Consider the following 143,329-nt stretch of genomic DNA (forward strand, 5'->3'; position numbering starts at 1 on the left):
AAGAGCCACTTGAAATTCAGATGGCTTTGGCATATCAAATCTGTCAGAGGTGCCTACAGCAGTGTACAGGTTTTTATAACACACAACATACATTCTCTGCGAAGCATGTCAAATCACATATCTTTCATAATTGTCATATTTGGTGATAAATTTAGATTATTATGTATCATATATTATTTTGAGAATAAACTTCTATTTCCAGGACTGATGTAAAGTTAAAGTTATGAAATGATGCAAACCAGGTTTTCTTAGATGTTTAATTAAAAACTTTATTTCAAATGTTCAGAAAATGTTTATAATCAACATTTTCAAATGTGGGAGCTTACAGTTAGACTCTTAATTCATATTTAAGCATGCAAAGAAAAATAGTCTGATTTTAAAGACCCATGGCAGTGAATACTTTTGGTTTTCAGAGGGGCTTCTCAGCACACTTCAAAATTAACCACAGTGTACTTACATGGCCTCCTAAAACCACTGAAACCTGATTTTTAGTAGCTAGATATGACGGAGTTGCATTATGTCACAAAACTAAAAAAAAAAAAAAATCTTAAATTCCTTATATTTGAATGTAATTCTAATTAACATATTTCATTACATATCCAGAAGTTCATAATAACAGAGTGTATCCATCATGAAAATATATCCATGAATTTCAATCTAATATATATACTTCTAATTAAAGTTCCTAGCCTTCGAAATATTAGCAGTATGTGTGTCACAGTAAAGGAACCTTATCTTCCAGAAGAAAAGCAATTCCAGGAAAAGTCTGGCAAAACCCAGTTAGGTTGACTGTATTTCCATGGACCAGAGGCTACAGCAGCATCTCTCCTTCCTCAGTACATTCACACGCTCATTTTGATTTCTTGAGACTCTACCGGTTGCTAGCTAGCCTGCCTCTGTGTTTATGCAGAGAAAAAAAAAAGCAAAAATCAGATCAAGAAAGAAGTAAAACAAAATGCCAAAAAATATAAACTATACTAGAGAACACAAGCACCCACTAACTGCAGCAAGGAAAGCAATGAAGAAGAAAAACAAACAAACAAACAAACATACAAAAAATAGAAAATGGAAGCACCTTTCCTCAGCTCTTTTTCTTGCATTCCTTTGATGTGGATTGAGAGTTGAACCATCACTGCTTCAGAATAGAGCTTCCCAAACCCATTTTTTTTGTTAAGTATCTCATTTATGAACTTTCCCCTGGTGCTAAGTGTCAGTGGGAACAGCATGATCCCCAACCAAGGTGAGTAACTTCAGTGCTACTTGAAGGCATGGTGTTTCCCCTAGTCTGCTGGAGGCCCTGACTGCAATGCGAGCTGTGGCCCAAGCAGCAGCTGCCTTAGCACCGCCTGTGCTTTGCCTCCCAGTGTCCTCAGTGGCAGAAGACCCTTGCAGGCTGCGCCAGAGGCTTTCCTTCAGTTTTATGCTTCCACATCTTGCTCTTGCTTTGCATTTTAAGCACTTCTCAAGTAGAAGTTTAGGCAATGAAGGCTCCCTGCCTTTTCCAGCTTGATGGCAGCTGAACCTCTCATAGGGCCTGAAGGTTTCGATTGGTGTTGGGTGAAATCCAGCTAGCAGTGTGACAGTGACACAATGAGCATGCCGGGCAGAGCACATTTTGTCTTCCAGAACGTGAATGTGGAAAAAGCCTTGTTCTCTTTGGAATGGCACCTTGAATCAGTGAGCAATATGTTGGGTGTCCTAACTTACCTGCATTTTATACACCAATAATGGCAGAAAACAGATCGATAGTCTCTGACTTGACAGAAAATATGAGAAAACATTTTGGAGCATTTCTGGGAGCTGGGGGTCAGCCTCTTCTCACAGGTAACTAGTGACAGGACTAGAGGGAACGGCCTCAAGTTGTGCCAGGGGAGGTTCAGGTTGGCAATGAGGAGACATTTCTGCTCAGAAAGAGCAGTCAGGCACTGGGACGGGCCGTTACAGCTCCCCACACCTGAAAGGAAGGTGTGGGGAGCTGGGGGCCAGCCTCTCCTCACAGATAATAGGACTCAAGGGAATGGCCTCAAGTTGTGCTGGGGAGGTTTAGGTTAGAAATTAGAAGAAACTCCTTCTCAGAAAGAGCAGTCAGGCATTGAAACATGTTTCTCAGGGAGGTGGTGGAGTCACCGTCCCTGAGGTGTTCAAGGCAAGGCTGGACATGGTGCTTAGGGACATGGTCTAGTGGGTGACACTGGTGGTAGGGGGGTGGTTGGACCAGGTGATCCTGGAGGGCTTTCCCAACCCTAATGATTCTATGGCTTATGAAACATCCAACATATAAATACTGCAAACATTGTGTTAGAATATCCGTGCTTATCGCCCATTACCCAAAAGCTGTGTTTATGGTACGTGATTAGTTTGTTTTGGTTTGGTTTGGTTTGGTTTTAGTCACAGAACAAAGCACAGCCCTGGGGCAGGCTCCGAGCCGGTACCAGAGCTGCAGGGCGGGGCCTTGCCCAGGTGCGGGCCAATCGAGCAGCGCAGAGCCGCGCATCTGGCCGGCGATGGGTCCGAGCGGCTGTCACTCACCCAGATTCCGGGAGTGGGGGGCGGGATCACTCAGGGGAGAGCCTCGCGTGCGCGTGCGCAGCCGCCGCCTGACACCGTTGGGCAGAGGTGTGCGGCCGTTGGGCTGAGGTAACGGCCTGGGGCCGGCGGCTGAGGGGCCGGAGCTCCCCCTTCTCTCCCCTCCTCCGGCTCGGGCGCCTCTCCGTGTGTAGTGAGCCTCTGCCTGCAGCCCGGGGCCGCCGCCCCTCAGGGGCTATGAGCGGGCACGCAGAGGTATGGCCGGCCTCCTTCCTCCTCATCTTCCTCCGCTCCGGCGCCGGGCAGCCCTCGGCCGGCGGCGGTGGGTCCGGTTTGCGGCCCTTTGAAAGGAGGGGAGAAAGCTGGGGTTGGCGTTGGCAGCGGTTGAGCTGTCCGTAGTGCAAGAGCTGTGAGGGCGTGCAGCGGCTTGGGGATTTGTCGTCGTTTTTTTCAAGTTGCCTTCCCTTAACTGCTCGGTGTTGGCTTGAGAAGAAACTCAGAGCAATTTCTGGCAAGATTTGGTTCACGGTTTTAAGTTTAGCAGGTGCTTGCAGGAGAGAAAGTATTTCAGACATCACTGCATTTGCTACATGGCATCTTTGCATTCATACAGGCATTGGAAAATGCTTTTACACTTGTATGGAAGTCCAAAATTTTATTTATTCATTTTTACTAGTTGCTGACTTTGAAACCAAAAAAAATGAGGTGCTGTCCTCTGTAGTAGGCCAGCAAAGCACTTGTAAGGTCTGGTCTCAGCTCCTTAGGCACAGCCTTACTGTGTATTGTTGGAAAAGTCACCTCGTCTGCACATGCCTGAGTTCCCCATGGGGGTGGTGGCATCTCCATACTTCAAGGAGGCAATGTAATTTCATTAGGAAGGCTGCAGAGTGCTCCATATGATTTAACAGCTGTGGCTGAAGGCATAGCGACAACCTATTTTATTTTATATTATTTTACACTTAGAAATTTACAGTCCATGGCAACTACATTTCCATCCTTAAGAGCCTCATAAGCTCTGAGATGTGTGCTGCTACCTCCGCCTTTGTAGGTGAAATTTGAAGTATGGGTGGTGACCAGCCAAATTCTGCCTGACTTGGCATCTTCCTTGAGATGTGGTGGTGTGGAACAGACCTTCCATCCCAGCACTGGGTTGTTTTCCTTTGCTTTCAAGAGCTTTGGCATATATGGTGGCGCACACACACTCCAGTCCCCTTTTATTCAGCTCAACATCAGCTGGCCTCGTGTCTCCTTCAGCTTGTCCCAAGTATCTGTCATGACTGGGGGGTCTTCTGCCAATGTTATGCTGATTTTGTCTTGCAACTGTGCTGTCTGATCTTTTTCTGGGGAAAATTCATTCTGTGACAATAGGAATGCCACCACTCTGGTGAGTGGTTACTGCCATGTAATTTGGAAATACTTGCTGAGATGTGTCTTTGGGTTTTGTACTTCTGTGGATTTGGCTGCTAGTCAGTGTAGTGTAAGTGCCTAGGTTCACCTTTGAATGTCAATTCTAAAAACATATTAAATACTGTGATATTCATCGCCAGTTATTATGAATACTTAATGAAAAAGTCACTCCTGTGTTATTTTCCTATAGTTACCTGTAATATGTAAAACTAGTGTATTCAAAACTATTTTTCATAATACTCTTTCAGTCTTTTCCCTGTGTAATCATGTTTGTACATGGATGCTACATCTACAGGAAACAGTTGCTGCCTGGGTGGAGTTCTCTTAGCCCTATATATGCTGTTAATCTCATTTATTTTTAGGTCTTGTAGAAATGTTAGTGTTTCTTATTGTGGAAGATTTAATATTCAAATCAATTACGGCAGTTAGCTCTCAAATAGGCATATAGAGAATGTAAGAAGCAGCTCACTTTGTGCCTTGAAGCATCATTTGAAGCTAGGGATGCTTCATTTTCTAATGGAGAAAAGAAGGAGCGATAAGGTAACTTGCTCATTATCGCATGGAAGATCTTAAACAAGGGGAATAGAATGGGACTTGTAATTTTTTTTCCTCATCATAATGTGCAGCTTGGAAAATTTTATCTTCTCCTTACTGTTTTTTTTTTTTCTGTTTCATTTCTAGGTTCAAGTTAAAATACCTTTTGGGAACAAATACCTTGATGCCATCTTTTCTGTTCCAAAGAAGAAGTTAAGATACGGAGTGATTCTTACCCATGGAGCTGGGGGAGATATGAATTTCCCTCACTTAGTTTCTTTGGCAACCTATCTTGCATCCTATGGAATTCTGTGCCTGCGATTTACTTGTAAAGGCCTTAACATTGCTTATAGGACTAAAGCTTACAAAGCAGTTGTGGTAAGAAGTGACCAGATTTTGCCAAAGCTTATATCCATGGATGTGCAGGATTTAACATATATATTTATCTTCTGTCTGCTTCTGGATTTCCTATATTACCAGCAGAGATTAGTCAAGCTGCAATGAGAAAATTGGAAGTGATGGTTAGCTAAATGGAGTGGTGTCCATACGCAAAAAGAGCACAAACAATTCTTCTATAGGCAATAGCTAGAACAGTTGCTGTAAATGGGTCGCTTTGAATTCAGGGAGAGAAAGAAAAGCTTGAGAAAAGGATTTGAAGAGAGCATGGATGTTCTGCCAGGAAATTTATAGCTGGGAAAATGTAAAGAATTCAGTTGGGGTGGAAATGAGAGGTTGGTGTTCTGGGAAGGCTTGGTGAGGAAAAGGGGAATAAGGGATATGGCTTCAGGAGGGGTTTTCAGAGGAAGGAGGCTTAGGTGGGAATTGTGCTGAATGTCAAGGTTTGGGGCCAAGAGAACAAGACCTTAGGTAGAGTGCAGGAGACTGGGATGCAGGAAGATCTAAGGCAAAAGAGATAGGGTGTAGTATATACTAGTATATACTATAGGAGAGCCCTAGAATATAAATAGGCTTTGATTTCAAAATCACTTTGTTATATGCTTTTGTTTATCTATTTCTGCTGATACAGTATTTAAAATGTTCTTCTATACCTAGATTTTGTTAAAATGAACAATGTTTTGCTATAATAATGCCATCTTAGACTCTTTTTGTTCTGGAGTGTGCAGGAAGGAATCAAAATGGAAAAGGTAGCATGAGCACTTTGCATCAGGCTGAGGTCTTAAAGAATTCATATGCACGATACTGTGGTTTTATTATATGTATGTTACTTTTAAGTCAGTCTTTGGTAGCTTTAATGTGGGTCTATTCTCCAATCTTTTTTGAAGAAACGCAGTGTTGTCAGTGAGCTTACATTAATGTGCTGTGGTGTAAAGGTGATTTAAAGGCCCCTATTAAGATAGCATCTAATTAGTTACCTCCTAAGAACTGAAAAAGTTGTTGCTGAATTTTATCTGTTCTGTCAGACATAACTGGCTGTGTCTTAAAGTTTTTCTTTTTGTTGGAATGCATGACCTCAAATCTCAGTGAAGGATATTTGTACTAATTTATTCAGTATTTTGATAGGCTGAGTGTGTGCATGGTCTGTTACTGTAACTAAGTTGATACACATAATTAGTTAATATTTTAGTAAATTGATGGTGTGTCTGAAATTTTAGATGTGATGAGAACTAATGTGAAATTGTTTCTTTATTACATTTTTGTTGCAAAATATGATGAGCTGATTTGTGTGGGGGGAAAAAAAGCAACTCTTATGTATGTGGTCTTTGTTAAACCTGCAGTGCTGAAAGAGCTTCCCATGTTGTGGTTAGCAGCTCCAAAAAAAAATCCTAAGCCTCTCAGCTGTCACAATTCTGGCTTGTAATGTTTCTCTCTTCTTTTATTTCTTTAGGAATACTTAAAGCTTTCTGATGATTATAAACTTTCAGGTGTCTTCCTTGCAGGTACAGTTTTTATTATTTATAGTTTTCCCTCTCATTCTGGCTGTAATGATAGCAATCTCTAATTACTCTGTTTTTTACAGTCTGTCCTGCTTTGGTAAGAAGTGAAAGACTAAATGTGGATGACAGGTTTCAGTTGGTGGTATGCACTAAAAGCTCGCTGTCCTGTGTGGGAACAAGCTGAAAAAATCCCACTGGTCATTACTGCTTCATGACAGCAATTCAGCTGTAGGCTAGGAGGGTCTTCTTTCCAGAGTGTTGAATGCTCTCTAATCTTTATAAATTGACTAGAAGCCCACAGATTGCAGTGAGAACGTAGGTGCCGAGCTCATTTGCAGATCTGCATTTGTGTGTCTTAACCTGGAGCTGAATCCAACAAGCTGTGTAGCTAGGGGATGAGCCAGGTAGGCGTATAGCTCAGCTCTGCTTCTTGCATTTCAAGTCAGAATATCTAGCCTGATGTGTTCACAGAATTATTTTGGAAGCATCTGGATCTATTCGTTGTCCTCTTGGTGCTGTAGATCTTTTAGAAGGATGAAAGAAAGAGCAACAGACCATGATTTAGCTCTGACTTGGGGAGAAAACCTGCCTGGCTTGTGACAGGGCACAAGTTCTCTGATAGTCCTTGTGTACCTTTTAACTAAAAGTCTTGAATTCTGGTTTCTGGTAAACAGCCATTTTGCCAAAGCAGGATTTGGTACATAAACCTAGTGGCAGATAGAAAATCAGTTACGTTCTGTGAGAAGGGAAATAGATGGGGGTAACTAGGAACAACTTGATACTGGAAACTTAAAAATGTTGTCCGACTAAGTGAAACCAGATCTGCCCTGAGGCAAGTTAATCCCACTGGAATCAACTACTTCTAACACTCAATTATAGAGCATTGTCAGCTCATATGCTGCTTCTTTGAGGAGGCGTTTTGATATCCCCTCGCTGTTACTAACCGACCTCATGCTGCATGTTCACTCTTGATTTTTTTTTCTCTTTCTATTTTTAAGCTGAAAATTTATGTGTACATAAACACTTGCTGGATTTGTCTGGGGAGTAAGGAGCTTAAAATGTTGGTTTTTACTATGAGCAGATTAAGGCTGCATGAAAGAAGAAACACAAGTTAATTGCATTATTTCAGACTTTAAGGATCTGTTTGGAATTGCAGGGATCTGTAGTGCAGGACCTGTCCTCTCTCTCCCTCACTCAACCCCTCCAATAGGATGAGCTCTTGGTCCTTCCAGTATTGCAAAGGATCCTTTTCAGTTTCTCTTTTTTCTTTTTCTTTTTTTTTAACTGGGTATGTGGAAACATACTATAACCATACAATTACCTTAGCAGAAAAACGAATAAAAGTATACCTAGCATTTTGTACTACATATACACTTAAAAACAAGCCATATGAATGTATTTAGGAGTTGAGCACGCTAAGAATGCAGGTGAGGTGATTGTGGATATACTTTTTTCCTTTATTTTAACATGGGAGAAAGGCCGTTCCATGGGCTCACGAGCTGCTGCCTCTGTGATACGTCAGCTCAGCCAAGATGATGACAATGATGACTTCATTCAAGGTCTAGTGTGTTTATCTTACCCGCTGCATCGACCAAAACTGCAGTCCAAGCTCCGGGATGAAGATTTATTATTTATCAGGTGTCCGGTGCTGTTTGTCTCAGGATCAGCAGATGAGATGTGTGAAAAAGTGAGTATCTTCGTAAATCCTTCTGTCAAAGGGCAGCATGGAGGAACAGGAATGAGTCTGAGTGGTGTTTGTACTGGTATCCACAGCAGTGACTTTGATTAACAGCCTTCTCTAAATAGGAATGTAAATATAAATACAAATATAAATCTTCTGAAGGAAGATTTGGGTAGGAAATTTCATCAGATTTAGGGAATCCTGGGTTGATTTCTTATGCTTTTTCACATGCCTGGATACTGTTTGGTCAACTGCTCTGGGAAACTTATCTTTTGGCAAATAAATAATCCAGCTTTTGATTTTATTTTTTTTTTTGGTCCTTTGATAGCAAAGATTTTATGAATTAAGTGACATGTAGAAGGAGCAAGTTATTTGGTCTTGTGTTTTCACCAGCTCAAGTTAGAAAACCTAAGCACTGCTATGCTACTAGTCCACATTTGTCAAATTTTCATAACATTCTTCTAGCAAAGCAGTTCTACCAGAAGTTAAGCTTTTTTGATAGCAGCATTTTTGTTGACATGAAGAACAGGTGTGCAGTGATCAGAATACAATGTTTTTCTACTGTTTTCTTGCAAAGCAGTTATCTGTTGTTCTTGAACTGTTTGGCTTCAGTTTGGGATGGTATGTATGCAGTTACCATTTTCCATGCTTGGACAGTTTCTAAGGAGTCAGAACACTTTCACAAGGAGTTGTCACTGAAATTAGTGTGGTTAGCAACCGGCAAATACCTGGAGTGCCTTCCTAAAGAAGGAAAGGGAAGATCCTTAAGCCCTTCTGAGCTGGTTCCACTTTGGAGACAGCTGAACAGAGCACTAGTCTCCAGAGGGTTGTGCTGATACTCTGGCACTGTAGACACATCTGAGTATAGTTCTGCCATTTCAGTGCTGTACCCCCTCTTGCAGTAGGAGCGCGTTCTATCTGAGTGTGGGCAAGGCGCCTTCACAAGGTTATGAAGTTCTACATTTCTACTTTTAGGTGTATGAGTGAGTGACTGTTACTGAGGGCTAGTGTTTAAGTAAATTATATTACTGAATACAGTATTATTGCATCTTTTCAGTTACTGTCTCTTTAATGTAAATGCCAATCCATTTTTGTTTTGAAACGTTTCCTATTATGTGTTACATAGGCAAAGTGAGAGACATCTGTGTGTTAGACAATTTGTAGCAGCTAATTATCTAACTTTCCCATTTTTATTTTCTCTGTAGCAATTGTTAGAAGGTGTGGCAAGCAAAATGAAAGCCCCTAAAAAAATCCATTGGATTGATAAAGCAAACCATGGGATGGCAGTTAAAGGACGAGCAGAAGATGATGTCATGGAAGAAATAAACGCACAAGTTTTTTCTTGGCTTAGAGAGAATATTGAACTGGAGCACAAATGACTTGCAGTGAGTGGTTAAGTAGTATCTTCAATCAGCTTTTTCTGAAGTGCAACAAATCAGTTTGTGGCATACATTTTTGAAAACAAGTATTTTATAAGTCTAAGGGTAAATGTAAATAAAACTTTTTTTTTTTTTAATGAAAGGAAAAAAATATGCAAAACAATAAAAACATTTTAAAAGAAAAATGGGAAACATCAAATATTCAGTGTCTGAGCAGCATTGTTTTTAGTATTTCCATGCAAAAGCTATACACAACACTTAATGCTCTGCATTACCAAGTAAATGGTTTTTGACTGTTTTTTTCAGTATATTCAAATATTTGGACTCCAAATCTTCAGATGTGTTTTTATTTTTGAGTCTATTACTGATACTATCCTTGTTTGAACTTAAAATAACTAATCTGTAAAACTCTGTGAGCATATCTCCCAGGGCTGGACAGCGAGGGTTTTACTGTTCTGTCTTGGTGCCCTGTTGGGGCATTCTGCTGTGCTACATGAACTGTGATGGGAGTAGATTGGATAAGATTGGACCAGATGACCTTGAAGGCCTTCTGCAACCTTAATAATTCTAAGATTCTAGAATACTTCATAGGTGCCTGCAGGTGTTGTCTTCCCCATTATGGACTGAGAGGCCTGTGGGTATAACCAGGTTGTAGCAGCGGGCTAATTGCCTTCAGCCGATGATCAGCATGTATTGGCTCTGTGATGACCTGAGTTGAAACTGCCGGTTGGTCCTGAGACAAACACCTTGATGTTGTCTTCTGAGACACTGGGTTCATCTCCACTGCCAAGAGTTTCCTACAGCCTCCTCTGGTTGTTCTGCATCATTATAGCTTGCAGCTCACTGCTGCAGTGTGATCAGTTCCCCGTTCTAGCCTGGAGGTGGTTCTGGGGAGTGACTGCTGTATGTGGCAACACAGAGCTGCTTAAATGCACTGAGTCAGCTGTGGTGAGCTCAGAGGATTTCTCTGAGGATTTGGTCAGGTGACTGCATCTGCTAGCTTTGTTTTGGTGCTGTACTGTAAAAGGTCAGGTGATTACTGTAAAAAAACAATTATTCATGACTAGTTTATTGCAGTTAAATTATACAGCTTATCAAGTGATTGAACAAACTACTCTAAGCTTGCTTTTACTATAGCAAAAAATAATCAATAGACAGATGAAAATTAAAAATCAGATATAATATTCTGTTATTTCTTACAAGGCACCTCAAGAATGCTGATTGCCCATCAGTAGTGTTGTTTAATAAGCATGGGATGTATCTAGATGCTCACAGCCAATTTCAAAAGGCACATAAAATCTGTGTGGCTATTTTCTTTAAGTTCACTGTTTTACAGAGAAAATAAATCCTCACTTTTGACTGGGGAGGTGTGTTCAAACTTTAGAATGTGATGAATTTAGACTTGACATCTACCAGTGTAGCATTTTGTGATGATGATGATATGCTCAGAAAGTAGCAGCTGAGTTACTTAACACCAGTGGAAAATAGGTATTTTAAGAGCAGATCAAATTGTAGAAGAATGATTGGTTTATTATCAATAGTCACTGCTCAGTGCCACTTAATTCTTTTTATATTTCCGAAGGGACTGAGTTTCACAGAGAAAGCATCTGTGAAAAATCAATTTTTATCTAAGATAAGTGTCCAATAGAGTTGTATAATTCCTTCAGGTTAAAGAATAGAAACCCCACATCATTGTCTTTGAGAATATTGACTGTCTCAGAAGGAACAAAATTATGGTCTGAGAATGATTGCTTTTGACAGGCATGCCAGGGAGCAGGTACACGATTCTTATCTGGCTGTTTTTGCTGAACATGCTAGACTCAGTATCCCAGGCACCTTGTCTGAGTAAAAAGTACCTGCATTTGAAAAGCATCTCAGGACAGTACCAAGTAACTGATAGAAACGTGTTTTTTATTTAAAAAAAAAAAAAAAAAAGAAAAAGTTATAAAATGTGTGTTGAACAAGGCTCTGTGACTGCTCCATGATAAAAAGGAAACAGGCAATAGTTGGTTGTCTTCTGTATGTAGATCATGATAGAGTAAACTTCAAAATAACCGTTTAATTTTTAATTCAAGGTTTCCTTCTGTCCTGAAGAAGTGATTCTGAATGTAGGTAAATATCCAAAAAAAATGATTTTATTTCTTTCTGTCAAAGTTCATCTTTGGTCTGTAATAGAGAAAGAAGAAACATTTTTCAGTTAACTGGAAACTCAATTTTCAATAGTCTAGTCCTGCAAACGCAACAATAAATGTTTTTAAGCCACTAATAGTCTGGTGACAGAGTATGTGGTATTGAGCAACAGTTGTTCCAATTTGGTTGAATACAAACTGCAGACATTGAGCACTTTACATTTAACACCATATATATTGTACCTTTTTTCTGTGGCAAGTACATGGAAAGAGGTCATCATCAGGCTGCTGGACTTTCTCCATGCCTTCTCTGATTTTTGGCTCATTCACTTGCAAACTGGCATATTCCTAGTTTTAAAAAACGAAAGGTGTTGTTAATTCATAAGCTCTTTATGTTGTAAATCCTGCAACAACTCAGCTGAATAATTGTAAAAACTCCAGGACTACACAGTTTTCTACTCTGTCCACGCTGTGCCATAGAAAGGGTAAACAGATACCCAACTGTTGACAGGAGCCCCTTCGGGTGCCTCACTGGAGTTTCAATATCCTGGTGCTAATGCAGAGATATTTTCAGCTGTGGTTCACAGGGTGCGTGTCTGATGGGGAGTTCTTTGATCATTGTGAGCAATGTATTCTTGCAGATTAAGTCAAGATCTATGGGATCTGATTGCTTCTCTCAAACCGCCCTCAGAGTCTTACGCGGTTTCACAGGAAACAAAAGCATGCGGTGTTTATAAACCAACTGAATTTCCTAATTGCTGTCACTTGCTTTGTGGCTTCAAGTGCCGGATTGGCCAATTTCCAGCAGCTGTGTTGTCCTGAATTCTCTCTATGGGATTTCTATTTTTGTGGGAGTAGATGTTAAAAATACACTAACCTGGAAAAGTTTGAAGTAGTAACAAAAAATGTGATCTCCCATGAGATTGTTTCTTGCAAATTCTTGTCCAGATTTTGCAATATTTTTGGCCTGCAAAAGAAAGAGTTTGTTTTAAATTCTCTAAAAATGGTAGTTATTTCAGGATGCTACTATTGATTCTAGGGTGCTGATAGTTTAAGATAGTTCATTTATTTTTATCTAGTGTTTACATGTCCCCACACTGAACTGTCCATAAAACAGTAACATAAATCTCTTACTGATACATGGAAGGGATTAGGAATCTAAGCATTATTAATTGTAAAAGTAAGGCATTCTTATCAAAAGAGTCTCCAAAATTCCTATTAATTCTCAAGCAAAGGGCAGCATTATGTATTCTTAAAAACTGCTTCTATTTATGCACTTGATGATGCTCATTCTGAAGTCCTTTCAGAAGGAAATAACAGATTTTGTTTTAAAGAAATGTATTTTTTGCTCAAGACAAAGCTATTTGTCAAGAAACATTGCCAAGTACTTCTAAACGCGTATTTACCTCTTCATCGTGCTCTTTGGCCCACTGTAGTTTTTCTAGGAGATCGCTCAGATCACTTTTGAATGGAATATAGTGTTTCCATGGCTGCAGCTCATTATAAAAATGCTCATAGTAGATGGAGTCTTGCTTTAGCACAACGCTGTTTCCTGCTAGTAGATAAGGCAATCTATATGCTGCCACTGTGCCATCAATGTTAATTTGATATTTATACTGGGGAAGAAAACGACCAGAGGTTATTAACAAACAAGACCCAAGTAGCCTGGTTAGCTCGTGTTATTCTGAGGGCACCGGTATTACTGACTTGCTGGTATTGAGAAATGTCGGATTGGCTAGGCAAGCATCAATTTTTAAGTAGCTTTTGTTATTTAGTTTGGAATTCATCGCAGTGCAGGGTACACAGGTGCCCTCTTCATCAGTTAAGCTCTCCGGACATTCTTAGACGCTCATCCTGGGATGTGAGGGTTGATGTGCCACTTCATCCACTGACTTCCCACTATGTTAGTTATGTTAGTAGTCCTGATCACTGAACCAGGAAAAAGAAATAAAAAGGAACTTGGAGTTATTAGATTACACCAGGTTCTGTGGAACCTTTAGATGTAAATCAGACATCTTTATTCTCAATCTAAGAGCTACACAGCAGTTAGTCCCAGCGGAGAGAAGCCTACTTATGCTTGTCGTTGCTGTGCTGGAAAACCAAAATCACTTCGTTATAATTAATATATACAGAGTTATTTGGTGATGGAAAACACTGAGAACCTAGTTCTACAAAATATAAATGACTAGTGGCTTACCTTAAAAAAATCAAAAAACGAAATGTGCTTAACAATGGGGCCATAGAGGCTTTCATCGTGTTTAAAAAAAAAAAAGTTTGTGAAAGCAGCGTCTATGATCTCCGGATATTTTCTACTGAGCTTTACAAGTTCAAGCCTCTCTTTGCGGCTGTCACGTCCTCTCCAGAATGCCGTGGTATTCTTGTCTTCCCATGATGGGCCGGTGTTTGCTTGAACTGACATCATATCCAGACTAACCCTGCAGGAGAAAGTAGTGATTTATTTGTGATGCCCACTGGATTTTTTTTTACATGTGATTTGGATTTATTTAAGTGTGATTACTTGAAATAATTTATAGTACTAATAGGAAAATACCAAAGATGAGGGTGAGTCATGATTATACCTGTATATGTATTTTATCAGTATTTTTACAGTGATAAAAAGAGGTAGGGAACGTCAAATCCACAGACCTGTGGCAAGAGAGAACTGTGTGTGGAAAGAGGATCTGTCAGTTGTTGTGTAAAAAGCAGCTAAAAGTGGGTATGGTTGCCATGGGTGATGCAGGGTAAAGGAATAATTGAAAATGGTGATGAGGCAGCCACAAATAGTCCAAAGCAAGGTTGGAATGTAAGTGGCTTAACAGAGCATAATTTACTTCCACAGAAACCTGCTAAATTAAAGCACGGAAGCTGTGGGCAAGCAGAGCAAATTTAGGAAAAGTCTTGATAATAAAAGCTAGAAACGTGAATGTAACGCAGTGAAATGATATATGGGTTCAAAATGAGTAATGAAGATATCTTAGAAGCTGTATTTGTATTGTTCCAAGACAGCAGCAGGGCTGTTACTGCAGCCAGGTACCAGTAATCAAGAGATGGTAGGTCCTCAGCTGAGCACTCTGGCTTCAAAGGCCTTTAAATGTTCTAGGAAACACGGGAAGAGAGAGTCCTGGCCAGCTGTCAGCACGTTCATTGTGATGAAGCAGAGCACACAAACAAAACACCTACTCTTGTAGTGTTTAACTCCGTGTACTTTTTTCAGTGACCTGACTGCATTTAGATAAATTCTGATTTTTGAAATAGAATAGTGGAGTATGTTTTCATACATGTAACTTGTAGAATGTACAAATTGGTTCATGTTATGATGCCAATTAAATAATTATTGCCTACCTATACTGTATCAATGTCTCAATGAATAAATAAAAGTTAATGTACTGATAACGTAAGTACCTTTTTGGAAGAACACTTACTATGAACTTTGTCAAAAAAATAAATCTCTTACCGTCCCATAGTCTCCAGAACCGAGTCTGTTAAGTCATATGTTGGCATGACGATGTCTTTTGATTCACTGGACCCACACCATGAGAAGATAGGGTGCAGGTTCTGCGGAGGTTTCTTTTTCTCCAGAGGCCAGTCCCCCAAGTTAACAAAAAATTCTACATCCGGCATTTTCACCTAAACAGAAGCAAAGGAGGGACAAACACTTTTCAGTATGAAGCAGCATTCTTTAGGTGGAAACTTGCAATTTGAGAACAATGTCACCAAGAGGGAAAAAAAAAAGCCTGTTCTGTAGTAATACTCAACGTACCTGTAATACGTAAAGTTAGAAACATTAAAAATACTCAGACCACAAGAGACTGTGGTCTGTAAGATTATTTATTTATTTATAAGAATGTCACAAAATCACCTAGGAGGTCTCCCTTCCAGTTTAGAAAACAGTTGCTTGTTATACTTTAGATGATTGGCCGTACAGTCCTTGTTCCAGGCTAGCACTGGGACCTAAGTAAGCAACTGTATAACTCCAAGGTAAGTTGGACCACCTTGTTGACTGTATGAAAATTACCTTCCCTGAAGAAAGAACATTTCTGAATATATTAATAATTCCCAAATTAAAATATGCATATACATTTAAAAATATGTAAAGCCTACTTCTGACTCCCCACCATATTTAAGCACTTCTCTCAAACCCCCTTACTCTTCAAGTATGAATGGCTGGGCAGTCTAACATTCTCCAGGATTCTTCTGTGGCCCAAACAGGTTTTCATTAAGTTTCTAATTTAATTTATGGACAAAGAAATTAATCATTTGCTGACTACCAAACGCTTTCCTAAATGTTTGAAGATATTTTTCTCTAACCTGATGATTTAGGAAAACCTTTGGCAGAGACACCCAGAAATTCTAAAGACAGAGACCCAGAGCAGTACTTTTGGTCTTTAGTATGCACGCAGACAGAAAAGGTTTCACTGTGTCCCTTCCTCTCAGAGGGGGTTTGGCTACACCTTCTGATCTTCAGCGCTTAACTTTATTAGTAGAGTGCCATCTAATGGTTATAATGGACATAGGAAAGCTATACATTGTATTTTATCTACATCTGCAGTGACAGCCAACCCAACAGATCTATTGTCTCTCAATGACACTAACAGAAATTCCTGTGAGGATTCTTAATGGGGATGAGGCTAATTGTGTTTTCTAAAACTGCAAACAGATTCTGCCTTTGTAGCTTAATCTAAATCCCTCTGATAGATGTTTTTCTGTTCTTGTCCAATGCTGCTGAAAGGCTTACTTCCAACTTCCATAGAGCAACCTTTAATATAATTGAAGCTACATTTATGTCTTCCCTTAGACTTCATTACTTGACATAACCCCCACTTGACTGTATGCCTGGCCTCTCCTAACATTTTCCCATGTAATGTCAATAATTGAACAATCCTTTTTGAAGCATGATGCCCAAAGCTAGACACAATAGCATAACTGAGACATTACTAATCCTGGGTATAGTGGAAAAGTAACTTTACATTTCTTTCATGTGTTTATTCTGTTAATGTTTTTTTTTCGTTTGTTTCTTTTTTCCAACAGCATGCCACCATTGACTCCTTTTAAATTTGTGATGCTATAACCTTCACACTTTCTGCAGAAATAGCCACCCACTCCCTATTTTAGATAAGTACTGTAACTATATGATTCATTTTGTGTAGTATCCTTTGTCACGTTATCCTTTTTTTTCCATACAATAATTACTTGGTAATTATAATCCTGATACTGTTCTGCGAGAGGCTTTTGGGTTCTTTCATTTTTGTTGTCTGAAAGTTCAGTAGGCATATTCTGTAGTCCATCACTGAGTTAAAAACATAACTAGGTTACCAAATGGTAACCTGAGCCCAAGACAAAGAATACGTTTGTTAAGCCTTTCACTTCTCCAGAAATATTGGCAACTACTCTTTAAGCAAGGTTTGCCAAGCAGTTTACAGCAGTTCCTTCTTCACTAAAACTAGACTAGAAATTTTATTCTAGACAAAGTGCTCTTATTTTGGTTGTGAGAAACTTATGAGTCCTACCCTCAAAAGCCTAACAAAGATTAAGATTCCTGAAGCCTATTGTTATAGAAGGAACCTTGCTATATAACTTGATTTTTGGATGATAAACCCACGGTATTTCATACCAATTGACTTATCTTTCAGATGCATACAAAAATGTGTTTATTATTTTCGAATAGATTTGCAATGATTCTTTTTAAGTGATCAACTCCCTACTTTAGTAGCTCCTCTCTCTTCTTTCTTTCAAAGATAAGTGCTTTGTCTTTTTACAGTAAAAAATAGATATTGCCTAACTTGGATATCTTAATATTTCTGCTGCTACTCTCTTTACATCACAATCACACTTCTATGTGCTGAAACTTCAGCTCTGCTATATTCTGTCACTATGTGCATAACGTCTTCTTTTTTCCAGAGGTTCCCTAGAAGTCTGTGCAGTGCTTTTTGCTTGTACATCCAGACAGTTCCCTCAAAAGCCACCTGTTGGGCTTTTGGCACTTTCTCAACCCTTTGCATCTTGTTTTCAACATTTGGAATTTAATGAAGAAAGATATAAATTCCCCATTTTTTTTCAGCAGAGACGGAGTTGCCTATTAGGTGCTATAGGATGATTTATTTAGCCTTCAGGAAAAACAAAAACAAAACCACACTCTGTCCAACTCTATCAAGCTCTCCTACAAAGGCCTGGTAAACAATGACACTCCATACACGCATCAGATAGCATTCCAGAACATCCCAGCTTCGAACAAGAACAATCCACCTCATCTTTCCATTATGAATGAAAGAACAAGAAAAGCTTTTTAACAGAAATAGCAACAAATACACTGAGGCATATTTGTTAAGCCCAGGCTTCTATAAGTTAGGACACACAGAATAAATGGCTACACTGATATACTCACTTTTCTTGTCAAAGAAAGAAGTATAGCGTCCATGAAAATTCTGAAGCCAACGTGTTCCCCATACGTCTTTATATAAACCTGAAAATAACCCAAATAGTTTACTGGTCTGGTGTTTTCATAACAAAGAACGACTGGCACAATTTTGAGTTTTTTAATAACTCAGTAACTAGTCAGACTGTATGGCTTTATCTATAGATTTATGAATCAGTTGGGAAGCTTTAGAAATCTCTCGTTCATGATAGGAAAGGGGTGGTGGGAGACAAGCTTTACTTGCATTTGTAGACATTTTAGATCTGTCTCATGGAAACAGAAATTGGTTGGCCTCTATTGTGTTCCATTGTTCCCACTTCCATATGACTCTACTGAAGTCTGTACAGTTTTATTGCAGAGAATTATTGCTCTGATCCTCAGCGGAGCTAAGTGGTATTTCTTCACCTCAGCCTTAGGCACAATGTAGTTCCACTGATGCATGTCACAATTAGAAGATCGTGACACTTCACAGCAATACTGCTCAGAGAACAGAAAACTGAGCAAGCATTTTGGAGGCTGGATTCTGTTCCCAACACTCATATTGATTGCTTGGAAAGTAATGTGCCTTCACTGTGCTGCAATTGCTTTGGTTGTAACATGGACAAAAAGCAGTTTACAAAGCAAGACAGATATTACTGAGCTCATACACAAACTGCAAAGTATTCAATTCCAAGGACAGAAGCCAGACAAAGAAGTTTCTCAAAGAACAGACAACAAGAAGCCTCTCAGCTGGAATAGCCAAGAGGCCAAATTCTATTGCTCGTCACCAAATCTCCATAAGGACTTCAGATCAACCCATACTGTACCTCATTATCTTTGATGGTGTAATGACACAAACTCTGCCTTTGTCCAAACCTCTGTGGGATTTCTTTTGCAATCTTATCTGGATCAACAATGGGAAAATTTGCTAGGTCTCTCTGAATCTGTGGAATGACCTGAGGGCAGTTCATCTCTTCCAGCCATGCGCTGCTCTCCTCCTGAGGGCAGTCACAGTTTTCATGGTAAACCGGTCCTATTAGGAATGCAATCATTATTTTAATGAGCCACACTATTAAGCCACTGAGATCAGAAAAGAAGGTCAAGCACTGAGCATTCACTGTCTAGGGCCTGGTGGTATTTTGTTTGTTTTTTGAGTCCAATGGCATCACGCCAAGCTACATCAACTTCTGTGCAAGCCCTTTGCTTGCTTGGCATTAGCTTCATAGCACTTCACTCCTTTTTACTCTATTGAATAGCACCTGCAGGACACTTACAAATAGTCTGTAATTCCATGGGATTTGGAGGTCTTCAGCATTTCCAGAGAAGTACTGAGGTCCTGCTACTATGATCCTACGCTACTCCCTGAAAATACTGTAGGATGTGCTTTCTGACAAAAAGCTATGAGTTTTGTGCATAGTGCTGCTTCTTACCTTTTAAAATATACGGCGACTTTGCGACGTGTTTGTCTCTGGTTTTGATTTCTATCTTCAGGCTTTTGTAGCTTGCATACATCCTGTATCTCACAATGAAGGAACCATCTTTCCTGTCTAATACTTGCACACCAACCCGAGTGAACTGTTCATCAGGAGCAGTGATCTTCACCTGGAATGTATTTTCACCCGGTGATGAAGTGAACCTACCCAGAGAATAAGCGGGAGCTGACTTAAAAAGTAAACACACAAATGTTTTCTTAGTTTTATCCATTCATTTGAAATGGAACAGATTTCCAGCGACTTCACTAAGCCATACTGGGTCTTTATGAGCACATCCTAATGTTCACAAGGCAGGCATGATGCTCCCAAACAGAAATTTGTCAGGTTACCTAAAATGTCTCATGCTCTTAAAAGCATGAAAAAGTATGAAGGCATTTCCACTCAGATATTCATGAACACACCTTGAAAATTACTTGGTGTCCTATATGTTGAACAATGTTTTAGTCTTTGCTTTGACAATTTGGGAGCAGAGCACACTCAAAAATCCAGTGGGGCTCTTGGTTATTTACACTTGGAGCTCCCAGGTGTAGTGATGGGGAGGTAGACAGCATGCAAATAACTGGATGTTGGTGGATATATATATTAAAAACAAACAAACAAACAAAAAAACATAATAAGCTTCATCTGACAAGCTTAATAATAATGTTATCTTACATATATGGAAACAAAATATTTCCACTTGACTTTATTTCCCAGGTACTATTTAGGGCAGTGAAGAATGAAGTTAAACTTCTAATGATGTTTGCAGTCCTTAATCTTTATGGTAGCTCATACAGGTTATTACAAATGCTCATGTTTTCGTAGGGAAATGTTTTGGTAGGGAAAAAATATACTATAATATGGATTGTGTAATTCAATGTATACTTGTCCAGACATACTGGAGAGCTGTCAGAAAATACAGGAGATATTTACTGCCCAAGAAAAGCTGAACTGGCACCTGCCAGACTTGCATGTGCCACAGCGCATCTAATCTGGACAACCTGGTTGGAGCACTGCAAGCACATTCTAACTAATTGTAAGGTCAGAATTTCTTTCCTGGAGAAAACTGCAGAAGAGATGTGGAGAACCCTGTTGCACCTTAACAGTGGGTTGAGATGTGTCTGAGGCATCTACCTGGACCTAAGAAGTGGGAAATGCTCCCTAACCCTGGAGAAATCACCACAGGCTATGAATAGTGGATAACACGGAGTCCATTCCTGTAAGGATACCTGAATAGAGCCACGCAAACCTGATTAGGGAAGAAATGAGAAGGCAAGCTGATGAAATCGAAAGCCGTGAGTTTCTTGTAAAAACTAAGTTTACCTATTTAATTCCTACAAAGTTTACCTAAAAGTCTACAGAGTACACGCTAATTGACTCTACTGATCTGGTGCCTACCTGCTTGAAATGCTGATATTCCTGACAGCAGAAACAAGTGGGACACTCAAACAGATATATCATAAATTAGTTACTGTTGAGTACTTGACAAAGCAAAAAAAAATCATACAGTGTTGATTAGACCAATTAGACACTTTACTGTTTGTCGTTTTCGGATTCTTTATTTTCTCCTCTCATCCCACTGCACAGTATGTGATACCTCTAAGGAGACTAACTGGCTTCTTCGCAAGTTAGTCTCTTCAGAGACTAACGCACGGAGACCACCACCACCCCCTTTCCCCGTCCCCCTCGCCCTGCCAAGTGCCGGAGGGGGCCGCCGCCGTCCTTACCTGCGGCCCTGCGCGTCCAGGGCCAGCACGAAGAAGTAGCGGGCGGGCAGGACGGCGGCCGCCCGCAGCCCAGGCCCCCACACGGCGCTGAGCTCCGCGCTCACCCGGCCCCCGCCGCCCGCCGCGCCGCCCGCCGCGGCGACCCCCAGCGCGAAGCCGAGCAGCCACAGGCTACGCATTGACGGCGCCTCCCCCCGCGGGGGGACACCGCCCGGCAAGGCGGCGGCGGCTCAGCCGCGACCGGGACAAAGCCGCCGGGACCTGCCTCGGCCCCTCACGGCGCCATCCCCGCAGCGACCGCGGCGAGCGGAGCGCAGCGGGCACCGGCGGCTGCCCGAGGGGCGGGCGGTGCCGCACTTCCCGCGGCCGCGGCGCTGCTGGGAGATGTAGTCCCCTCAGCAATGGCCGTTGCTGGCCGTTGGCGGCCGTTGCTGGCCGTTGGCGGCCGTTGCTGGCCGTTGGCGGCCGTTGCTGGCCGTTGGCGGCCGTTGCTGGCCGTTGGCGGCCGTTGCTGGCCGTTGGCGGCCGTTGCTGGCCGTTGGCGGCCGTTGCCCCAAAGACCCCCAGCCCCCGGGACCACCTCAGTGGAAAGAAGCTCGGCAAAGCCGGCTTGGTCCGTGTATTTTTTTTATTATTATTTTTTATTTTTTATCGTGCAGCCATGTCACGAATCGAAGTCCCCTCAGTGCTTGGCACCGCCCATGTAACAGCGGTGTGGGAAATGAGTTTACGGTCAAGAAAATATGTGTGTAAAATCCTCCCCACGCAGAGTCCTGTGACTGAGGTCATGGTCCTGAATCTCTCCAGAAGCATCGCCGTTTGGGATGCCACCTTCATCACCGCAATCCTGAGGGAGGCTCCATGCCCACTGCGATAACCAGTTCCCCCTTTTATACATTCAGGTCTTCATCCATAAAACACTCCAAATCCCCAGACCTAGTGAACAGATAAAAAGTGTAAAAAGACACAAGGTTTACTGAAGCAGTTCACACATAAATATGCTGATTTTGCTCCTACTAACTATCCAGCGTTTCCATATTTCAGCATTGGCTCCAGAAAACTCTGGAATTTCTAGGTTATCAAGAAGCTAGCAAGACAAGGCAATTTAAGGTGGACAAATGGCAATTATGCATCTATGTGTTTCTACGTTTTTTTTTTTCTCTACAAGGTTTGAATTTGGCTATAAAGTTCTGCTTTTATGAATGATTATATATATATGTATATAAATCTGTTTTGTTGTTTGTTTTTTAAAAGTGGGGTGAAATTGTGAAAACTAGAGTGAATCACCTTTTCTGAATGGGGATATAATGCACAGCGGAGGTGGAAAAAAGTCCAGATTAACAAGTTGTTTTTGCAGCTCTGAGCAAATCCTGGAGCCTCTCTTGCATCAGAAACCTACAGGATTGTCTTCAAGGAAGTTCAAAGACCACCGAAGACCCTGAACTGCAGAGAAGAAATAGGAAATGCTCTGGCTTGATGAGCTGGCACACTACACAAGGTGTGCGTTGGTGGGATAGCACTGCAGAGCTGCGAGTGCTGGTGAGGCACCAAATGTCCAGGCATGGGACCTGTGTACATCCAGTGTGGATAAGGACAGCCATGCTAGGGAAAGTCCTCGGCAGCTGCCCTGTGCTTCATAATGCAGTAATGAGGCACAGGCAGTGCAGCAGGTGCGTCTGGAACAAATGAGATCCTGGTGGCTCCTGCACAACCGCTTGGGTTTCATCAGCATTGTGGGTGTAGTGTGTACTGCTAATTACATCCGCCTAGGAGCTGGACCCACAGGTTTGCTAAGAGCTAAATGGGGAGGGCTTGTCATAGTCCCCTCATCTGATAGCATCAGTAGTTTTCTTATGAAAATTTCTTAAGAAACATTGAACAAGGAAGATCTGGATTTCCAAATTAGGAAGACAACGTGGAAAATACCAGAGTATTTATCCTATCAATCAGAGATTTTTATTTTATTTTTTTAAAGACTTGAGGGGCAGAGGTTTAAAATGAACCCTCAGTTTCTTGAAATTGATCATGGCTATTACCAGACTGAAAGCAGTGCAACTCCTATCGCACAGAAGAGCAAATGCAGAAAGAGTGTCAGACATGGACGCTGTTCTTAAATGCATATGTACACATACCCAAATGCTTTTCTTTGTCATATAGCTATGTAAACCTTGTCAAAATTAAAGCTTCTTTGTGGGAGAACTTCAATTCCATGAGATACTTCCAATTTTCCTTTATTGTTTTTCTCTCTTTAAGGCAAACAATACAGAAACATTGAACATCATTATCAAAGAATCTTGAATTTTGAAGAGATTTTGCATTTTGAAATACTGCAAATGTATTTATAAAAAGCACACAAGAAATCAATTGCTTTGAGAAAACTGCAGGCTGAGCAAGGGCCAAATGGGCCCATAAATTTAGTCTTTTCCAATGAGCAACCTCATCACAAAATGCCTTAAAAAATTGTCAAGTTCCAACTTTTAAAAATGTATTTTTTGTCTCCTGCTGTTCTTATTGGCATGATTTTTCAGGACTGCATTCCACTAGTATGGAAGTTAGAAGACTTCCAATTCCCAATCTAAAAAATTATGCAGGCCATATATTATATCTGTGATCCTTTAGCTCCTCTCTCTCTCCCATCTTTACTTTCTGGATGAATTTTACAGGGTGAAATCACACTCCTTCTCAGCTTATGCTTTGCTGTTTGAAACAAGCTAGTCTCCTTTAATAGAACTTTAAAGATATTTTTGCTTAAAAATAAACTTCATAGCTGTAGAAATCCAAGCGTGTACTATCTCTTCCTAGTAGGGGGGCACTGACACATGCAACAGCAATGAAATAAAGGTGACACATTTCAACCGTCCTGTCTTTTTCCTCCAGTTTTCCTTCCCCCACATAAATACAGCTTGGGGAGTCTGTGTACAGATTTGGCACTATTTGTCAGCACCCAAACAAGCTGTAAAATAAATCACGCAACCTAATTTTAGTTCTGGCTGGCAAAGCCAACATTGTTGCTATCCTAATGCTCGTAATTTGGCTCAGTGAAAAATGCTTTGGAGGCAGAATTGTTTAATTACTTCAAAGGCTGTTGGCCGACTAAGGCTCAACAGGCTTCCAGCTGGCAAAGGCAGGAGGGGTTCTGTTCTCCATCCGAGAGGAAGGTTGCTTTAGGATGAAGCCACACAAAATCCTGAACTTGATATAGGGTTTGTCGTATTTATAGGCATGGGATGGCAAACTTTGACCTGCCAATGAGCCCTACAGAGCTTTTGCCGCTTTGCTCAACCCAATCACTGAAAACTACCAACCAACTCCAGTGTTCGGGGAGATTTTCTGAGGAGTTTTGAGGAGATTTAAACTCTTATTGCCATTATTTGAAGCACTGTTCACAGAAACTTGCTCGGATTAGGGCATGTGTTTGAGGGCACAGGTTTGAGGGCACTACGTTGTACTAGTGCTGAATCTTTTCTCAGCAACACACTTCAAGTTTTTCACTTTTTTTTTTTTTTTTTAATTCTGGAATAACCACAGTGAGCCATATAAATGATTATTTAATGTTACAAATCGTATTATTTTAATATAAATAAATTTTAATTAATTGTGGCTGTGCCCAAAGCGCCCCACTCATGTCTTCAGTCACCGTAGTTGCTGACGTTGAAAACATCACTGCAAGGATGAGGCAAGAAAACATTTCCTGCACCTCTACACGCTGTTTTCTGAAATAACCTTTTGTCTCCTCACAGTTTTCCTGAAGCATCGTCGCTGCGCTTGTGCCGCGGCCCCACGGACACCGAGAGAGCCCGGGCTCCCTGCGCCAGGTCCGTGAGGGCTTGTGAGAGCGCTCCCCTCCCACACAGCCCCGCCCCTCCACACGGCAGCCACCATGCAGGTAACCCCCTCCCCCCCCGCGCTCCTTCCCCGTTGCCTCTCCCGCCCGCCTCCCCCACATCCCCCCGCAAGGCCCGGCCCGCCGGGCGAGACCATGAGGGAGCAGCGGGGGGGGGGGACACTGAGCAGCAACCGCGTCAGGCGCCCCCCTCCCTCCGCCCGCCATCGCGCGCCGCGTCCGTTTCCGGCGCGCGCTCGTTCCCGCTCCGCCGCCGCGGGGAGGCGCGCAGGTAACGGGCAGGGGCCGGGGGCGGCGGAGCGGAGCCCTCAACACCCCCACCCCCACAGCCCCCCGCGGCCGTTACCTCCGGAGCCCCCTCCCCGGCCTGTGAGGGGCCTTGGTGGATGGTGGCCGGACCCCGGGGCTGCTGCCGGGCGTTGCTCTCTCTCTCTCTCTTTTTTTTTTTTTTTTTCCCCCCACCCGTTTTGTAGAATAAGAGGCACGCAAAGATATGAGGGAGCCCCTGACCGCCTCTTAAGGAAGGCGGTGGAGCGGACTGAAGGTGGCTTTGCCGATTTGCAGTGAGCAGGGATAAGGGTTACTGCCATTTTCTGCCCGCTTGAACTTTGCCTGCGGCAGAAGTGTGCAGACTGCTTCAAAATTAAGCGATTTAGCGGTCTGTTGTTTTGTATAAATTATTTTATGCTTTATCTGCGCAAGGTATTGTGACCTTAAGGGGGCAGGAGTAATCAACCACAATTATGTAAGCGTAGGGAGCTGTTACGATCTGTGTTGAGCTCCTGTGCAGGTTTATGAGGGTATTTACTCATGATGTTCCCATTGCAGTATTGCTGTGGTGGTTGGCACTTAAGAAATGATAGAAAGTGCTGTTTATAGAATTCTAGAGACGCTTAGATGTGTGTTTTGATATATTTTGAAAGGTCTTTCAATGTATTAGTATGCAGGCTCAGAAATGTGTATTTCTTCGTGTGTATTTTTAGGTTGACTAAGGCACCAGTACTAACATCTCGTTTCCTTTCAGGTACCTCATCAATAACTTGCAGTGGCAATGGAGGCAATGATGCAAACTGTGTGCTAATCACCACATAAACCAAAATATTCATAGCTGTGCAATACTCTTTCAATACAATTCAATGCCTAACATTTCGGAAGAGGAAAAGGAGAATGGTTCTGGAAACAATGGAAACACTGGAAAGAAACCTGGAAAAGAATCCCCAGAAGCTTCTCTTCATGATCCCGTAAAGCCATACTGCATGTCAGATACCTCCACTGCATCGCTGGTGTCTAGGGGAGATGGGCATTACCCATGGGGATGTCCTGTGACTCATACACGAGAGAAATTTTATACCATTTGCTCAGACTATGCTTTTTTAAACAGAGTAACATCTATTTGTAAAAGCCCAAGTGCTTCAGTTAGTGCCTGCCTGTCAAGCAGTGCTGCCTTAAACGTTGGAAATAACACACCTAGCTTGCTGGGTGTTCAAACTGGTGCTTCAGACATAATCTACGGTGAAGATTCTAACTTGGAAGACTTGTCTGGCAGTCTTGGAAAGCTTCCACTGGCATGGGAAATAGACAAGTCAGAATTCAACAGCGTGACCACAAACCATAAGAACAAAGCAGGTGAGGTGGTGGACGTTGGATTGTTGTGTTAGAGAAAGGATTCATTTCAGAGCTTGGTTTTGGAGAGGGAAGGTCAGCAACTCACATTACTTGAGTGCTGTAGGAGAGCCTGCACATCATTTCAAACAGCTTGCTCATCAGCAAAGGAGAGAGTGAGGTAGGAGGAATGAAAGCCAAATGTAGCTGCCTGGATAAGTGGCTCTAAAACAAGGCTTGCTTGTACTTTACTGTGTAGGTTGTTTTTTTTTTTTTTTTTTTTTTTGTTTTGTTTTGTTTTGTTTTGGTGGCTTTTAAAAACTTCTGTAGTAGAACCCGGTGCGTTATGCAATGATTATTTCTACCTGTTAAGTACAGTTTTGTCACTTGCAGAAGTGTTTGAGGATGCTTCATAGATATGTTTTGAAAATAAAGGTATGCTTTATTCATTACAAGAAGTAAATGAAATTATTAATTATCTAGGAGAGCAGTTGGTTTCTCTAATGAAGTTGTGTATATTTTCATTTGCTGTATGTTTACGCTATTAGGGGGCCCATTTCGTTATGGTTGGCTTTGCTGCCTCCGATGTGCTTTCTCAGACTGCTGCTGTGAATCACGCTCACATACACACATGGTTTTGTTTTGTAATTCTTTGCTTATCTACATCTGCTTATAGCTTCTTTTTTTTTTTTCCCTTAATGTGTTGGCTAGCTAGTCAAATTGCAGTTTTATATATCTTATTGTGAGACCAGTTTAGCAAAACTTAAATAGGAATTTGGAAAATTGCCATTGTTTTTTCATGTGTACAGGTAGTGTCCTTAAATATAAGAAGCAATGATAACATCTTCCAGGATGGTCAGTTTCTCTAAAATGTATTATATTTTATTTGGATATGAAGACTTCATAATTGAACAAATATTTCTGCTCTAACACATGACTGAACTCTTTTTGTTTTTTCACTGCCTCAGTGGCTTTAGGGGTGTATTATTCTTACTGAATGGGTGTATAAGTTTTAATCAGAAAGTAGCTGGTCACACAGCTTGGCTTTGCAAAGCAAATGTTCAATTATATTTTTCCGTGCATTTAATGTTCTGTGATGGGAGGTTCATGTTGGTCTCTCTAGTTTGGCAACATATTTTCAGCCTTTTAGGATCTTCACAGAATGTGTTTATGGGACAGCTGATAAAACTCATTAGGAAGTTTTCAGATTGACTGCTTTCTCTGAACAGTTGAGCAGATCATCATTAATTCTTCCCAGAGAAACATGCCATTGTTTATGTACCTAACGGGTGCTTTGGGATTTTACAAATCCCTAATAACCAAATAACCAATAACCAAAATGGTTATTTTATCCATCAATTAATGTTTAGTCCCAGTTTGCACGTACTAACACAGCCATCATCTGTTATTTGAGGTGCATGCTATTACTAAAAATATGTATGGAGAAAGATGTAAAAGGTAAACAGGATTCCTCATTTATTTATTTCTGAAATCTGCTTTGCAGGCAACATGAAGAAACAAGTGACAAAGAAAAAATCTGTGGAAAAAAAAAGCAAACAAAACAGGGAGTGTCCTCAGCGCTCTGCTCTTGAGGATGTGAAGGAGAGGAAAGTGTTGGACCTCCGGAGATGGTAGTATTTACGAAATGCATTTAAGGTTATCCCTGTAAAATTTATAGGTAGACACCATTGCTGGTTCTTTTATTTAAGACTCCCGAGTTATATCTTAATCATTTTTAATAGATCTACTCTATGGGCTTGCTAAACATACGCACACTAAATCTCTTACTTTCTAAAGTAAAGAAAGAAGAAGAGCTTCCCTCCCATCCTGTGAAATTCTAAACACATTTTTGTTTTTAAATAACTTCTTTCAATATGGAAAAAAATTATGTGAGGGTTCAGTGTTTAGAAAAGTTGCAAGCTCACAAGCACAGTCATGCAAAAATTAAGTGTCGAGCTGATACATATATTACTCCTGATTTTTGTTTTAAGTTGGAAATACTAGATCAGAACCTGTCAGTTCTCTCAATGTATATCATATGAACATAGTTCACTTAGTTTAATGAACTCCTCTGGTTCTTATTGTATGTCTATGACGTTAGGAAGTTAGACTAGAGAATCTGAAGCCCGGACAGCATTCTTTGTTAGATTGTCACAAACTCAGTTTACTAGAAGATCATATGTTAGAAGAGACAGGATCAAACTATGTTGTATTAGTATAGAACCGTTTTTCCTACAGGATCGTTTGTACAGAACTCCTATGGTGCTGTTAGAAATTTGACCTGTTTGTATGATAGTGCGTAATAATATCTGACAAGCATAAAGAAATGTATTAGTATGTTTGCTCCTTTTTGTCTGTTTGTTTTAAGTATGCATTCTTTTATACAATCAGAGTGAAACCTTGTAGTAGGGCTTGGCACCTCAGGGGCATGACACAAAGAAAAGTTCAGGTTGCTCAAGTAACCAAGTAAAGAATTCTTACTGATGTGTTTGTTGTTCTTGTGTTTTAGGTATTGTATTAGCCGACCTCAGTATAAAACTTCTTGTGGAATTTCTTCATTAGTATCTTGCTGGAATTTCTTATATAGTACGCTGGGAGCTGGCAGGTAAGTCACACTTACTTTTTTCCTCTAAATAGTCTAAAATGTGGTGTTAATTTCTTTATTATACATCTTTATTTCCAGTTTGCCACCTATTACTCAAGAAGAAGCTTTACACATACTGGGTTTTCAACCCCCATTTGAAGACATTAGGTTTGGTCCATTTACTGGAAATACAACTTTAATGAGGTATGGTTGATTCTTTTGATGCAGCCAAATAGTTAATATATGCAAAACTGTCATGATAAAAAACTAGATCATACAATCTCTAAAGACGCGGTAGTAATTCATCTATTTAAAAAAAAAAAAAATAGTCATCTTAAGTTTTAAAATAGCAGAGCGTATCTGGGTGCTCTGACAGTATCCAGTGCAACTTTTCAAAGGGTTTTTACACTAGCTGTTATGTATGGTGCAGGTGTTGTTAGATCATGAGAACATGAAATTGTATTAATTTTTTTGTTTCAATTTGATTAATGGTTGTATAATACTCCAATGAATCCATCTTGTGGTTAGGAAATTTGTTCTTTACCTTCATTTTGTTCTTTACCCTCATTTTCTTGTCTTTGTTAAATGCCTGTTACTGTCATTAAAATAGCCTGAAATGGCTCTTCATACATCAGTAGTTTTGTGTAAAAAAAAAAAAAAAAAATAAAATAAAATATATATATATATAAAAATGAGATAATGAGTTCATTGAGCAAAGGAGCTATTTAGACCCATATTCACCCAGACATCTCATCCTGGAATTACAGAAGGCTTGAACTTTCAAATTATTTCCTTTCTGCTCTGCTGCTTCCTGATTTTGAGGAGTTAGGTCTAAAATCTTTGTCCATTCCATGTTTTACTAAACTCAGAGAACTTTTAGAATTAAACAGAGCCTCGAGGTTTGAACATCTTAAAAAGGCTTTGGTGTGTTACCCATTTATGAGATTCAAAAATCTTGCAGTTTTGTACTAGCCTTGTGAATCACATTTGATCTAGTTAGTATTTTTTGAATGTAACATATATGTTTTGGCACAGAATGTGGGCACTGGATTGAAAATGTGGGAGCAGTCTGTTCTTAAATAGTAGCATACTGTCTAGATCATAGAAGACTGTCATGAAAACTTCCTTCTGTGCCTTAGAAGACTCAGATACAGATTTTGCATCTCTTAGGAGTATGTCAGCCGTTATAGAACAAGTTGACAGAATATTCTGTCTCTTTATGCCAACAGTCTGTATAGCAAAAAGTAATACCTGGCATCCTTCTTTCTGTTCCATGCTGAGTGCCCTATGTGCTGCAGAAAAGTTACCCTCGTTTATCTATTTGTTTTTCTTGCTGGTCAAATCATTTTAAGCATTTGGCAGACTGGAAAACAGGAGGACTGAGAGACAAACCCATCATAACATAGTTTTATGACTGAGGTGCTATCTTTGGGGAGGTGAATTTGAATCTTGTAATGCTGTGAAGTAAATATCTGAGACAAAATCCTCTTGTCAGATCTACTGTCACTTTCTGCTGTGAGGAGTTCTGGTACTAGACTGCTGTAATGCTTTGGGAGTGTAAAACTTGTATGACAGAAGCCCAACATGCTATGCAGAATGTCCCACTGAAGTCTCCTGCCTTCTAATGTCTTAGAAAATTCCTGTTGTACACCTTACAAATCATGGCTAAAGCTTAGCACTTAATAATTTGAGAGCCTTTCTAAAGGCTGAGTAATTGAAAGTTAGATGTGACTGAATTCTACAGAATAGGACCAACATTTCTAAATCTAGCCCTTTGTTTATTATGGTTCTGTATCAGGTCTGGAAAAGCAAAGTGAAAGGAAAGGTTACGAATATTTATTTACGTTCATAGAATGATCCGTTTGTATTATGTACCCTGGTCATCTGCAATTTGTATACTAGTGTGGCAGGTGCTTAGTAACACTGAGGCTTGTTTTCTAAACTGCCCAGCAGAGAGAAGTGTGAGAAAAGAAAATTGCATTTAATAACTACTGAGTTACTACAATCTTTAAGCTTATTGTTTCAGATGGTTTAGGCAAATAAATGATCACTTCCATATCAAGGGATGCTCATATGTTCTGTATAAACCTCATGGGAAGAACAAGACAGCTGGAGAAACTGGTAAGCAGCTAATCTTAAAACATTCATCTTACAGTATATAAAGTGAAAAGTCCCACAATGTGCAGCATTTGACAGGACAAATTGTTAGTATTGTTTCCAGTTTCAGATAAGGTATCAAATAACTCCAAATTGCCTGATTTTTTCTAATTTTACTTTTTCCCTTATTTTGCTAATACTTTCATCTGTAATCTTTAAAAAATAAGATGCATTCTCTGATTCTGTGTGGTTTCAATCACAAAGATGGAATTTTAAGGTATCCAGTTTTCCTAGAAGAGGTATTTGCTGTAATGCCAGGGGAGCAACACGTTTTTATTTCAATGTTTTGGAAATCTCTGTATAAAAATTTAGAATATACAGCACCAAAGTATTATTGTAATACCTTTATTAAATGTTTTGTACTTCTAAAAATACATATTTAAGTTAGTGCACTCATTTGTTATACCTGCCATTAGCTAACATTTGACTCTAAATGTTAGGTAATTACTTCTAAGTTGCTGCTCAAGCTGCATTTTTATGCGTGCTTTTAAGTGTGCTATCTAAAGAGAAGTTAGGGATTTATATACAGTTTATTAGCCTTTGGCTCAGTTTGGCTGTTTGTCTTCTAACTGGAAGGGTAATTTAAAAGGATAAAACCACAATGAAAAAAGTTATGGGGCAGATTATTAAAATGAGAATCCCAGCAAACTGTTCTTCACTTATCAATTGTTGTGTGTTCAGCTATTTTTTGAAATTCTTAAATGGGATACCATGTTTCAGCATTTTTTCTCACATTCCTTGAAACTGAGCCTTTTAGTTATGTTACAGAATATGGTATCCTCAATATGGGAGGTGATTCCGAGACTCCTAAGAAGCTCATGACACCTAAGTGTTTGAAAGCTTTCAGGTGTTTCAGTAGTGTCATTGCTATCTGACTTCATCTGACTGGAGCAGTGGGATTGCCTTATGTTGCAATGTGTATTTCCTAAGTTGAGATACTTTTGCTTTTTTTTTTTTTTTTTTTTTTTTTTAGAAAAAAGTAATTTTTAATATGTTTTTGGTCTAAATATAATGCATACTGTATATTCCATTTCTCTAGAAAAGACTGTGGGACAGATCTGAACTTTTTTTTTCTACTAGGCAGGGCACAAACTAGGTTACAAGTTTTAAATGAGCACTGTATTTTGTGTGCGCTGTTAGATCACGTCCTCTAATTGGAAAACAAACGAACAAAAAAAAAATAACAACAAAAAGCAGGTGTAACTATTTTATATTAGGAAATAAGTCTCTTTTTCTAAATATGATATGGAGGATCCAAAGCACTGTGGACTGTAACATTAACTTTCTTTTGTAGCCTTGGGAGCCCTCGCAAAGCTAACACGTGGACTGAAAGAGGAATCAATGGCCTACATCTACCATTGCCAGAACCATTATTTTTGTCCAATCGGATTTGAAGCAACCCCAGTAAAAGCTAGTAAAGCATATAGGTAAGATGATATGCTTAAGCTTATCTTAGGGGAGAAATGTACAAAAAGAATTTCCTGCGAAGTTTATAGCATTTTTTACCCTAAAATAACATTTCATTGTATGTTGTAAAAGCATTTATGTTTGAAATAGCAAAACACTGCTGTAGTTTGAAAGGATTGACTTAACAAAACTAAACACAACTGAACAAGCTAGATTGAGAGAACCAGAAAACCATAATGGTACTAAGAAGATGCTAAAAGATGTGTAGGTAAGGTAGTTATCTGCCTGAAAGGCAAATGAAGAAAGCTAGCCTGAAAAATACAACCTTGTATACTGAAAAAAGTAAGGTGACTGCAGTTGAGTTTGTGTGTGACTTGCTCTATAAATGAGAAGCAAAAAGCCTAGCAGTGATATTAATCCATTGTGAAGTAAATATGAAATCTGTAACTGCAGAAACAAATGTTTGTGGATGGGGAAAACAGGATCTTGTAGTACAGCCAGCAGTATGGTGATCATGTACTTTTTTTTTTTTTCAGTGTTGACTAAGAAAGATGATGATGATAAAACGGGAATTTAAGGTTTAGGAAAATAAAGCTAACTGAACAATTTGTTACCAAGAATCTTGAAAAGAGGGAGAGGGAGAAGCTTGAAGGGATCTCTGGACTGTCATAGGATGTTTGGCTCTTTTAAACAACTCTTCCAATGAGGAAGTAGTTTTGAAAGACCAGGAGAAACTTGATTTGCCAATTGTTTTAGAATGAAAATATGACAACTTGAATAATTTCAGATTTGTCAGGGTGACAGGGTTACACAGGATAAAATAATGGGATAGTTGATACAGGTTTAAAACAAGGGTAATATCATTGGTATTAATACTGAATTTAGGGGATATCCTTGATTTAAAAAACAAAAACAAGCACAGATTGTCTCAAGATTTTGAACATTTTCAGCCTTAGCAAATTTTATCTGAGATTTTGTAAGGCATTTTACTTGCTGCTGTATGATACGCTGAGTGTAGTTTTATAGTGGTTTAACCCAGCTGGTAGCTAAACACCACATAGCCGTTCGCTCACCCTCCCCCCCCTCCCTCTCTGGGATGGGGGAGAGAAACGGGAAAGTAAAGCCCGTGAGCTGAGATAAAGACAGTTTATTAAGACAGGAAAATAATAATAACAATAATAACAACAATGATGATAATAGTACTACTACTACTAAGTTTTGCATCGTTCACAGAATCATATACAATTAAATTGTTTTTCCTGTCTCAAAGTGCTTGCAAGCACAGTATGTGCTGCAGGTTTGTGTTGCAGTCTCAAGGTTCACCTGTTGGTCAATATTTAGTAGTATTATCAATAAGCATAAGAAAATCTCTGACAAAATTAGCAGATACCGATAGCATGGAGTACTAAGCAATGAAGAGAATAGTTGCTGATGCAAGACGAGCCTCATTCTTGCATTTTGCTTACCAAGCAGCCTGTGTTTTGCTGTGTTGAAAGCTGTAGTGTCACGTCAAGGAATGAAGAATGCTAGCTTGGCTTCTAAAGTTCACAGTGGTATTTGTGTGGAGGCAATAAAGCATAATCATATGAATCTCATTTGTTCCCAGCATGAGGCTGTGACCAAGGGGTTAATGAAAGCTTTTAGTATATGAACAAAAGAATACAGAAGGTGTGGGTTTTTTAATTATGATTCCATTCATTGACATTGGCATGCCATTTGAGTGACAAGAGTTAAGAAAACGTGTCCCAAATAGAAGTCCAACACATCAATCTGCTTAAGTTTACCAAAAGGTTTATGACTTGCTTACTCCATCACTTACTAAGAATGTTCACTGGGAGAGAAAAGGAGTTTAAAAAAAAAAAAAAAAAAGTGTACTAGATTGAAAGTGCAGTTAGAGAAGAAGTGTGGTTCAATGTGTAGGAGCTTATGATGCCTTATATATCTAGTTTGAATTTATATTGGTTAGAAATGAACAAGAGAAATGATTTGGAGATGTACTGTGATGTTATTTTGAAGTCAGTATTGGATTTTTTTTTTCCCCCTAAAAAAAGGTTTTATCTCCTGAAAACGTAACATGAAATAATGAGTTCAAGGAGCTTATATATTCTTCTTTTAGGCTTGAGTTCAAACTAGTGAAGCATCCTGTTCTCTTTGTATCTTCTGATATCTTACTGGGAATAATTATGTTTAGACTCCAGAAGCACAGTCAATAGATTCTGTAGCAGTTCTTGCTTACCTGTTATTGCATTCTAGTTGTAAGAAGTTTTTATTTGAAAATAAAACTAAGAACATTTAAGGTTAAAAAGAAATGGGTAGATAGGCTGCTAGGCTGAGCTTAGTAGACAGTTCTTAGGTCACCCACAGACTTCCTGTATGATCTTAGGTTGCTGGATTTGGACTCGGGAGACCTGGGTTCAGTTCCCAGTTCAACCACAGACTTCCAGTGTGACTTTAGGTAAGTCAATTAATCTATCCTGTGTCTTGGTTTCCTGCCTGTAGAATGATGGCATACATTGATATTTTACAGGGAATTTTAAGAGCAAGTAAACGAATTGTTGCAAGCGGTAAGGCCATATGTATGCTGCCTAATGACTACTGCAGAAAATTCTTAGGTTTTGTCATGGTTGAAAATAAATTAGTTTTTCACAGGATAATTACACACGGGAAGTCGCAGAACAAGCCTCCGTATCTCATCAGTCTGCCCTTAGGTCTGTCACGAATTTTTCCTGAACCAGCTACTACAGGCTTTAAGTTTCTTGAAATTAACTAACTTGAATCAGTATCAGTTGAGGGTTTTGTTTTTTACTGTGTTGGATGCTTAGGAGGAAGCGGTTGAAGTTACCAGTTATTTTCACCCAGGTTACCCTGTGGCTTTTAGTAATAACTATTAAGCGGGGTGTAGTTTGCAAAGAGTGGAAGGAGCTCTTCCGTAGCTCTGGTAGAAGTCAGAACTCGGGAAGAAGAAGTTTGTTTTCCCTCATGTGGTTTTCCACAACTCTTATTTGCATTTTTTTTTGCATATGTTTTATATTACATTAGACCGGCTAACTGAGTAACACTGTTTTTGAAGAAGATTTGTCTTTCTCCCAAATAATAAGCAATAGCTCTTCTGTCTTGCTTTCAAGCTTTGTGAAACAGAAAGCTTCCCTGTAGGCAATTGAAAATGCTAGAGGAGCTGTTTTTAGTTTGGGTGAGAAAAAAAAAACACAGATAATCCTTTAAAAAAAAAAAAAAAAAAAAAAAAAAAAGAGTACATGTATGTATAGAATGTTAATCTCTTTTTTCTTTAGTATGCACAATAAATCTTACTGGGATTGTATCCTCTATTGAACAGAGGTCGTGTCTTGCAGCAAGAAGTAGAATATTGGATCTTAATTGGAGAGCCAAGCAGAAAACATCCAACGATACACTGTAAAAGGTATGTTACTTGGTAGGAATTCTAAATGTTCTTTTTTTAAGAACAATTTGTATGTATCTGTTCAGAGCTACTGACTGACTTATTTGTTCAAAAGAACAAATATACTGTAGTTTTAAGAGAAACAGGTGCTTTAATAAGAAACTTCTTTTTGACCTCAAGGCTAGCTTGGCAGTTTTAGATCATGTGGCAGGACACGTGTTGGTTGCTGAAAGCCAAAGCCTGTTTCTCTTGAGTGTGACAGAGCTTGTATTAGTCAGGCAGAAAAGACACGCAGGGTGCCTGCAATCATGCCAATTGTGATTTATAGGCCATGTGAACCTTGGATGAGTTTATGCTGCAACTGATGAAGTACTTGGCTACATGTTGGGGGTGCACTGGATATCTCAACATCTCCTGGCGTAGGTGTAGGTACAACCTGTAATCTGCTGCATTGTTCCCTTATATTCATGATGAAGTCTGTTTCCTAAGAAATTGATGACTAAATTAGACACACACGCAGAGCTAGAGGGTTCTAGATAAAATTCTCATTGATTATATTTGTCATGATAAATTAATTGAACAGTTTTCTCAGCTTTACTTGACATGCTGGTTCATAATGCTTAATACTAATTCCTGGAAGGAGGGAACAGTACAAAAGAATTCTGTTGCTCAGGAAACCAGTTCCAGTTTTACCAAATAAATTCTTCGCTATGCACAGAAGTTAATGCTGGAGTGATTTTTTGTAGTTGTTGCTCCATTGGGAAAAGAGCTGTTTGGAGAAAGAAGAAGCACACAAAACTTGCTTCGTTTCCTCTTTATTTTCCCAGTTGTGTTGAAAAAAATTTTTGAAAGTGCTTATCTGATCTGGTTTCATAGTCAGTCAGATCGATTCCAGTACCTAAAACTTAATTTTCTTTGGTGATGTGACTATATTCACAGCTGTAAATACCTGCATATTTTGGACTCCTGAGATTGAGTGCAACAAAATAAGAAACATATTATGCACTGGTTGCTGTGCTGAAAAACAAAATACTATGCATCCTGCTGACAGATATTTGTCCTGTGGTGTATGAGCTACAGATGGCACAGCAAAAGCTTTTTGAATACATAATACAAAGTCTGTAATATTATTTTTGATCATGGAGACATTTGTCTTCCTGCTTTAGTCCCACCAGGAGCTCGCAAAAAGTTCTGTGTTTCAGGTAGGAGGGGGAAAAAGGTTGGGGTGAAAATCTATTTTCTGAACTTGGAAGGTTATGTTAAAGAGAAACACGTATTTAGACATTGAAAGAACTGGAAAGGTGATGTGAAGGCTTACAGATGTGTAGAATGTGGGGATATTTGTTTCAGTTAGACTAGAAGGAGCTATGAAAGCTTGAAGATCTGAGTAAATGGGGTAGTTTATTACAAATGAGACTTGAATAGAATGGAACCTGAGTTACGGTGAGAGCTGTGTGGTGAACACAGTGGATGAGCAAAACATGGGTTCAAATGAAATACTACAAAACAGCAAGAGGATTAAATACAGTAAAAGGAACGTTTCTCCTTGCCTAAAATGCTTTGTTTCTCCCTTTAACAAACTGGTGATTTGCTAAGCAATGCAACTAATGACTCATGATATTCTTACTCATTTTGGAAGCTGTTTGCCAAGAGCAGCAATAATCACCTGAAAGCTTTGATTAAAAGTGGCGCTTTTATATCTAGCTTGATATCCAATACTGAGACATTTTTTAAATCTTTATACAGTTGTTTATCTTTAAATCACTGTTAAAGACTCAGATCTCTGTTTACATGCGTGTACAGCAGTCTTAGTGGTGGTGAGGCTTCATATTGTTAGCCAAGTAGTAATAATCTTATTCTGCAGGTGGACAGATATTGTCACTGACCTAAATACCCAAAATCCAGAATATCTAGATATTCGACACCTAGAGAGAGGATTGCAGCATCGAAAAACAAAGAAGGTAAGGTAAAGTTAACCAAGGTGGGAAGAAAATTTGTGGTAGAGTTTGGGAAACCTATTCATACTTAAGCAGTGTAAGATAACTTTACAGAAAAAAAAAAAATGTTAACTATTGCAGAAAGCAAGTCAAATGTGGATACTCAAATACCAGTCATTTATATTTACTTGCAGGACAAGATAGGATATAGCAGTAGCATGGCATATGCTAGGGTAAACCAGGATGTCTTTAAATATCATATATTTGGTCACAGTATTTAACCTTGTTGGCTTAAAATACAGCTTCAGCAAGTATAGAAATATTCTACAGACAAATTATGGACTCATCTTCTTGATGCACGACTTTCCAGCTGTGTGTAATCTGGAAAGAAAATACGGTAGGGTAGGATCAAATCTAGAAGAATGCATGTGCATCTGTTCTTTTTATTTACTGGTAATACATACAGCTGTCTTTCCAATAGCTGGGGCCATATCTTGTGGGTAAGGGTTGCATTTAACTTCCAGATTAAAAGTCTATGAGAAATCCAGATCTTCAGTCTATGAGGCTGAAGAGATGATTTCAAATGTGGAGACACTATGGAAGATCGTGTCAGTAACACGAGAAGGGACCGGAGCAAATAATTTGCATGAAGATAGCTGGAGAGTGAAAGACTAGCAGAAGATAGGTTATACTAGCCCATGAAAGATAAAATAAATAACTTAAAAAGATGAGAAAGACAGTAGTGGAATCTAGAAATTGATCAAAATTGATTGAATAGAAGTTTCTTGTTTGTTTGTTTGTGGGTACGGTGGTGTTGTGGTTGTAGTGTTTTGTGTTTTGTTTTGTTTTGTTTTTTTCCTGTTTTAAGAATTCTGTTACCCTGAAGGAACTTTATTTCAAATATCTGCTTATGTTACAGAAGTGTCTATCTGCATTTAATGAATAACCTTTTTACTTCGATTAGGTTGGAGGAAATCTTCATTGCATCATTGCCTTTCAGAGACTTAACTGGCAAAGATTTGGTCCTTGGAATTTTCCATTTGGAAATGTCAGACAGGATAAACAATCCCAAACACAAGGACAAGGTATTGCCAAATCTGAGAGTGAAGACAATATCTCTAAAAAGCAGCACGGACGACTGGGTCGGTCTTTCAGTGCTGGTTTCCATCAAGAATCTACGTGGAAAAAATCTAATCTTCATGAGAGGAGGAACAGTGGGTATCAGAGCTATAATGATTATGATGGAAATGATTAAAATTAACTTCAGATAGTAGAGTTGATATATCAAAGTTAGTTTTAATCAAGACATGGTAGGGATTTATTAGTCCTAGGTTATGTATGAATAAAAATTATTGTTTAAGATACACCTTCAAAATTATTGAATAAATCTGGTTATATGGTTGCAATGGATGAGATCTGATACATAAACTGACACATAAGCACAGATTGTTGTACTTTTGTAATCAAAAGCAAATATGACAGAAAAAACAATCACTTCTTTTGAAATAATTGTACTATATCCTGAGCTGTGAAAACAAAAGAGCAGATTGAAATTAGTCAATGTAATAATCAGACTTAATTGAAAATACTTAATACTCAAAAGCATGAAAATGTAATATGACTTCATAAAAAAGGGTTATTCTGCATATGGTGTAAGGATAAAAGTAAATAGTTGCCTTTCTTTTCAACAGTCCATTTTATTAAGGCTGCTGATATCCAGTGCAAAGAAAAATCACACAGGTTGGAAAAAAAACTTGTCAGATTTACAAAGTGAATGTATGTTCTCAGTCTAGTTCCCAGTAGAGTTCTGTCAGATAATCATATTCTGTCAAGTAGGTCCCAGTTCCTTTTCCTTTATCTGGATGCCTGTTTTAGACTGAGGGGAATCACTGGTGGCAGGGATGGGACATTCTTTGCTGCTTTTGCTCTGTGGGTACAGTAGCTGATTTCTTATCCTGGGAGCTCGAGAGCACTGACTTGCTTAACACAAGCTTGGGAAATTCGGTTTTATAAAGCTGCCTTACCCATTAGCCCAACGAGCTGGCTGAACACAGCATTCTCTTGGCAGTTCTTTTCCTTGTTCAATCTTAAAACTGTTGTTTTTGTGCTGCTCTTTTAATTTTGTATGATGGTAATGCAAGTGCCGAAAACTGCTGGCAGCCCTTATGATATACTGGGGGTCCTGGTGGACAGCAGGGTGATAATGAGCCAGCACTGTGCCCTTGTGGCCAAGAAGGCCAATGGCACCGGGGGGTGTATCAGAAGGGGTGTGGTTAGTAGGTTGAGAGGTTCTCCTCCCTCTTTACTCTGCCCTGGTGAGACCACATCTGGAATATTGCGTCCAGTTCTGGGACCCTCAGTTCAGGAAGGACAGGGAACTGCTTGAGAGAGCTCTGTGCAGAGCCAAGAGGGTGATTGAGGGAGTGGAGCATCGCCCTTATGAGGAAAGGCTGAGGGAGCCGGGTCTCTAGCTTGGAGGAGACTGAGGGGTGACCTTATTTATGTTTATAAATATGTAAAGAGCAAGTGTCAGGAGGATGGAGCCAGCCTCTTCTCAGTGATACCCAATGATAGCACAAGGGGCAATGGGTGCAAGTTGGAACATGGGAGATTCTGCTTAAATATGAGATAAAACTTCTTCACGGTGAGGGTGGCAGAGCACTGGAACAGGTTGTCCAGGGGGTTGTGGGGTCTCGTTCTCTGGAGACTCTCAAAACCTGCCTGGACGCGTTCCTGTGTGACCTGATCTCGGTGGTCCTGCTCCAGGAGGGGGGTTGGACTGGATGATCTTTCAAGGTCCCTTCCGATCCCTAATGTTCTGCAATACCTCTAGAGGGCCAGCAAACGATTCAAGTTTTTCCAGGTGTCCATGTGCAGTCCCTTTGTTTTTTTCCCTCCCCGATTTGGAGTTCCTTCAGGTGTTTGCCCAGACCCATCTCAGCCCCTGTACCTCTGTGCGGGTGGATGTCTGTACCTGCACAAGGATTTGTTTCTTTGACTCAAACTGATTTCTCATGGAACGCAGGGTTTTTGTAGGTCGCTGCTTTTGTTAAACCAAAAACGGGGTACTTTCAGACTTTTGCTCATTCAATAAAATTTGTTTTCTACTTTGTCTTTTGGTTCTTTCTGGAGTGGTGGCCCTATAGTCGCTAGAAGATTTCTTCAGGAAAATGGGAAAAAGGGGTATTCGCAATCCCTGCTTAGCAAACCCGCGGGTTTTGAACATGGTACTTTTCAGACGAGCTATTTTAAATATTTATTTCTGCAAGCTGAGGACTTGCATCTCTTGCTTTTAAACGTGGAGGCCCGGCACCCCCTCCTGTCGCCCGCCCCTTGCCCACCAGGGGGCCCCCGCCGCCTCCGCCATTTTGTGCTCCGCCCTGCCCCGCCCCGCGCCGCCCCTCCCATCATGGCGCCGGGCCCCGTCCCGCGAACCACACTTCCCGCCGGGCAGCGCGGTGGGCGCGCATGCGCAACTCGCGCCGCGAGGAGGGTTCTGGGCATAACGAGGCCACCTCCCCCCTCAGGTGAGCCTTGCGCGCGCCCCTAACAGTCGTCCCCGCCCCAACGGTCATCGCCTCGCCGGGGGCGCTGAGGGGCCGGGGAGCGGCCGGCTGAGGGGGTGGTGGCGTTCGCCAGTACCCCAGAAGGGTCCTCGGGGCCCTGACGGGCTTCGGTGGGGCGGTTTCGGGGGAAGGGTCGCCGGCTGGGGGCGGCGTATCCCCCGTAGCAGACCGTGGTACAGGGGGCATCAGCTGGTAGCGCTTCTCCTCGACCACAGCGATTAAATGCTGCTTATTCGCCAGTATTTGGCAGGCAAAGGCAAGAAAGAACCCCCTCCCCCCCCTTGCCCAACAGATTTCGTAACCTAGTTCAGCAAGGGCGATATTTCACATAACTCAGTTTATACTCATTATCTCTTAGTTGTTTTGTTTTCTTTCTCTTTGTTTTATTTTTATTTCTTTATTTATTTCTTCTCTTTATAACCCTGATACACCTCTTGAAAGGAATATGAAAGATCATCTGCCTTCAGCAGTTCTTGAGATGCGAGTGGTTTTCTACAACCGTGAACTCTGAGGCATTCCTGCTCAGAAAGAGCAGTCAGGCACTGGGACAGGTTGCCCCGGGAGGTGGTGGAGTCACCGTCCCTGGGGGTGTGCAAGGGGAGGGGTTGGACGTGGTGCTTGGGGACATGGTTTGGTGGGTGACATTGGTGGTAGGGGGGTGGCTGAACCAAATGATCTTGGAGGGCTTTTCCAGCCTTAATGGTTCTATGATTCTGTGACCAAAATTTGACCTGTTACGAAGGGAATACATTTTACCACGTTTCTCACTTTGTAGCGCAACTAATCAGACTTCTGTTATTTTAAATCTCACATTTGAATGTGAAATAATTTCAGCAGAGACCTTAGCTTGCAATTATATGACTGGCAGGTTACTTCAGTAGATGATTTTTAATAAAGCCCCACTTTAGTCGTGATGCTCTTGATGTGGGATTTTTGTTTTTGTTTCTTTATTATTTCTATTTACAGTAATAGTGGTCTGGGTTTTCATTAATAAAGTGTAAATGGTTCAGACAACCTTTCGATTATAGTTTTATTTATTCCTCATAGATTCTTCTCTCTTAAAGTAGCTAAGAAAGAACAATGGGAGTTCAAGGACTTTGGAAACTGCTTGAATGCACTGGAAGACCTATAAACCCAGAAACACTAGAAGGAAAAATTCTTGCTGTTGGTATCCTTTGAAAGTAAGGCTAAGGAGCCAAATTTGTGAGCACTATGGCACTTACTTCTACGTGGTCTATTGTGTTTAGCTTTTTAAAATTTTCATATTAAATTGTGACAATATTTTGATGAGTAGTTTTTATGTTTTATAATATGTGGATACTAAGACCTTTATGCTTGTTTATATTTTTTTAAAAGTAAGACTTTTCAACAAGTCTTTTACACAAATGCAGGATGTTTTTTTAATAAATAAATGTGCCACTAGTTAGGACTAGAAGATGAACAAAATTAAAATCCTTTTGTGTAAGCTTCCCTTGATTAAATGCTGAAAAAATGTTAGAAACATGCAGATGAAGTAACCTTTCATTTATTTGTAAACATAACTGAGGAGATACTACTTGCTGTGGAGGAGTTTCAACTTTGCTCTTTGTCCAGGTGGCAGAGGCAAGAATTTATTTTTTTCCAAAGTTCACGAATATTTGGATAACCACGGCTTCAATAGGCCAAGCCTGGAACAGCGAGCAAAAGCCACTCAGTCAATATGTGGGCTTTACAGAAACTGTTAATCTGATATATGTGTAGGATTGCACATTATTTCTTCTTAACCATTTTTTAAGATATTAGTATTTGGTTAAACCAAGCAATAAAGGGAGCCAGAGATCGTCATGGTAATTCCATACAAAATGCTCACCTCCTCACTCTGTTTAATCGGCTCTGCAAGTTACTGTTTTTCCGAATTCGGCCTGTGTTTGTTTTTGATGGAGAAGCACCGCTTCTGAAGAGACAGACCTTGGTATGTACCTGTGCTGGGTCATTGCAATGCAAAGTAGGATGTGTGTCTGTTGCTAATGAGTAGAATGTTCAAATCCCTTGAGTTCTGCTTATGCTTCTGAGCCATGAGGATGGAAAGGCTTGAATTACACTGCTGTGCAGATGTTCTTTGCAGTCCCAGTTTTGGTCATCTCTTGGAGCTTGCCGCTCGTTCCCTTTTGATAGATACTTATTCAGGTTTGATTTGCGTAGAAACCAGATTGCAGAGAAGTAGATCATGGCATAAAGCCTGCGTCTTGCTTCAGAATGGACCTGACCTTAAAAGCATTTACACCCAGAAGCTGAAAACGACTCCTGAGTCCCACAGAGGACACCAACCCAGAAGGATTTATAGGATCTGAAGGCTGGGTCTCCACTGGTGTAGAGTGAGTTAGGAGTTGCTCTTAGGCTTAGTGTGCAAAATTTGTAGAGTAATTTGCTTGATGTATGTCTGTGGCATTGAGCAAAATTCTGTTAATTTCATGTTCACAGGCTAAGCGAAGATACAGGAAGGATGTGGCTGTGCGTGATTCCAGGACAACTACAGAGAAACTCTTGAAAACGTTTTTGAAGAGACAAGCTATCAAAACTGCTCTTACAGGCAAAAGGTAGGAATAAAAATTCCCAGAATGGTTTGGGCTGGAAGGGGCCTTAAAGATCATCTAATTCCAACCCTCTTGCCATGGGCAGGGACACTTCCCACCAGACCAGGTTGCCCAAAGCCCCATCCAGCCTGGCCTTGACCTCCAGGGATGGAGCATCCGCAGCTTCTCTGGGCAGCCTGTGCCAGTGCCTTGCCACCTTCATAGTAAGGAATTTCTTCCATCTATGTAATCTAAATCTACCCTCTTTTAGTTTAAAGCCATTCCCCCTTGTCCCTTCACTACACTCCCTGACAAAGAGTCCCTCCCCAGCTTTCTTATAGCCCCCTTTCTATACCTTTCCAAGGTATAGAAAGGTATTTCCAAGGTACAAAGTTCCAAGGTATATTTCTATACCTTTCCATGTGCCTTAGCTTAGTTTGCGGGAGAATCTGCTCCATGATCTTGCTGGGCACAGAGGAGAGACCAGCTGACCTGTAGTTCCATGGGTATTCCTTTTTTCCCTTTTAAAAATGGGGTTATGTTTCCCTCTGCCAGTCGTTTTTTCCTCTTGTTTAGAAGTGGCTGGTAAATTTTATGTATCTATTAATTGCTTGTTTTTTTTTTGTTTTTTTTTTTTCCTCTAAGCAGTGAAGTTTTGCCCAGTATAACACAAGTTCGGAGAGAAGAAATTGATGATATATATGTATTGCCTTCTTTAGAGAATGAAGAGAAGAACAGGTAGGTAGAATTAAGAAAAATAGATAAAACGGTTAAAATAAACTGAGATAAGAGTATAGAAGTGTTGCTGAAAGACCTTTGACCCATGTGATTCCATAATATATAAAGAATATTTATGTTTTATTTCAGTTTCTTTTTGGACAAATAGGATTTTAACTCTGGATTCAGAAGCCTTCTAATTATTTATTAGAAAATAACTAACAGAACAAGCTTTCAGCCCACAGATTAGTTTTCTTCTCGGAATTCATGTTTAGGGCTGAAAGTGCTATCTCACTTTCAGTGACTACTTCTATGTGACTAAATGAACCCAACTGTTCAAGTTGGGGTAGCTCGTGTGTGGCAGCCGGGTTCTGGTCTGTGTCCCCTCATTTAGTAGTGTAGACGTGTTGAGCAAAATTAGACTTTGTATGTACTTGTCAAATTTGTGACATCTTAAATAAGTCTAAGTGGAAACTTATACATTAGATTACTCTTTGCACAGTTTGTGTATTCCTTATATACTTTCATATAATTTAAATGCTGACCAAATAAGAATCAGTTAATTATTTAAATCCAGACTAACATAATTTTTGCTTTTTAACTGAGAGAAGTCTGCCTTCTTGCCTTCTGTTTGTATCTTTTTGCATTTTATTTATATTTATATTTGTTTGCATGTGTATAGTTTGCTGTTGTGTGTGAATTTTTCTATGTATCAGTGAAGGGAAGACTAATGGCCTCTTATAGGTATTTCATTTACCTAGGGAAATATCTACATTTCTTTTGTGATTTTTAGCTCAGAGGAGGAAGACGAAAAAGAATGGGAAGTGAGAATGAGCCAAAAAAAGATATTGCAGGTAAATGCATTCTAATTCCTTTGTTATTGACAGCTATCCTGTATTTACATGCTCTGTTTAAAAAAAAAAAAAAAAAAAAAAAGTGTTTGGGTTTGGAGGTCTTATTAAAGCATTACTGATAAAGCACACGAGTTAATTTTAAGGATGCCTTGTTTTCCTGCTAATCAGAAAATGCAAATGAAATTTGCTTCTCTAGAATACAGCAGAATAGGATTTTTAATGTGTTTTCTGGGTATGTGAAGAAGAATTTTTTTTTGTAATGACAAAAAAGGAATGTGTACATTTCATGAAATGTGTGCAAATGAAATAAGACGGAATACTTAGCAGAATTTGCATACTTCTCCTGGTATGAATTGATGTTGAAACACTGGTCTTTGAGTTTTCACAGATAAATTCTGTATTCATTTCTGATGCATTGATCTCAGGGGAAGAGGTGAAAAGAAATATATCATTTAAGCAGAATGCATAATCATCAGTGACATTATTTTTTCTTTCATCCAAATAGAAAACAAAAATAAAAAATTCTTTTGTGAACACGGTTAATGTTTGAAGTAGTTTGCAAAAAAGAAAACCTCTTTGGAATGATAAAATCAGACTTGCTGAGGCTGTAATACTTGTTTATGTGATTCATACTAAATATCTTCTTATAAAAAGAACAAAGCCAAGCTTTTAAGTTGTAACCTATGGAGTGTATGTCAATAATTAGGTAAGTATTTGGTGTTCTAGTTTTTTCTTTACTTTTTTTTTTTTTCCCCACGGTATAGGAAATAGCAGCAAAGGTCTTATAGTGGTTTTTTTTTTTTTTTCATTTTGAAATAATAATGGAAATATTTCATTGTTATTTATGGGTGTTAATTCAAAATAAATATGTTTCTTTTTCCATTTTTATAGGAAGAATTATTTGAAAACCCTCATTCTGTAGATATTGAATCAGAAGATTTTAACAAGCTGCCTCCAGAAATAAAACATGAGATCTTGACTGATATGAAAGAATTTACAAAACGAAAAAGAACATTGTTTGAAGCAATGCCGGAGGTAATACTTTTTAGAGTATTTTTAGAATAGTTTTAAGTCATTAGAATGGAGCTATTGCCATTAATGCAGATGAAGACTGCATAAGGGTATCACAACTGCAGAGCTTTATTCCCAAGCCTATTTAATGAGAGATGTTATGTTGAGGGGGAAAGAAAAACAACGAGGTAATAACTCCTAACACATCCTTCCCATGTGTGCATTCAGTGTCCTATCTCTTGATTTCTACTAAAATTGGCAGAGCTAATTCAGTTTGGCAAGAATGAATAAATCATGCTGTGCCTCATGCCTCAGCAGCATTACTCCCAACGTTCCAAGTGCAAGAACAAATTACTAATGTGGATAAATCAAGCAGAATGAACACAGTTTGAATTCCAAACCCTCAGGTTGTTAGGGAAGCTGGCAGCTGGGAAAAGACCTTCATAGCTGTAACTCAGACAGATGTGATACTAAAGCCGTTCAGAAACAGAGAACCCTACAGTGCTTATTTCTAGATCAGCTATTCAGAGCACAGTTAAATTTTTTTAAAGTCCAGTATCTGTCAGATGAAATGATAGCTTGTGCCTAAGTGTACGCTAAGGAGCATCTAGTGGTGGGCAACATCTTAAAATCAACCACGTATGGATTCTGTGAAAATTGTGTTGCTTTTAAGATGGGGACCAGGCCCATTAGCCAGCTAACATTTGTTGGTCACACCACTTAGGTCTTACTGTGTTTAGCCAGTATTCAAAACTATTTACCTTTTAGACTTCTAATGTGTGTTATGATGCTAATAGCACTGTTACTTGAGAGTGCAGCAGTCGACAAAAGACAAATGTTATCTGCATAAAGCAAATAGGAAAATATTTCTGTTAAAAGGCTCTCCTGAGCATGGTAAGTGCGCTTGCATAAAGATACAGCTGGTGGCATTATATTTAAATTTACTTGGATTATTATTATTATTTTTAAGGAGTCCAGTGACTTTTCCCAGTACCAGCTTAGGGGTTTGCTTAAGAAAAGCAACCTCAATCGGTGCATAGAAATTGTAGAAAAAGAATTGAATCAACAGCACTCTGGTCAAATCCAAGAACAGTATGAAAATGAAGGTGGTTTTGTGAAAGAAGTGGAATCTAGAAGGGTAATTTCTGAAGACACTTCTCACTATATCTTAATAAAAGGTATGTCAGGTCTTCATTTTATAAAATCTCTTATTTCCTGTGTGCAGTCTGCAGCCGTTAATTTTAAGAAAAATGCTGAATATTGTTTACATGTGTATGTATGAAATTTGCAGTACTGTTAGCTATAACTGTGATTTGAATTGTGATAATTGTGATCAGCAAATGTAGAAAATTAGTTTATTAACTTTCAAATTAACTTTTTCCTTATGGTTTATTAACTTTCAAATGAACTTTTTCCTTATGTAAGATGGAATGCAGTCTTTTATGAAAATGTTTCTTTTCAGGTATACAAGCAAAAGAAGCTACTAGTAGAGACTTGGAAACTACTGCAGGACCCTCATCAAAAAAGCCTGAATTTACAAAGTTGAATAAAATTAATGAATCTCCTGCAAATGCAGAAGTAGTTGCATCTGACAAGTTGCAGACAGAGAAAGATAAAAATGTAGTAACAGCACCACCCTCTCCCCGGACTTTGCTTGCTATCCAGGCAGCTATGGCAGAAAGCAGCTCAGAAGAAGAACTGGGGTACAAAGATGAAGGATGCTTGAATGTTGTCCCATCTATAACAGAGGAAAGCAGTGTGTCTCCAAGAACATTACGGGCAATTCAGCGAGCTTTGAATGATGATGATGATGAAGAGGAGGAAGTTGTTACTGTTAGAACTGATAGAGCGCTGACAGAAAGGTCAGAAGTGAAGGATTTTCTGCTTAGTAGCTCCGATGAGGAAGATCAGGTCCCTGAAGTACGGGAGGATAAAGAAACACCTACGTCTGCAATTCATTCATCAACCCAAGTGATTATGCAAGATGCTGAATTTGGACAAAAGAGTCAGGAGTTGGAAAAAAATCAAATTACACACAAGGGCACCAGTATATCCACAGCTGAAAATTATTCTTGTGTTGATGATGCTAGAAAAGAAAAAGAAGACAAAGAAGAAAATGATTCAAAAATGGACTTAAATTCTTTGGAAAACAAGGATACAAACTTGTGCATTCAGAAGCCAAGCTATTCCCCTGCAGAAAATAGTATAGGGTCTTTGATTCACAATGAAACAGCAGACCTTTCTGAAACTGAGGAAAACTTGAAAACTTCTAAAAATATAGAGGAAGTAATTTTACAAACAGGAGAGAATGTATCTGAGGTACAAAAGGAAATTCATTTTTTTCCAGCAGCAGAAGGTCCTAAGGAGGAAAGAGAAGGGATATCACAGTCTGAAGACAGCGATTCTGATGGTATGTGTTTTTTAATCATATACAAAGATAAGAAAATATGACCTTGTTTTATTTGAAGTCAATTTAACCTTCTCTTTTAACAAATGGTTTAAAACACATCCATTCCTGCATACATATGGATTGGAGAAAAAAAATCTGAGCTATATTTTTCCCTTGGTCTTATGCTGTTTTGTTGAAACCTGAGTATACAATATGGAGAAGGAGGACAGCATGCTGTTCTGTACCTTGAACGTAATGAACTGGTATACGGAATGGTCAACTATTTGGTTTCCATAGTTTTGCAATCCTTATTTCTGTTTATTGCATTTAGCAAAACAAAACCAAGGAGTTTATTTTCCTTTTATAGGAAGTTTTATTGAAGTGGATGCTGAAATCAGTAATGAGGGTGATTCACCTACTAAATATGATGAGAGACTGGGTGAAAAACCAGCACTTTCAGAAATGGAGGACAGACAAGATGTTGTCACACAGGACTTGCAGGAGTCTGATGGAGTGCAGCTGACAAACAGTCAGAATGCTGAACAAGAAAATGATGGTAAAGATGCAGCAGATGAGTGGCAAGACATCAGTTTGGTAACTCCTTGTTATTTGTTTCGAGCTGGCAATGAATTGCTCTGTACCCAAATACTTTTTAAGGAAAACCATTGGGCAACTCTTCGCTGTTTCATTGCTTTCATATATTCATTTTAATTTTATGGGGGCTGATTTTTCCTTAAAGATTACAGTTAACCATAATCTCTCTGAAATCGGAGGGAAACTCTAAGGTTTCAGGCACTCTGATAAGAAGCCTTATCTATGGTCTTGTAACTTACTGCATTAGAGAAACTGACAACTTCCTAGTATGAATTAATGGAGCATATGTTATTAAAATAATGATAACTGTGGGCTTAGGTGTCCTTAGGCAAAGTACGTAGTAAAGTACTAAATTGTTGAAATGACCAAAATCTTGTTTTGTTTTTCAGGAAGAACTAGAAGAATTAGAAGATGACCTTTCTGTTGAGCAGGATGTGCTTCAGGCTCAAAAACAGCAGCAGGAGCGTGTTGCTTCTTCTGTAACAGGACAGATGTTCTTGGAAAGCCAGGTAGTATTTATTGAATCATTTTGATATGATGCATCAAAAAGATTCGCAGTTGAATATTTTCTTAAAAGCTGTGTGTTGTTTCTTTAGTTATGGGTCACCTTTTCTTCCTCTTAGAAGCTTGTTTTCTTCTGTCTGCTTGATTTTAAATATTGAAAATGCGGAGATTAAACTTCAATTCCAACAATTTTAAATAAATACTATAACACCATAAAATAATATTAAAGTTATGAGTAAATCAATATATTTTTAAATATCAGCTTAAGGTTGTGCCAGATTGATCTTTTTAAGGAATCTCACCAGTAATACCTGCATAAACTTGTAACCTCTGTTAGAATATTAACATAGAAAAGACAATCCAGTCTAATGGAAGAACTACTTGAAATACAGTGTAAGCTAATGCAGCTGTAATATAGTTGACTAGTATTAGTCTACTAGTCTACTACATCCTTTGTATGAGATATTTAACTGAGGTTAAACAATGTATTCCATAAAAGCAGATTGTGTAAAATGTATCAAAATACATGTGTATCAAACCACCCTCCAGAGGATGACTAGTCTGCCTGCTGTTAGTTAGCAGATAGACGTATTTCTCATAGGCCTTCCAGCTATTTTCTGAGCTAAGGTGATGACTAATTTTATTTTATTTTATTTTTACCTCCATCTTTCTTCTTGGAGTCCACGTAACTGCTAATGCGTGGACTTTTCTCCATGGCAAAGTAGTGGTTGTGGAAAGTACAACACTTGAGCTTGTTTGTGTAATTAATACAGGAGATTCTCAAACTCTGCAGCAATAGTGTGATCAAGTGGTGCACTATCTTCCTGAGATGAGTAAGTGGGATTTCTGCTTCAACTTAACCGTACATAGTGCTCTTTTGTTGAAATTAAGATTTGCTGTGAAATATTAAATACCTCCCAAGTGTGAATCTAGCAGCTTTGAGTCATGTAGAAAAACATTAAAATTTCATTTTTCAGATGAAATATTAACTGCTTTGCCTCCTTACAGGAGCTCCTCCGTCTGTTTGGCATTCCATACATCGAAGCTCCAATGGAAGCGGAGGCACAGTGTGCAATACTGGACCTCACTGACCAGACCTCTGGGACAATCACTGATGATAGTGATGTTTGGTTATTTGGTGCACGACATGTTTATAAAAATTTCTTCAGTCAAAACAAATATGTGGAATATTATCAGTACATTGATTTTCAGAACCAGCTAGGTAAGGCTCAGCAATTCATTTGTTAGATACAGTCTTTGATAGGACAGCTTTGCCACGTATCTTTTTGAAGTTGAATTCCCAATGTTGAAATTCCTACATAACAGATGTATAAAATGCCTGTTCTTTGGAAAGGCTCTAAAGAAATTCAATTGGGTTGCTGTTTTTAATTCATGATGCAAATTCAGTTGACCCCTCTGAATTTGCAGCTGCCTGGTACACCTGCATTCAATACAGTGAGTTAGTGTGATGATCAGTCAAGGCTGGAGGCGTGAACTACAGTGCCAGGTTCTGAGTAAATGTCAGTACGACTTCTCTCGTGTGGGAAAATTGTATTCTGATGTCATTGGATTTGTAATATTCTGCAAAGGGAAGTTTATTTTGGGCATACTGACATGTAACGATTAAAAAAGGCTCCAGTGTAATTATATGCTCTGTAAAAAGTTTTTTTTTTTTTTTTTAGTTAGTATCGACAGTTTTTTCTTCTGATTGTACTTTTACCTATCTGATCAAATTGCTGCTAATTATATTGAACTGTTAAGCTTCGGTGTTGCACAAAGTATATTGAGGAAAATATGAGCCAACTTTTGCATTTTTTTTTTATGTCTTGTTTAAGCAGAACTCAGTTAAATTCAGCTTTGACATTTTTGGGATATGGTCTTTGAAATAATATTTTAATGCCTTCAGCATGTAAAATTCCTCATTTTTTATGTGGTGAAAAATGTTTTTGATTTATTTTCCCAGCAAACTGAATGAAACTTTCCCTACTTATTTTAGGTATGGCACTGTAGTTTACTTGGAAAGAAGTTCTGCAGAAGCACACATGATATTTAGCTGCTACTAATGTAATAAACCAGAGATGTTATTTATTGAAAAATAGTCATCATCTGTCTTCATGTCACATTCCTCTGCAGTCTTTTGCTATTATTCCTTTTCTATGCATTAAACAGTTCTTGCCTGACACTTAGTGAGTATCCTGACTGGCATTCTGATGGGGGCTTAGACACATGTTCCTTCTTTTCTCCACAGCAATATTTATTTTTGATGTAAACTCCTGAAGCTAGTCACTGCGAATCAGTCTGGTTGCCTCAGATCTTATAATGTACCAAGAAGAAGAGGTCAACTGAGTTCTTCCTTCTTTCTAGGTGTTTCTGAGGCTCTTTTGGTCTATTGGAGTAACTGCAGTAGCACAGAGCAAATGACTTCCAGTTTGGGAGCACTTTCAAGAAGCAGAGGTGTTAATATTGTAGACTAGAATTCAAAACTGAGGATTTAAATGTTTTTATTGCTGATTCAGGAGTTGCTAAATTCAGGTCAGCACTAGATGAGAACAGGACAGTAACTGGAGAAATATATGTAAAATATTACCCCTTAGCTCTTGCTCTCTTAGCTCTTCCCCTTTTCCATAGGGGAAATCTGGATTTCTGCACTGTAATGCATTGATTTTGGCAAGATGTGCTAAACTATGCAAATACAACTATGGTGCCTAAGCTCGCAGTAGCATATTGACACTGCTCCAGAATATAATTTAGCAAATCCTGATGTTAATGCATCTGTATTTCTTTTGTTGTTTGTCTTACAAATTAAAAAAAAAAATCTGGAAGAGAATGGATGCAGCATGCACTAGTTATATTTGGTTTACTGTCTTTCACAGGGTTGGATCGAAACAAGTTAATTAATTTGGCGTACTTGCTTGGAAGTGACTACACTGAGGGCATCCCAAATGTTGGCTTTGTAACAGCGATGGAGATCTTAAATGAATTTCCTGGGCGTGGATTGGAACCTCTCCTAAAATTCGCGTATGCTTTGTTTTATTTTTTTCATGTCTTTCTAGAAAATTAATGTTAGTAAATACACTTTTCTGCTGCTTAAGCATTCAGCAAAACATATGAGCATCATTAAGGATGCTAAGTTAACTATAAAATATGTGACTCCTTGTATCGGTATTTGAAATGGCAGGTAAATAAAATATATTGATACAGCAGTTACCACGAGACTAATGAAGATAATAGAACAGCTTTAGTACTGCGCAACTGCCTCTGAGTTCATTGCAGAGCTGGATCCCTAGTGGAGTGGAGGTTGTTTCTCCCTGAGTATGTGAGAAGGTGCTGTAGCTTGCTCATAGAGAAAAGAGACTTGATGAGTGAGGAATGGATGACCTGGAAAGAGACAGACAGGTAGGCTGTGGGGAAGAACAAGGTTTGAAGACTGACAAGCCAACTGTATTGGCAATCATGAAGATGATTAGAAGTCCTTTTTATTTTTTTTTTTCCCAAAAAAATCCAAAAACGATTGTAACATGTGGTATGTCCTTCCAAAATAAGGCTGAATTTAGGCCCTTCTGTTTAGCTGCTTAGGGGGAATCCAGGTGATGTTTGCTACACTGGCTGGCAGTGTCTCTATTGGCTGTATATGTTTTGTCCTTTCTGCTTTCAGATATATGTCCCTTTGGCCATTTTTATTTGAAAATTACTTACCTCATGTCATGTAGTAACTGAAGTAGGGAGTCTGATTAAAGCCATTTAAGTTAACGTGGATGCTCTTGACATTCCAAGTTACATTTTATGGGGACAAATGAATGTTTTCCTCTGTTTTTCAGTGAATGGTGGCAGGAGGCTCAGAAAAATAAAAAAATGAGATCTAATCCACATGATACCAAAGTCAAGAAGAAGTTGCGGGATCTGCAGCTTTCTTCAGGTTTCCCGAATCCAGCAGTGGCAGAAGCATACCTGAAGCCTGTGGTGGATGAAAGAAGGGGTTCATTCACCTGGGGGAAGCCTGATGTAGAGCAGATCAGAGAATATCCTTTTGCTATAAGACAAGAATTGTTAGCTAAAAGTATCCAGATTAAAGTTCATAGGGATAGGTAGTGACTCGTTAGCAGTGTGCCAAATTCTTAACATCTCATTGGTGTGATGGGCCTCCTTGCCCCAGCTGAGTGTGCTCTCCTACACTGATACCAGCTTTGGAATTGAAAAGAATGTAGCTATTCATGTATGGCATTTGAGGCTTCACTGCCCTCCTGCTTCACTTTGAATCTGGTCTCATAGCTGGGCTGAGCAGCTTGTTGTGACATTACACTTCTGTAACTGTTCCGTCTTTCACACGTGAGTTTCAAAACCTAGTTATTTATTGCATTCCTTGCAGTAATGTCTATTTCTTGCACCGGTCGCGGCTTGAGCTGCAGTGAATTGTTGAAAAGTAGATGGCAGTGCGTGCAGAACTAATAATGTTTTAAACAGTAAATGAAAATTTCAGGGTGTGCAAATGTACAAGTAGTTTATTTACAGGTATTGTATTTTATGGCAGTACTGCATAGTCAAAATGAGCTTTTTCTTCCTGGAGGCACACTTTTGGTAGTGCTAATAAACACTGTAACAAACAGAGATGTAATGGCATGATGAACACACATCGCATAATATTAGAATCATCCACATAAGTTGGGCTTAATAACTTCAGGCATTTTCTTTGCTTTTGTAGTAGTAAAAATGTTGACATAGAGTAGCCTTCCTCCAGAGATGGGTTAATCGAGGAATTTTTATTTTGTGTTTACAAAATAGCAGCAATAACCATTTTTAATGTTCCTTAACTTTCTGCACGTTCTGCAAAGATCACTTTGGCTGGACTAGGACAAAGATAGATGAAGTCCTTTTGCCTGTGATGAAACAGCTGAACTTGCAGCAGGTAAAGTATAGAACTCTGTATAGCTTAAGCCTAGTTGGAAAATTGTAAGAGATGCATTTTAAAATAAACAGTGAGGCTTTAATCTATAAAATACATTTCTTGGAAGCTGGAATTTGACCGTATTTTTATCTTTTTGTAAATATATATAAATATAGATTATATATATATAAACCAGTAAACAGGTCTCTAGACTTTGTTTCTTTATGATTTGGGTGTACTGTGAGGCACTCTATGTAATTTCAGAGGTTGTAATTGTAGTAGTTGGTTTACAAATCGGTAATCTATCAAGCAGCTTCTTCAAGTCCAAGTTGCTGTTTGCTGTTTGCTCCAGATATAGCTGGAACTACAAGTACCTCAAGTACCTTTTGTGCTTTTAAAAGACTGTGTGTTGTCTCTTAAAATGATTTATAAAAATGCCCCTAAGACTTTGGTAAAGTGAAATGGACCATTGGGTACCATACCAATCCTTTAAGGAGAAATACAGACTAAACCATTGACCAAGAGCCCAGTTATAATATTACTCAACTTTACAGATAAATGTACTGTCAGCTTTCATACAACTTAAAAGTGGTGCGTACTGTGCAACTCTAAAAGTTATTTGCAGAACCGATTAACTAAGCTAGGATTCTTTCCTCCTTTTGCTACCAACAAGATGTAGCCTACACAAGTCCCCTAGGCTGTCTCTAGTCAGAGGCTTGAAAGGTACCACAACACTGTCATTAGATCCATACACTTTTAGGTTGACTGGAACAACCTTTGGAAGTGTCTGTCTCCTTAGCTGACTTTAGGGACTGGTAGAGGACTGGTATAGTCTATACAGCAAGCCTGGCTGTAGCTGAGAAACCAGATCCATTGTGTGCAACTGCTTCTAGTTCTACTCTCAATCTCTCTACTGTAGCAGCATGTGTCAGAATGAGTTCAAGTCCAATGGCAGCATTTTGTTGTACTGACATATGCAGATGTGAAGTGTTAGCAGCATTTGTTAGTAAATGTTGTGTTGTTTTAACAGCTTGCATTTAAGGATGTGTTTGCAAGGATGTACTTAACACTGCAAAGATTCTCTGCATTAGGGTTGAAAATAGCAATGTGTATCTAACCGTAATCACATACACAATGTTAATAAAAATTTCACTGGAGTTTGCCCATAGTTCCTATGAAGGTTCTTATTGCATAATTTATTATAAAAGTACAAGTATTACTATAATAATACATCTTACCCACATGCATTACTGATTTCATTAGTCATTTGTCCTGCTTTAATTTATGATGCTTTATAGTATATCTTAGATAACAACTGAATTCCTGTCACAAAACATCCAAAGCTGCTTCACTGCTTTATTTTTGTTAGACTCAGCTTCGGATTGATTCATTCTTCAGACAAGCACAGCGTGAAAAACAAGCTATTAAAAGTCAGAGACTACGCAGAGCTGTGACTTGTCTGAAGAGAAAGGAAAAAGAAGAAGAAGCTGATGAAATTCGGGAAGCTACTGCTGTTATGGAGAAAGAACTTAAACAGCATGAGAAAAGGAAAGGGGGAAGTACTTCAGGCTGCTCAAATCATCAAGCCATGGCAACAGAAATCCAAAGTGGAAAGAGAAGGAAGCGTTCAGATTTTAGAAAGGAACTTTTATATGTAGGCGGTTTTGTTGGGAATTTGCATCTCTCAGAAACTTCTAGTGACTCCTCAGCAGAGGAATTGGAAAGCAGAGATTTAGATGAGAGCAAAAGGAGGAAAATTACCTCTGAAGTAGAGACAACAGACCATAAAGAGAAAAAGGGGTACAGTAGCTCAAGTGGTGAGGATGAAGAACTGGGAAACCCGATCATGGTGACTGCCAAATCTGTGTTTGAGGGCAGAAAACAGAAACCACGGAATAAGAGAGGAAAAACAAAGAAAAAGCCTTAAAGAAAAAAAGTCTTAAAGATAGACTGTGTATGTGTTTTTTATGACTTAAACTCTGTAAGTATTCTAATGAATTTGTATGTAAAAAAATAAATTATTCATCTGCAATTGTCATGCATTGTTTTGTGTCTGGAATTCAAATAGGAGGGATTTTAAACAATGGGAAAAAGAATTTTTTCAGCACAATCACTCAAGCTGGACCTGATATGTTTTTTCTGTTCTGAGGTTATAAAATTAAGCTAAAAAATAATATCTATTCCTATATCTAAGCCCTCATAATATGTCATGGAAAATAGTACAGTAAATTCTTATGATCCATAATTATAACAATAATTGCTTATATTCTGAATGTAAATGACATGCTTTGAAACTTGGAGTTACGTGGGGATGTCCAAAGACAGAATTTGTTTCCAAAAGTGATGCTCAGAGGTAGCATGGAGGTTTTTAAGTCCTTTAGATTTCACCTTAGAGCATTCATCACTGGGCATAATCTGTGAAATGATCTCTCTTTCATTTTGCTTTCCTGCTTAACCCCTTTGTCTTATCAGTTGCTCTTTCTGTTGGTCTGCTGTGTCACTGTCTGAATGAAAGCCAGTTTTTTTTCTTTGTTCACTTTGCGTCTCCATGCAGCTGGATTCTGCCAGTCTGCCCCAACACTGCCAACTTTCCTTCCCTTCCCACCCTCGCTTCAGTTTCATCAGTGAGGAGGTTTGTAATAACAGTGCGGGGGCTGCTTCCTGGGAAACATTCATCTTGCTTGTGCTTCAAGAATCCAGCATACAGATCCACTGGCTGCAGCACTCATGTTGGATTCATTTGTGAGAGAAACTATTTGTTAGGCTCAGAATATCTCTTTTATCCAAAATATCCCTTTTGATAGCACTTTTGTAAAAAAATGATCACATTTGAAGTGATTTCTTTGTCTGGACAACTGATTTACAGCATTGTTTCACAGATCACTCAGGCATTGCTGAATGTTACTTTAAAAGGTAGAGCAGGCCTTGGTGGGCGCCAAAAAAGACTGTCGTGGTTCCGCTCGAGTGGGCAGCCGAGCTCCACCACAGCCGCTCTCTCACTCCCCCTCCTCAAAGAGGAATGGGGAGAAAATATGTGAAAAGGGCTCAAGGATTGAGATAAGGACGAGAAAATCACGCAATAATTATTGTAACGGGCAAAACAGACTCGGCATAAGGAGATAGTAAGATTTATTGCCTACAACTAACAAGCGAGAGAAGTGAGAAAACAAAGAACAAAAAAACCAAAAGCACCTTCCCCCCATCCACCCTCTTCCACCTCCTCCCCCCGAGCGGCGCAGGGGAACGGGGAATGGGGGTTATGGTCAGTCTACAGCACTTCTTCTCTGCCGCTCCTTCTCGGTCACTCTCGTCCCCTGTGCTGTGGGGTCCCACCCACGGGATGCAGTCCTTGATGAACTGATCCGGCGTGGGCTTCCCACAGGCAGCAGCTCTTCCAGAACTGCCCCAGATATGGGTCCGTACCACGGGGTCCATCCCTCAGGAGAAAACTGCTCCAACCTGGCTCCCCTACGGGCAGCAGCTCCTGCCGGGTCACCTGCTCCTGCGTGGGCTCCTCTCCACGGGCTACAGGTCTGGCCCGGAATCTGCTCCGGCAGGGGTCTTCCACAGGCGGCAGCCTCCGTCGGTGCAGGGCCACCTGCTCCACCGTGGTCTCCTCCACGGGCTGCAGCGTGGAACCCTGCTCCACCGTGGTACTCCATGGGCTGCAGGGGGACATCCTGCTTCACCATGGTCCTCACCGTGGTACTCCATGGGCTGCAGGGGGACATCCTGCTTCACCATGGTCCTCACCACAGGCTGCAGGGGACTTCTGCTCCGGCGCCTGGAGCACCTCTCCCCCTCCTTCTACACTGACCTTGGCGCAAGGCTGTTCCTCGCTCCTCTCACTCTCCCGGCTGCTGTGTGGCGCAGCGTTTTTTCCCTGTCTTAAATATGCTCTCACAGAGGCGAAAAACAACATCGCTTATTGGCTCGGATCTGGAAAACAATGGGGCCCTTCCCAAACATGGGGCAGCTTCTAGATCTTTCTCACAGAAACCACCCCTATGGCTCCCTGCTACCAAAACCTTGCCACGTAAACCCACTACAGTTTGATAGCTTCTAAATGTGGAAGAGCTCCCATTATTTTCTTTTGGTGAGTGTGATAAAATACAGAGACCTTCAGTTCTCTAAGTCTTGTTCAGTATTCTTATACAATAATTATTTTTCAATGGCACCTAGAAACCCCAGTTGATGTTGGAGTCCAATTTTACTAAAAAAATGGGTAAAGTAAGAGAGCTCCTGTCCTGTATTGATAAGACAATCTAAAATAAGAGAGGTCTTAAGGACACCTCTGTTCTAGTGGCAGTAACTGGCTGCAATCTGTTGAGCAAATCTACATCTTGTATATACAAGAGAGGAGTGATGCATGTGTATTTATGTACATTTACAGCTGTCTATACATCAAATATTTGGCTTTATAATGGACTACAACTTTTCAGGTTTTGTACCTTGTTGCAGTTTCAGATTCTTTTGAGAGTGCTTGGTTATGTATCCACAGATTCCCACCGGGCTGGTTGGTAAGTTGCCCTTTTGTGCTTTGAAGAAGCCTTTGTCTCTGAAGAATTACTTTTTGCTCTTCAGTTACTTTTTAGTGGCAATGAGAGGTTACCAACACTGTGCAACTGTCTTGTTTTCACAAAAAAAAAAAAAAAATCAAGTGGAAGTTGGTTACTTTATTGGTTGGAGCTCCCTTGACTAGATACCTGTTGCTGTTATGAAATCTTCTGTCCCCTTACGTCAGAGAGCCATGGTGCCCTGTGCCCACTTTGTGTTCCTGCTGCAGCTGTCAGGATTTATTACTGCTACTGGTGTGGGGATGTTGGCAATATGTACCACACGCTTTAGAGCTTTTCTATCAGGGACTGCCTGGCAGCTAACTGGGAAGAAAACTACCTGGCAAGTAAGGATTTTTGGTTTTTGGTTTGTTTTGAGTGCTATCATTGGAAAGCTAGTGGGAGAGATTCAGGTAATGTTGACTGAAATACAGTAGATGTGACTTGCCTTGTTCTTTTGGCTCTAAATTACTTTGTAACATTTTACCTTTGTATAAGTCATTAACTGAGCTCTTCTGTACCTGTGGGCTTTTAGTTGCTGGCAGTACTCCTGAATTAATATGCCAAGGCAGACAGGTTGTGTACTTGAGTGTACCTTAAAGGGTAATTTTAGAAAGGAAAAAAAAAAAAAACCTCCTATAGAACCCATCAAAAACAAAAGTGTTCCTTTAAAGGTGATTTTATACTGTTACATTGCTTGTACTTCAGAAATACAAAGGGACTGATTATTAACCCATTATTTTTATCTTATAATGGGAAGAAAATTTGATTTTATATAGTTCCAAGGTAGATGACAAGCTGATGAATGTCTGTAACATTTACTGCTTTATGTCCCACTGGTTTCTAATGCTATTTGCTATTCTTAATATGGATACAAGGATTTTGAATTCTACCGAATTTGTCTTTTTCCCACATAATATTGTTGCTATTGTTAAGTTCATAGATGGACTTAAAACAAGCATACTCTATTGTATTTACATGCCATAGTAATGTGTAGAAACCAGATAAGTTATTTTTTCACCTTCAGATAGGTTAATGGCTGCTGGCACTACAGTGATAAGGTGAAACCTGGATGCCTTTTGTAGGGTAAAGTCAACAGAGTATCGTATGTCCTCCCTAACAAGACAGGGTTGTTCTCTACTGTTCAGTTTCATCCCGTGATTTGAGAGGTAGGTCTATCTAAGGCTTTGCACTGTGAGGAAGTGTCCTTGATATTCAGCCTATGTTCTTACTATTTTATTTTATATATATATATATATATATAAATAAATTTTTATTTATTTTTTATTTATTCTGTATATAATTATTGACTGTTTGCCTTATTTACTTGTATCTTTTCACTATTAACTGTATTCTCCCTGTAATCAGTCCTGCAAAAATCAGTCAAATTTCCATATTACAGTGTAGGACTTAAAATTTTTCAGAACACCTTTTTTTTGATCTTGTTTTTTTTTTTTTTTTTTTTTTCTGTCAACTGTGTTTTTGTGGTAGTAAAATGTCAAGAATTTGAGTTTTTTTTTTTTTTTTTTTGCTGTTCTGCAGATGCTGAAAATTACGTTGTTCTTTTTTGCTATCATAATGTATTGCAACTTTTTAAGTTTTGCCTTGTGACATTCTTTCCCTATTATTTTTTTTTCTACTGAGTATGTAAGTCTTGTGTCTATTTATACACAGGCACATATGCATTCTGTTTTGCATGTTGCTAACAGCTCCTGCTTCCTACTTATTTTCATGTGCCACTTTTATTAACTGGTTGTTTCCTTCCCTTCCAGGCTAGTTAATTCAAGATCAGTGTAATTTTTCTTCTTCAGGTATTTGTTGCTACCTTCCCATTCAAACAATTATAAGCTTACTAACTTGACTTAATTTCGTTCTAATGTTAAAATCTCATAAAAACAGTTTTATCAAAGCATGCAATCCCCCTCTGAATTTACTCACTTTTTCCCCCTCTCTAAGGGGAGAGCAGTTAAACTTGTTTGTAACTTCTGGCTCTTTTATGCTTTGAATACGGATATTTATGTTTCTATATGTTAATATAAGCAAATTATAGCATAACAAATATAAACTGTGTGTGTGAAGTGGTATGTGGGAAAATAAAATAAACTAAAATATTTTAATTCATTTTTACCAGGTACGCAGGCTTCTGTTTTTCTGTCCCATGTCTTGTGGCATATTATGGATTTGACATCATCACAACATAATCTACATAATGAACTAATAAGAAAAACAGAAGGACAAGCAGGTAAAGTCATTATTACTTCACTATATTTTCTTGGTATACTTAGCTAAGTAGAAGGAACAAGGCATCTTGCTGACAAGCTATCTTCTCATTCATTTTTCCTGAAGAATTGTGTTTATGGCACTTGTACAGAAAATGCAATAGATAGCGCTGTTGTAGTATTCTAGCTATGTAGTAAATATCTGCTGTGCCAGCATACTTTGGTCCTGGCAGTTTCTATCAGTGACTGGCAACTTGCCCCAGCTATTTGCCCATGACAAGTTCCAGGGAGTGAAGCTGTGGCTACGATCAGGCTATTCAGAAGAGGTTTGTTTGTGGAGTGGCAGTTAGGTGGAATCAGTTATTACATGTTCAGTTTCCATCTTGACAGCCCCAAGGCTAATCTTCAAATAACTTCAGGGACAGTTAGCAGCTTTTTTCTTAAGTGAGTTCATGGCTGCGTATTTTGAAGATGCTGAAGCACCATGAGTAATCGCATCCTTAGTGGTGACCAGGATTAGAAAAAATTTAGGGCAAGAGTGTATTGTTTTGGGATGGGATCTAGTTATGCTACAGCTGAATGCCAAAGAAGGGTGTTTTTTTTTTTTTTTTTTGTAATTATTATTAAGATCTCAGCTGTTTCCTGGTCAAGTAGAGCTAAGCTTTTGGGGCTCAGCTATTCAGCGAAGCAAGGTGGTCCTGGGGGCCTTAAGAGACAGTGTTGTAGTGATGACCCTCACTATTTTGTCTGTGACCCCCCTCATCTCCCCTGCCAACAAAAAAGTTGCTCTTTCTAAACCTGAGTGATCTGGCTTTTGCTCTTTGGTCTTCAAATATTAAGAACGAGTAGTAAATTTTTTGAAAAGTGTTGATTCCTTGAAAGAGGACTTCTATTAGTATATATTTAATTTCCTTCAGGCAGAGAAAAAAGAAATTTTGGGCATAACTGCGGTGCTTAGAACTAGTTATTTGCTTACTGAAATGAAAGTTGGTTTGTTTTTTGAAGAGCAACACATGTTTACCTAGACGTATTTACTTTTGAATAATAAAAGTACAAAAAAATGAATATATTCTGAACTGAATAGAATTAAACACAAAAATACATGTTAAGATATTTCCGTATTTCATAATGGTTAATGTGCCTGTAAAACTGGAAAAACTAAGCTTTGAAAAATGAAAGCATTGATCCTGTTGACTTGTAAACAAAATTAAATCAATTTTTTATCAGAGCAGTATGTCATTGGAGACCTGAGAAGATAATGCAAATAAAGCTGAAACTCATGCTTCTAAAGAAAAAATGTAGGGAAGGAACATCATCCTAATTTGAAATTCTTATGATGTTAAGAGGCAAATTTGAATTTAATACGTATACTCTGAATAAGCCCACTGTATTTAGAAAGTGTAACTGTCATGTGCTGTAAGTCTTGAAATGATTTAAAAAAATAGTAGAAGAGAGTTGATTGGACTGATTTGCAATTTTTAAAAAAATTTGCTCTATAAATGTTACTTTTTCCAGAACAACTCTTTCACGTACATTGGCAAGGGAAGTCCTTTCTTCCAGAAAGTTTCTGTTGCTGTCTGCAGGGCTTTCTGTTTGCTTTTTCCTGAGTCTTTACACATCTTATGACTGAAGTGCTAAGAAAATTAAGTCCCCCTGATTGTGACATTCTCTGGAAAGCTGACATCACACAAGAAGGTGGCTGATAGGGTTTGGTATGGATTGCAGTTACACAAAGCCTTGTTCAAGTGCCTTACTCTGGATAATTTTTTAATGCAATTCCCCTTGCTATTATGTTATCCTGACTCGAACGAAATGCTCAAGCTGATTCTATGCAATGACGCATGATTGCTGGGGGAATAAATATCTAAAGGTATAAATATTTAAGGCCAAACTATTAAAGACTGAAATATTGATGACTGCCATTACGTATTCTATAGTACACAAGAGGCCGAGTTAAAGTTGCACAGGTATTGCTATGCTTCTGCATGCTTGGCTTTCAGAATTGTAGTATTGATACTTCCTTCATGCAGGATTTAGGACAGTGAGAAGTGAGTCTGCATGTCATTTCTTAAGCTGTTGAACTATTAAAATAACTTGAGTTAGGGGTTATCAGATCAATGAATGCAAAATCAGTTGGTAGTGCAGAATCTTTAGATCAAACGCAGAAATGTATTCTGTTCAGCCATCAGTAACATCAGTATAGCTATCAGTGTTGATAGCAATAGCGGGTTGTTCTCTTCTTTGTTTAACAAAAGTTCAAAAGTTGAAGAAAATGAGGAGACATCAGTGGAAAATGGGACATTTTTTCAGTTTCACAGTTTAATCTGACACCAGGCTTTGGCATATTCCATTCCAGGTGTTGGAGGGAAATGTGTTGAACCTGCTGCATGGACACTTACCTGTTCAGTCATTCAGCCTGTGCCTTCCTTGTTTTCCTTCTTTTCTTCTTCCACATTCTCCATTTCCATTTTATTAACTTAACCTATCCAGTCTTAATCTGTTTTTTTTTTTTTTTTTTGTGATTCTTGTTCACTTTCTCTGCATGTTCAGAGTCTGAGCTCTTTGTATTTGCTATATCCCTACCCCCTTTTTATTCACTGCCCTTCCCAGCCATCTTCTGTTATCTCAATTGGCTTGTCACAAGTTCTTTAGGTTACAATTCCTTATTCCTGCACATGGTTCCTATTACTACCAGTTCCCAATTTACAGATAGGTCCTCACCCAGTCTGATCATTCCTGGTGCCTTTATCCAGTCTGTTCTCCATCACACCTACATCATTAGATGCCTCTTTTCTCTTCATTCCTCTCACAATTTCTCTTGAGATCACTAGCTTTTACTCTCCTTGGCTAAACTTTTCTGAGATCAGATTCTACCATTGCCTCCTTCATTTCTTGGGAACCTGAATTACTTTGCAACAGTTGTATTATTCGCATTCACCCCAGAATAATTTTATATCTGAGACAAAAGGAGGAGAGAGAGTTTGCAAGGCGTACTTGTCCTTGATACTTCGTCTCACTTCACTTGGCTGGGGCCCAGTTTTTAATCCATAAATATCTGAGAAAATGCTGACCTGGTAACCTTCACATATCTTCCAGCGTTTTATAAAAGACATGCTCCGTCTCCTCCCCCTGCTTGACAGATGTCCTCATTGATGGCAGTTCCTGCCATCAGTTCAAGTCTCTGGGTAAAGTCCAGAAAGATGCCTTAAATGGGACATGGTTGGAATTGAGGCAAGTGAGAAGCAGCTTAACCCTGTAACTTAGAAGTTAAGATATTCAGCTGGGAAGAGGGAGTGACTTAGTGTCTTGTTCCCACTTCCTGGGTTACTTCTAAGGACACTTTCTCTTCCACTTTTGCTGACCATTTTCCACTGACTTCAAAGACTTTGCTATGAAATAGGAAAAACATCCTGAGAGCAGAGCATAGAGCCCAAGCCTGCTTTTTCACAGCTGAGTGTCCAGTTTGTAGCTGGGCTTTTTCTTGTTTGTGGTCCTTCTGTCCATGAATCTTGCAGTCTTCTTTTCATTATGGCCCACCTTTAATGGTGGTGGAAGGAAGGGGATCCATCTGATTCTGCAGGGTAGCCAGGTGTGAATTCGAATCCTTCTGAAGAAGGCCCAAAACTCAATTTCTCTTTTTTTTTTTTTTTTTTTTTTTTTTTTTTTTTGAGTGCTTCAAATGCTAAACCATTCTTTATATAGAGGACTTTGCAATTAACAGTGCTGGTTAAAAAGTCAGCCTATTTATATTATGTTTAAGGACTTTTTTACTACTACCTACCTTCCCTTCTTTCATCCCCCTCTTTTTTTAGCTTTAAACTATATATCTGTATTGAACAAACAAACAAAATCTCTAATTCTAATATCAAAAAACATTTATATATATACACACATGTGTGTGTATGTGTGTATGTATATATGTATATATATATGTGTAGTATGTTTGGAAGTAACACCATTAGTTAACTATTTTTTTTTTTATGAGCCAGCAGAGTGCCCTGGCAGCCATGAGGGCCAGCCACATCCTGGGGTGCATCAAACACGGCATTGCTAGCCTGTCAAGGGAAGGGATTGTCCCTCTCTGCTCTGTGCTGGTGTGGTCTCACCTCAAGTTCGGTGTGCAGTTTTGTGTGCTCCAGTATAAGAAAGACATAAAATTGTTAGAGAGTGTCCAAAGGAGGTCTACAAAGATGGTGAAGGGTCTAGAGGGCAAGGTATATGAAGAGCAGCTGAAATCCCTTGGTTTGTTCAGCCCAGAGCAGAGCAGGCTGAGGGGAGGCCTCATGGCGGCCTGCAGCTCCCTCACGAGGGGAGCAGAGGGGCAGGCGCTGAGCTCTGCTCTCTGGGGACAGCGACAGGACCCGAGGGAACGGCATGGAGCTGGGGCAGAGGGGGGTCAGGATGTATATCAGAAAAGGTTCTTCACCAAGAGGGTGGTTGGGCACTGAAACAGGCTTCCCAGGACAGTGGTCACAGCACCAAGCCTGGTGGAGTTCAGTTTGGACAATGCTTTCAGACACATGGTCTGATTTTTTTGGGTGGTCCTTTGGGGACTCATGAGTTGGACTCAATGATTCTTGTGGGTCCCTTCCAACTTGGGATATTCAATGATTCTATGATGTTAAAAATACCTTTTCAATAAATTCACACTTTTGCTATCTTCCAGAAACTTGTCTATAAGCTCTTTTGTCTGAAAGTAACAGCATTCACATAGTACAGTAAACACGAGCTATAGTAATTCGATTTAAAACTTCTCTGTTCCTTTTCTTTTCCCCCAGCAAGTAAACCCGCTTATAATGAAGGCATTAGTAAACTTTAACAGAAACTTTCATGTCTGTGGGTAGAACAGAAGTTGGTGGCAACGCTCAAGTAATCAAAGCATGAATCAACCGTTTAGAGAAATCTGTAATATATTCTTCCCTCTCAGCCATGTGCCCATCTTTGGTTTTCACATCTTTCCCCTTAATAGTAGTTGTGTTTCAACAATAAATAAAATATTTCTCAACTACCTCACAAAAATGTCATATGTTTTCATGCATTGATATTTTTAGGTTACTTTCAGCTCTTTCTTCAAAGAAATTTTTTAGAAACCCAGAGTTATTGCTGGGGAAAATTGGCAGGTATTTTGCTGGAGTCCTTTCTCTTCCACTGTCCATGGTATATGGAGTCTTCTGGCATGTTTTTGGAAGAAAATAGGAACTCCAACTGCACAAAGCCATTTTGAAAAGGCAAGGTAAGAGATGTGGAAGGTTAGGTTAGACAACAGTTTATGGTATCTAAATTACTCATCCAGATCCTTCCTACCTATTAGGAAATTGTCAGCCTTTTATAATATATGTTAAACCATGCAACTTAAGAAAACAGCCTGCTTCTGTAGCCAAAGGGAAATCATTTACTTATCTTTATCAAGTAAATAGCTGCTGACCATAGACCTGAAGATGTTTTTGATGATGGACAAACACGGTTAAGTAATAAGGGAAGTACTCAGCACATTTGAATTCATTATGTGTTCATGAGTCTGCCTACAGTACTTCTATTTGCAGCCTTCTAATGGCTTTAGATGTCCTGTGACTTACATGAGGCTGGGATATCAGTGGTGTAAATTTCATGTTGAAAAGGCACCTCTCAAACCTGGATAAATACATAGACTAGCTCCTAGAGAGTATACCCCTCTCCTGTTCTTGTCTCCATGTACAAAGTGCATTTTCTCTCTTGGCTGAGATGAGGCTGCCCGTGGGTGGCAGTTTTGTATTTCTGCATTTCAAAGTATGAAGTTTCAAGCATTATATTACACTGACGTAATACCTCAGATTAATCGATATAATATACCTTGTCATTGCCATCACTTCAGCAGGTTGAGCATGGAATGAACGTACTGGAATACCTATACTCAGTTACCCGATCATTGCTGTCTTTGTAAGTAGGGATGAAAACAGGAAAAAAATAATAATATAGTTTAGATAAGTGAATCTTCTGGAACAGTACTTTGCTTTATGTTCTTAGAAAGGTCAAGGTTACATCTGACTTAAGAAAAGTCAAGGGCATGGTTAAATTTCCCTCCTGTCTCTTTCCTTTAAGGGTCCTTAGGCTTCAATGGAATGGAGTGAAATAGATGGAAGGAAATGAAGATACTTAAGTGCTGTCACCTGGAATTTGGGGACTGTTCTGTGATTCAGGACTGTGTATGTTTCCATGGAGCTATCTGTAATGTTTATGAGACCAGGGCTTTGATCCTGAGATATCAGTAGCTCAGTAAAAAATAGGAGGCTTCAGAGCCCCTTAGATGTGGGAGCTAGTGTACATTTGGGGTAAAGTTCTTCTGAGCCATTGGAAATACCAAGATGAATTCACAGGGCTACATTTTGAGGTTTCCCATCATTATAATGAGGTTACTCTTCTCCAGTCATCTCTTACAGTTGTGGAACTAGTTGCAGTTCTGCTCTTACTGATCTTTCTGTGGGTGCCTTCTTGGCACTGGGATATATAGATAGCTATTTTATATTTTTATATATTCATGTAACATATATGTGCACACACACATGTAATGTATATGCTATATATATGAAATACATCTGGAATTTTTACTTTGGATGTCTCCAGCTGTGTGTGTCCATGCTGGAGAGTTCTGAGGAAGCCTGGCTACCATGAATTCCTGGTACTTTGTACCAGGTATGTCAGTGCAGGTATCCTCCTGTGTTCATCAAACTCAGAGACAATTGCTGAGAAGTCTTAGAGTAACCATGTATGTGGTTAATCACAGCTGTTGATACAAGGTTGTCAAGATACTTGTTAAATACAGTTCAAAATGCTAAATCTTAAATCTGATCTCTACAGGTGAGAGCATATTGCTTCTGAAGAGGGGGAGAATGTGTTGCTGTAGGGCTGAACTTTGTCAGGTCAAGTTCATGCTGAAGGCTTGGATTTCATTCCTTTTGCCAGTTGGAGAGGATCCATCAAAGCAGGAGAGAAGCAGAAGATGGTTGGGTCTTATTTCCTTTGCATACACACTTACCACCTTGGGCTGTGACACCATTTGACCTTAAGAAAGTATATAGGGTCAGGCCAGCACTTAAAATAAACTAATCTATGATTTTTCCCCTCTGTAAATTGTTTTTGGTAACTCACTGGAAGAAACTATTCGTTTACAGATTAATGCTGTCCTAATCCATTAACAAAGTACTCAGAGGATGTTTTGATGCTCTGTGCGCTATTTGTGAGTGAGTTGGAGAATTGAGATATTGACTGCTAGTATAGTCTTCACAGCTTCCATATGGAAATGTCACTTTACTTCCATTTGTTTTAAAGCCACATTGTAATTCAGATATCTAGACAAATGGTATCAATATATATTTAATTCTAATTCGGCCCCTTTGTCTTTGCTGCTTTTCCTGCATTTTAAGTACCATTTAATGGTGTTGCCTTTGCTTCCTTTTTATTCAGTGCAGAATGCATTAAATTAAGTATCATTCTTTATGCGGAGATTTAACATATGCTAATAATTGATGGAGGGTACCATTTGTAAACTGAATTTTAAGATTACTGTTTCCTAATGGAGCCGTGTACTACCCAAGTACAATTTTTATGTAAAAGTGGTGTAAACAGAATAGATGATTACGTACCATATTTCTAAACAAGTACTATTTCTACTCATTCCAAGTAAACAGTGTTCAGATAAAGTTAGCCTAAGGCCCATTCTTGTAATTTCCTTCATTGATAAAGAAAAAGATACTGTAATTTGCAGCTTCTTTCATTCTGACCTAGACTACATTTTTGTTGTCTCTCTCTGCATTCCCTTCCCCGCTTCTCCATCTCAGTTTCAGCAAAAATCATGTCCTTTTCTTTCTTTAGTTTTTCTGCAAGTATGAAACATTTTGTCTGACATTTGAATGTGTCAGCAAAATTCTCTGGTTCCCTGCATGAGATTCTGAGGCTTGTCACGCATTTCTGTAACCAACCTGCCACTAACTTCAGAACTCCCGTCTTCCACATGATTTATTATGTCTCTTTGGAAAACTATGTTCACATTTCGGTTATAATAATGATGATTGCTTTGCCTTTGAGAATGATGTTTACACTGTTTTCTTAATGGTGTCTTTGATGTAGCGCAAGATTGTATGTCAACAGTGTGAGATTCTCCTTCTGCCCTCATATCAACTGAAAATCAAGGGTGTTCAAAGAACACGCTCCAAAGACATTAGACTTCTATGATAAACATACCTGAAATATTTTCAAGGACTCTCTAAGTCATTAGCCTATTAGGCAGAAAGTCTTATGAAACTATGAAGTTCAGATCCTGTTTCAAGAAGGATTTGGGGCATCTATAGACAGGAATTTCTTTGTGAACAAGAACAATTGAACAATTCAAGGCCAGAGGTGTGCTATTTGTTTCATTAAGAAAAATTATCTGAGTCTCCCTGTGTTAAATGAATAGGGTCAAACTGTCTCTTCTAAATGTAAATAGGTGGAATTCCAGTGGTTTCTGTGCTTATATTCATAAGCAAAGAGATGAATAGACTGAAGAAAATCATTCTATGTTTATACAGTGCCTCTATAAACACTGTGCCTCTCCAAATCACAATGGAAGAGTGAGGGCAACCCACTCAAATCCAGGTAAATGAAGAAGGAAGGAACCAGTCCTAGCTGACTTTTATATTCCAATATTTTGTTATGGGTGCTCGAGTAATATTGCTGGAAATTGGGAGCTGGGTCAGAAAAGGCTCCTTTTCTCATCTGACCTTTTCCACTGATGACTCAGCTCTTGCAATCTTTAAATATCATTAAAATCATTGAGTCATTACTCCAGTTACCTTCCTGAACAAGTGAATAAGGACTAACACAGATGAACAATTCCAGGAGAGTAACTTCCTATCTGCTATTTACATCTAGTACCAAGTTTGGTCAAAGTAGAACCAGCAGAACGTTCTCAATGTTTACAGGTATTAAAAGACTTCATTGTACTTGGATTCTGCCTACACTGATAACAATTTTCTTCTTTCACAAAACATGTTCTGCTAGTTTGTTATTTTTCTGTTATGACTGCTCTGCAAGCAGTTATACAAAAAATGCAGAAAATAGAAGAATGCTTTTTGGAGTGTGAAGGGAGACTTATGTGAAAGTAACCAAATCCAACTAAAGATTTTGTAATTAGTCTCCTGGTCCTGATTAAATTTCTCATGAGGGCCTGTCTTCCATATGTCTCTGATGAAACAAATACTCTTTTTGATTTTCCAGAATAGTATTGTGGAATTATTCAGGTTGGAAAAGGCCTCTAAGATCATCTAGTCCAACCTTTAACCTAGTACTAAAGTCTACCATTAAACGATGCCACTAAGTTCTAAATCTAAGTTTCTAAATCTAAGTTTCTTGAAAACCTCCAGCGGTGGTGACTCAACCACTTCCCCGGGCAGCCTATTCCAATGCCTAACAGCCCTTTCCATGGAGAAATTTCTCCTAATATCCAACCCTAACCTCCCCTGGTGCCACTTGAAAACATTGCCTCTCATTTTATCACATGGTGCTTGAGAGAAGATCCCAGTTCCCACCTCTCTACAACTTCATTTAAGGTAGCTGTAGAGTACAATAATGTTTCCCCTGAGACTTCTCTTATCCAAGCTATACAACCCCAGCTCCCAGCCACTCCTCATAAGACTTGTTCTGTAGGCACTTCACCAGCTTCATTGCCCTTCTTTAGACACACTCCAGCACCTCGATGTGCTTCTCATAGTGAGGGGCCCAAAACTAAGCACAGTATTTGAGGTAAGGCCCTACCAGAGCTGACTACAAGGGGACAAACATTTCCCTTGTCATCGAATCATAGAATGGCTCAGATTGGAAGGGACCTTAAAGATCATCTAGTTCCATACCCCCTGCCATAAGCAGGGATGCCATCCACTAGATTGGGTTGCTCAGGGCCTCTTTTAACCTGGCTTTGAACATCTCTAGGGGTGGGGCATCCACAACTTCTCTGGGGAACCTGTTCCAGTGCCTCACCACTCTCACAGTGAAGAATTTCCTCCTAACCTTTAATCTAAATCTCCCTACTTTTAGTTTAAAAACGTTCCCCTTTTTCCTGTCACTATATGATTGAGCAAAGAGTTGCTCTCCATTTTTTTTATTTTAAGTCCCCTTTAAGTACTGAAAAGCTGCAAAGAGGTCACCCCGGAGCCTTTTCTTCTGTAGGTTGCATGTCACTAGCTCTCTCAGCCTTTCTTCATAGGAGAGGTGCTCCAGGCTCTTGATCATCTTTGTGGCCCTCCTCTGGGCCCATTCTAACAGCTCCACATCCTTCTTGTGCTGGGGCCTCCAGACCTGGACACATTATTCCCAAATGAGGCCTCACAAGGGCAGAGTAGAGGAGAACAATCACTTCCCTCACCCTGCTGACCACTCCTCTGTTGATGCAGCCCAGAATACAGTTGGCCTTCCAGGCTGCAAGCGTGCACTTCAACTCAAGTCGAGCTTTTCATCCACCAGAACCCCCAAGTCCTTCTCTGCAGGGCTGCTCTCAATGAGTTCTTCTCCAGTCTGTGCTCGTGTCTGGGATTGCCCTTGCCCAGGTGCAGCATCCTGCATTTAGACTTGTTGAGCCTCATTAGGTTCACGTGGGCCCAATTCTCAAGCTTGCCCAGGTCCCTTTGGATGGCGTCCCTTCCTTCTTCATCAACCACACCACTCAGCTTGGTTTCATCTGCGAACTTGCTGAGGGTGCACTCAATGCCACTGTCTACATCATTGATAAAAATATTAAACAGTACTGGTCCCAGGACAGACACCTGAGGGACACCGCTCATCACCAGCCTCCACTTGGACATAGAGTCATTGATCACCACTCTCTGTGTGTGATTTTCAAGCCAATTCCTTACCCACTGAATGGTCCACCCATGAAATCCATCTCTCTCCAATCTGGAGACCAGGATGTCATGTGAAACCATGTCAAAGGCCTTAGAGAAGTCCAGGTAGATGACATCGGTTGGTCGATAGTCCTGCTGGCCATGTTATTTCTGATACAAGCCAGGATGCTCTTAGCCTTCTTGGCTACCTGAGCACACTGCTGGCTCATACTCATCTGACTATTGACCAATATACCCAGGTTCCTTTCTGCTGGGCAGCTTTACAGCCTGCATCATTGCCTGGGGTTGTTGTGCCCCAAGTGCAGGACCTTGTACTAGGCCTTGTTGAACCTCATGAAGTTGACCTCAGCCAATCAGTCCAGCCCATCCACATTCCTCTGCAGAGCCTTCTTACCCTCAAGCATATCAACCCTTGTGCCTAACTTGGTGTCGTGTGCAAGCTTACTGAGGGTGCACTCAATCCCCTTGTCCAGATCATTGATAAAGATACTGCAGAGAACTGGTTCAAATATGAGCCCGGGGGACACCACTGGTGACCGGCTTCCAACTGCATTTAACTCCATTCACCACGACTCCTTGGGCCTGGCTATCCAGCCAGTTTTTAACCCAACAAAGCATATGCCAGTCCAAGCCATGAGCAGCCAGTTTCTCAAGGAGAATGCTGTGTGAAACGGTGTCAAAAGCCATACTGAAGTCTAGGTAGACCACATCCACAGCCTTTCCCTCATCCACTGAGATGTCATCTTGTCACAGAAGGAGATTAGGTTCAACAAGCAGGACCTGCTTTTGATAAACCCATGCTGACTGAGCCTGATTGCCTGCTTGCCCTGGAAGTGCTGCGTAATGGCACTCAGGATCATCTGCTCCATGAGCTTCCCTGACACTGAGGTCAGACAAACAAGGCCTGTAGTTTCTTGGGTCCTCATTTTCCAGCCCTTCTTGTAATATCTTCCTGAAGGGAAGGAAAAAAAAAAGGGAGGGGGAATACAGGAGGAGGAATTGTAACTGTTACATAAACTTCTCCAGATATCTCACCTGTGGAAATACCAAAGGAATAAGATGACCAAAGGTTTAAGTGATGCTATTAATTTGTGGATTTGGGAGTCTTCTTTTGGGAGTGTGGACAGCTTATCCTGAGTAGGGAGCAGTGGCTTACAAACTCTTAATAGTGTAAGTGCTGTGGAAACCTTAAGTAGAAAGATTACTGACAGTATAAAAAAAAATAAACGGGAAATATTTATTGAACACTAGAGGGGTAGCTGTAATAATTCTAAAGTTTTATAGATCTTTTAGCAGGAGCTTTGTAAGTTGAGGCTTAATAAGTTAGGGTTTCTCAATAAAACTGAATCCAAAACAGATGTAAATGGAAGAAGAATCAAAAAAAAAAAAAAAAAATTGAGAGGTAAGAGAAGAAATAGCTTTTTACTTTCATAGCTAGTGCTGATCACAGAACAAGATCAGACTGCTCTAAGCAGTCAGAGAAGATTAAAAGCAGTCTAGATCTAGTATGCCTGGACACAGGATGGTAAATTAAATACACTTATGATATTTGTAATAAGAAAAACTCATATTATTTTTTCGTAAGAAAAGATGAATTTGGCCCCAGAGCAGCATTTCTCTGGCACTTCACTCATGTTTGTATAGTTTCCTGCTGGCAGGCACAATGACATATGCACTTTCTCTCAACATTAAAGGCTTGCAGAAGATGTAATGTGCTGGCCACATACTACTTAGTTCCTGACATCTTAAAATATCATAGTTTCAATGTTAAGGCTATTTATGTTACCTTTATAAAATTATATTGTATAACATTCTTTCTAGTAGTATATATATAATCTTATTTTTAATTTTGCTGTATCCCATGACTAGTATTTTTTTCCAGTCATTTATCGGAATACCATCGCTTTATTTATTTATTAAAAAACAAAAACAAACAAACAAAGACACACAAGAAAACCCAAAACTTCCAGGAAAGAGGGTGAGAGAGAGAGTTGTCTCTCTTCAATGGTTATGGCAATAAAAATACCAAAACATATGGCAGAGCAAATGACAGCACTGGATTATGTCTCATGACTACAGTGATTTGAGGGGGAAGAAAATGAGTGGAATCATCTGTAGTGCCAACAGCTGCCATCCATGCCATACTGAGTGGTTTCTATAAATTTACTGATGGATGGTAGACCAAGGTTTTTTATGCTGATGATAAATCAAATGTTTTAATTTTAATAGCCAGTGCGTCTGCTGTTTCTGTGCTACGTTATCCGGATGTTGATATCTGTGATTTGAATGGTAACTGGGGGCTTGATAAAGGAACTCTGGTTTGGAAAAGATGGTAACCCAGTTGTCAAATCTCTAGCATGCTTTCTAGGAGGTGCAGCTTGTAAACATGTTTTGCTTTAGCTAATTTGCCAAGAGATCGTATTTGGCTGTGAAAGCAAATTTACTATGAAAACTTGGAACGATTCTATAGTTTGTTAAGAAAATGCTTTGGAGAGCTTCATTTACATGTTATTTACAACATTGTGGTGGTGTGGCTTTGTGGGATGATGGCAAAACTGAAGCTGGCTTGGTATTTAGCTAAAAACGAATGAATCCTCTCCTGTAAAAGAGTTGTCCTGGATTATGTTAGCTATCATAAATATCCTTCACATAGCAACAAGGATGGCATTCAGGATATCAAGCCAACTGGAAAGAATCCCTTTTACAAGGCTCCGTTTGGGGTGGGTGGATAAGCTTTCCTGACAACAGTAGTGCTTTTTCTCCTGTCTGTCATAATTTGTGTTGCTAGGATCTTGTGACAGACTTTTAAATGATATTGTGGTTCCTTTTGTTTACTGTCAAAAAGAACCATAATGTGGGGAAAATGAACAATAAATGGATATGGATAATAATAATAATAATAATAATAATAATAAAGTGCAGGCACATGAGACCATGAGAATAAATATTCAGGTGGCTGGCTGTTCTTAAAATGGAAAAAAGTTAAAAGAATTTCTGTTGGATTGCTGAATTGGAAAGCAATATATGGTAACATTCCACTTCTTTTCTTCACTTTTTCTGAACTTGGCTTCTTCAGCAAAACAGGAAAAGATTGCTTTATGTAGTCATAAACTGTAAACTTCAATTGGAATTCAGGAGACTTCCCATGTATCATGTTAAACATTAATGGTACAATGCATTTTTATTCACGAACATAATTCAAATTCCTGCTTCCAGATCAGCTTTTAAATATAAATTGGTAGTTTCATTATCAGCCCTCTCAGTCCATTTGACCTTTTGTTTTTGTGCTTTCAGGGGAAAAAGAAGATGAACAGATAGTTGCAGAAATCATGAGAAGACGTTTTTTTCCTACTGTTATAACTCATAAGGCCTGGGAAGGCTTTCACTTTGCTGGCCATGAGATAAGGATTACAGAAGCCACTGACTGTTACGGGGCAGTTGTCTGGCCATCGGTACAAAATTTACATTGTATTGTTATTTTTCAGTTTTGGAGTATTCTAGTAATTTTTATTTATTTATTTATTTATTTTTCATGATAAATGTTTTGTTGCATGTCGTGAAACCAAGGAAAAGATTCTAAGCTTTCTCTGTCTCCATTCTGCAGCCCCCAAACCCGAATTTAGCCTTGTTTCCCATGTATTCTTGGTTTCCTGTGTATTCTTGGTTCTCAAAGCTTAAATGATTATTTCTTGGTTGTGCCCCTGTCACATTAGATGTGTGCTCTGATGTCCCTTCCCTCTTCTGCCAAAAACTTTTGATCCCTCTGGCCAATTAGAAGCAAACTTTGAAGGAAATATGGTGGTCCTGAGATAATTACATTTCTGAACATTTCTTAAATATTTGGCTATATAGCAAGCAGATCTAGGTTGCAGAAACAGTTGTGATGTGAGCTCACAAGGTATTAACACTCACACAAGCTATTCGACCTACTCACATGAAAAACAAATTTACCCTGTGAATAGGTGGCCATGGGAAGAGATTCACTCAGAGCTTCCATTTTCATAAACAGCAAGACATCTGTGTGGGAGTGAACCCTTGTCTTCAGGAAATATCACTCATGGCTCTTGATATCATAGAATCGTAGAATGATTTAGTTTGGAGGGGACCTTAAAGATATAAGAACTATCAACATATCTACCACAGAAAGAACATTCTCTAAGGTTTTGAACAGGTGCAATACAGCTAATAGTCTTTGAATAGCTAATTTAGAAGAATTAAGAGTGAAAAAAAACTGCTGCAGCCAGGGAGGTGCCGTGATACACTATTGACACTTGTAGTAGTCAGAGAACTCTGAAATGGGAAGGATCTCTGGGAGCTCCTGTAAGATGGAGGGGACTAAAACCCAAGAGGCTTCATTGATGTCCCTACAGTATCAGCCTGTGACACTGTACTATTTTTGAGAAGTATGGCCATAATTCAGCCAAAGAGTTAGCATAAACTGCTGCTTTGAATTCCAAACACTTTTCCTTCTCTTAGCAGAACTGGACAAGTCATTTACACAGTATCTCTTAGCAGCCTTAGTGCATGTCTTCAAGGCAAGGTTGGCTGACTGTCAAACATTCTCATTCAGTACAGCCTCTCAAGGGCTGTACTGAAAAGCATGAAAAGCATGTTTTATGTTTATTTTTATTTTATTTTTATTTTTTTTTTTTCTGTGAAAGTTTAGTTAGTTTTGCTGTGGAAGGAAGGCAATCCCTCTCTGTCTCTTCAAATTCTCCCTTCCTCTTCCACCCTGAACTATTTGAAATCTGAAAAATGTCAACCAGATGTGTCAAGAAGGCAGAAACTTTAAGGAAAATAAAGCTTCTGCATGATTCATGGAAAGGAAGTTGGGTTACATAGGTTCTGTAACAGCAGAATATGGCAAGACACTGAGAGAAAAAATGGTATTCCTAATATATGGAACTAACAAGAAATCTTAATAGGATGTGTTTTAGAAAGTCAGGCAATCATCAGATACAATTTGTAGGAACCTTGTGCTCACAAGCTTATTTCTATTTCACAGCTTTGCTGATTACGAGATATCTGCAAGTTCATATAAAAGACATTGATTTTTGGTCTGAGTTGAGGCGGAAAGCAAAAAGTTTGAATTTCTAACACTTACTGAATCAATATTCCTTCTGCTGCTTTCCTTCTATTTCTTATTCTGTTAAAGAATAAGAAATATTCTGTTTAAGAGCTTAATTTTGGAGTGCCAAACTGAACCACTTATAGTTGTCTTCCCAAGTGGTCATCTGTACTGACAGATGATGTGGCAACCAAAACACATATTTGTCAATGGAGACTATGAAATTTTCCAAGTGTGGGAAACAATAAGTGGGAGAAGCTGGAAACTATCTTTGTGAGAGGAATGAAAGTAGTGATTGGTATTTCTACACTGGTCAGTGTGAGACAGGACAGAAAAGCTGGAGAAGATTCTTAATCACAGTTTATGAATGCATATGTAAGGAATCAGTTGTAGAGTGCTAAGTGGTTTTGTTTGCTAGAAAGATTTGTTATGCTTAACAAAGCACACATTAAAACTGAACTGAAAGCATAGGGGTAAATCTATTGGCCCCTTTTGAATCATTATGGTAATTAATTATTGTTAGTAATAATTACCTATTGGAAAAGTCTATCAAGACTTGTGGATTTTCTCTCACAAGCAGTACCTATATCAAGAAGTCTTTGTGAAGGACACGTTTTAACTCAACCAGAAGTAAGTGCAGTTATAAGCAGGAATTGCTGACTGGAATTTTACAGCTCATGTTATGCAGCGTGACAGATTAGATAATTGCAGTCATTCCTTCTGGCTGTAATGCTTTGCAAGCCTATATTGAAGCATGTAGTAGCATTTATTTTGTCAGCCTATAGAGCTCAAAGATCATAGTGAGTCGTGATCCTTTCAGGACAAGGTTTGAATGAATATTGCTCATTTGAGAAGGCATGAAATTACAAAACATTTTTTGCATGCTTATAAATTACTGTGCATATTTAGTGAAGGTTTTTATTTCATTTATTTGTTCAGTATATTCATGGATTCCCTCCCCTGCAGGCTCTTGTTCTGTGTTATTTTTTGGAAACCAATTCTAAACAATACAATTTGGTTGACAAAAATGTGATTGAAATTGGAGCTGGAACTGGGTTGGTCTCCATAGTAGCCAGTTTATTGGGTGAGTATATATCATTGCTCCTGTGCTCTTGGAAACACCTCTAATATGAATACTGGAGGGCTCAGTTCCTCTAAAACACAACTGTTTGAAATCTAAGAGAAAGAAAAAGTGAATTCCAGCAGGGTTGCTTGGAAACCTGTTCTGTTATTTTCGGCTGTAAAACTGTAAATTCATGGGTGCAGTAAAGGCAGGTCCCTGTAGATGATGTTGCCATTAGCAATGTCAAGCAGGGGACCAAAATAAGAAATTAGTGACCTGACAAGATGTCAGAGGCAACAGGATGAAGCCAGATGCAGGCATGACCAATGCATCACCTTCCATTGATCGAACATCTCTTTGATGCCAGCTCACTTCCTTTGCATTTGTGTTCAGCATTGCCTTTGAGCAACTGATCCTTGAGTTTTCTGCTACAGACACTGTTGCATTTTCTCTCATAGCAGCCTGATCTTTGTGTAGAGTAATCCAAATCAGCAAGTCCTGCATTTTAACTGAATTTTAGCTTTCAATAGTCTGAGAAAGCTTCTTTTTTTGTTGAAGGGAAAGAACCTGAGGCAATACCTAGATCTCATGTTCATTCTGGAGTTAGTAACTGGCAATCTTCAATCCCTAATCTCTCACCGTACTTCTAACCAAAATGATATCAAGACACAGATAGTATTTGATTTCTCCACAACCATGCCCAGCTGCATTTAGATGGCAATCTGTAGAGTATAACTACTGTAAACCAAATATTTATTTTAAGCATGATGTCTAAGAGCTACTGGGAGCTGTTACAGTGTTCTGTTTCCCCCAGTGAGAGCTACCAACTAAAATCAGTTCCTCGTGCTGTGTGTTTTGAGAATGGGCTTTTACTCAATATTGGAGTATATTCAAAGATTACATTTGTTTTCTCCGTTTCACAGGTGCACTTGTGACTGCCACTGATTTGCCAGAACTGCTGGGAAACCTTCAGCATAACGTTCTCCAAAATACAAAACTGAAAAGCAAGCACCGGCCTTGTGTGAAGGAGTTGTCTTGGGGCATTGATCTGGAAAAGAACTTTCCCAGAGCTTCGTGTCACTTTGACTACATTATGGCTGCTGATGTAGTTTACCATCATCCCTTCCTGGATGAGCTCCTGCTAACTTTTGATCACTTGTGCAAGAATGACACTGTTATTCTGTGGGCTATGAAATTTAGGTTGGACAAGGAGAACCAATTTGTGGGCAGATTTCAGACACTATTTGACTTAGAGGTGCTTTCTAATTTCCCTAGTTTGAACATCACGTTGTATAAGGCAATGAGGAAAGGCAGGATGAAAATCAGACCTTCCAAACTGTCTGTCTGAAAAAGAGTTGCATGGGGGCAACAGTATCAGCTCTTCTGTAGCTTGTTCTCTTTTCAATAATTTCCATGTTAGCAGCTGCCAGTACCTGCATGAATTATATTTTTAGAGAAAGTTAAAATATCAGATTTCATCCCTAAAGAATTGCTAAATTCATCTTGTTGTTAGTTTTATACACAGAAGAAATGTATTTCTGATGCTTTCTTGACTTTTATGTGCTAAATTGTCAGCAGTAATAACAGCCACAAGTCTCAGTATTATATCTGTGGGATGTGTAATGAATATTTCCGATGTCTTTCAATTGCAGCTTTGAACGGTGTCTTACAAGATCAACCAATCATTTGAAGATTTACCACAGTCTCAAGTTTTGTATTTAAAAGCTGTGGTGTTAAATCTCATCTTTCCTCATGCCCACTACAGTGTGTAAATCCTTCCTTTAAAGAGCCTTTACAGGACATTAAGTTAACTGAAAGGAAAAATGGGAGAAATACTGTCATAATAAAATGAGAGAATATATTGGTTACTCTGATTTAATGATTATGCTTTCCTCCCCTTCCACTTTGTATTTAGATTCAGGGATTATTCAACAGACAGCTGCACACATGAGGCAATAGGGAGTTAAATGTTTTGTTGCTTGCAAAAAGGTATCGAATAAGAATAGTATGTCGTATCCACAGCTCCCCTTTGCAAACATCTGAAATTCTTGGAGGTCTGCCCCTCCGAAAATAGACCATTATCTGGAGCTCAGGGAACAATGGAAAAACGACAGTGGCCATCAAGAGAAGTGTTTTGCAGTGCCGGCTGGTGGTGAGTAGAGGTAGAAAACCAAACCAGCCTGACTTGGTGTGGCTGAGACATAGGCAGACTCGGGGTTTCTGTCACGTCAAACAAAATATTTTCTCCTCACCACTCAGTACAGTGTGTTCCTGATTTTAGAGGTCAGATTAACATACTTGAAGGCAGTCAGTTTTCTTTTGGGAAGATTAATAAAATGATTCTTTGGACATCATAAAATTTCAGATTCAGTTTGTAATTGTCTGTGAAAAAACTTCAAGTCCCCTGTTGTCTAGAGAGGCAAGCCCAGCTTGTGTGGTAATGTCCATGCAGAGCTTTACCACCTCTGCTGCAACAAGCAATTCTTTCAGCAGTATGAGGGCTCTGTGTGCAGTCAGCCTACTTTTTTAACTCCCCTTGTACTTCCTCCTGAGGTGTTTTGATATTAAATGTGAGCATTTTTTAATGGTGGCTTCCAGAACATACTAGTGTTTGTAACTCTTCCCATGACTGATACTTGTCATTTATTTACTTTGAAGCCTGGAGAAAAGTACTGAGCAGAACTGTGATAGATGAGTGACAACTGGAATGTGCTCTTACTCCCAGCCTAATATTTGGATTTCGGGGACAAAGGTTCCCACTGTTGAACATAAGGTGGCACAAAAAGGAGACTCTGAGCTTCCAAGATAGGTCCAGTGGGAGCTGAGGATCCTATATCTGAAAGGAGGTGAAGAGAAAGTGGTGGGAGGGATCTGGAGGTGGAGGGAGGACTGAAAAGAAAAGGTAGCTGTAGGAAGAAGGTGAGATGCACAAAGAGAAAGAGAAGAGGTTGCAACAGTGAGACTGACTTCAAAAAGTTTGGGCCCACTGACTCTAAGGGGGCATCCTCTGTGAGCCAGCAGAGGATGACTCTGTGATAGTGCTGGAGCAATCGGTGTGTCTGAGCACAGGACAGCAGACCGAGAAGAAAGGAAGCAGAGAACATTGACTTTCTGGCTCTTCTTCCTGGAGACCATGTTTGAGAATTTGGCTTGGAAATTGTTAATGGAAATTTTGCAGTCCCTTTCTGTTAATTTCATGTGACAAGGTTTGTAGGTAGGTGCAGAATTTTTGTTAGATTAACCAGTATAGCTAGAAAATTAGATTACATATGATGGTATAAGGTATTGCCTCTACTTACAAATGTTATTCTGCTTATGTCCTTAGTACATTTCAGCTGTAGAAAAACACGATTACAGTACAGAAATAATATTTTTCATACTTTGGTTAACAGCAATAGTTCAGAGTTTACATGAATAGTGAGCAAACATGGATCTGCCTTTTCAAGATTTCTTCTCCACCCCCTTCCCTCCCAATTCATTTGCAACCATCAAATCCACTGCAATTGAAACTATAATCCTTGCATCCCAAAAGGCATCTCTGTTTACAAATATTTCATAGATAAATGGTTTGGCACTAGGATTGAATGGATTGAGTAAGAAGGCTCTGCATGCACCAAAATCCACCAGTGAAAATAGCTTGTGAACTACAAAGCAATGCAGACCAAGAGGAAAAGAGAGATTCCAGCAAAGTAGTAAAGAGATCACTTTTTAAAGAGCTGTTTTGCCAATGAGCCCTTCTCTTTGGTCTGCAGGTTGTTCCCTGCTGAGCTCCTGCTGAAGCCAACAGGAGCTGTGTTTGTAAAGCAGATTCAGAACTGGGCTCTTTAGGCCCAACAGCCTGGTGATATTTAGTGTAACCTAACGCTACTTCTCTTTCTCACAAGTCTGTCTAGCAACGCTGCGTGAGGCTTCCTGGGAAAGCTTTAGAGCCTGGCTGCTCTATTGTGTGGAAGCCTTTTGTCCTCCGTTATGATGGGCAGGTTATTAGCCATGACCAATGGGTGGTAGAGGTTATACGTGGCATTTGCCTGGGGAGATATTTTCTGCTTTTTGAGAACAGGGCTCTCAGTTGAATGTCAAGTATTACAGATTCCTAAAGTCAGTCACAATTTTAATAATCATTTTCTCTTTGTTCTAATATTTCAAATGAATCAAGTTGTCATTCAGTGCATTATGTTGCTAATGCACATGGTATTTGCATCCGTAATTTCTGAAAGACTGATGAAAAAACAAGTCATTTAAATTTGTGAGTCAAAACTCCACCTATGAGGAATGCTAGAGAGGCTGCATAAACTTACACTTTTGCAGTATATTACAGAATGTTGTTGTAATTATGTTAATTGAAGATATAAATTGGGATTCACTGGATGGGTTCAATCAATTCCTCAGATTTTCCATACTCCAACCTAGCAGTATCTTATGGAGCAACAATACCAATAATGCATTTAAACTACTTTTCATCCACTTGATAGCATTTGTTAAGTTTTCCATAAGTTATATGCTAACTCTACAAATTTCACATACCGGTGTTTTTATTTACACACCAACAAACAGACATTAAAGGGATTTATTTTTCTGCTTGTTATATAACAACTCCATCAAGGTCTTTTACAGATTACTGCCTTTTGCTTCTCAACATTAAAGTAGCAAACGTCTTCAACATTGTATTTTTTCCATACTTTTTTTTTTTTTTTTTCCCCATGAGTTTTTGTGTCTGTCTTGTTGAATTGTGATGTTTCAACTCTGAGTTGCATTTTTATTATTAAACCTACTAATCTGGGCTTCCGCCTTTTATGATAGCTGTAAGAAAAAGCTATAGACACTGAAAAAAACACAACAACAACACAACAACAAAAAACATTAGAAAAAGCACTCCAGTGACAGTGTAGATTGGCAGGGCAAACCCTTTTCATTTTGAAGCAGTGAGAGGCCCAGCCTAAGACATACAACTACCAAGTAATATTCAAACAATTACCCATGGGTTAACTGGCAATTGACTGATGAACTGTTTGCAGTTCATCAGTTGTGCAGTTGTACAATAACTGTTGTACAATCAGTGGTCAGTGCTAGGTGAGCAGAGAAGCCTGTGGCTTCCATGGGTGTCCTCCTTAATGGTGGTCAGCTTTAAAGATTGGGTATGTCAACAGATGTGACATAATCATCTGAAATACTGCATTGGGTAACCAAACAATGCAGGATCCTGAAAACTGGATGGGTTTAGAAGACCCAGATTCAGCTGACACCCTTCAAACTTTGGAGGCTTGAAAGTCATGGGATTTTTTTACACTCATAGCCACTGATATTACCCTGGTAGCTATTAGGTGATCTGAAATAAGTTCAGTGAGAAAGGAAGATAGAGGCTGTCAAGATGTCATTGCTCCATAGATGTACTTCAGAAATTGATATGTTCATTCTTATAATAGCTCTGTGATGTAAGGGAAATACTGCTACACAGGTGTAGAGCAAAGAGAGGAGTGAGCTAAATGTCAAGTGATTTAACCACTGTCACAGTGAAGAGCAGAGTACAAAAGTTTATTTTTTTTTTCATAGTGAAAATATTTCTTTTGCTTTTTTTCTTGTTAGAATTTACTCACATGAAAGTGAATTTAAATTCATTTTATTATTTCTTAACAAATTATATCCATGCCACTCTGTAAATAAATAATAAAAAACCCTGTGAGTATAAACACTCAGCAAAAGGCTAATATAAAATATCAGATTCCCCTTTCATGTACTTATGCCACCCAACAATACCAAACACAGACTGCAGTGGTTACAGTGGAATTCCAGAATTATTTGGGTTGGATTATTCCTTCCTTCCTTCCTTCCTTCCTTCCTTCCTTCCTTCCTTCCTTCCTTCCTTCCTTCCTTCCTTCCTTCCTTCCTTCCTTCCTTCCTTCCTTCCTTCCTTCCTTCCTCCCTCCCTCCCTCCCTCCCTCCCTCCCTCCCTCCCTCCCTCCCTCCCTCCCTCCCTCCCTCCCTCCCTCCCTTCCTTCCTTCCTTCCTTCCTTCCTTCCTTCCTTCCTTCCTTCCTTCCTTCCTTCCTTCCTTCCTTCCTTCCTTCCTTCCTTCCTTCCTTCCATACTTTCCTCCTTACCTCCTTACCTCTTTTTTTTTTTTTTTCTTTTTTTTTTCTTTTTTTTTTTTTTTTTCATATATATAACTGGAATTACTCCTACTGAAGCTGGTAGTTGTCTCTGATCATTTTTGCAGTGTACCTCTGGCTTCTTCTCTATAACATTCTTTTTAGGTAGTACAGGATAGCCATTAGACCCACCCCTAATTTTCCCTTCAGGCTGAACAAAGCCAGGTCTCTCAGCCTAGCAGGGTGTTGTGTCTCTTCCTTGCGTACACTGAGACTATCCCCTTGTCCTCTCTTCATGCCCTTCCTCACCATTTGACCACCACACTACATTTGTGCTGTTTATCTGGGAGAAAAGGCTCTAAAATATGCCAGCATGACTCAATTACTGTCTCTGGGGAAGAATAGTAGTTGGAAATTAAGAGACAAGTGAATCAAGACAAGGGATCCTGCATACTGTTTGGAGCTACCCAGACATAAGGTCTGAGCACACTGAAATTCTGTGCTCTCATGGTCTGAGAGGTCCATAACAACAGGGCTCTTCTACAGATCATTACTCTCTGATTGTTAAAGGTGATTAATCTCTAGTGTTAGATTATTGCATTATTGGATTACCCAAATTATATATTATCAATTTATTATTATTATTATTATTATTATTATTATTATTATTATTATTATTATTATTATTATTATTATTATTCAGCTATTGGTCATCTGTCCTTTGTGCAACTGACTCTGCTCACATTTCTTTCAGTTTGGAAGACAGTTCATGAAAACATACAAGGCTGTTGCTCTCTTTATGCCTGTGATTATTACACCCATGTGTGCAGCAGTGACTGTTTCTTCCTGATACGTTCAGCCTTTGCAGTGGAATAAAATGATCTTTAGATATTGGCTGTTTTCCTGCCAGCAGCCCATCAGCTTATAGTAGCGTTAGCACTCTTGTATTAATTGGAAGAAGTATATGGACAACATCTGGGTTACTGAATGGATTTCTGGACACTGGATTAGACCATCTTTATTAGGAACACGTGATTTCTCATGATTTCTTTTACTGATCTCTCAAAAGAAAAATATTAGCAATGTTCCCCAAGTGGGGAACAATAGTGAGCAATCACAGAAAATGCTCCTGATGCCCTGAGAGTGAAATCCTGCTGCTGTAAAAAGTGAGAAAATTGCATGGTTCCATGCCAGTTTATTGAATCTTGGACAGTGCTGCTTTGATTTACAACTTGAGGACACAGAAGGAGGTAGATGGCAAATCTGATTTAGAGGACCACAGTGACTGTAATCTTAAGGAACAATTTCTTGTCCATTTCTGCCTGATATAGATGACTTTAAAATATTCTAAAGTACATGCCACAAGGACAGCCTGCTCCCTTCCAGACTGGGGTCCTTCATCAAAGGAAGTAAGCTTCTGGGAAGTGTTTTAGTCTGAATTAAGATGAAAAGCCTCACAGGTTCACTTAGTCATTTGGGATTTGTGTGACAACAGTGAATGTCTGAGGAGCCCTATCCTGTCTTCCATGATGGCTGGTACCCAGTACTATAGCACAGGTGGCTGAAAAACTTTGGACATGGTGTACTCTTTAACTTTTGAAATATTTTTCTCCTAGCAGCGCAATAGGTAAATGAGTAGTTTAATTCAAAGTGCATTCACTGAAACTGAGACATTCTGCAAAAGTGGTGTTCTTTATGGCAAGCCAGCTTTGTCAGAAGATTCCCAGCTAATTCTAATTAGGAAAATGCAGTGTGAAGAAATGTGTTGGACAAGCTGTTCAAAAGGATGCAGAAATAAGTAATTATATAGAAATTATGGCCGAATGATGTAAAATAGCTCAGCAGTATTCACTACTTGTTTTCAGCCTAGTGTCCATTTTTCAGTGAACTCTTAATAGGTAGTCCTTTTAGTAGCCATAGCAGTTGAATAATACAAGTAGGAAAAAAATCATATAAGAAAAAGTGTCTGACACAATCTGTGAAGAGAAATCTGCCTTTTAATGAGTTTTAATGATCTTTTTAAGGATCCCCATTTTTAATCTCAACACTACCTATACGGAAAAGGTATAGGTTATCTGTGAATTATCTGCAATTTTGTCAGGAAGAACAACAATCTGGTACATCTGTAATTGTTGGTCTCACATCAACACCAAACACAGAAATTCTGTTTCTACCCTTTCCCCTCAAATGAACTTGGTCCTCATTTTTTTTTTAATTTTTATTATTATTTTTTTTATTTTTTAATATATATATATGTTTTTCCTCACAGGCTGTAGTGGTTGGGGACTCCTGGGTCTTTGGGGTCTGCCCTATGACTCTTTTGTTTCTGGATATGGAGAAGTTCAGCCTCAAAAACAAAATGGAAATCATTCCCTCCTAGCTCCAGGTTGAGAAGAGAACTTGAACTTGAGTCTCCATCTTCTCAAATAAGTGCTGCGGCTGCTAGGCACTTAAAATTGTGCGCCACCACTTCCAGTCTGAATCAAGAGACATTTTCCGTTACTTTCAGTGGGAGAAGCAGATACCTAATTTAAGCAGACTAGATCATTGCTGAGGTGTGGAAGTTTTGTGTAATATAAATGAAGAGATGGAGGCATAGATGTTAAGTGCTTCTGAAGATTCAGCAGATTGCTGGAGGCATTGCCTTTCTGTTAATTTTCTGGGGTGTCTCAGTAATAATACTGAAGGGGCTGGATTTATGCTTGCTCCTTCAGGCAAGCACCTAATATTTCAGGGAGGTAATGTTTAAGTCAAGCATTTAAAATAGGAGAACCGAACTTCTTATATACCTAAGTGTTTCTGTTAGATCTCTCTTAGTCCTTAGAAGAATTTACTGCATAGGTCAATTTTGATAATTAGCATTTATTTCCAGAGGATTTATCTCCAGGCAGTGTAGCACTTCTCAGACAAGCCCCTGGTATCAGAGAGAGTTCAGTCTGCTGGGGTCGGCTGGCCAAGTCCCAGATCACCACGGGAGATGCAAATTCCTTATGCTTATGAGGATCATCCCTTGAAGCTGTGGCTGTTCTAGAAAGATGCAGATACCAACAACTCTGTTGTTAAAGCATCCTTGAAACCTGACGTACATTTGGCAGCTGATGCTCCTGATATCAACACAGCTCTGTTTTTTTTCCTAGCATACAGACAAGTGTTTTGACTACTAAGCAATGTTTGTGAGACTTTCACTGCATAACATATAGGCTTTGGTTATATGGCAATTGCTGATTAACTTAGTATCACATGCAGGGCTGCAAGCTCCATTAGATGCAGACAGTAACTTCAGTCTGCATATTTTCTCCTACTGTGATTCCTAAGAAATTTTGTTATCTGGATACTTCAGATCTTCAAAGGGAAGTGTGAAGCTAACCACTTCTTTTTTTTCAAGAAGTGACGCATTTAATTTTCACATGACAGAGGTGTGTACTACCCAGAAAACTTCCACTGTTTATATCTCCAGACATCCTTATTTCACTTCAGACGTCCTGATCCTTCGACCATCTTTTTTTTTTTTTTAATTATTATTTTTTTTTCCAGTTTTTATTGTTTTCAGGTTTCCTTATCTTTGTCTTCCTGAAATGATGAAGTTCCCACAGGCACTCAAACTGGTGTGTTGCCTGAGCAACAAGTAATCTCAATCCAAGTAAGCACTTTAGCATATCAAGAGCTGTTAACACTATCTTTTCTTTCTGACAACAGAATCCTATGTGATACACTTTTCGGAGTGCAATGCCTAAGAACGAATTATCACAGACAAAAGCTACACTTGGTGTAGTATCTCAGGGTTACACAGTGCCATTTGTGTCTCTGCTGAATCCAAAACTCTATTCCACATTCTCATTTTACCCTAGGGATTCTTCTGAGAACTCTATACAACAGGAGGGCAATGCCTACCTTGGTGTGCAAGAAGTCTCACTTGATCTTGTCTGTTTGGACTTCATGTCTCTCTCTCTTCTGCTGCTCCTTGCCATCCAGGTTGACAGTGGCAGGTGCCTCTCTCTTCAGCCAGAAATTTACTTCCAACCCACTAATGGCCTCTGCTCTCCTGTGAAATACAATCCTCATGTGAATGTGCTGAAGCGTGGGGAAGTAAGAAATGGGAATCGGGCCATCTTTTGCATGTTCAGGGCCACCTTGTGTCAACAGAGATCCACAGCAACACCGTGGTGTGTGTAGTCCTTCCCTCTCAGAAGGCAGGCTTCTCTGGCCATGCAGGGAACCAATGCACGTAGTGGGCTCTGTCAGGGTTTGAGCAACTTTAGTGCCTGCCTTTTGGGAATTTGCAGGCTGCTACCTGGAACTTTGTGATATTGCTGAAACTTCCCAGTTTGATGCTGCCTCTGTTACATTTGTCCTTCAGTACTTTATTCAACCAGGAACTCCCTCATGTCTCGGGTGTGTGCACAGTTGAACCTACAGGCTTTGTGGTGTGTATGCACCTATGTGACTCTAAATGGCTGTTAACAGAATAGGGTTTGTCATACAGCAGTCTGTATAACGGACTACACAGTTATATTCCTTCTCCCACAAAAAACTCTTCAATACATCATGGAAAAGGTTCACCACCTGAGCAAAGCTGTTGCACTCATCAGAATCTGAAACACAAAACAATTTTTAAATTGTAGTATCATAAAGCATCTGAAGATGCTTAGTGTAGACATTTCTGCATTATTCTTCTGCCATGTATTAGCTGCACATTCTTCAACTTGAATTTTGCTTTTCACTATTTTACAGTTTGATGAATTTTGACAGTTTTTGATGCTTTTCGTCTTTGATAAGGGACATGAAATCTGTCACTAAACTCTAAGGGAAGATATGCTGCTGGAAGAATTTATGGATAGATAAATACACCTTGTTTAATTAAAGGCATACATGCTAAAGAAATGGCTAGACATTTTTTCTTTTTACTTATTTCTTGCTACTTAATTCGGGACAACATATTCAGTCTTCAGCTTTGACCCAAGAGTAGATGGATTCAATTTCTGTCTTCATTTCCAGACCCATCTGTCACACGTAGATAATAATACGGGGCAGTTTTTCCCTTTCCCAGTTTAGAAACGTGAAAAGCTCACAGTGGCCACAGGAGGTCACTGTAGCTCTACAAAAAGGAGAGAGCTATTACCGACCGACAAGGAAAGGGTTTGGAGATCGAGTGTTCTGGGATTTTGTATGTTTACGGTGTGAAATCAGTGGGATAAAAACAATAAAATGCTACTGCAAAACGTGACACATTTTGGCACTTAAAAAAAATACTGTGCATATTTTAGAGTTTATTTTGAGCAAACAGTGTAGGAGTCCACTTCCCTTTGTGCTGTAGTGATTTCAAGTGCTCAGTGTGCAAGAGGAGGGTCTGTGCTAGTGTCTATTCCCGCTCCTCTGCATAGAGAAGGAAATTTCATATTAATAAATATTTCCACCTCATTGCAACTGCTGTCTGAAGCCTCTACTTCTATTAGCTGGCCACTTTTCTCTTTGGAAGACCTATGTTTTAAGATGTAGGAAATGTAGATTACAGTTTTTTGGAGGGAATTCCCTGAAATTTCGCATTTGTCCTTCTCTGTCCTCTGCAGACAGTAAAGTGCAGTATATACCCTTCAGCAGGCATCTGACATGCTCAGCTCACAGCAAGCCCTGCTGCACCCAGGCTCCTGGGGCAAGACACAATAGCAGCTTTTGTTACTCTTGATCACCGATGCATAAGGAACACAGTAACTGGCTATAGCTATGCTGTCACTGAGCTGCCTTAACTTAACCTTATTACCTGCTGCACGTATAACAGGGGCACCTGGGAAAGCTGCAAAACCTATCTGAAAAGGTGGTTAGACTTTCTGGCCTTCATCCTGCCCTGAGCACCCTGCTGCAGCAGCAGTCCTGCCATCAGCAGTTGAGCCAGCCAGCTTAGAGCCAGCTCAGGAATGCTGAAATTTTGGCGGTGATACACAAAGCGCTTTCCTGCAGCAAAGCACTTTAGCATATGCTCGTGCTCAGGCATAGCTGTGTCCCTGACTTCAAATGGTGCCTAAGAAGTGGAGAATGTAAAAACTTTTTATAAGATGCAGAATCTGTTAAGTTCTTGTACCAGAGTGCTTATGAAACATCCTGTTTCTTGTACTCTAATAGATGCTCCTTGGAGCTCTTTCACAGGAAGGCACAGATTTGCCTCAAAAAAAGCCTTCAACTAAAGACATATAGCATATGAAGAGTACAAGAGAGGAAAAATGTAGAGGGACCTGCCTACACGTACATCTACTGATCTACATTTGCTAAAACATCTGCCTACCTAAGCTACAAGCCTGGTTGCCTCAGCATCCTTTTGTAGTTTAGCTCCAAGGGGATTCTCTTCTTCTGTCTCCTTTGAACTGTGCATAAGAAGGCAGGAGTGAGTGATGGCTGACACCTTGCTGGTACAGAAGTACTCACCTTTAGGAGACAGTTGTCCCCAGCTCATGCACCATGAGCTGTGCAATCAGCAGCATGAGGGAGGTGGCTTGCAGCAATCTGCCTCATCCACTGGGAACTGGCTTGTAAATTAGGTGTGTGGGCAAACCAATGGAAGGAAAGGTCATAAAATGGTGCATTTCAGAGAGAAGCCACAGTCCCTCATCTTTTCCTGAGGGAGATCATAGCAATCCAGCTTAATAAAGAGAAATAACAATAATACAAGTGTGGCAAATATGCTTGGAAGATGAGCATATTGTGGGTTAAGGTAGAAGACAACTAAATCCTACAGTGGAAACCTGTTGACTCATCTGCCTGCACAGATACTTAGCTTGCATACAGCCAGTGTGAATCACGCAGTGAACAGCCCTATGAGGTATCTGGGGTAGGCAGCTGATCTGCCTGTGACTGTTCTGCAGCTGCTGGTTTTATGTCTGCATCAGAGCATATCTCCATAAAGAAGCCATGAATTTGGAAAGAGTTTATGATTTCAATATTTCCATTTCAGGTGGTGCATTGCCTGTTGAGAGAATGTCCAAAAGGTGGCTAAGCCTTTTTGTTTCCAGTTAGATATGCTCAGATTGATTGTGAATGGAGGTTTCATGAGTGTCCTGTTGACCACTCCCTTAGGAGTAATGCCATGTAGGCCACATATTTTTAAGGCTGAAGTTATCTGCTAGGGTTGTTTGGTGTCTTCATGGACTCCCACAATATGCCTTCCTCAACTAAGGAGCTGTTAGTACATGTATATTGACACATTTCATTTTCCTATGCATGTAAATGAGATCAATACATCTTTAGAATTGAATACTGAGCTAGAGTTTGAAGGAGGATAGAGATATCTTATTCCAGGACAGTTCATTGCATGTGTTCCATCACATACAAAAGATAAAAATGCCTTAGGAGGGCACATTTTAGGGGCATCAGGGCAAAATGGGAAAATAGGAGAATGAGCTCCTGGTTGGTATCATTGCTGGGCAATGGCAACATAACCCATAGAGATCCTTTGGCACAAAGGAGTTACTAAATTCCTGTCTGCCACAATGCTTGTCCCGACAGGATTATAGACAGAAGGGAGAGGCCGGTACAAAGGACACTACGTGAGGGTCAAGGTATGTGCTCTGCTGCTTCCAGCTGGCAGGAACTGGAGAGGTTAGATGCTGACTTTGAAGTTTGATCTGATTTACTAGTCTTCTGAGTTTGTTCCTTTGAAAGTCAAGTGTGAGAACCTATTTGGTGGTTGCAATTTTCCTTCCACTGTGCAAACCTATGTTTGAGGCCCATTGGAGACAAGCAGAGGGCAGTGACATCAGGTTTGCTTGGAGAGCTATCAGGAAAAAGAGGCTGGGCTGGATGAGGTTGGAGGGCTAAGCCTGCATGCTGTACTTGGGTTTCCAGGACAGACCTGGAGAAAAAGGGACAAAAAAGCCACCCGGTCCAGAAGAAAGGCAGAACCATGCACTTGAGGGAGTCCTGAGAAAAGGTGGGTGCTGGTGCCCCTGCTCAGTATTTAGGAGCCTCCTTTGCTCCTCTCCAGAGAGAACACAAACGTAATGCACTTAATAACTCATCAGGCAACTTGTTTTTTTTTCAGAGTGTTTTGCATCCTTTTTCTACCAATCAATTTGAATATCAGAAAAAGAACAGGATTTTGGAGGAAGAGAATGTAGTTTCCAGGGGATTCACTGCAAGGAAATCACTGTAGAAAAACTTCTTAAAGGGAAATTTTTTAGAACAGTTAGCATTTCATTCTGACCTCCAGCATAATTTGGAAAATCACCTCTCTAGCTGCTGATTATAAAATGTGGCTGACACCTTTATAAAAAGCAGCCATGCTTCAGACAGGACACCTGGCACCTTAAAGACATTATCCATCAGTCTGTATTTAACACTACATCATCTTCTCTAAGAGAAGCAGAACTGAATGCAGACCAACATACCTGGAGCTCAGCTTTGCTAATTATTTGTAACTGACAGTGATTTTGAACAAGCATCTGCACTCCTGTCTCTGTTTTCCAATAAGTCAAATGTTGTTTTCCTGTTGAGCTCTATGATGTACACCCTCCCTCTGTTTTTGCAGAACCACGTCTTTACCTGTTGCCATATGTTTGAGTGGGTTATCTGACACAGCTGTGGCATAAACTTCCTTCCCTCATAGATCGTCCTGAGGAGCCTATAATGTGTCTCACTCTCTGCAACCGTGAGTTTCACACGGTTTCACATGGACCCATGTTCACCATGGTAACACATCTGAAAGCAATAACCAAGACCTGTTCATATGTAGCTTCAATCTGCTCATGTTCTCCCTGCATTTTCTGTCAGTACAGCTCTTAATGACATGGTAGCTGCAACTTCTACCCAATCTTTAGCTGATAAGGACAAGTAGATTAGAGTAAGTCATCTTTGCACACTCCCATGAGTCCAGTTCAGCAAAAAGCTTGAGCTATTATGGGTCATAAGACATAAAAGAGTGCAAACTGGATGTTTCAATCCATGCCTACAGTGTCACTAAGTCCTGTCTTAGCTCCTTCACGTCAGATTCCGTCCAAAGGAACAATTCAGTCTCTGGCTTTCTCTTCCCCTTTAGTAGGATCAGTCCTGTGGAACTAGGTTCGTTGTATCTTTTTATTCCTTTCTAACTTTCTGGGAGTACATTGTTTCCACCAGCATGACCTTGAAACACAGGCAGGTTGTGGGGAGTCTCACTGTTCTCTAGGAGAGGTTGTGGTCAGAGCTCAGCTCAGCTCCAGGTGACAGGCATGTCAGTGATACAAGGCTGTGTGAAGTCCTCTTCTTATCAGAACAGCTGATCCTGATCCAATGGCTGCTGCAGATGCTTGAAGCCAGACTGCCAGAAAATGCAGGAACAGTGCAATGGTCTTTGCCAGGGTGCTTCTGTGGTAACAGTGGCCTTGTTCCTGTGCTTTGGGCAGAGGTGGAAAGACTGTCTAACTTTCTGTCAGAGCAGCTCTGTACAAGCCCAGAGAAGGAAAAGTGCTTCTGCCCTCCAAGGCTGTCTCCCTTTCTGCAGGACAGACATGCCAGGACACATGGGCAGACTCCATTTTCTCCCCTTTTCCCCTTCCTTCTGGGACTGTTCTGAGGCTCTGGGTCTTTTCTCAGCTGCCAAATGTTCTTTTGCATTTGGATCTTGCTCTGCTGGAACTTGCTTCTGCCATGAGGTCAGAAATGTGGCAATACTCTGCTGCAATTTGCCCATTCTTACCTTTAACAGTACCATTTTTATTTGCTTTTAAATCAAAACAAAACCACCCCCCAAATGAACAGCTGTTACACCTGAGCTAACCACCACTTAGGACACTTCATTCCCACCCCCTCAGCTTGACAGGGTTCAGCCATGTGGCAGTGAGTGTACAAAGACCCAGAAAGAGGGTGCAGACAGACACATAACTTGCAATCATTCATGCCCTTATGTTGTGTTTAGCTCATTGCTCTGGTATAAGCTCTCTTCCTGGGTTTACACATCTTGTGTGGGCAATGGAGACATTTTCTCTGGTTGCTTATGGTGTTGTGTCTGTTTAAGTCACAGGGGGTGGGCAATTATCAGGGCTTGCTTCTAGCTGTTGGAAATTTGGTTGCAATACACACAATTTTGGATGTGCTTCCAAAAGCTCCTCTTGTGGAATTAAAAGGTCACAAGGGAATTTCATCTTTTGCTTTATTTTCTCAGAAACAGACAAACGGAAGAAATATTCCAGCTTGTTTTGTTAAAAAATTGCTGAGGGCTATATTCTGGACTGCTGCTCTCACTTCTCCATGGCAGATGCTACAGCCTATCTTTTACTGCACATTGTACACAGTAAATAACACTGTCTGACTGTGGGCCACAGTTTAGAGAACAAAGTTGGGCAATTTGCAGTAAAATTTGGATTTAGACACATTGCTGCTAGTCTCCATCATTCCCAGTATAACAGACAGAGGAAAAAGGCATTAAAATAATGAATTGTCCACAGAAAAAGCTGTAAATCCAGGCTCTGCTATGAATTTAGCACCACAGAAGTGCCTTAATGAGCCATGGCCTGCCACTTACTGACATGTTGTTCTGCAGGAGACTGAGAGCAAGAAGGTTGTAATATTAGAAACGTTATGGCATTCAATGGCAAGCCGCAGATGTATGAAGAAATAGGTAAAGAGAAAAATCATTACCCTGTTCGTGTTCAGAGCAGGGAATAATAGCTGTGGCTCGGGGAGATAGTGTTGTCACACTGCAACTGCTTAAACATCACATAAGTTAGTGATTAGATTTTCCTGTAGGATTTATTCAGCACTGCTCTTCACCTTGCAGAAATGGGCATAACATTTGGATGATGTTGTTACACCAGGAGATAGGTTACTGCAAGGACATTAGGATTAGTCTGGTGCAGTGCACCTTGAAACAGCACAAGTCCAAGTCAATATGCTCAAATACAGGAAACGAGAAGAGCCACTCTTGTACTTTTTAGACAAGTCTCAAGGTTCTGAGGGCTTGATTTAGCCCTGCTGAAATCTTCAAATTATGCATGCTGGAACTGTTCAAGCAACTGAGGTGCAACTTTTAAATTTAAGTTTAAGGATTTGTTCTCTGACCATGGAATCATAAATGTACATATTACTAAGTGAATTGTTATTATTTGACATTATCTTAATTAAACTTTACCTTAATTATCTTAATATAGCAACATATATTTTTTATAGTATGCAATATCATTTAGATATTAAGAAGCATTTAGATGCTCAGGTTTAGGTATTAAAAGACATACAAAATTCCCATGTTAATTACAGTTAAAGAATAACACTGGTTTTATGATTGAGGAATTCATCTTCTTCATGAAAAAAACAAAGCTTTAAACCTCACAAGAAAGGGGTTTAAAACCATTAAAATTTTAAAACAAGAGCAAGGGTAGATTATCTTTCCCTTACATTTTATGTCTGCCACTATGGAGTGCTCTGATGAACGTATTTTTCCCAAAACACTTGCATGGTGTGTGCAGGAAAGGGTTAGGTCACTATCTGTCGAACCTGGACTGGGATTTATCTTGCTAGGTTTAAAACACTTATCTTATCATTTTCTACATTGTCTGCTATCTAGCAGACTTCCTGAGCTCCTTAAAATAGGTGCTTGGAAATGTGTTTCACCCGTCCTGTGATAAATGTCCTCCTATTGACAAGGGGAACCATGTTCTAGAGGTGTCTGTTTCTTTTGCTTGACTGCAAAAGGAACTGATGCAGCAAGCTCAAGTGAACCCACTCTTTTGGGTTTCTGAGTCCCCACACAGCGGGCACAGTTAGAATGGACAGTGCAACATTTCTCCCAGTACCCTACCACTTTCTCTTGCCCTTGGATTTTAAAAGCTATGTAGAAGGGAAGAAGGGGCAATTTAATTTTTCAGGCAGCACTTCTGTGCTGTGTGGGTGTTGGAGCACTGGCACAGGTTTCCCAGAGAGGCTGTGGGGTCTTGGAGATCTTCAAAAGCCACCTGGAGATGGCCCTGGGCAGCCTGCTCTGGGTGGCTCTGCTTGAGCAGAGGTTTGACCAGATGGCCTCTGGAGATGCCTTCCAGCCTCAGCCATCCTGTGATGCTGTGATAATTTCTCCAGTCAGGTCCACACAATCTCTGATGAGTGGCTGTGAGAGCATTTGCTAGCATGAGGTACTCCTTGGCATGCCCCAAATCTTGGTCCACTTGGCTTTCTGGCCCACAGGTGGCACGCAGCTCCTCTGCGTGGCAGAGATGTGGTGCTGAGCTATCCCCAGTTGGGTCTGCCCTCCTCACCGGGGTGTCCTTCAGCTTCTGCCTACAAGGGCTTTGGCTCTTGGTTAAGTGTGGCTGTGGGCCAGCTCACAAAAATGGTACAGGCATATTTCTTGTTCTTTTAATTCCTGGCTTTTCTGTTGTTGAGAGAATCCAAAAAGCCCAACCAGGGTGATAGTTCTTGTAAGGAGAACAGACGGTCACTGAGAACTTGATGGAAACAAGTAGTATTTCACAGGTAAGGACGTTTCAATGACAGGCTGCCTTAGAAATAGAGAGCAGCAAGGGCAGAGTAGGGGACACAGTCCATCTAGATAAGAATATAATTTAGAAACCTTCAACTTTCAATGCAAAACAGATGAAAATGTAACCTTAATTTTCTTTCCTACTGTTGGGCCCCCTTGCATCTCACAGTTGATCAATAATTTGCTTTGACGTCTGAGTTGTGAAAACAAGAGTGAAAAAAAGAAGCTCATGGCAATATGCCACCTAATTATATCTACAACACAAAATCACTGCTTCAGTTGTATCTGACAAACATCAGGGAAGCTTTAAAGCTAACTATGCATGAAAATTTGAACAGACTTACTACATGTGTGAAAATTGCCTGCAAAACATTTAAAAGAATAAATTCTACACTTTATTGTGTTCTAATTAAATAGATAATAAGGCACCGTATCTTTTTTTTTTTTTTTTCTTAAAGCCTTAGATTCTTACATACCTCATTATAATAATTAACAATACCACTGCAAGTGAAAATCAGTTTTGAGAGAGCTGATGCCCAAGTTGTCATGAAAGAGAATGGTGAAGAGAATTGCTTTATGCTCGGAGAAAAGCAAGCTGCGAGATTTCAAAAATAATTATCATGACTGTGAAAAATCTGCTTGGCAGTTCATTTCATTTGTGTCTCAGGGTTGCCATTCTTTCTTTTCAGTGATTTCTTGCTAGGTCTAAATACAGACCTCCAGTCTGAAGCTAATTCCCCATTTCAACTTTTAAACTCGCTTTTGAAGAGAACTGGGAAAGAATTATGTTTGGTGACTTCCATGATACTCAGAGTTTAACTGCACTTTATTTTCACTCCTGGATCTAGACTTCAAAGTGCCACAGAGCTATTAATCTGTCCCCTAGAGTTAACCATTTGTAAGTTCTCATTTTTTCTGTAGTTGGCATCAGAAAACGCAGGCTAGCTTTAGCCAGGGCACCATGAGCTGCCTGATAGTCACTAATTTTGGACTTTCCAGAGCTCAGCATGTATCCAAGGACTTCACAGTCTGAGTTCTTGCTTTCTTTGACTGTTTGTGCAAATGCTTAATTTTATTCACTTTAGCAGTCCCAATGTATGCATTAAAATATATTATTTTTTAATAAAAAGGGAAAAGTGAGGAACTCTTTTAAACAGTTTCAAATATTGAGTCTTGTCATAAAGAATTCCTTGATGTTTTATAAAGTAGAAACAGTGTTCTGTCGATGACATATATATGGATTACCTAGTTTGTTTTTAACATGCTGCTATGGGGTGTGTTAAAGGTATTCCCATAAGAGGAACTGGAACAAGAAATGTTTGTTATCAGCTCCTGTTAAGACTACACACTGCAAATAAAATTAAACTATGCTCTATTAAATTTTGTCTTGGCTCTGTCCCCAGGGAGAAAACCAACCAACCAACCAACAACAACAACAACAAAAAACATGTTCCAAACTCTTAAAAAAAATCAATTTGAATGGTGACTTTGCCCATATTTTTCTAATCTTATTAAAAATGTATCATTTTGTGACAAAAATGACATCAAGAAACTTCTTTTTCTCCCATGCTGCCTCTTTTTGCTTGTGAAGGTTACCTTTTAAAATACCCTTGATGCCAAATCTCTTTGGAGAACACACTACAAGCACGTGCATGTCTGAGAGCCTTCAGAATAAGACACAGGCAGGTGGGAAAAGTCTCCTTTACCAATGGGGGAGGATGTGGAGAGGAAGAGTGCCTGGACGGTTGGGGTTTTTGGAGCAAAAATTGTTATTCTAAGACTCTAGGTGCAGAGCATTGCACTCATTAAAAGAGGGCCTCTTTCTTTGGGTGGGTTTCTTGGTCCCAGCTATTTGCTGCCTTCATTTTTCTTTCACTGCCTTGATGGAGAGCTGCTAGTAGCAATGATTCTCTTCTTGTGTATGTTTCTTACGCACATAAGCAGAAGGGGATGTGATGTTTTCTGCCTCAGCGTAACAGCAATTAGTACTGAGATGGCTGGCACTGGATGCAGCAGGGATTCTGCCTGAAATTGAAAATGCGCAGTGAATATTTTACATGTATATGAAAATGCATAGGGAACATTTTATGTGTATATCTGGAGGCATTGTATACTGACAAATTTGAGAGTAGCAGTGAAAGTCTCTTTGGTTTATATGGGACTGGATACATCTGTTGACTTGTCCATAAAAGCTCCATGAGTCTTTTTAATATTTTTTATTTGTATAGATTTATACTGTGTGCTTCAGAGTACTTTTTTAAAGAGACATGGCATTACTTATGCTCTCTTCCTACAAAGTGCTCTCTCCATAAGCATGAATGTGGGATAATGATCAGCTTTTCCACTTCTGGCTAGAAGAACAGGGAAGATATAAATCTGAACACTTTGGCATGAAGGCCAAATATCCCAGATCTTGGGCACACGATGAGAGCACTAAACAGCACTATGAAATGAGGGCACCGATCCTTCCCCTTTGCCCTGTTGCTTGTGGGCTCTGAGCAGGTGTTGGAAGCTAGGGTTTGTTGTCCTCAGCATGGGGGGGAGGGGGGAGGTAAATTCCTCTTCAGTTCCCTTGTACTCTTCTGCACTGAGTTATGTGGAAAGTGACACCTGACATCTGCTGTTTTGAGGCAAAGCAAATTACATGTCACAGAGAGCAAAATTCTCCTTGGAAAACTCTTTTTATTCCAATGAACGCATTCTAATTGCTTGCCAATGGGCACAAATGCACTGAAAGGAGACCTCACTTATAATATATAAAGGGTAAAAACCCTCCCTTGTGCTCAAACTGCATTGAAATACTGTTTTCTTTGCCTAAAGCTCTGAACTGCTCTCCACTCCTGCTACTGTATTTATTGTTTAACTGAGACTAGTCCATTACTTAGTAAAGCAACTTGGAAGGCAGTTTTTAATAAAAGATATTATATGGAATAAAGTTTATTGTATCATAAAGCTCCATGTTGCAATCCAGATGTTACTACTGCCAAATCAACAACAAAACCCAAGTGACCATTTTTACTTTTGGCTCTTACCATCCAAATATGAATTTTGCTCTATCCTCATGTGCAAAGCATATACTGAGGCCTCAATGGCCATTGCATGAGGTTAGCTGATCCTTTTATCGTTGACTCTCCATCTGAAGAAAGCAGAATTTTCTCTGTCCCCGTGTCTCCTGCCATAGCTCTGGCTAACCTCTGAGGCTTTTGTCACGCCGTATCAATCACTGTTCTTGGTCACAAAAGTCTATCACTTTGGTAAGCACAGGAAAATACCCTGAAATAATGGAAAAGCCCCTGAAAATGATGTGTACAAAAATCACACTTTTGATTTCAGCTGTTTCGAATGCATCTTGTACCACCAAAAATAAAATGTACTTTCTATAACTGTTTACAGTAATTATTGATTCTTTAAGCGAATTGTCCCCAACACTGTAAACATTTAAAACATAAATATATTTGTTATCCATTATTTTCAAAATTAATGTGAATCTGAGGGGATTAGGAAGAAGTTAACCTTCTCATATTTCTAAAAAAAAAAAAAAAGTCTATTTTTGGAATTGTTACCCCAGGGCTTTAATTTTTCTTACAATTTTATAGATATTGTGAGAGCACCAAGTATCTGTCCATTACTTTTATTTCCCTTATTTTCCTGCAGCCAGGTGGATGCTGTTACTCCTACCTTTGCTGCTTCACCTACTGCTCCATTAGCCCAAGCTTCCTGCTCAGCCCTGGGCCAGATCTCAGCCAAGACGCTGTGCTTGGTTCACACAGACAGTGTGGCTCCCAGGAGGCCTTCTCAGCTCTTTTGGCTCTGGTCCTAGCTTCTGGAATTTAAGTATTTACATTTAAAATGTTTTGTTTTCCAGTCCCTAGAGAAATTGGGACAAACAGATGCACAATTTAGCCCAGAGTTTGAGTCTGAAATGCTTTTAGATGTCTAGGCTATAAATCCTCGGGCTGGAGAGTTTATCAGGGAAAAGATTAAGTTTAAATCCAGCATTTCCACGTTGATAGCAGCATTATTATTGCCATCAAGTGCAGGCACGGCATATCTCACTGGTAAGTAGCTCTAACATATCATTCAACTTCAAGGTCTAGTCAAAGGAATTCTTTTCCTGCTCTTGTTAGCTTTGGATTGACCTTGCATTCTTCCCATTAAGTTTCTGTTTGTTTAAGGGGCAAGTTTTAGAATAAGTTTATAAACATTTATAAAGGCAAAACTAAATCTACTCAGACTATCTCATTCATTGTGCACAAATAATCCACTTCAGGAGAATTAAGGTATGTTATACAGTTATATATATGTATATATCAACATGTTAGTTATTAGAATTTATTTTGTCTTTTTTAGGTGTGTCTGTTACAAGGGGAAGAGCATCAGTGTTCTCATTAGCTGAAATTTCTTTGTGAGCAGATAATTATGCATTCAGTCATACTTTATATTAGTCTCAGCAGTTAACCTGACCTGGTTGCCCACAGTGCTGCTTGGTGGACAGCCAAGGCCCTTGGTTGTGGAACTGGGCTTCTGTCCAACATGCTTGGACGATCTGTTGATGCACATCCAGCAACATGTGCATCATCAAAAACCCTTCCTTTTTGGCCTCCAACAGTGCTGCTTTTTCTGAAACTTCTCAGCAGTGTCTCTCCCTCAGCCTTATCAAGGGTGACACTCTTTCTTAGCCCTATCAGTAGTGTCTCTGTTGTTTAAGACCAGTCATGCACTGCAGTTTCTCTTATCACATGCTGAAGGGTGTGACCAGATCTCTACAGACCCATTGTTCTTTGGCTGATTCCTCATATTGTGCCTGTTCAATAGCAGGCTGAGGCTGTATTGGGTTACACAGCAAGGTTTTTTTTTGGGGGGGAGGGAGGGGGCTTCAGAGGTGGCCTCTGTGAGCAGAGCCCAGCAGCTGCCCCATGTCAGATCAGAGCCAGCTCCAGTTGACTCCAAAAGGGACCTGCTGCTGGCCAGAGATGTGCCAGGGGAAGTGAGAGAATGGTTGTGGTGGAGCTCAGCTGTCCAGCTGGGTGAAAACACCACCTGCACACAAACAATATTTCTTCCACTTGCTTGATACCATGCACAAATGATCTTCTATGCACCTTGCAAACAATACACACTCACTTTCATCAGATGTATACTGGCCATAGCAAGTAGAACATGCTGGAGCACTTGCTGATTAATTGAGCTGATTTACATGTAATACCTGAGTGCTGTTTTGGTATTGCCAAACATGGAAGAGAGAAATGGTAGTATATTTGCATGAGGTAAATGAATGAAAGTCTTTGCCTGTCTGCTTAATTCCCATCAGTTGTGGTTTGTCTTGAAAAAAAGTTTGAATGTTATCAGCACATCTCTCTGCATCTTGGGGTTTTGTAATTTGGCATCCTTAAGTGACATAGTATATCATTTCAATTGTTATTGTATCCTCACCTTCAATATTGTATCCTTATCCTTCAGTTGTATTGTTATCCTTACTTATTTGTAGCCCTCCAGGCATTTCCTACATCTCTTTCAATATTAACACCTCCATCCACCCCTCTCTCAGCCTCAGAATTACAGATGGTAGGGGTTACACCACGATCTAACTAGATATTTAATGTAAGTGCCTAAGTTAGGAATCAGCATAGGCAGCCCAGAAAGACTTAAGAGGCTGCTTCTCTGTGCAGGCAGCCTTGGTTTCCAGCTCAGGAACCTGCCTTGTGTTCCTTAAGCTGGATTTTGTTACCGCAGAACAGGACAGTTCACTGTATGATTTGAAGTTATTCAGTTGTAAAACATATTTAATGATACGTTATTTTCTACTCTAAAAGTGTAACAGTTTTCAATCATGAAAATAATGTGTCTAATCTTGCACATTTGTTTAAATGAAAGTCTGCAATTAGAATGGCAAATTGTTGCATTTTTCTTGGCAAAGTCTTGGTGATAAACTTTGGTGGCCACTGTTACAAATGTCATTGCAGTCAGATAGAATCATAAATTACCACTTGAGTCAAAATTATATTTGCTGAATGATTTTTCTTCAATACATGGGGCTTCAGATAGTTTGAAAAATGGACTAAAATTGCTCTTGCTTGTACAATGACATTGATCCTCATAAGATGAAAAACCTCTCGCACCTCTTTTTAAAAGCCTTGTGTGTTGCCATAAAATGAATTGTTTCATATGAATGTCTTAGTTCTATGATGAATGATAAAACCAAAGAATTTTTTATGTTACAGGAAAACATTTAGCTCTATCCACAAGAAAACACCAAAATTACAAGTAGGAAGTTCATCAGATAGGCAGGAAAATTTGAGAAAATAATTTTATGGTGACTAAAAACTACAGTTTTGCAGATGCTGACTTGTGCTTTGGTTGCATGCCTCCCATTAAGTGTAATTTGTATAACTGTATCAATATGAATAAATCTGAAAAAAAAAGATGCTGCAGAGAATTGTTTTTGTGCACATATGTGTGATATCATTATGTCTTTATATATGTTGGGAGTAATTTCAGGCAAATAATTTGACACATAACTACAATATCTGAGTAATTACCTCCTAATAATACAGTGCCTCATTCAGTATCAAAAATGCCACTCTCACAGCTCACTCTGTGATAGCTCCCTCACTGTTTAGCTCTATTTCAGCCTTGTCATGGCCTTAGCTTTTGTCACTCCTGCTACCCTTCACTCATGGCTACAGCAGTGCCTCAGGGGCCCAGACTCACCTTTAATGACTTCAGGCCCTACCTGAATCACGCAGAAGTTGTTAGGTGTAGCTCATAAGTGTCTGGTGCCATTTGGGACTCACTAAGGCACCCGAGACACCTGCATAGTCCTGGCAGGTATACCACAGGACTTAAGAGAGATCTGTGCTCTTCCAAACAGGCAGGTGGAGGCCAGGTGGGTACTCTGGGGCACCTAAAATAACACTGGCTACCAGTGCTCTGGCAGCTAAATCACACCCTCAGATCCCCCTCTATAATCAAGGGGGAGCAATAATCAATTTTAGAGGGTGGTTCAGATACTAGGTGAGTTGAATCATGCTGCTATTTCTTCTTCTGTCAACTGTAGAAGACTCTTCAGCTGATAATGCTCCTAATGCAAAGCATCTCAGTTTGATTAGATTGGGGTTTGCATATCTAGCTGCTGCAGATGACACAGTAACTGTGCAGAAAAGCATATGCTGATTCTAATTAGTTTCTGATTAGACTCAGGCAAAGTGTTTTTCTCTGAATAACGTATTTACAAAAAGCCCTACAGTTTCAAGGCGGCTGAAAATAATTCATGATATTTGTCTCAATTTTGCCAAAAGACTGGGTTATGTAAAAGTGACAGCAAGCTATAAAGGAGTTTATAAAAGGCAAAGGAGTTTAGTCAGACATTTTCAAAATGGTTGTTCCTCACACTTGTTGACTGTGTGGGGTTCCCATATTGACACTCACCACTTCCAGAGAAGAAGAAATGTGTTGCCTCTTCTCATACATCTGCAGCTTGCCTTCTTGTAGTCATTCAGCCTTATGCTCTTTATCCTCCTTCAGATCCTGATTAGATGTGTCCCGGTCTTTGAGTTGGCTGGTACACAAAGGCTGTGGTACATAGGATCATAGAATCATAGAATGGTTTTGAGTTGGGAGGCACCTTAAAGATCATCCAGTCCAAACCCCCCTGTCACGGTCAGGGACACCTGCCACTAGATGAGGAGATCAGCTGATTGAAGATCAACCACCCAACAGACCAGGTTGCCCAAAGCCCCATCCAGCCTGGTTTTGAGCACTTCCAGGGATGGAGCATCCACAGCTTCTCTGGGCAACTTGTGCCAGTGACTCACCAACCTCTGAGTAAAGAATTTCCTCCTAACATCTAATCTAAATCTCCTCTCTTTTAGTTTAAACCATTCTCCCTTGTCCTATCATTATCTGCACAAGTAAAAAGTTGCTCTCGATCTTTTTTTTTTTTTTTTTTAAAGCCCCATTAAGTACTGAAAGTATTTTATTTTGCCATTTAGCTCTGTTTCTCTCTGTCACTGTTTTGTTTTTATTCACCTGCTGCCTCAGAGCAGACATTAGCTCACTAGAGGCAGGGCTGGCCTCTCTGCATCTCTGCCTCACTCAGGTTGCTGCAGACTAATGTTCATCTTCTTCCAGTACCTAAAAATTGTCACTTTTATTCCTTCCCAGGAATGTGAGATAAACACAAAGACCATCTAACAGTGTTGCCTCAGCCTATTCTGCTGATGCTGGTACCTTTGTACATGTAAGCCAAGAAAGACCTGGTTTAGAGAGGGGATTGGGGTTTGAGTTTCCCTCTTATCGAGTATCCTGTAATACAGTCGTTCTTGATCTGCTTTGAATATCAGAATATTACAAAAAGCAATGAGGCCCCAACAGGAGGGATTATGACCCTATCAAGAACAGTCAGAGGCTTGCTTGTTAGGAAGCTCTCCTGCCAGTCCCTCACGTGGGACCCACACAGTCTGTGCGTGGGTCTTGTAGCTGCTGAGCTGCTGGGCAGAAAGCATGCCCTCTCCTTCAACAGGCTGTGAGCCCAGCCGTTTGTTTTCATTTCCTTTTCCTTTTTTTCCTCCAGAGAGCAAATGTCAGGATGACAGCACATTTTTCAGGGCTATTGTTTTGCTGGCTTGTTTTGACAAGAATTGGCACATTGGATGGCTCCATCCCCAGCAACGTTGCTGTGTGTGAAATAATGAGCAGCAGTCATTGCAGAGCTTTCAAACTCCACTCACAAAAGGCAGGGTAACCTGAGGTATCTCAGGCTAAGCAGCCAGCATTGGTGAGGCTTTAAGAAGCATCTAATGATCTCCATTAACTACACAGGGAATAAACAGTTGCTCTAGGGGAGAAGGACTGCTTCTGTCAGTGCTGATTCCATCTATATGCAAGATGAATGTCTAAGAATGAAGAGTCAAATACCCTTCCCCCACCTATTCCATATGCAAAGGCAAATGCTAGAAAAAGGAGATGCAGTGACATTAAAATACTGTAGTAAAATATTAGTAAGAGATCTTGGGAAATCAATTCATTGGGGAATGTGAGTAAATTGCCTTTTAAAGACTTTCTGTGTATCAACAGGGATTGCTGTAGAGGAGATGTTTAATTTATTTACTTGCCGTATTAAATTAGATAATTCACTCAAATTATCAGCCATAAATCGGCCATGGAGGAAATCAACCTGATCTCTGTGAATTAGTTTATCTGTGACCTGTTTTAAGCTACCTGATAAGATTTTGAAGTACAATTAATTAATGAAATGGGACAAACACCACTCTGAATGAAGTTCTAGCTTACTCATCTCAGGAAACAGAGCTGTAGGTGTTCATCTCATTGGCCATGCAGTGCTCTGCAATATACTCCTCATCTGAAAGACTGCTCTCTCTCAAAAAAAAAATCTATAAAATATTCTATTTGATACCCATCGACCCAGTTGCTTATTTCTATACTGCTGAACTCATTTCCTCTGAGGTAATTGAGGCAATCAGTTTCTCATTATTTAGCTGATCCAGCTTTGGCATTTTAATTTTAGATATTCAATAATTTCTAGTCTATCAGCTGTTAACTTTGATGTATACATCTGTTTACAACTATATATTAATAATTTCCTTATTAATTTTGATGCAGTTTATATATTATCACTAGGAAACACCTTACCATTACTTGTGAAATTGCTCAGTGTTTTGAATTATTTTATAAAGGTTTTATTATTAATGCATATAAATAACCTGAAATATAAAATAGATGTGCAGACATTTCTACTCAAAATTATGGATGCTAAACCTCAGTTTGGTAGAAAGCTGAAATAGCTTTTTGCTGATTGCTATAATTAAAGAACAGTCAAATATTTAAACACATGTATTTCAATAAAAAGAGAATAAAAGATATTTGTTCACCTACTTATTATCAGTTACACAAAATTATTTCTAACTACTGACACTTGTATTCAACACCTAGAAAAGTGACAGGTAGTTAACAGCAAGGGAATTCATGATATACAGTATTTGCTATATAATTTTAGACATAAATTGATAAGCATGTGTAAGAAGTTGGTGTGAATGAGAGAATGGAGTGTGAAGAGAAAAACATTCTTATCACACAGTGTCCTCATTTTTTTAAACAGTTTATTTTTACCAAAGGAACTTGTTCTGCATGTTATTTTTTTATTTTTATTTTTTTTTTCCCTTTCTATTCAACTGTGGAAACTTTCAATATGGATTCTTTGAAAATCCCATTGCTGCCCAGGACCATGTTCATGTGGCCATCAAAGATCTCCAAGAAAGAGACCCTACAGCCTCTCTAGGCACTCTGTGCCAGTGCTCTGTCACACACACAGCAGGAACTGCTGCCTGATGTCCAGAAGGAACTTCTGTTGTTCCGGTTTGTGCCCATTGCCTCTTGTCCTGGCACTTGGCACCACTGGAAAGAGTCTGGCTCTGTCATGTTTGCACCCTCCCTTCAGTTATTTAAGTACTTTGATCACATTGCTGTGCTTAACTCAAAGTCTTTTAAAATTAACTGGTGTCACTGGCTAGTTTGAATGTGCATTGTGGTTATATTCTGACTGCACAGTGGTTAAGAGGCACACACAAACTAATGTTCCTTTACCACTGCCTCCTGAGAAAGAAAAGACCATGCCAAGCCTCTTCATGACTGCAGTGTTCTGGGGGCAGAGCTTTGCCTTCACCTGCTGTGACTCCAGAATGAAGGAAGTTAGGGAGACCTTACAGGCTGTCTACATAGCCGACCTTTGCTGCTGAACTGCAAGCATTTATTGACTTGACTTGACAACCTGATGTTCATGGTTTATCCTTCTGATTGCTAAGATACTGCTTGTGAATTTAATGCATGGGGTGAGCTTGCTGTTGGAACCAGAAAGATAGCAAAAAATACAGCTGCAACACGAAAAACTAGAAAATCAAGAAGGTAGTGACAGCAGGCCAGGCAGGCATCAAGCCAGCTCAGGGAAAGGTCAGCCAGTCCATAAAAGAGGGGAAGAAACCTTGGGCCAATGAACTCACATAAATTAACTTTTGGCACTCTGTTCTCTCCTAGGACTTTAGACACAGTAACTTATGCAAAATACAGAGAGAAGATTTGGTTCATAGTCTCCTTGTTAAAAAAAGGGGAAGAGGTAGTGACTGCTGAGGAATTCTTCCTTCTGCCTCTGTTCCATGCCTGAAGTCTCCAATTTCATCCCAGCAAGCCACACTTTCTTGTCATGGGCTTTAGTTTGATGCCAACCCCTCCTATAGACAAGCTATATGGACAGCACCTTGAGAAAAAAGAAGACATTTTCTCAGACAAAATACCAGACAGGTACACACAAACACCTCTTCGCTATCTCCTCCACTGCCTTTCTTCAGATTTAGCAACACCATATGATCTTCAGACCCTTCCTAGAGTCCTGTTGAAGCCTGCCCTTGCAAAATACCACTAAACTTGCAGCTCGATGATCCAATGTAGTGCAGTTGTCTCTGCTGGTTTCATGTGGTTCTTGGCTCTGAGGATGGAAGTAAATCACAAGTTTCAGGTCTGTAAAATGAGAGTGGTTACTTTCAGTCAGATCTCAGAAACTCTGAAGTATTGGCAATGATTCTAGAGACTGAAAAGTCTCTCGTTAATATGCACTCTTGTTTTTGTCAGTGAGCAAAAAATACTTCAATTAATGGGCACTTCCAGAGTGCTCCTCTCCTACCTGTTAAAGAACAAGGCAAATTAAAAGTCAAATTGGGCTTCATGGATTGTGTTTTAATAAATCAAATCTCAGCTAGTACCAGTGAAACAGAGACAGCATTAAGATTGCTTGCTAATGTGTTTCTAATATGAGACAGCTCTTGAAATGCAACATCTTATTTAAAAGTCACCTAAAAGCCATTTAGAGAAAATTTCACTGTGATAAAAATGCTGATGAAGTGTGTATAAATATTTACATGTTTGTTAAGAAGACAAATCTCGGCACTAATTTCAGCACTGTGGTAATACCTAAGAGGGATGGATAGTTTTATGGTTATTCTGAACTTTACAGTAAATGAACATATGGCAAGAGAGATTGAGCTCCAGGTCCTCCACTGTCCTTGGAGAGCTATATATATAAAGATTAGATCTGTGACCCTACAAACACTCTGCACTGATCGACTATATCACTGGCAAATTATCACCTATGATTCAAGACACGATGTCTTCCCAAATTGCCACTCTCTCTGTGTTATGAATTGTTTCAAGAATACTTTGTGTGAGAATGAAAGAATGACAAATTAGAACGTGCAGATTATTTTAAACTCACCATCATAAGGTATCCTTAGGGTATCTGTGTATCCTGAAGACATCTACCTCTGGGTTCCTTGAGTCTAATTCCTTATCTATCCTACAGAGAAGTACAAGCATGTCCAGGCTGCAACTCACCTCATCCTCACTGAGATGTCAAATATAGGTCAGAAAAAACATTTCTGAAAATACATCCACTAATTAGATACTTGGCATGATCAGCTCAGGTGTAAATTATAGTTGTTGGAAAATCAGGTGAGGATGAATCTCTCTGTAGCTAATTTCTCATTTTGTAGAATATGTACATTGCAACAATTCTTATTGCTCTAGGCACTTTTGATCAGTCCCCAGAGCTATTTGCTTCTGTCTTCTTTTTGGCTGAGGAAAGTACGCCATGTAGCTTTTCTGTTCTATCTCAGTCTGCTTTAACTAAATAAATGTTGTACCATTCCAGTGTTGTTCCTTAATGCATTAAAAGAAGTGACTAACATTTGTCATTTTCCTGAGGAGAGAACTGAACATAAAGGGTAGAATTTCATTTCGTTGCATTTCCAGATATGTATATCAGCAAAAGCTTGCTTTATAGAGCATAATTCATGCAGAACTGTGGATCATGAAATATGAGATGGTTTAGCATTTCAGTGGAAAACATATACCAAGATTGCTATGTCATTATGCTGCTGAAGAAGAACAAGAAAGATTAGTTCACCTACTTATTGTTTATCAGGTACACAAATGTTGTACTGTTCACTGCTTTTCTGAGCTAGGTATATGTTTCTACATCTTTAGAAGAAATGAAGGGCTGAATCTTATCGAAACATCCTAGTTTCTCAGGTCAGGTGAAATGTGGTCTTGCAGAAAGCTACACAAATAAAATTAGAAGAAGTAATAGCCAACCCTACTGGGAAGTTTGTATACTTCTGCTACAAAGAAACACCTTTCTGTTACAGTAGACAAATCTCTTTGTAATAAAAGCAGAGGAATCTCAAAGCAATTCATGTAAATTTCTGTAGCAGTGAAAGAAAGATTGTATGGCCCAGTCAGTTTTTGTCACATAAAATAAAAATAATAAAAAAGAAAGATGTCAATGTATTTTCACCCTGCAAGAAATAAATTTCATTCCTGTTATCTATCATTTTCAGTGCCATGCAATCTATAATCTCTGTGTCTCATATTTTCCAACACCAATTAAGTCAGGACTTCAAAGCTCAAGTCTCCAGCATTTCTTGGCAAGAAGCTTGGGGAGGAAATGAAGAGATCTATCATGAGCCTACGCAACTCAGTCCAGTCCCTGCATTATTCTGCACTTAAGCAAGAACTTTGAACTCCTGGCAGCATTATGACGCAGTGTTCATCAGTCCTTTTCTCTCAGCAGTGCTTGTTTCACTAACTTGAATCACCTCCTCTAACTTGAATCACCTCAAAGTTAAATGACTGGATTACTTTTCCAGTTAATGAAGAGAAATAGCCACCTTCACAGTGTGATTATCTCAGCTGTTTTAAACACCTTGACTGGGGCTTGTGCTCCACTTACCTGTTCCTTATGGGATCTGTGGCTAAAGAAAATACACACCCCATGTATATAGGGTGGCTCCTCTGCAGACCTTCATGCAGAATAAATGCCTACCCTCCCCCCCCAAAAAAAAAAGACTCCCCCCAAAAAAGACACAAACTGAGATTCCTTTTGTCTGAGTAGGGGAAAAAGCACATCCATTTTAAAAATGAGAAGAAAAAGGCATGAGAAATCTTTCATATATAAGAGAAAGAGAGAGAGGAAAAAGATGGCTAAAGTGAAGAAAAAGTGGATATCAAGTGGATATTGCTTAATATCCAAGAGAGCAATCTCTGGATCTGCTTCCTTTTAATTTAATGGTAACACTCCTGCCTACTTCATGGAATAGGACAAAGCCAAAGGCAAAAATAACATTGTAAATGAACATATATCCATAGAGAATTAAAGGTGATTTTATTAGGAGTGTTTAGAAACATCAGGGAAGCTTTAAACCTTAAAATTTATCTTTACTAAATTCATTCATTAACAGCACACTTCTTGATAATGGCTATATCTTACACAATATTAATCACCTACATTGCATATACCAGCCTGTTATTCTTTAACACCTATCCTGAATCTGCTGTGAGTATGCAGAACCTTGGAGCTGATGCTGAATAGTCAGCATAGGTACCTATGGTTGCTGATGTTTCTTTGTCACCAAGGCTGAAGTGATCAAGCTTGAAAGCTTGTCCATGAGAAAGGTCAAGACTGAAATGAGCTTGCTTTCTACGATTTATCTTGTACCTTTTCTTCTCTTTCTTTCCTTCCTTCCTTCCTTCCTTCCTTCCTTCCTTCCTTCCTTCCTTCCTTCCTTCCTTCCTTCCTTCCTTCCTTCCTTCCTTCCTTCCTTCCTTCCTTCCTTCCTTCCTTCCTTCCTTCCTTCCTTTCTTTCTTTCTCTTTCTTTCTTTCTTTCTTTCTTTCTTCTTCTTTCTTTCTTTCTTTCTTTCTTTCTTTCTTTCTTTCTTTCTTTCTTTCTTTCTTCTTTCTTTCTTTCTTTCTTTCTTTCTTTCTTTCTTTCTTTCTTCTTCTTCTTCCTTCCTTCCTTCCTTCCTTCCTTCCTTCCTTCCTTCCTTCCTTCCTTCCTTCCTTCCTTCCTTCCTTCCTTCCTTCCTCCTCCCTCCTCCCTCCCTCCCTCCTCCCTCCTTCCTTCCTTCATTCCTTCCTTCCTTCCTTCCTTCCTTCCTTCCTTCCTTCCTTCCTTCCTTCCTTCCTTCCTTCCTTCCTCCCTTCCTTCCTTCCTCCCTTCCTTCCTTCCTCCCTTCCTTCCTTCCTTCCTTCTTCCTTCCTTCTTCCTTCCTTCCTTCCTTCCTTCCTTCCTTCCTTCCTTCCTTCCTTCCTTCCTTCCTTCCTTCCTTCCTTCCTTCCTTCCTTCTCCCTTCCTTCCTTCCTTCCTTCTTTCTTTCCTTCTTTCTTTCCTTCTTTCCTTCTTTCTTTCCTTCTTTCCTTCTTTCCTTTTCCTTCTTTCCTTCTTCCTTTCCTCCTTTCCTCCTTTCTCTCCTTTCTCTCCTTTCTTCTTCTTCTTCTTTTTTTTCCTTTCTTTTTTTTCCCCTTATTTATTTATTTATTTATTTTCCTTTTTTGCTATTGTCCCCATCCTTCACTTCAGAAAGTGGTATTTTCTGCTACTGATGCTGTTTATCACAGTTTTGACTTTCATAGAATCATAGAGTCATAGTATCATAGAATGGTTTAGGTTGGAAGGGGCCTTAAAAACCATGTAGTTCCACCCCTCCCACACACCATGGGCAGGGACACCTCCCACCAGACCTGGTTGCCCAGAGCCCCATCCAGCCTGGCCTTGAACACTTCCAGGGATGGGGCATCCACAGCGTCTCCGTGCAACCTGTTCCAGTGCCTCACCACTCTTTGATTAATGAATTTCTTCCTTATATTTAATCTAAATCTACCCTTTTTAGGTTTAAAACCATTAATCCTTGTCCTATCACTATACTCCCTGACATCAGTTTGTCTTCCCCTGTCCATCAGTGCTGTATCCCCACTGTAGAAGGCCACCACATTTGTCAGGCATGATTTGCCCTTAGTGAAGACATACTGGCTGCCACCAATCACATCCTTATTTTCCATGTGCCTTAGCATAGTTTTCAGGAGGATTTGCTCCATGACCTTGTTGGGCACAGAGGTGAGAGTGACTGGCCTGTAGTTCCCTGGGTCTTTCTTTTTTCCCTTTTTAAAAATGGGGGTTATGTTTCCCCTCTTCCAGTCAATGAGAACTGCACTGGACTGCCACAACTTCTCAAATATGATGGATGGTAGCTTAGCACTTAGTTGCTTGGATTTTGCCAGTCATCCATCTTGTGTGTTTGGGAAGATGACCTGCCAGCTGCAGCCCCTTGGGTGTTTCTTGCTTTTTGTCTAGCATCTTTTTGTCACTCACATTCATCTTACATGCAACAACACCCATCTTTCATTGTCCCTGTGTTGATTTCATTGCTTGTATGTTTAAGGTAAAATCATTTCACCTTATGCCTGGCTATGCCATCACCATGTTAGAAAACAGTTATGTACTGTTGCCAGTTATGCTATTTCAGTGCTTACATTCATATTCAAGACAAGTTAATATTCACTATACCCAGATGAATACATTTGTAATTTGTAGGGTCAACAGGCCGCTATACTTGCTACCAAGGAGTGTTTGATAGGTATCAGTTACAGTCAGGGGTCCTTATTATGCTGATAAAAAAACTACAGGGATTAAAGGAGAATCATAGATGAAGTACAGAGAGATATCTGTCTTATTGCTTAAAACTACTGTCTGAGCAGCTGGGTTCAGGGTAAAAGTCAAGAAAGACGAAGGAAGGCCTCTGACGTGTTAAGGCCCTGTAAAGATGTTTCTGAAATATACTGGGGCTGTTGCTCACCCCTGTCTTAATAAAAACCTGGAGTCCTGACTCATCAGCAAATCAGAACAAATCAGATGCTCTGTAGTGTATAGCGCTCTGTAAAATCCCAAATCTAATCCGAAATCTGAGTTCTCATTTTGAAGATGCTTTGAAGCTTACTTCTAGACAGAGCAACTTCTCAGTTAAAGACTGTGGTCAATAGGTAGGAGGACTATTTCCCTAGAGGCTCCAGATCATCCCGTGTAAGCCTTATACAACATTGACCTTCTTCCCTCCTTACTCATTTGGCAATACTGTAACATTGCAGCCTGCTCATTAGTTCCTCTTGAAGTGTACCAATGTGCCTGCAACCAGATGAGCACCCTGCACCACAATTATCCTGGAATCCACTGTCTGTCTTCTCCTTTCTCACTCTGACCCAGGTATCAGAGGGGTCAAAGCAAATTCATGTAACAAAATATTAGTTCCTATCCCTGTGGCAGATACATTGAGCTTCAGATCTCATGGGAATGAAAGGCACGCAGTGACAATAAGTAAGGATGCACTCTTCATTTTATGTAGCTCATTTAAAGCACTTCGTGAGGAGGACACTGGGGTGTGGTGCTCGTAACTACCTGAGGTGCATGGAGGTTCAATTAAGATTTTTGTATGCTCTTTAACTACTCACAGCTGTGAGTGATACAAACTAATGCAGTCCTTAAGAGTTTTATTTGGCTCAAAGGCAATACCTATAATGTATCTGAGAATGTAAACTTTAGGTAGTTCTGACCCCTAAATTCTCTAGATTCCAATGTACAGTAGCTACTGCACTCTTTTATTTCACGATGTAGTACTCATTTATCAATGATTATCTTGAACTTTATCCCTTTTAGATTTTATGGAGTTAACAGTTGACGGAATTAGAATTGTACAGTGTAGGCAGTATTGCTGGAACTTGTGTAATGATTAGCTTGACAACATACCCTTAAAGTGAACAGCAGAAACTTGCTCCAAAATTTATTTATTTTTGCATGCATCCATGAGAGGAACAAGTAATAAGAGGAAGTATTGGATAATTCTGTGAGATGAAGTTCCAAATTTATGCTGTACTTTCTCTGTGTAATTTCTGAGTGGGCACTGTGTAACCCTTCCCTCTTGAAACTCAAGGATAGGTTTACACTTTCTAATTTAGGATACTATAACTTGAGGTACTCAGCCTAAGCGAGGAGGCAGAGTGTCCTATCAGTCCTATGGACTCACTTTAGACACAGACAGGCTACTGTAGAGGGTGATATAAAGCATTTTTTTTTTTCAGTGTTTTGAGCTTCTATACAGGAATACAACTGTCACATGGTATTACTCCTGTAGATTTGGGCTCTGAAATGAAACTGGGAGAGCTTCAATGTGGCAATACCTTTATCTCTCCCTTATGCATGTTGTGAGTTTAGGAAAACCAGGTTTGGATGTACTAATAGTACATTAAATGTTAGTTTTCAGCCTTTGTGTACTTTATTTGAAATTGAATGTACTTTCACTAAAGTATTATAAAGCTAACACCTATATACTACTATAACCTCTTTTTACATACTAGAATTAACTATTTAAAGTCCTGTAGGTCGCTTTCTTATTTAAAGAGGACCTGTGCATTCATTTTTCGCAAAGAGCATGGAGGAAGATGTTTTATGGGAAAGCCAGTGTGTTGCACTGAGTCATATGCAAACATCTTTTGATCACACCAGATATGACGTAAGCAAATTTCAAGGCATGAGTGCCAGAACACTCTTGTGTTATCTAGAGATAATGGAAAGATGGAAAGATTATGCAAGACCAGGAATCGAAATGAACTACAATACTGGATCTTAGTAGGCTAAGATTGTGCTAATTCATAGATATGAACTTTTGTCCTTTTGGCACAGTGGGAATCTGTGTTGATTGATGCATTTACTTCTTTCCAAACCAGCTTGCATGCAGTCTAATCAGTGTTCCATGAAAAAATGATGTTCGGCTTTCCTCACAGTTAAGAACGCTAAAGAGCGCTATGTGCAACTTAAAGATTCTTTCAAAAATGTCTGATGTGTCCATTTGTGACAGCAAGCTGCAGAATAGTGTATATGTCCCATGCCCATCACCATCTAATGCTGGAGCTAGTTTCTTATGCCAAGTTCCCCTAGGCCTCTCCTGTCCTGTCCCACATTGCCAGGTAATGCTGTAGTGCAGAGGTCCCACACAAAGGGCTGGTGGGATTTGACACCTCCAAATGTGATCCAAGAGGCCACAGAGTCTCCAGGAGGCACAGACGCATCGGCCTCAGCACATGCTCTGCACAACCTTGTCCCTGTCCTTGCAGGAAGGTAATTATGGTCTTTCTTTCAGATAAAAGGTTTCACTCTGAGAGTATCAACTGGTTGAGTGTTTGTTTTTTTTTTTTTTTTTTTTTTTCTTCTCCCTATGTTATTTCTCCTTCCTCTCCCTGGCTTAATTTCTTAATTAATTATTATTATTATTATTATTTTTAAATTTTTTAGACTTACAGCCAGAAATTTCGGATCTGTTACCCAAATAAATTACTGTTTCTGATTGTTGCTGTTTGAACATCCATCTTGCATTATGTATGGAAATATCTATTTATTTATGCAATCAGCATATTTTTAAAAGTTACTAGTGATTTTCATCACTGTGTGCCACTTAGTGTCAGGAGTTGAATGGTAAATATTTTTAGCAACAGAAGAACAGTGCAATTAGATTTGAATAATTTTAAGGAACTGTTTTGGTTCTTGTTTTCACTTTTGTAGTTTTCATCATGGGTTAGCTTTTAAACAATTAATAGGTGACAAGAGAAGTGGAGAAGATCTAGAGAATAAAAAGAGCATAAGCCCTCACAATTCTTATTGTGCAAACTGCTGAATACTGTCTCCAAGACTTGTAGACTTCAAAAAATTCTACTTCATTAAATTAGAAATATATGTATGAGTTTTCTTGCAGTGGACCCAATATTTTAAAAATAACTGTTAATAGTAAAATTCAAGAGATATGAAAAAGGGATTTGAAGAAAGTAAGATACATTTAATATTAATTCCTGGGAATGATTTTGAATGTCTTTAGCTGGAAATGAAAAATGATCTCATTGTGTAAAAGCTTAGGAGAGTTATTCTAAATGAATGAGCATCAGAAAAGTCTCAAATATTTCCAAGCTTAACAACTTTTTTTGGACCACAAAGGTAGAAATAGCAGGGGATTCTGTGGAAAGTGTTAAGAGTGGTCAGAAACTCAAAGCATACCTCCTATTTTCACCTAAAGAAAAAGGCAAAAATATTTCACTCTTGCTGTAAATATACAAGCTACAACTGCTAAGTGTTTTAAAAAATAAAATAACAGTAAATAAAATGGAAAATGACATGCTTTGAGAATTCTGTTTGTTTTTGGTTCTGGACTGTTGCAGATCTTCTTGAATTAAAGGAGGTTTATCTGCAGCATCGTACAGAAATGGATGTTTTCCAGTGCATTGAAGAATGTGTGTTTGCTGACTCTACATTGCACTGTGCTTCATAGGAAGTCCCTGGTGTATTTGTAATAGGTCAGTAACTCATTCAGGAGAATATTTAAAAATATCATTTAGGCTCATTATTTCAAGGGTATAGTGTAAAAAGTCAAACTGGTTATTAAAAAATTCAGTACAATGCACTTGTCTTAAAGATTGTCCTGGAAGTTTCAAAAAAACTATATATAACATTGTGAGAGTACTGTAGCACATTTCAGGATGATTTATTAGGATCACAAGTTCTAAGGCTTATGGGCAGAAAGATAAAAACTTCAGTACTGACACCTTGAAAGCTTTCCGAGACAGAGACAATTAGCCCTGTAGAAGTTGCAAAAAAAAAAAAAAAAAAAAAAAAAAAAAGTGGATCAGAAAACCAGAACAAGAAAATGCTTTGACAAGAATGCTGCCCAGGCATCTTTTAGAGGAAAAGAAAATGTGAGCTCTGAAAATGAATATGCTGGCACTTCCTAAGAGAAAGTATATCCCTATATCTGAGCATTTTATGTTTTAGCTATGTGAAGGGACACCGTTGCAAAAAGAATTGGAAAGAGCTGAGCTTGACCAGGAATTACATTGTCTATTTTTTATTTTTTTTCTTGAGTTCAATAAGAATGCTTTTGGTAAAGGTAACAAGCTGTCCTCCTGGTTACTGTGAACACAAGATCCAGAAAGCACTAGCACAGCTTTGTGTGGGAAATGTAGTCAGGAGGAATTTGGTAGAGGGGGACATGTATGAAAGCCGTTTTTCAGTGGTAATAAGTGACGAAAAAATTAATAAAAAACAATGGGAGCAGAAAAATTTTGCTGAACACAAAACTTTTGGAGTTCTTTACCAGGATACAATATACTTATTTATTTATTTTTGAATTGCCATGTTCATTTTTACATCTCTGTCTCAGGTGTTGATTTATTTAATTTCCATTAAAAAATGTAAATAAATCCCCAAACACAACAGGTATCATAGCAAAATGATGATAACTTCCATATAAGAGGTATCTTGGAATTAGGTCCATGGGAAAAACAAAACAAAACCAACCAACCAACCAAACAAAAAGGGTCAGCCTTGTGAAATAGTTATAGGACAAATTGTGAGGAAAAAATTAGGAGGATGTCCTTAACAGTGGGAGGCTTCTAACATCACCATCCACGCTCTACAGACTTTTAACAATGTGATGGAAATAATACTATGAACCTGTGAATTATTTCCTGTAAATGACATGTTATCTTAAACCAACAGTTTATATATTTAATTATAGGTGGTCTGATTTTCAGATATGTTTAACACAAGCACCTTGCAACAAAATCAGTGGTAAGTGCCTATATTTTGCTCAGAGAAACCAATGGGTGTTTAACATCAATTGAAAAACAGGTTGCTTTTTCAAAGGTGTTTACATATTGATGTGGATCCTTGACTTCAGATATCCAGGTTTCAAAATTTTGAGCTTAATATAGAGTTATAAAGCAAAGCATCCGAGGAAGAATTTATCTTTGTACTCCTTGCTACTTTTCATTGCTGTTGGTAAGGGAAAGCATTGCCAGCTGTCTCTCTAAGCAGATAAGATTATGATGAGCTGCAGTAGTTTAGTAAATTCTTTCTCATTCATTTTATAACATACAATAAAGTATGTCTAACAATGTTTTACTGTTTTGTTCTCGGGAATATCTTTACATAATTTGTGTGATAGTTTTATTAGGATTGTTACAGGTCAAGGATCGTCATTAAAATTGGCAGAAGGCAATGGACCAAGTTCTTCTGTTAATTGCATATGTGCAAGCTTATTAAGTACAGTGATGTTGTAAGGATGCAGTTGAGATGAAAACGTGTCCTTTTTCCTATCTAACAAATACTTTTTTGGGAGATTAAGAACAAAAGATGTTTGTCTTGTATGCAGTCAGTTGCAGGTGATTTTGAAAAAGCTCAGAGCCCTTGGTATTTCTGCTGAGAGGTCCTTGGACATTGATCTACTATAACTTATATTATTTTTCCATATATTGTATAGATTATAATATACACCTTGTGTCTCTTTAAATAAAGAAAAAAGTTGAATCAGATGTACATAATGCAAAAAAATGTCTTGTTATTTAAGCAGCCTCAGCTTTGAATGACTGTTTTGAACCTAACAGAGGTCCCATTTCTTGGAACGTGTTCCTTAACATGTCTCTAGCTCCACACTTAAACAGTCATTTGGGAGTCATGTAAGCCCTCAGCCTCCCATTCCATAGGCTTTGCACTAATAATGTTGCAGCAGTATCAATTGAAAAGAGTTATACATGAACTTGAGATCTGACTGAGCACAAAGGAGAACAAGACCAGTGTTTCTGTCAGGAGAGGAATGATGAGACAAAATCCCCTGTATCTGTACGAGACAGCCAGCATCCATGGGGAGTTCCACACAGAGTCCTGACACTTGCTGTGCTATTGAGTTAACTAGGTATAAAATACCTCAAAAATCAATATAAGTCTGTTTTAGAGACTGGAAATTCAAGGAGACTGAAGAAATAATAATGACTCACAGAACTCACAGGCAGAGCAAAGCCTGACTGCATGTCACCATGAGAAATACAGGACAGGCTAGGTGCTAGCTGATAAAGTTTTCATATCTGATCTATTCAATACAGTACCAAACATATAAAAATTTAGAGGATTTTGGGGCTCAGATTTGGATATCTTAATCCCATTGCACACATACACAAATTTTATAACAATAAGAATTTGTAGTGAACTGCATCCAAAAAAATATTAATGTAAAATAAAATAATGTGTTAACACAAAATAATATGATGGCACTATGGCAATGTCTTTTGTTACGGCTTTCCCTCCCTGACAGCAATTTCAGCTGTCTCTTGCATGGCTTCTGTTGGTCAGCCTCATTGCAGGGGATAAATCAAAGCTGTGCAATACGTATGTATTTCAAATATAACTATTTGCATAAGACCTTCAGTCACTCAGATAGTCACAAGTGGGGCAATCCCTTCCATTGGAAATTTCACACCAGTACTGCAGCAGAAGGCAGCCTACTGAAAAACATCTCAAAGGCAATATGTAAGATGGAGAGTGAAATTTCCTGAATCTCACCCAGGTGTCACAATAGAAGCACAGAGTCCTGAGTAACCCAAAGGCTTCCAGACTGTGACATGTCCTAACTGTGAACTTTTTTCCTGAAAGTTAACGGAAGAGAATTGAGGCTCAGGGAAAGAGTTCCATTATGTTATGTGCCAAAAGCCCTCAACTGTCAGCAGGAGAACAAGATTTCCGCAAAAGCATTTCAGAGGACTGCTTCCTAAATGGTTGTCCCTTTGCCTGTGTTATATGGAGTTATCCCATTTGAGATTCAAAACTTTGCATCTGCTTTTACTGAACTAAATAAGGTTTCTGTCAGTCTATTTCTCCACCTTGTTCAGGTCCTTCTGAACAGCAACGTATTAACTGCTCTTCCCAATTTGGTGTTGTGCAACCTTGCAGAGTATGCTGCCGTCCTGGTTTTAAACAGATTTTTGAAGGCATTAAACAGATTTTGTCCCAAGTGGATGCCACTTTTAACTGGCTGCCAGCTGGACTTTGCATGATTGATCAAAACTCTCTGAGTCCTGCATTACAGCCAATTTCCCACCTGCTTTATCATTCACTTACCCTGTTTCACAGAATCACAGAATCACAGAATCACAGAATTTTCTAGGTTGGAAGAGACCTCAAGGTCATTGAGTCCAACCTCTGACCTAACGCTAGCAGTCCCCACTAAACCATTTCCCTAAGCTCTACAAAGATTGTTTATATCTTAACAATTTGATTGTTAACATATCTTAACAATTAGACTGTATTACCACTATGAAGCCTGTGCCAAAGGCCTTGCTAAAGTCAAGATATGCAGCATCCCCTGCCACCCTTATCCATAGCCTCAGTCACTCATCACAGGAAACAAGCAAGGTGATCAGGCATAATTTGCCCTTAGTAAATCCGTATTGGCTCTTTGCAGTCACCTTATCCTTCACATGATTGGCCTATGGCTTCTGAGAGGAATTGGTCCATCAACTTTGCAGGGGCTAAGGTGAGGCTGACTGGCCTAAACTTTCTTGCTCTTCTTGAATAAAAGCATGTGCCTTTTTGCACCCATTGGGAACTGGATGGCTTGATTGCCACAGCCCCCTTGAAAGCATTAGAGAGTTGTCTGTTGGGTGCATCCCATCTGCTCCTACTGACTTGTGTATGTCCAAGTGGTATAAATGCTTCCTGACTCTTTTCTTTTTCACTACCACAGACTCCATTAGGAGGCTTGAGAAACTGTGAGTCATGAGGACAAGCTTATAAGTGAAAACAGGTGAAAAAGGGTATGAGGACCTCAGGCATTTCCTTCTCATCTGTCGCTGAGATCTCTGCCCCACTGAACAATGATTGGGATCACAATCTCCACAACGTTCATTTTGCTGCTGTTGCTGAGAGACTGTTCTCCCCCTCCCTTCCTTTCTTCCTCTCTTTCCCTCCCTCTCTCCTTTTCCTCTCTCCCTCCCTCCCTTCTTCCCTCCCCTTTCCTTCCTTTCTTTCTTCTTCTTTTTTTTTTTTTTCTTTTTCTGAATGTTTTATCTAGATTTTCTACATAATATCCAGATACTGAATCTCTTGTGTTGCATGCACTACCTTGATGTACAGCAAGTTGTTTAGTCCTTATAGATTTAAATGCACTGAGGAGAAACACCAATACAAAACATTACTATGCAGCTGATTTGCTATAGGATATTGTGAATCCCATCTGAGGATGCCTGGGATTCTCTCAGTAGAGAGAGTTCTTTAGATAGCAAGCAATTATCACAGCTGTATCTCTGCAGCCTTCCTGTCTTAATTCCTAGCTTTAACATAAAAGACATAAACTGGGAGTAATGGCCATCAGTACAATGAACTAACTGCAACAAAACAAAACAGGTAGTGGGAGTTTGTGTCAGACATGACAGTATTTTATAAAGGTAATTATTTTTATGTTACAAGCTGTGCTGTAACATTCATTACTTCATATAATCATGTAATGTCAACAAGACTAAACTCCTGTAAATAAAAGTTTTAACTTCTGTATCAGATGCAAGTATTCTTTCTACAAAGTTGTCCTTCAAGTATTAACCTTTTGTTCAGAGTTTATTGGGTAATAAATTCCAAACATTATATTTATAGAGTTATATTGACATCCAGTATTGTGTTTTGCAGTTTCTGTAGATACATCTGCATCAGCCTTGTAGAAGTGATGTGAGTTTCCATGTTGTGTGGTGCACAATGACTCATGTTCCTATGCCTCAAGGCTGACCCAACCCTTCTGGCATTTTTAACTGCTTGAGAGATACCTTGGGTATCCGATGGGCTCTGTGGGGTTATCAACATTATCATCTTTATATGATTCAACAGTTCAATGTGTCTGAAATAATGCAAGTATCTGTGTTTCAGCCCATTAAGGTTGTGATATCATAGCATCAAATGGAATATATATGTTTCATAAGCACACACAAATTTACAGGTGAAAATAACTCCACTGAAAATAACTAACTCCATGACAGTGAATGACCAGGTTTGAAACCAGTGTGCAAATGTAGTTTCTTAATGTTAAATACATTTTTCTTATGTTATCAGACTTTGCTTTTATTTTCAACAATGTCAGGATCCTTCTATTTTTCACCTGGCTCAAGCTTTATTTCCCTTTTAAATGTAGTTTTATGAAATCCTTTTACAGTTCTTACTAGTGATGATGGTTTTCAAATGCCATCAGCTGCTTAATGTTTAACATGCTTTCTGATGTCCTTAACCTTAGAGGTTATCAGATTAGATGTTCATTCCCTACAAGGTGGAAAAAGAAAAAGGAAAATTTGTATCACTAATATTAAAAGTATATTCTAAGTTTGCTTTAAGACATTGCCTGTAATTACTCAGGAAATTCAAAAAGTACTATAAGCTATTACTTATATAATATTACTCGAGTAAGAATCTTTGCAAAATATTAGTTATTTCAGAAACTGAAACAATGTTCCATAAAAGTACTGCCTTATCTCCTGCATACCTTGAAGACACACGGAAAGCAAAGTTTACTTTCTGTGCAACACTTTAGGAAAAGTAGCTGTACTAAAATATATAGCTATTTATGATATGCTGACTTGGTCCTGCATGACTGAAAATAGAGTGAATGAAGGCTGCAAAGCTTCATGAAAGCAGTGGCTGCTTTCCATCTGGAAGCTGTATAAGGTATATATATACCTTGTTTAGGTATATATAAGGCATATATTTACCTATATGTTTAGGTATATTTGATTGCGTAATTAGTTCACCTTAAGATCTGCTTTTTTTTTTTTTTTTTTTTTTTTAATTCAATTTTGTGAACTTTCTATTTTAAGATACTTTTAAAGAAAGAATTTTTACAGTAACATGAAACACACCAGTGCTGACTGTGTCTTTCTGTCAGGAAGGCAGAATGGTATATAGTAAACATTTATTCAGGATCTGTGGGAATCTCCCATGAAGACCTTGAAAGCAGTGGGAACAGATAATTTAGATTCTGCTTTATTTTTAATTTCTTCACAGAAAGCTGAAACCATCCAAGTGCATTGTTGACAGAGAGGGATTTCCAGAAGATCTTTGCCTTTGATCTCCTGCCATACGGTGCGATGGAAGTTATCAAGTGTTCTCAGGGCTGCTAGAACAGCAGCCCTCTGAATGCTCTTATCCGTCAGAGCTATGTCCCATATCAGTAGTGGCTGTCACAGTTTTCTCACCAAGTTATCTCCATTTGAAGGAGAGCAGGTGTTATTTCTAGCACTCCTTCGTGGCCTGGCATCAGCAGTCTCTCACTGTCACTGCAGGACTATGGCAGTGCTCCAAGCTGCATGTTTCCCACAAATGCCGGATGGCAGGGATCTAGGGATTAACGAGAGAGCCCACACCTAACTTGCTGAAACAAAGCTGTAGCTCTTGTGCACTTTGTTCCACATACCCGTTCTCTTTTAAGTCTGAGCCTATTGCAGGAATAACAGAATTCAAATGACCAAGGACATTGGGCCTGGTTTTCAGTTGCTTTGGGCATATAGTATGGTTGCATGAAAATTTCATTCATAGTTAAATGAAAAAATGTTTGCTTTTCTATGCCTCTTCCAAAATATTGACAACAGAGGGTTCTCTACATGCTTCATGACTCTTGATAAGAAGTATCTTCAATATTTGAATTTGACTTATGCAAGGGAACTCTTCTCTGCTTTGACGTCTTTCACACCTTGGAGATATCTAGGGATGCTATGAGACACCAGTTCTGAATAGTTCCTTAGGTTGTGGTAGTCTGTGGTGGTTTTACCATGCTGGGCAGCTAAACCCCACAACTGCTCTCTCACTCCCCCTCTTTTTAGATGAGGAGGGGGAGAAGTAAAGCAAAGAACAACTCACGGGTTGAGATAAGGATAATTTAATTAAAGGGAAATAATTATAATAATTAAATAAAGATTATTATGAACTAAACAATTTAACTAAAGGGAAATAAAAAGGGAAAGGGGAAAAGGGAGGGAGAAAGGGAAAATAAAAAGAAGGGAGGAAAACAAACAAATAAAATAAATGAAGACTATGTGGAAGTGCAGAGGAAAGAAATTACTCTCTACTTCCCACAAATGAGCGATGATTGACCACGTCCTTGAAACAGGGCCTCAACGCACGTAGCCGGTGTTCGGGAGGAGGACCGACGTTTTCACAACGAGAGCCCATCCCTCCCCTCTTCTTCCTGTTTTCACCTTTTATTGCTGAGTGTGACATCACATGGTATGGAATATCCCTTTGGTTGGTTTAGGTCAGCTGCCCTAGTGATGTTTCTTTTCTCACTTTTTGCCCACCCCCTAGGAGGGTTAGAGAGAGGCCCGATGCTGTGCCAGTGCTGCTCAGCACTAGACACAACACTGGTGTGATAACACTGCTGTTCCAGCTACAAGTGCAGAGTACAGCACTGTATGGACTGCTGCCGGGAAAGTTAACATTCCAGCCAGACCCAGTACATAGTCCTATAGTGCAATCACTATAAGAAAAAAAATGATTAATTGTTATTATGGAAAATATTTTGCCTAAGGCCAGTTATACATCTATATTTCCTGGCTGACCATTCTTGAAAACTGAGTACCAAAAAGGAAGAGCCATCTCTATTTCATCTCCGTTACACAATAGATCAGAGGAGCATCCTAAAGTTCTTGTTTATCTATTTTTATAAATCATATTAAAATATAATTTAGTCTGAATACAAATATTTAGATAATTTGAAACAATCAATATTGGACTCATGAGCCTAAGAAACCCCACAGGTTTTTCTGCTTTTCGGCTTTGCCATTTTTGTACTTTCTACCCATGCTCCAAGATGTGGTTTACTAACTTTGTTTGGAGCTTCTTAATGAATGAAGTTTGTTGATTAAGAGATCTTGAACAATATAAATAATGCTTACTATACCTAATTTTTTTCATCAATTAAGTTTGTTTTTTTCTAGAGTGGGATTTCAAAAAATGCAAAGTGCATAGTAGAATTTCTTCCATTTCAGGTTAATACAATAGAGAAAGATTTTTCCAATGATTTACAAAGAAATCTATGCTACTGGCTCTCTACCCTGACTCAAGTAGTGTCCTAACATATCCTAAATTGTAAGATCCAGTATCCAAAGTCAGAAACAGAATTAGTATAGAAGTGACTTGTAATTACAACATATGATCTTCTTTGAAATGTACATTTCTATTTGAAGAGTTGTGCATTAGATTGAGAGCTATGATGCCCTTACTTGCCCACCTAAACAAATAATTGATATCTCAAGCTTCCTGTAATTGAGCATTGTACTGATAGTAAGGATTATAGGCAATGATATGGGCACCAAGATAAAACATGATGAAAGGTAATGAAATCCTGCACTTTGTCTTACTAGATTTACTTGCTTATTTTCTTGTGATGTCTCCAGCTGGACTGGAAGCATACATGTACGATGCCCAGTCTATTATTTGTAGGTTGTGGTATTGCCCAAATACGAGGTGTTTTTCAAGCAGGTAGAAGAATGCTGCCCTAGCCCTAAAATATGCTGTTGATGCTGTATAGTGGGGAAAAAAAAACATCATTTTGAGATGATGCTTTCATAACTTACTTTGAAGAATGTAATAGTTAAATAAAACTGATTAAAAGGTAAGCAAGTAGTGAGGCAGCTCATTTGAAAGTAGTTCCTCTTACAGCAAGAGAGGCCTGCAATAGAGTCATCAATCCGTTATCTAACTTCTAATTACAAAGGTTTTTGTTAGGAGAAGGTAAGGAAGTGAAATTTAGGTTTCTAATCTGATATATAATAAAGGAACAGACCATCTTGGTAATGAACATTTTCAAGACTGGGGTTACCCAAACCCCAGTTGGGTTGGGTAAACCCCTTTGTTGTTTTTCTCCCAGAAAGCACACATCTTTTCAGCCCTTTCATCCTGTATCTCCTTCATTTAGATCAAAGCAGAACAACAACTATAACAAAATTATTTATTTATTTTTCTTTGTATTACCTGAAAAGGATGGCTGTTAGGAGAGAAGAGTGCTTCTTTTGAAATCAGATGGTTGAAGTGCTTTAATTTCAGCTCTTATGATTAAGGATGCACAGTTTAAAATTTGAGACTGGCATCCTTGAAAATCTCTGTATACATCAACTGAAGTTCAATTATTTTCTTATTACTACCCTAGAGAAGAACACCTGGGTTACCAAAATAGCAAATAGTAGAGGAGGTTCATTGTAAATCACAGCAAAAATTAAGAAATAAGCTAAGAAAAAGATAGCTTCTATTCTTAGTTATGCCAATGCTAGAGATGGATTTACAAAGCAGGATTTAGTCCCACTACCTTTTTTATCCCTTAACCATTTTTTTGTTTGTTTTTGTTGTTCCAATGATGGGGAACTGTTGTATAATGACCATTTTAGCTCCCAAATGTGACCTTATCTAAACCTTAGCACACTCCCATCTACCTGTAAGGGAGATATCAGGAAATGGAGTATCACTGGAAACCTTTAGTCTTGTTATTTGCTGATTCATTTGATACTTAAGTGGACAAAACTCAAAAGAATTACCAGATAACAGAAGTCACAAATCAAAACCATGATAGTGATTTATTTATTTATTTATTTATTTATTATTTTTTTCCATTAACTGTATGGGATCTCTTTCTAGAAGGCTTCATTGCACGTTTCTCTCCTCGGAATATCTGGGACACGCGTATCTTTCTTTAAGAAAACTAATTACTTCACTACTAAAAATCTGAGCATAAGTTACATGTCTGAAGAAGTTGAATTTTACCTAGCCCATGCAAATTTTCAGTGACATCTAACATACACATCCATTTTAAGTGTGTCTGTGTCTACATATCCGAATAGTATGTACACACATATGGCAATACCTAATTAATATGAAGAAAAAAACCTCTTTAGTAAAGATGTTAAGCCATATAAAGGTGCAATATATATATCAAGAGCCAAGTTAAAAAGGAGTTTTGCTTTTTAAATTGCCAAGTTAAATATGGCACAATTGAAGTGAACCTGTCCCTCCAGGCATTCATAAGCCTGCACTTGGGAGCTCTTGGAAGCTAACTTAGCACCAGTTGTATCTTATTTAACTTGGCCCTTTAAAGAACTAACCCTTTAGCAACTTGGCTCACACTAGCCATATCACACCTTTAAATGATTGACCTTCCCCTCTCAACTTTCCCTCATTTAGTGCACACTGAATGTTTTTGATCAGATCTGATTTATGTTATTTTGGCCAATTAGTATAAAAGACAAAAACAAAATCTCTAAAGGATAGGTCTGTGAACATAAAATATAATTGGATTGAAATAGACCTGTTCACATTCTTTTTGCCTTAACTCAGAGTGTGAGTGTAAAGTGCTAGCTCTCTATTTTTGCCTACTCGCAGTGCCACCCTACAAGGAGCTTTCCTCAAAGCCTGAAGATTGACCCCCCGTGCTCTTTTGCAGGGTTTGTACTCTGCACTAAAAGAAGAAGCTTTCCCCTGCTTTCAGAGAGGATCTGAGTTGGATACAATTATAAGGGGAAGTGGAGCAGACAGCCAGTGTGCTACTGAAGACTTCTGATGTCATATGCCAGGGCATACATGTGGTACTGTTAAGGCATTGAAGAGGTTCAGGCCCTGCTTCTTCTGGTAAATCCATGCCTGAATGATACTAAATTAGAATAAGGGTATCCCATGTTAAATTGCCAATGGTTGCTACCACAGTGAAGAAAGAAGAATTTAGAAAAGAAAGGAATTCGTCTTAACATCAAAATGCTGTTACTGTACAGGACATGGTAAACTGCACTTCTTCAGATCTCAGATCATGTGTATTTAAAGACACTCCCAGATAGACTGCTATCATTTGAGTCAGCAAATTCAGAATCAATGACAATGGGATTAGATAGAAATTTTGTGTTGCAATCTTTGTAGATTATTACCTATGATAATTAAATGCTCAGAACTCATAGTAATGACAGCAGTATAAAGGCATAGACAGATTAGATAGAAAGAACACAAAATGACTTCCCTGAGGTGCTTATGTCATCACATACATGGTCTTATGCCATCTACTGATCTAGCATGAAATTCTAGTTTATGCAATAAAACGTCTGCAAGAGACTTCATTCAAGTGAAGTGAGGATGTAGCTGCAGGGGGAAAGAAGTAAGAGAAGGCAAATACAGACTTGAGAGCACAAGAGGGTAAAGAAGAATTTGTTGGTGTGAGGAGAAGGGAATGAGTATGTCACCCATCTTCTTGGTGGTAGTGGCTGTGTAACAAGCTCAGCACGCAGGATGCATGTATGTGTTTGTATTGTGCTGGTTCGTACAGTAGCACAATTTCCACATGGATGGCTGGGAAAAGAAAGTGCAACAAGATCAGCCAGCAAGGAGATGTGACTTAGAATACATGGAAGTGTCCCTTCATATTTCTGCATTTTCCAAGCCTGTTGTACATGACTTGTGCAACTTCCCATGGGCCTAAAGCTTTGAAGGTTATCTCTGCTTCTTAAACATGCTAGGTAGAATTTGTGGTAAAATTTAATTCCCTTTTTTTCTAAAAGGTTTATAATGACTTATAGTTCAAAACATTATAAATATATATATATATATATATATATATAAACACTTAAAAATACTCTTGTACTAATTCACCTCTATCTCCTCTTATCCTCTTATGTTTTCTTCCCTGAAGACAAATAATGTTTTTGTTGGCTGACAAGTTATAAGAGTATAGGCCTGGAAGTGACTATCTTCTGATTAACACCTGTTTTGCATTCTAAAATAGGTGCTTTGTGAACCTCTTACAGAATATAAACCCACCATGCTTTATTAGACATACAATACATTACAGGGAGTGAGCAAAAGAGATGATAATAATACAAGTGCTGTAAGTCCTTGTAATAGAAGAAATTCAGTTAATCACACTTCCAGAGGTACTTAGCAGATGTCCCCAGAACAGGGCTGCAGGTTGACACAAAAAGTCCAGATGCTCCTTTCAATCTTACCTGGGGATGGGAAAGAAACAATATTTCTGTCTCCAAACCTTTAGCCCTGAAAATGTGAACATGAAGTAACAAAGAGGTAATTGTGGTCAATACCACCATGAACTAAGGAGCTACTGTTTTACAATATTGTTTCAGATATTATAAATGAAAAAATATTTCAGAAGAAATATTCTCTACACTAGTTATCTCCACAACAATCTCTACAATCTCTACAACTTTGCTTGAAGATGCATTGCCAAGAAGGCATAGAAAATATTGCACTTCTTGATCAAAGTAGAATCTGAAAACCTGATAACTGATAAAATAAAGATGTCTACCGTGTGAACTGCTACATCTGACCCAGATAGTGTAGACTCTCTTCTGTGGTTAGCGGGGAGAGATAAGGATCCCATTATTTTCAGCTTAGAGGTGCTTATAGCAGACCAGATAAGCTATGTTTTTAAAGCTGTTATTTCTTGATTTCAAATGTTTATGGAAAGAGTCTAAGGAAAGTAGATCAACTATAGACCATTAAAGTTAAGAAAGGTAAAACTCAGTCTAAGTAATCAGACTGTACCTCTTTCACAAGTGTAATAATGAAGATATTTTTTGCATGTGTCAGAGTATTGGAACATATCAATAAAATTAAAAATGTAACCGCAGATAAAATTTAGAAGATTGAAAAGTACTAACAGATATATATTACTTGAAACTAACTGATTCTGCATTTTATTTATTTTCTGAGTTGTAGTTATATCACAATACCTTCAGTCAACAACATCTTTTTCTTTCACAGAGTCCTTTTTATGTGTTCCCCTCTTAATCCAAATAAACAAGCAAGTTTTTAGGGAATCATTATGCACAAATCAGTCTTCAAAAAATGTAGCATCTGAAACTCTCCTCTTCAGTTTAGTACAACTATCTGCATTATAATTAGGCTTTTATTATTATTATTATTTTGAAAATACATATAAAAATATAGGCTGGAGATGCCTTTAATTAGAAGCATTTACAGAAGCCACAGCTCTGAGAAGTGTGACTCTAGACTGCTTTTCTGATATAAGAGACTGACAGCCAAAACACAGGACTGTGTGAAACAGGTGTTATTGTGGGAGGGAATAAAAGAACATTTGCAGTAGTGGAAATGCTACATAAAATAAGGACTGAAGGAGGGGAGGAAATACAGTAAACACAATGTTTGGGAAAAATGCAGTAAAATTTCTACAAATGTTCTCTTTCTTTTCAAGGTTGTCCAAGAATGAGTTCAGTCTTTAATATCGAACATGTCTTTCTGCTTTGAAGTGTTGTGGCATGTGAAGGTGGCTTTAACAGCTCTCTGAGAAGTGAGAGGAGAACAATGAGAAGACTAGATAGTTGCACACTAGGATGATGTAGAGCAAATGAGGGAGAGCAGGGGAAGAATCCTTTACCCAAACACAACCTGACTTTATCATACATGTAGTTTTGATACTGGGGATGCAAATCCAGGCTTTCAACCCTTCAAGGAGGGCATCTCCCTCGTGTTAGCTGAGTAGGAGAAGCCTCAGCTACTGTGGACTCACGGAGGGGCAGGAGGGGACAGATCCCATGGGGCAACACTGTTAGGGGGCTTCCTTGCACATGATTTGCATATAAGCTGGAAATCTGGTCTTCAGGTGTGAAATAGAAGTGTTTAAGTAGACAGATATGGCCTGCCACCTGCATTTCAGAGAGAAGAAATATTAGCAGCATGAGCTGTGAAGTGCTGAGTGCAAGGGTCTGAAAAATGCCCCCTTGCTGTGTTTCTAGAGTCCAAGGAAGTGGTGTCTGAAGGTATCTCCCATAAGGAGAGGAGGACATTTCTTGGTGCCAGGGACGTGGCCACCCATCAGGACTCTCTGTTGTACAGGGTGGGTGGCCTGCTGGCTGTGAGGCCAAGTGGAGTGACTTCTTGTGGTATCTGCAAAGGCTGGACTCAAGGGCGTTTTTGTCCAAAACAACCAAGAGGACAAGGCCAAGGGCATATCCAGGAGGCTAGTAACACTCTGAATACTTGTTTCCCCTTGGTCTCTGTGTTGGAGTGTTTATTGAGGCAGGTAAATAAAGATCTTTTAATAGAAGAACATACAGTCTGACAATGAGCCATGAATGTACCCTGTAGCTATGTTGTTCAGAGCTAAAAATTAAACCAATTAAGTTCTGGTCTTAAGCTCCACCCTCATGTCTCTGATGTCAGTTTAGAAGAACAAGATATACAAAGAAGAAATAACTATTTCACACATTTTTAAGTAGTTAATATTTCTGGTCTTCTGTTCTTTTTATTTCAACATGTTGTGCTGGCATATGCTGCTGTGCAGTGAAAGTCTGCGATCTTAGGGGCTGATTACGCAAAATGAAATTCTGGAGCTCAGCTCTCCTGCTCCTGTCGTATGTCAGGTTAAATGCCAATATTTTCACATTTCTTTGTAAATGTTTCACATGATTTCAGAACCATAGCTTCAGGGCATAGAGTGATAAATAAAGACAGGATAAAATAATTTAGGCTAGTAGGGAGGAAGGAAGAGCAAGTACGATGGTAAATTTTACCACTTGGAAAAATAAACAAAGGGTCTGACATGACCTTTGTGCTTAAGTTCACAGTTTAGTTTTTTTTTTTTTTTTTGGCTACTGAGATCATTTAATTTGCTAGTATGGGATGGAATATGGCATTCACTCCACAACTTCAGCAGCCAAAAATTCCTGTTCTAAAAAGAAATTTAACATTTATGACAACACTTCAAGAGATGGAGTACTCACTGTCATTGAGGCCATGTTCAGTATGATCAATTATCTGTGTTAAGATCTAAAATTAGTCTAAAATCTGAATTCACACACTACCATCATCTACGCAGAGCCTTCCCCATGCAAAAGTAAGATCTACTTCTGTGGGTTCAATATCAGTGTCAGGGATGAAAAAATCAATTTGTGCAGGCTACAACTTAGTGAGAACACAGTAAGACATTATTAAAATATTTTATATTTGCTTAGCTTGCTTTCTAAACTTTGCTCTAAGAATATATTGATTACATTTGCTGCAATTGCATTACAACACTACTTAATGAAACAATGACAGTGGAGAACAATACTATTCATCCTTTTTGACAAGAAAAGTGGGAAGCTCAATCTGTGGCACAAATTCAGTAACACAGTACAACAGTGCTCTAGATGCAAGTGTTTAATGTATATCTCACCTTTTCTGATTCAAATTAGCCTATCACAATTATGCCAGTTTGAGCAGATAGAGCTTCTACTGCAGCCAGTTTAAAATAAGAGAGCAAATATGATTGAAATGTTTGTTTAAAAGAACAAAATGAAACAAATCTTTGCATATTTTATGGGGTACAGAATGAAAGAGAAAACTTTTTTTTTTTTTTTTTTTTTTTTTTTTTTACTGTTTAGCAGTTGTTCATTGCTCACTTGCTCATCCAAAGTGCATATCTTTCAGTTGAACTGCTGTTTCTTATCTCCTGAAATTAATCTGATAAGAAAAGCCATTTTTATCTTTGGAGTTGTAAAGATGGGACTGGTAAAAGCATATGGCACACCCTATTTGATTTCAGTATGCAGTTAAAGACTGAAGGAACATTACGCTCCAAGTTCTGATGGGAAATCTTGGAGCTCTTAGTCAACTGTTTTGATCTCTACTTTAAAGGGTGCATTTTCAGAAAGAAAAGTCACTTAGAGGCAGACTGAAAAAATATTCCTTCTTCTACAGTTCTTGATGTCAATAAAAAAGGGTATTACAACACTTTTTCTCCAGAATCCATTCCTACTACATCTGATCCCCCTTCTCAGTCATTTCAGAGCCTTTCTTGGCATTTTACAATTACATTTATGCTTTTATTTGTGTTATATCCACTTCTGTTTCCATCTGTTCATGTTCTTGCTCCAGTCAATAGTGAAAGTAATTGCCCAGCTTTTATCCACCCTTCTGTTATTTCTGTCTCATTTCTTCTCTTTCCTTACAGTGTCCTCTGTGCATGTATCTTCCCATACACTAATGTGTATTCCTGGAATAAATAAAACTTTTTTTTTTTTTTTTTTTTTTCTGAGAGCTCTCTGTCAGTGATCTAGCCAATCTGCATGTGGCAGGACAGAGGAGCTCTCCTGTGAGAAGCCTACATTTCCTTGGCCACATCTAGACTTGTCATCTGTTGTTACAGGTTGCACAATATGTGGTGTTACGTACCAAATGCTGACAAAGGGTTGGTGTGTTTAATTGTGCCTTTCTGGATGCAGGGTTTATCCTTCACAGAAACTAGTGCAAATGCTTATGGTGATTGGATAAGCACCTGCTCATGTACATCTTGGTCTGATGAAGAATTTACGGTATTCAGCCAGAAGGAAGACTCCTCTGCTGTATATGTACTGCTAAAGAAGACCAGGGCCTGATTCATGCCCATGCTGCTGGGGACTGACCTCTGCCATGGCTGAGGGGTATCACAGAAGCAGACAGCAGCATGGATGAATTGCAACCCAATGCTCAGTCTTGCATGCTGGACACCTTTTTGTTTAGCAGCATATGCTAAATGTGTGGTAGGCAACTTCCACTGACAAAATAGAGCATGTAAGGGGTAGAAGTGTCAGGCTGTTGCTGACATACATTGCTCTAGGATGCAGCTGTGTTGGGTGCTTGTTGTCAATATAGTCAATTGGCTAATGTACATTGAAAGGGAGAGGGCAAGGGAATAGAGAATATATCATCAACAAGAGCTGTATATTTAAGACTAAAACAAACAAACAAATCAACCCAGAATCCACTCATTTCTCTAGGACCCAACTAGGTTTGCTCAGAAAATGACCATTTGATTGATCTCCTGAAGAGAAGCAGGTGTGAGAACACATTATTTCTAGGGTCTGACTGGACTTTGAGGTAAACTTGTTTCCAACATGAATGTTGTTATAAAGGAGGCACTTTCAGTGTCTGCATTCACATATTTCTCAAAACGTCTCATGGATGATTCAATAAAAGAGGAGGGTGTTTCTGGAGTTTAGGCACCTTTCCTGAATAGTTTTGCATTAAGTACAATCACATTTGCAAATATATTTATTCATTTGTATAGCCTCACAACATTAATCTTTACCCTCTTCCTCTCTGTCAAGATGTCTTTTCTCATCATGTAGACAGTGCAGTGACATGACTCCATATCACCTTATACGTTTGAGTTACAGATTTTTGAAAGCATGCTTAAAGGCAGCACATCACCTCTGAACCTGGCCCTGTAGTCCCCTGCAGTTAAGCCCAAATGATTTATGCAATAAAATTAGCCTTCATAAAATAGTAGCAAGCAGAAATCCACCTTTGAAAACTTAATTCCAAGGATTATTTTCATTCTCTATCATACCCATTAACCTATTTAACAATAAAAATATGTAACATTTGAAGAGCAGTACAAATGGTACCAAGATCAAATTGTTTAAAAAACAAACACTACATCAAAGATACAATATTATTCTGGGATGAATGTGATCTGTTTTATATAAATGGAGGCTGGGTTCCACAGAGGTACAAATTGTTTGAACTAAAGTATTTACTTCATTAAAGCTTAATTCATCACTAACAGCATGAGTCAGAGCTGCCAGAGATCTACAAAGAAACAATATCAGAAAACACATGGTCTGTACCTAGAATTCTGTGGTCCTTCTAAAGCTAGATGGTTTTCAGTGTTTAAAGAAAAAATGGGTTTGGGCACATACAGTTACACCTATACCAGTAAATAAGTCAAGGTCAGGGCACAGGCTTGAGGATTGTTGCGTGACTGCCTGTGCTGTTTACTTGCTTGCACCCTTCCTGGCACAGCTTCAGCTGTTGTGACCAGGCACTCTCAAGGGGTGTTGGGGTAGGGCTAATGAGGACCATGTGTCAGGGGCTGTTTCCACGTGGCAGCCTGAAATACATGTATGACCAATCCGTCTGTGGGGAAAGAGAACTTAGTTTTGTGTATGTGAGAGGGACAGCACCACTTGTAAAATGGTAGTCTAAAATGGTATTCTCTGCTCACCACTGCTTGACCCCAGCTTCCTCACCCAGGCTTACCTGATTCCTCACCACCCACCTCATGCAACTGCAGTGTGTTTCTGGATAGGTGTCTGCAGAGATCACAGGGAGTTTTTGCTACCCCTGAGTCAATGAGCTCTAATAGTAATTCTGACCATATTCCAGTGATGCTTTAAATACTATAAATGATTTTGGTGTTGTAAATGGTCCAGTTGTCTTATGTTTTCTAACCATGAGTAGTTTTAGTTTGTCTAACAAATGGGTTCTGTGGAAAAATTCTGAAAATATACAATGTAATGTGTGAGGTGGTACAGAATGGAAAGAAGACCATCAGGGTGATGACCGGTCCTTCTATGGACAGGGAGATATGTCTTCAATGAATAATTTTCTCTGAATTTTCTCCTGTCACTCCTCCAATACAATATTCATTTCACTAGATTCTGTTCTGTACCTCTACTCAGCTGTTACTTCCAGACTCAGTGATTTTTTCTTCCCTTTCAGTAGGCAAGATATCTGTAAACACATTGTACTTATCCTTAGATTTAATGCTTACTGGAAGTGATTGCAAAACAAACACAGGAACTGCAGAGCTCCAGTTAACTTAGCGATGACAGAAGCAGGTGCTGGAAGGAAAGTTGTAAGACACATGGGTACATATCTCCACAGCTTCCAGCAAACTTTCATTTAAGGACTTCCTAAGCTGAGACTTGTACCTCAGGCATCATATTAAATTGCCAGCAATGAATTTATGGTCCATTAATTATTTTTTCTTCACCTATTTTGTAAGTCCCCTTTTTGTGCAAGAATTTTTGTCCATTTTTAAATTGGTCAATGGATGTTCTGAAACCTGAAATATGCTTTCACCTCCATAAACTGTGTGTTTTGCTCTGTTTCCTTGGTGAGTGCACTTTTATGGAAAATTGTTCCATATCAGCAGTGGGTTATTTTATGAGTTCAGAGTATGTTTTTACAGAAAGAGACTATGTGGAAAGAATTTGTGTTCTACCTACAGCAAGCAGATTTACTACTGACATTAGAAACACATCACCAGCACAACCTGTAACCCTGACATTTTCATTAATCCCCTGTAGTTAATTCCACTTGTGGGAAATTAATTGTACCATCAAATTATTTAAACAGGGCCTTACCATCTGAATATGACCTCCTTACATCTATTTGGAATTCAGATGGGGGAAAGTGGCTTTTAAAAACTGTGATGAAATCCCCCAAATGAGTAATACATAAACTCATTGTAGAAGAAGGAGACAGAAGGTCTGCAGTCATATTTAAAAGAATGCATCAGATTACCTTAATGATATCTGATCAGCATATCTAATCAGTAAATCTGAAGCAATTAAATTACCACTGTAAAATATGAGGCGAGTTAAATTTGTATAAGATGGAAACACTAAGTATGCGATTGTAAATATTTCTCATGGTCAGGAACAATTGCAGTGAATAAGAAAGTGTGCACTAGTCGTGTGTGCTCTAAGGAAAAGCAACTAGGTTCTGATTGCCTAGAACAGAAATTGTTCCTTTCCACAAAAATATCGAAGATATACAGTAACTGGGGGATAGATACAACACTTAAAGCAATTGACCAACTCTCTGCTGTGGTCAATAAGAGTTTTCTTCAGTGCTGAGATTTCTTTTCCCTCTCTTTAGAGTTTTAAGGTGTTTCCTGTGATTGCAATAGATCTCTCATCTGAGTCTTGATGTCAATAAAGAGAGACAAAAGTCTAGTCCACATAGCTAAATCCCCATATAATTGACATCCAAAAGATGAAGATCTTAATTTTAACTTATTATTTTTAACTTACTTTGAACTTATTATTTTTGAAGTTACCTGTTCTTATATCAATCCAATTATTTGAGTGAGGAGGTGGATTTATGATCTTCTGAGTATCACTGGTAATAAAGTTTTGTATTGATTCATTTTAGATTAAGTCTTTTATGAGCAAGTAGAGATATTACTAATACATTTTTATATATTCTTTGCTTACATAGACATAGTTTCAAGTGTCCTCACTGAATTTTATTCATAACACCTTTCAAAGTCCTGTGCAAGTGTGTCCAAAGATGCAGGGCTGGGAGAAATTTACTAAGGAGACATGCCTTTGGTCAGTTCCAAGAGGCAACTCAAAGTAACAGTTTTGTGTGTGTGTTTTCTTGTCATTGTTTTTATTTGTTTGTTTGTTTCTCTGATTTCTGAAATATTTGACCTACCAATTAAATGAACTTCTGTGCCTTGTGAGAGGTGCCTCATGGGACAGCAAGGGCCTTCTTATGAGCTTGCAATTATCTCATGTGAAGTACTGACCCTCTTTGGACTGCGGAGAGATTCGTATAGGACAGGGGAAACTCTTCAAATAACTTTGGCTTTCACAGAAGTCACAAGGAGGATTCAGGTGCCTTATCAGGTGTCTGGTGCCGCTTTAAGTTCTGTTGGGACATGATAGGTGCTGGCAGGACGCAGGACCTACAGAAGACCTGTGAGTTTCTGAACTGACAGCTGAAATTCAGGCAGCACAATCCAGGGCAATTCACATAACACTGGATGCCTTTGTTCAGGCAACTGAATTTCACAGCCAACTCTATATAATGTCTTTGTCTGCTTCCAGAATCCTACTGTCTTAAACTAGGTGCCTGAGGGGTTTCATGGCTTGCTCTCCACAGACACCTGTCTTTTCCTACTGACAGTACTGACTCATGTTTTCAGGGAAGGATGAAGGTTGACAATGGAAAATTACTTGTAGATGGTTAAATTTAATGGAAACTAAACTGAGCTAGCAATATCGTTCCACAACACATAGCTATTCATGAAAACATATACAAACTCCTTCAGGGCTTTTCATTATGCATCATCTACCATTTCAGTTTGAAGGTTGGCAAATGTTGTGACAATTAACAGTTTTTCATTTGATATTTTGAGTTAATTTAGCGTTCAGCTTAACTCAGATATTGGTGCTTCTGGAAAAGAATAGATATTTCTTAGCAAACAGGCAGTTTTGCTTGTACTGCTCATCAGTCCTTCATTGGAAAATCTAGTCAGACTTGCTTAGCTGCAATTTGGTTTTGGTACTTTTGCTCTAGTTGTAATTCTGGATGTAAGCAAGTGATATGGGTAATCTGGAGAGAGCAGGGGCATTCCTGTCAAATACTGACTAGTGAAGGTCTGTGCTTTCAGAGACAGGGAACACTGATTTTTGTTTTATGTCTGCATCAAGTGTGCAAAAAGTTAATTGATTGTACCACAAAAAAATAAGTTCACTTGTCCTTTCTGAGGCTGTCAAAAATAATACCAATTAGCAAAGTTTATAATAGTGTTCCTTGAACATTTTAACCTGATTAGTCTGAAGTAACAAACTCATTTAACATAAATTGCAAATCAATTTACTTCTTAATCCTATTTAAATTGCACTCTCTTCTGACTAATGCAGCACACTATGTGACAGAGCTAGTTCTTCTACCTGTCTTTTGGTCAGCTGAAAAATTAGTTGCATGTTCACAGGAGATTAAAATCAGAATAAAGATATTTTTGTGTCTAGTTTATTTATTTATTTATTCATTTATAAAGAACTCTCTTCCTGGTTAAAGAAAACATACTGGATGCTCAGAGAATTTATGAAGAAAAACAAAATGATGAAAAGATATATTTAATTTCAGTCACTTTTTTTTTTTTTTTTTTTTCTTTTCAAAATCTGGTAGTCAAAAATGACACATTTGGTGTAAGTCAGCCCATCTAAATCAACTTGATAGAGACAGACAGTTTCAGTGTACAACCAATCCTATAACAACCCACCCTCTGTGTGGGACAGAGGGCATGATTAGCTGTGGTGGTGCTTCCTTGTCTGCACTGACTAGAGGATATTCCCAGACTTATGGATGCAGAGTTTGGTTAGGCAAGTGTGATTGTTGCATCATTGCAGCCCTTATACCACAGATCTTGGGATGAGACAAACAATTCATTCAGCTGTTGTTTTGACTTTTAGGGTATGCCTATCCTCACATATACTTCAGTTCATTTTGCCCATACTGGCTTGAGATACAGAACTGCAGCAGAATTAAGACATGAATGACTACCTAAAAGTAGACTCATTGTATTAACCTAGAACCTGTTAAAGCATGAATGTAACTTTTTAGCCTGAACTAGTAAATACACAATTACCAGTACTTGCAAATGTTATTTGGATCAAGTATCTGTTAGCCTGTATGTCATTGCTTTGTGCTTCTAAACTGCACATCCTGCAATGTCCCATCCACAGGCTATTTAAACAGATAGAAGAAGCAGTGTTGCCTAAATCATAGAATCACAGGATCATTAAGGTTGGAAAGGCCCTCCAATATGATCTGTTCCAACCATCCCCCTACCACCAATATCACCCACTAAACCATGTCCCTAAGCGCCAGGTCCAATCTTTCCTTGAACACTCCCAGGGACGGTGACTCCACCACTTCCCTGGGCAACCCGTCCCAATGCCTGACTGCTCTTTCTGAGAAGAAATGTCTCCTAACTTCCAACCTAAACCTCCCTGGGTGCAATGTGAGGCCATTCCCTCTAGTCCTATCACTAATTACCTGTGAGAAGATACTGCATTTCATTGAAAGGGAATGGAGGACGTGAGAAAAGATGACATGAGTGGATTAAGCCAGCTGATCCCTGAAAGCTGTTTTTTTTTGTTTTAATGTTACCAAGAAAGCCGTAACTGTGAGGCTGGAGGTCACTAGCCTCCTTCAACTGATAAGTTCACACCTCAGCATTTGTATGGCTAACAGCCAAAGGCACATAACATCTTTCTGGAGACCTCCGGGGAGAGGACACAGCTCCCCCCAAAGCGCTTGTGAGATAGCCCAGCCCAGCTGCATCCGTGATGAACATTGACACTGCCCAGACTCCTGCAGCTGGATATTTAGCAGCTGTCATGTCAATGTAACCCCAGCTCTGGCAACATTTGCAAGTTACGGGGTTTTGAAACAAAAGTTTGGTGTGCTCTACAGTCGTATGTTGGTCAAAATCTTTGAGCTGGCTTTGCTTCATATAAAGCTTGGGACATCCAACCATATCTAGGTTTAATTGTAATAGCTGCAAAAACTGCAACCTCCAGACTTCATTTGGGGCCCTAATTGCACATATACATTAAAAAATATGTATCAAATATGGCATCAGATGTCACACATTCATTTAATCTTCATCATTACTAAACATACTCATTTTACACATAATCTTACGTATTTTTGTTACATCTCAAAGGCATAAACTTTGTCTGCCTGTTAGGATTCAGTCTCAATTCTTTCCACCACAAATTACTCCAGTGGGCAAAATTATAAATAGTTTCTGACTTTATTCAGTTCAGTGTTTATACAGTTGTTTTAAATACATACACATACATAGTATAAGCAAGACAAACTAGTATTCTTCAATACAATTTCAAAATCCGCTTAAAATATTGGGGTTTAGCACAGGGAAAGAAGAGCAGCTTGATGCAGACAGACACTATTCTAAATAACCTCTGCTGCTCATTTTTAGGTGGAAGCAGGACAATGACATTAGCCTTTTTACTACAGATGTCACAAATAGCAGCTTATCCTTTCCTCAGTGAACATGGTGTTTCACATTTATAATTCCATAAAGTCTCCATAGTAGACTTCACTCCACCTTTCTGTTTATTCTTTATTCTCTGAAACATAACATACCTAGTTATGTGCTAGCTCCCGCTAGGTGTTGAACTCCTCCTTGGAGGTATGACCATTCTGAACTCCCCCTGAATGCAAAGCAGCTTCAAGCCTCTCAGAACTCAGGAATATTTCAACCTTTCCACCACATATGGTATATAAAAATAATTTATCCTTTGTTTAATATTGGGCACATTTCTGCAGCAGTGGAAAGCTACACGTCTGGAACTTAAATTCCACAATTTCAGTTGTTTTTGTAGAAAACTTGCCACTTTAACTCACAACACCTCAGAAGGTCCACTTGAATATGACAAAGAGTTGTATAGTTTCCATGTGTTGATAGTTGGCTCACTCTTGAAGTTTTTGGTCAGCCAAATTCTCACTTATTTCATCTGAAGTTCTCTGGATGTTTTCTTTGCATAAGAGCTACAGGACTAATGTTACTGAATGTATCCACAAAAAATTACAGCTGAAAAAATTTACTTTGCTAGTTTTCTTAAAGTTATGCTAACTTTCTCCACACACTTAGGGCAGTTTTCCATACATGCTCTTGAGTTTTCAGAGACAAATAATGTATATTTCCATCCAATTATTTCTGTCTGTGTTTTATATAATTAAAATAATACAGTCATTAACTACATCAGTGTCTTAATGTCATGGACACATGGTAACCTCAAACTTACTGAGTTCATAAAATCACAGAAATATATGACTGTCTGCAAGCACTGTTATCTTGTCTCTACAGTGGTGAATGTACTCCTGGATGAATCAGGGACAATTTTATTCCACTTTCAAATGCCTCTCTTTCTGTGCAGAAGCCGTTCATTTCTTAAATTTCCCCAAACTCAGCCTTCATACACAGCTGTCACTGAAACTGCTCTAGGCTTGTGCCCTAAGCTTTGTCTCTCTGTTCATGTTTCCAATACCTAATAGACTCAGACTGAAGATGCAAAGCTGTTGCTTTATATTAATGCATGCAAGAAAAATGGAGTTGTAAGGTACCTTGCGTTGTTAAACTTATAGCATTAGAATAAATTAACACTTCAAGCAATTAGTACAGTGCAATGACTTTAGTGTGCCCAGACTGACCTAAATGAAACTTTAGTTCATTACTGGCTTGTTTCAATTTCATGGTTGATTCATGTTCAGTGAAATTCCAATAGCCTCATCGAATCTCCCACATCAACTCCTGTTGCTGCTCAGACACTTTTGCAAGATTTCTCTTTGTTTGGTAGAGGGGCTGAGAGTAGTAAGGCTTTTTTTTTTTTTTTTTTTTTTTTTTTTTTTTTTTTTAGCAATAGACCACCTTTATTCTGCCTTTCTTTACATAAACCATAATAAAACATTAAATATTTTGGGAAATTAGCTTCCAAAATAGATTGTACAATTGTGGCAGAAACCATGTTCAAAATCAAAGCAGAAATCTTTCATAAGTTAATCATTTTAAAGTCTCACTGTACAATATCAATAGAACTCCTTCTTTTGCTAAATATTTCCCTAAAGCAACAGCATTTGAAAAGAAGTTTAAGTAAACCATG

General features: G+C 39.2%; 5 protein-coding genes across 11 annotated transcripts; 4 read left to right on the forward strand and 1 right to left on the reverse strand.

The window, feature by feature from the left end:
• The first annotated feature begins 2,569 nt into the window (after nucleotides 1-2,569).
• Nucleotides 2,570-9,552, forward strand: TEX30 (testis expressed 30). The gene is made up of 5 exons (XM_084289038.1): nucleotides 2,570-2,781; nucleotides 4,615-4,845; nucleotides 6,314-6,365; nucleotides 7,841-8,049; nucleotides 9,249-9,552. Exons 1-5 carry the CDS (start codon nucleotides 2,764-2,766, stop codon nucleotides 9,420-9,422), a joined length of 684 nt encoding a protein of 227 aa, XP_084145164.1. The 5' UTR covers nucleotides 2,570-2,763; the 3' UTR covers nucleotides 9,423-9,552.
• Nucleotides 9,553-9,698: 146 nt separating this feature from the next.
• On the reverse strand, nucleotides 9,699-21,460 carry POGLUT2 (protein O-glucosyltransferase 2). 3 transcript variants are annotated; one of them, XM_084289006.1, is made up of 10 exons: nucleotides 21,142-21,460; nucleotides 19,373-19,578; nucleotides 18,770-18,975; nucleotides 17,934-18,011; nucleotides 15,006-15,178; nucleotides 13,749-13,986; nucleotides 12,958-13,167; nucleotides 12,429-12,518; nucleotides 11,795-11,899; nucleotides 9,699-11,588 (listed from the first exon to the last, which is right to left on the reverse strand). In XM_084289006.1, exons 1-10 carry the CDS (start codon nucleotides 21,318-21,320, stop codon nucleotides 11,571-11,573), a joined length of 1,503 nt encoding a protein of 500 aa, XP_084145132.1. In that variant the 5' UTR covers nucleotides 21,321-21,460; the 3' UTR covers nucleotides 9,699-11,570. The 3 variants fall into 3 exon arrangements, with proteins under 3 accessions (XP_084145132.1, XP_084145131.1, XP_084145133.1); XM_084289005.1 differs by lacking the exon at nucleotides 9,699-11,588 and having other exon boundaries at nucleotides 11,595-11,899; XM_084289007.1 differs by lacking the exons at nucleotides 9,699-11,588; nucleotides 17,934-18,011 and having other exon boundaries at nucleotides 11,595-11,899.
• A 3,759-nt stretch (nucleotides 21,461-25,219) lies between these two features.
• BIVM (basic, immunoglobulin-like variable motif containing) lies at nucleotides 25,220-41,036 on the forward strand. Of its 2 annotated transcripts, XM_084306598.1 has the most exons (11): nucleotides 25,220-25,256; nucleotides 26,010-26,611; nucleotides 28,092-28,218; nucleotides 29,097-29,192; nucleotides 29,271-29,375; nucleotides 31,198-31,292; nucleotides 32,623-32,755; nucleotides 35,119-35,190; nucleotides 36,070-36,153; nucleotides 37,997-38,093; nucleotides 39,034-41,036. In XM_084306598.1, exons 2-11 carry the CDS (start codon nucleotides 26,122-26,124, stop codon nucleotides 39,322-39,324), a joined length of 1,590 nt encoding a protein of 529 aa, XP_084162724.1. In that variant the 5' UTR covers nucleotides 25,220-25,256; nucleotides 26,010-26,121; the 3' UTR covers nucleotides 39,325-41,036. The 2 variants fall into 2 exon arrangements, with proteins under 2 accessions (XP_084162724.1, XP_084162725.1); XM_084306599.1 differs by lacking the exon at nucleotides 35,119-35,190.
• A 1,327-nt stretch (nucleotides 41,037-42,363) lies between these two features.
• ERCC5 (ERCC excision repair 5, endonuclease) lies at nucleotides 42,364-57,161 on the forward strand. Of its 4 annotated transcripts, none has more exons than XM_084306558.1 (15): nucleotides 42,364-42,803; nucleotides 43,411-43,586; nucleotides 44,096-44,211; nucleotides 44,833-44,925; nucleotides 45,698-45,758; nucleotides 46,650-46,793; nucleotides 47,740-47,947; nucleotides 48,232-49,179; nucleotides 49,526-49,752; nucleotides 50,142-50,261; nucleotides 51,265-51,478; nucleotides 53,130-53,274; nucleotides 54,075-54,275; nucleotides 55,075-55,159; nucleotides 56,508-57,161. In XM_084306558.1, the coding sequence occupies exons 1-15, from the start codon at nucleotides 42,716-42,718 to the stop codon at nucleotides 57,063-57,065; spliced, it is 3,384 nt and encodes a 1,127-aa protein (XP_084162684.1). In that variant the 5' UTR covers nucleotides 42,364-42,715; the 3' UTR covers nucleotides 57,066-57,161. The 4 variants fall into 4 exon arrangements, with proteins under 4 accessions (XP_084162684.1, XP_084162685.1, XP_084162686.1 ...); XM_084306559.1 differs by having other exon boundaries at nucleotides 44,836-44,925; XM_084306560.1 differs by lacking the exons at nucleotides 42,364-42,803; nucleotides 43,411-43,586 and having other exon boundaries at nucleotides 44,189-44,211; nucleotides 45,666-45,758.
• A 2,798-nt stretch (nucleotides 57,162-59,959) lies between these two features.
• LOC311210274 (protein-lysine methyltransferase METTL21E-like) lies at nucleotides 59,960-80,645 on the forward strand. The gene is made up of 6 exons (XM_084288101.1): nucleotides 59,960-60,041; nucleotides 61,467-61,505; nucleotides 61,826-61,936; nucleotides 76,058-76,215; nucleotides 78,798-78,915; nucleotides 79,818-80,645. The coding sequence occupies exons 3-6, from the start codon at nucleotides 61,870-61,872 to the stop codon at nucleotides 80,240-80,242; spliced, it is 768 nt and encodes a 255-aa protein (XP_084144227.1). The 5' UTR covers nucleotides 59,960-60,041; nucleotides 61,467-61,505; nucleotides 61,826-61,869; the 3' UTR covers nucleotides 80,243-80,645.
• Nucleotides 80,646-143,329: the final 62,684 nt, after the last annotated feature.

Source organism: Netta rufina (genome assembly GCF_964035555.1).
Source record: "Netta rufina genome assembly, chromosome: 1".
Lineage (NCBI taxonomy): Eukaryota > Metazoa > Chordata > Aves > Anseriformes > Anatidae > Netta > Netta rufina.

What these genes read in the sequence shown, in the direction of transcription:
- TEX30 (XM_084289038.1), top strand. An exon ending in AAGCTTACAAAGCAGTTGTG is followed by an intron (nt 4,846 to 6,313) that starts GTAAGAAGTGAC and finishes TTATTTCTTTAG; the next exon opens with GAATACTTAAAGCTTTCTGA. An exon ending in TTCAGGTGTCTTCCTTGCAG is followed by an intron (nt 6,366 to 7,840) that starts GTACAGTTTTTA and finishes CATGGGAGAAAG; the next exon opens with GCCGTTCCATGGGCTCACGA.
- LOC311210274 (XM_084288101.1), top strand. Translation starts at nt 61,870, where the DNA reads ATGGATTTGACATCATCACAACATAATCTACATAATGAACTAATAAGA. An exon ending in AAAAACAGAAGGACAAGCAG is followed by an intron (nt 61,937 to 76,057) that starts GTAAAGTCATTA and finishes TTGTGCTTTCAG; the next exon opens with GGGAAAAAGAAGATGAACAG. An exon ending in GGGCAGTTGTCTGGCCATCG is followed by an intron (nt 76,216 to 78,797) that starts GTACAAAATTTA and finishes CCTCCCCTGCAG; the next exon opens with GCTCTTGTTCTGTGTTATTT.
- BIVM (XM_084306598.1), top strand. Translation starts at nt 26,122, where the DNA reads ATGCCTAACATTTCGGAAGAGGAAAAGGAGAATGGTTCTGGAAACAAT. An exon ending in AAAGCTAGTAAAGCATATAG is followed by an intron (nt 32,756 to 35,118) that starts GTAAGATGATAT and finishes GTATGATCTTAG; the next exon opens with GTTGCTGGATTTGGACTCGG. An exon ending in CCAACGATACACTGTAAAAG is followed by an intron (nt 36,154 to 37,996) that starts GTATGTTACTTG and finishes CTTATTCTGCAG; the next exon opens with GTGGACAGATATTGTCACTG.
- ERCC5 (XM_084306558.1), top strand. Translation starts at nt 42,716, where the DNA reads ATGGGAGTTCAAGGACTTTGGAAACTGCTTGAATGCACTGGAAGACCT. An exon ending in GAGAATGAAGAGAAGAACAG is followed by an intron (nt 44,926 to 45,697) that starts GTAGGTAGAATT and finishes TGTGATTTTTAG; the next exon opens with CTCAGAGGAGGAAGACGAAA. An exon ending in AACAGCTGAACTTGCAGCAG is followed by an intron (nt 55,160 to 56,507) that starts GTAAAGTATAGA and finishes TATTTTTGTTAG; the next exon opens with ACTCAGCTTCGGATTGATTC.
- POGLUT2 (XM_084289005.1), bottom strand. Translation starts at nt 21,320, where the DNA reads ATGCGTAGCCTGTGGCTGCTCGGCTTCGCGCTGGGGGTCGCCGCGGCG. An exon ending in GTCGCCGTATATTTTAAAAG is followed by an intron (nt 18,976 to 19,372) that starts GTAAGAAGCAGC and finishes CATTCCTAATAG; the next exon opens with GACCGGTTTACCATGAAAAC. An exon ending in CGTTTTTTGATTTTTTTAAG is followed by an intron (nt 13,168 to 13,748) that starts GTAAGCCACTAG and finishes TTTCTTCCCCAG; the next exon opens with TATAAATATCAAATTAACAT.